The 121896-nt window shown below is 37.0% G+C and overlaps 3 protein-coding genes and 1 long non-coding RNA gene across 6 annotated transcripts; 3 read left to right on the forward strand and 1 right to left on the reverse strand.

The window, feature by feature from the left end:
* The first annotated feature begins 44863 nt into the window (after positions 1 to 44863).
* On the forward strand, positions 44864 to 48334 carry LOC103462899 (guanylyl cyclase-activating protein 2-like). The gene is made up of 4 exons (XM_008405939.2): positions 44864 to 45137; positions 45229 to 45378; positions 46878 to 46986; positions 47062 to 48334. The coding sequence occupies exons 1-4, from the start codon at positions 44940 to 44942 to the stop codon at positions 47187 to 47189; spliced, it is 585 nt and encodes a 194-aa protein (XP_008404161.1). The 5' UTR covers positions 44864 to 44939; the 3' UTR covers positions 47190 to 48334.
* Positions 48335 to 50758: 2424 nt separating this feature from the next.
* Positions 50759 to 92919, forward strand: mapk8ip1b (mitogen-activated protein kinase 8 interacting protein 1b). 2 transcript variants are annotated; one of them, XM_008405942.3, is made up of 12 exons: positions 50759 to 50958; positions 62922 to 63033; positions 72325 to 72582; positions 77905 to 77986; positions 79595 to 80719; positions 82224 to 82299; positions 84255 to 84427; positions 85170 to 85273; positions 85434 to 85550; positions 86003 to 86073; positions 86218 to 86316; positions 89662 to 92919. In XM_008405942.3, exons 1-12 carry the CDS (start codon positions 50882 to 50884, stop codon positions 89732 to 89734), a joined length of 2367 nt encoding a protein of 788 aa, XP_008404164.1. In that variant the 5' UTR covers positions 50759 to 50881; the 3' UTR covers positions 89735 to 92919. The 2 variants fall into 2 exon arrangements, with proteins under 2 accessions (XP_008404164.1, XP_008404165.1); XM_008405943.3 differs by lacking the exon at positions 50759 to 50958 and adding an exon at positions 56740 to 57131.
* A 4044-nt stretch (positions 92920 to 96963) lies between these two features.
* Positions 96964 to 100046, reverse strand: LOC145551169 (uncharacterized). Of its 2 annotated transcripts, XR_014087010.1 has the most exons (5): positions 99741 to 100046; positions 99504 to 99653; positions 99194 to 99237; positions 97222 to 97301; positions 96964 to 97084 (listed from the first exon to the last, which is right to left on the reverse strand). It is a non-coding gene; the product is annotated as an uncharacterized LOC145551169 (long non-coding RNA). The 2 variants fall into 2 exon arrangements; XR_014087011.1 differs by lacking the exon at positions 99194 to 99237 and having other exon boundaries at positions 99741 to 100039.
* Positions 100047 to 100060: 14 nt separating this feature from the next.
* LOC103462901 (N-acetyllactosaminide alpha-1,3-galactosyltransferase-like) lies at positions 100061 to 121310 on the forward strand. Its single transcript, XM_008405944.3, has 5 exons — positions 100061 to 100152; positions 107965 to 108048; positions 108175 to 108270; positions 118859 to 118996; positions 120431 to 121310. The coding sequence occupies exons 2-5, from the start codon at positions 107966 to 107968 to the stop codon at positions 121113 to 121115; spliced, it is 1002 nt and encodes a 333-aa protein (XP_008404166.1). The 5' UTR covers positions 100061 to 100152; position 107965; the 3' UTR covers positions 121116 to 121310.
* Positions 121311 to 121896: the final 586 nt, after the last annotated feature.

Consider the following 121896-nt stretch of genomic DNA (forward strand, 5'->3'; position numbering starts at 1 on the left):
TGAAGTTCCTGCTGTGAAGAACAGCAGTGCAGTTGGCGAGAGAAATAAAAATAGCTTGGCATGTCAGCAGGGGTTTATGATGGCCTCTTTTTCCTCTGAGAACTCATATTAAGTCCTACCCACATCTTGTACAATGGACCAGCTGGTTTAGGTTGACAACTCGAGTCACACTGAGTGCAGCTTGCAGCATGTTTTAAAGTGACCGTTTCTCAAAAAGGGTGCTTCTACCTTCTCAAAATAACTTCATGCACATTTTCGTTTAAAAATAAACCACTGGCCACTTTGAAAAAGGCCCAAGTTTCACCTGTAGCGAAATGATTAGTTCCCCTTATTTTTCACAGTTCAAACTATTTTTTTTTCTTAAGTTCATCACACTTTTCTTGGAGTTTCTAAGTAGTGGTTCATGACTTTTCCTGGGGTATATGTGACATAATGGCACATTTCTTTTAGCCACAACACAGAACTAGGATCTATTTTTTGCCATCTCACACAGTAAGGACGGTGAGGGTAAAAAAAAAACCTCTCAAACTCACAATGGGAAAATAGAAGCAATGAGTGGCATCTTGTGCCCACCAAATCCCAATAACAACCACTAGACAGAATCTACAGGCCAGTGTGATCGGGACGCATGCCAGGAAAAAGCTTTCTGTTCTACTAGCAGTACAGCAAATATGTGTACTTTGCTCAACTCTGCTCTGACCGTGGAGCTGTGTGCATTTGCTCAGATGACACCAAGATTGAGCTTTTCTAAAACAAAAATAGTCTGGTGTGAAACGGGACGAATCTGTGGGAAATGACGGCCTGCTCACCGTTGAGCACGATGAATGGCACCATAAACTCTGAAACATCGGGAGGTTTTTGGAGAAACAATCTGAGTCTAGCAACAGAGATGACGACTCAAGTTTAAGACTTCCACTCGAATGGAAAAAATAAGACTTCACACTCAACTTAGACCTTCAAGACTTGACTTGCTATGTCACAGTTCTTATGTCATGCAATGCAGCTGTGGTGCATATTTTACTACTGTGAAAGAACTTGGCAGTGGTGGATTATGAGGTGCTAATATCTCAAAAGAATCTATGTTCCTTTCGGTTTATGAAGATTCCCACATGAATGTATTCTGGAGAGAAATAATCCACAACACACAACTAAAGCATCCATGAATGGCTAAGTACCTGTAAACAGGTGGTGAAGTCTCAGATACAGAAGTTTCTTGCTGTGATTACCTCTAGAAAATATTAGGTTACAAGTTATTTATTTTGTCCAGGCCCATTTTATTAGTTTGTTTTTTTAAAGTGATTCTGTTGAACCACAATTGAAAAGCAATGTTCTGATTTTCACTGGTTAAGTTTGCGGGGGGCTTTTGTTCATTATTACTTTTGTCAATTTCAAGTTCTCTCATTGGCCATTGTGGTTCTTTTGCTCATTCACAGAGGGACACCAATAATTTAGTCTGCAAGTAATGACCGATTCTACGGGATCCTGCAAGTAGAGTATTCAAGCAGGACAAACTGTTTCCTGCAGAAGTTAAAACACTAGATCGGTGTTTAAATATTTATTTTAAAATACATGTAATGCATGTGATGAAAATCTAAGCAGAAAGGGTTGTGGAGCAGAAGGGGCCGTGGAAATATAAACCAATTTTTAGCGTGTCAGAGGCAGCTGATGGTGCACTCCAGCGAGAACCATCCACATCCTGGAGGTCTGGCAATCTGTCCTCATGAAAGCTTTGCTGGTACTGCAAAATGCAACTAATAATACTATAAAACTCATTTGCAGTGAGTTAAAGAGGATGAACAATGTAATCAGTGGGATAAATTGTTAACTGAGAGGGGGTGGGCTTGTGTGTAATTGCAAATTGGACATATGAAGCCAGATGGGATTGGACCTTCCTGATCCTAAAGCCAGTCCACATAAATCACCAAACTAATTGAATGTCGTCTTAAATCATTTAAACTTTCCATGCATATCACAGGAACTGGAGTGGAAAAAAATCATTTTGGACTTTTCTGAAGAAATGGTGTTTTGTAATTCGACATTCTCAGCTGACCAAAGTGTTTGGGGACTTTTGACTTGTCGCAAACCACACAGAAATTGATTAATCAAAAATGTCAGTCTTTTAAATGTCTCTAATAAATAAAAGAAAAAATAATATCTGAGAAATCTGCTAAATCCCCAACACGTGTTTTTTGTCCATTTCAGAAATTGAGGTACTGGCTTTAGACTGGATGTTTTACAAAGCAGACAAGATCTTGGTGAAGTGTGACCTGCTGAATTTTGGTCAACTCTGGATTCATGCTCCTATGTGACCAAAAAAACAAACAGCCATCTATCAGACTGCAAAGTATTTATTTTATCCCTTCTTTTGGGTGTTGACTGGAATAATACCAGTGAAATGGGATAACATTCTCAGATTCATTGTATTTTCTACATTTTTATTTTGTTTCTGTGTAGTTGAAATTTAAAAACTGCCAAAGGGGAAAAAAAATGGATGAAAAAATATGTGAACAAATAAATTATAAATGACACTAAAACATCAAAATGAGATAAACTGAATTTATTGGATGCACAAAAAGATTTTCCCTTTACAGATCTGTTTGATGCTTTGCCACATTTAAATGATTCAGATCATCAAACAAATTTTAAAATCCGAAAAATTAAACCAGAGTGGAATAGAATGATACAAAATGCCTTGTCCTTTGTTGAAAAATGAAAATTGTATTTTAAAATTGGTTTGAAGATCTGAAGCATGCACGTGTGTCAAAAACAAACCGAAAAAATATAAGGGGAAAAATACATTCTCACACTACTGAGATGGCATTAAATGGAAAAAAAACTGAAGGACAGTAAAGTAATTGATTGACATACACTCTAATAATATGATAGCTTATTCAACTTAAATAAATACATTCAAATGGTAACAAGTCAATGAATTAAGTTAATGTAATTCATTTTTTTTTTCTTAAATTAATTTAATGTAGTTTATTTAATTTTCCTTTGGGATTAACAAAGTATATATTTTTTAAATGGTCAAGTTACACAAATTTACCAGCTGAAGCAATTTAAGTTGAAGCACTTTCTTTTTTTCAGTGCAAATCACAGACAAAATGAAAAGTATTATTAAAAATCCTAAAGGTTCTGGCATCAGTTAGTGCATTCCAGTTCCGCTCGGTAGAGAACAGCAAGAGTTATTTTGTCTGTGCATTAAAAGGAAGTAAAGAATTTATAATTATAAAAGCAACAGAGAAAGAGAACAAAGGCTTGGCCCACTCATTTCTTGTTTAGCTAACTTCTGAGGGATTGACAGCAGGGCACAAAATAATTTTCCACATCATCCTCTTCTTGTCTTGACACATCAATCAAGTAATTATTTGCAGAGACAGAGCGGCTGATGATTGGTGACTCATTTAAAGAGAAGACGAGACTTGGAGCAATTCAGAAAAGTGACTGCTGTGTGAGTAAGTACAACACAGCAGCAAGGCATGAGAAATGGGCTTTTGTGGGCCAAATCACAACTCTGGGACCCAGGATGCCAAATGTGGAAAAAAATTAAACACATTATTATTAACATAGTTTTGGTTCTGTATTCACAGTATGAAGACTTCTGGCGGTGCAACGATGTCAGTCACTTATGTTGTCACTCTGAATGTTTCTGTTTGACGTTTCTTTTCTTAAAAATCTGAACATTTTAATATGCAACAGGTTGCGAATAAGAGTCCTTTGTTGAAGGTGAAAACGATTGTTGACGGCAATAGTAACTTAATCTCAAGTCATTTTCTATGTGATTTTTTTTTCTCTTCTGCCTACATAGCACAATTAAGAGCTGTGTTGATCTAATATTCAAACTCTGTCTGATACCTCACTTAAAGCATTGGTATGTTTGTCTTAAAGTGTGAGGAGTACCAATGTAAAAATGACATAAACCTTTACAGTTGAATGATGAGACCAGAATTGGTCTGAAAATGACTCGACTGTGATGGGTAGACAAGATGTACATCAGGCTGAATAACTCAAGCAGAACTGATTGAAGTGGATGGAGGCTGACATTTCTGAGGCTCAAAGACCGGGAACAACAAGGTTCCCAAATGTCAGAATCACTCCCGAGAACAGATTCAGAACGCTGGAGAGCAATCAATCCCAAAAGTCCAATTAAACACAAGTGAGCATGAAAAGTTCATTTATTTGTTTAGATTTAAATTCCATGCAATGCCTTTATCTGTGCTCCGAAGTGAAACATCATGCACAGCTTTTCAGAATAGAGCTTACATCATAATACCAGAGCAGCTTCCTTAAATTCTACTCGTTGTGACTTTTTTAAGACTCTCTTATTCTTTAGCATGACTTTTACGGTGTCTGTTGAAACTTAACTATTGGTACCGACTAAAAAGAGACCATCACTAACACTTTTGGAGTCCTGAGGTACAACACAAACAAAAAATGTGGATAAATGTTTTTGAAATATATGAAGACTATTTTACCCAAACTGGTAAAGGTTTATTCCAGAATAATAAAGTAAATGGTTCAATCCATTTAACCTTCATCAGCCTGTTTATTGTGTCTATGGCTATCCTGCTAAATAATCTACATCTTACATGATAAAAATGGTGGATTTCACTCAAGAACAATCAAGAATGTCACTACATTTCTAGTGACATTCACAAAATTCCTTAAAACAGACATAGATGTTGCATTTTTTATCTTTAAAATGGAGAATTCTATTTGATTTATCAACCAGATCCTGTTTTTCACTTGCAGTCCAATATCACCCAATCCTTACTAACTAACGCCGGCAGCTGATACTCCCTTAGCCTGCTAACAAGCATCCCTATCACTCTCCCCTTGTAAACCTCTGAAACCCTGATCCATTAGTGGTGACCCTGCCTACAGAGCTGATTGTGTTCTGAAGGACAGGAGGCAGAGTCCAGAGCCTCCCACACCAAAGCCTGGATTAGTTACTAATCCTTGGAGGTATTTCTCTCTTCCCTGCTTTTCAGGAATCTTTTTGCTGCATGACTTAGCTGTTCAAGGGAAGGGAGTGAAACAGAAACATGTGGGAGTCTACGAATGAAAAGACAAGAGCCAAGCCACTTAATTGAAGTGTCTAGAAGATATAGAAAGACACTGTGTGGTGTAAAGCCTCCTTTGTGGCAATTATAGGACTTTTTCCTTGCTGATATTTCTTCCATGATATTCATTTTACCCATGACCTTTAGCATTAGTGCCAATAGCTTAAAACAACCGCCAGAATACCCTGAAGTAACAGCTTGGTTATTAAGTAATTCATCACTGTAACTAACTCAGCTGTCAACTGAAATTAGTGTTTCACCAAATACACATAAAAAGGACAAAACGTCACATGAAAAAAGAACTTAAGAAAATAAAAAGCTAAGGAAATGTAGTACTCTCTATTATGGATCAGGTCGTTTTCTGCGGCCATACAAGATTTAAGTGAATACCACAAAAAAACTGAGAGTATGTTTTATTCATCCCAATAACTATTTGCAATAAAACTAGAAAATAGGTGAAACTCTGACCTTAGCATCTAATTTCATGAAGAAGAAGTACATGTAAGGTTAGCTAGGGTGGTTTTAACATAGTTTTATCGTTAAGCTTGAAGGAGTATAAGTAAATGTTACTATCGCACTTCCTATCTCTTTACAGCAGTTTGGCCTGAATCACTGCTTTGTTGGGATTAGAAACTAATCTGGAATATGTCAATGGATCATTTCTATAATGTCATGAAGCTAAAAAGTTTTATTCAACTTAACTTTCTATGGTGACGCTACAATATTTCAAGACTACACTTTTGCCAAAACATGAATTGCTTTAGCAACTAACCCCACTTGGCAAAGTTTAGGAAGAGACTACAATTTCAATGAATGACATTCCACATGCAGTTCCTCTAAAAACCATTAGATGTTGCATATTCTCCAAAAGAATGAAGACTTGTCATTCCATGCATGAACAAACAGTCCATGGGGGCTTTTTCCTTTATTATTTTTATTAGCTCCACATGAGCTGTGATTGACAGCCTTTGATGAGGGCAAAATGATAACTATCATCATCACGTAACCATCTCACTAATTACCGTGTCATGATCACTGCCATCATGGAATTCGGTGCTGAGCCCTCATTTACAGAGGGTAAAATATTCAAGCTCCTCTGGTGAAAGTTGAGCAGCCTGAATTTTAAAATGATTACTCTCTCAAATCTCTGGAGGGGCGCGCCAAGAAGAAGCTGTTCTAATCATTAGTTTTGTTTGAGTTTTATTCAAGCAGATCTGATAAAAATATGGACAAAGACTGATAGATTATTTGTGTGAAGACAATAAAGCTGCATAGATCCATCTGGTCAAACCAAATGAAATCGTCTTTTCTTGCAATAAGACATCACAAGCACACAAAGCAGTGAAGTTGTTTATTTGTTTCTGGGACTTCTTTGCTGTTTGCCCCATCCTCTGTTTCCCCAGTAGAGCAGATTGGATTATACTGAGCAGTGGCAGTAGAATTAGTGTTGGATCGCTGCATTGCACATGCTCCCCAAGGAACAGTGGTCTTGCAGAAAGGTTGTGTGTGTGTGTGTGTGTGTATCTGTGAGAAAGAGAGAAAGATTTAGTGAGGAAGCAGATGGTTGAGTTACTCAATGTTCAAATATCCCTGGGCAGTAGTCTGGTGCACATTGTTGACTCTTCACTTGTAATAACAGCAGTCAGATCTTCTACAGCCACATTCCGTGCTTTTGTGGGTCGGTGGTGCAAATTATCTAACTCACACATCAGGTAGAGAATGACTTCTCTCTTATGACTGAGCGATTGTGGTAAAGCAAGAATTCCAAATCACTGCAATCATTCATTCACCTATTCTTACACACATTCACATAAGTGGTGGTAAGATACATTGCAGCCACAGCTGCCCTGGGGCAGAATGACAGAAGCAAGGCTCCCATTTAACAATGGCCACCAGGCCTTCTGACCAGCAGTTGTCTAGCTCAAGGACACAATGACTGAGACAAACAGAGTGAGGATTCAAACCTGCAACCCTCTGGTTACTGGACAACCCCCTTCTTCTGTTTTTGCTGTTGTGTCACCTTTATATGTTTCACATCATCAAACTGATTTGAATAGCATACAATGATAACCCAGGTACATACCAAAGGCAGTAGCAGACAAGGCCCAGATAAGTGACAACTCATTTCAATTATCGAAAGTGTCGTATGCCTCCGCGGGGTTTTAGTTTTGGGGGGTCATAACCTTTTTTCACAAGATCAGGTTTGTTTTGTTAGCTTTTTCCCAGTTTTTACCCAATATGAAATATTTGAGTGTAACAAAAAAGGTAAAAATGGAAGAACTCCTTAAGGCAGCCAATGCTTTCACAGCACTGTAAGCTAACATGCTGGAGCTTGTCCCAGCTAATCAGGAACTGAGCTTGAATTGAACAAAGACCCTACAGTGCTAACACAATTACACAGTTTGAGATATCATTTGCTTTAAAACCAATTATAAAACATCTGTTTCTGAGCCATTACCTGTAATTTGGATTCACCTCATCTTGTAAGATGAAATCTTTACCTGCCACACTTGGACACTCTCTTTAGCTTCAACACATGCTGTTGGATATGAGGCTTTTTCGTGTTAGGCCAAGTAGCACCCAGCCACCGGCAGTTTTCTGGCTCACTGCCCTCACTACTTCTGTTTAAATCTTGGATACATCCTTTGCTCTCTGCTCCTATCATTGTTATTAATGCCTAGAGCAGAAGGGACTCTTGTTATGGCACAGAGATTAGTTGGTTTGGAGTAGGCCACTGAGTGTCCAGGGGTGCAACACATGGTGATATCAGTGGAAAAGGAGAACTGAGACTCACAAATAACTAAAGCACTGGAAAGTAAGATTTTCTGAACACTCGTCTGTCGTTATTTATCCCCTTTGGTGCATGTTAATATTGATTACGTCTGACAAATTAAAATTGTTTGGTCTTTTTAACCTAGCAGACACTGGTTGATGAGTATATTGATTCAAAACACAGTGAGTTCAGAATGTGCCAAGATCAGATTTTCCAGAGAACTAGCCAAGGTTCATCCCAGTGGGTAAATGTCTAACAGGAGACAGGCAGACATAAAAATCAGAGTGCTCTCAGCTACACCTGTCCTAAAAGATGCCTTCCAAAGGCTGCAATGCAGTCTATTTTATCGAAGCTACGTTCAGTGGAGAAATTGGTCTCTCTGCATCTTTAAAGTGGCTGCACTTTTCCTTTACGAGTGTTCAGACTGGGAGCAAAATGGCTTTTCTGCCCAACAGTGCATGGTCCAAGGAACTGACATCAAAAACCTGACATTTATTTGATGTCCGGCATTAAAAGCCTGAAAATACCTTTCTTTGAAGAAACTTTAATCACATACCAACAAACCCAAGGATGGAGAGGAAGTTAGATAGAAATTTAATTCTAAAGTATTTTTCTTAATGACACTACAAATCTTTTAATAATTTTCTACAATCTGCTAATCATCTTAACAGAAAAATAAGTATGTTCCTGTGTCATACGTTCTGCGCTTTAGTGAACCCATATAGTAATATAGTAAATATAGTAAACCCATATAGTAAACCCAATACATGATACATGTTCATGACTTGGGCTCTTGCCACAACACACATGACAAATAAATCCAAGGTAGAGGCCGTTCTTGATTGCCAGGATATGAAATATTACAAATGATTGTTTCAATGTCAAGAATTTTTTTCAAAGATTTTACTCTGTCTATCTTCAAGTGTCTGCAGTTCTCCTAATGTGCCAGTAACCTTCAGATTTTCCAGGTTATGTCTAACTCTCAGTAGTCTCTTAAAAATTATGTTTCTATTATTGTTTGGATCATCATTTGATTGGTGCAATCACATCAAAGTAAATTTAAAACTTTGCCTATTTAAATAGCTGTTAGCTATCAATAATATAGAAACTGTATCCTCTATTGGCTGTTAGAGCTTTAACAATTCAATAGTATTTAGAATTTTATTTTTATGTATGTAACCAGTAATAATGGATCATTTTGACCCCCTTATCTTGGGGTAACTGCATGTCATGTTGTAAGAGTAAAATCGGAAGCAATATTGTAAGGATATATAAGACTGGAACATGTTACATATGTACTCAGCAAACCCTACAAGGCTTTTGTTCCTTTCCAGGAACTAGAATGAAACAGTCAAAACAGTCCCCACTCACATCCTGGCTACACACCTCACAAGATTTCCACTTCAGTGACAAGAGCACAATAAAAACCAGAACAAAGTGATCTCCATCTAAGCAGATAGGCTATTCTGTGCTTATTTTATTTCTATCTAAAGTAATAATACGACAAATCATAATAATTCAGTTCAGTTTATGTCGGTTGTTTGCTTTGTGCCTAAGAAGAAGTAGCAACAATGAGGTTGGGGAGTTTTTTCTTTCTCCCACAGAGAGCCTAAGGAAAAACAGAAGTATTTAGCTGCTTCAGTGCCCACGCTGTAGGTGTGAGCATGGAGGCTGCCTCCAGTCAGTACAAATGAGAAGCTGGGAGGAAGAGTTAAAAATTCTGGGCGCGCGTTCTTAAAAGAATCTAAGACTAAAAGTTGCTCCTAGTGACGTCAATTTAGGAATAACCTTTGAATCTGTCAAATTCTAAGTTTTCTTAGAATGTTACAGCAGTAAGACAAATGTTATTCACAAAGCACCTTGGGCTTTGTTAGGAATAGTGAGGAGGATTTTTGAGTGTCTTTAGCAGGAAAGATTCCAGACAGACTGAAAGAAGAGACATTTTCCATAAAATGAACAGAGGTGGGCCAACAGCAGGCGTCTTGTTTGGCTTTCTCTTCCTTTCTTCTCCATTTTGTCGGTTGTTTAGATATCCTTATTGTTACAAGCTTTATGCTGGCTCCTTGGAAGCTATTCACAAAATACTTACAAAATAGAAATGTTGATACATAACATCATCATATCTTTTGGAATTTGTTAAAAATGTTGTCTTTATGGAATTGATTTACATGGGTATTTTTTTATTAGTATTATTTATTTCCATAGTGTCCCAATTAAATACAAAAAGCAATAACTTATCCTAGAGCAGTGGTTCTTAACCTTTTTAGAGGTACCGAACCCACCAGTTTCATATGCGCACTCACTCTACCCTTCTGTAGTGATAAATAAAATATGATTTTTTTTACCCCAAATTCAAGACATAGGGGTGACCCAACTAGAGCCTATAGTTGGGTCACCCCAAGATCACTAAGTCTTCTTAAAAGGTAGAGTCTCTGAGAACAGTTCTTCAAAATATAGTCAGTGTTTTCAGCAAAGTTGAGCTGACTGTCCAGGAACGACCCAAAGTATTTAAAATTATCCACAGTTTCAACAGGTTGGCCATCGAGAGAAACTGGAATCACTTTAAGGTTTTGTTTAGATCATTTAATTAGCTCTACATTCTTAAGAGAATGAAAAATTAATAATAAATAATAAAGACTTTGCGGTATTCTGATTTAGTAATCTAATCATATTAGTTGTGTTACCACCCCCACGCCACTAGAGGCAGTAGCAACCCCGAAAAGATGCGACTACGGAGCAGATTTAGAAGTACACCGAAAGCTACAGAATTTGGTAAAAACGGTGAGCTTTGCTGAAGTAATTAAAGACACAAGTTCAAATCCATGCTGAGAGTGGAGCTCCTTCAATCAGGGATCCTCCACAGCACTGATTGGCTAAGCAATGTAATGTGATCCTCTGCAGCAAGTGATGGCAAAGCGGGGCGTAAAGTCGTGATGATGGCAGAGGCTCCGCCGAACCCCTGAGACCAACTCATCGAACCCCTGGGGTTCGATCGAACCCAGATTAAGAACCACCGTCCTAGAGTTTTTCAAAATACTTTTTTACATTTTGGCTATTCAATTGATGATTTTTTATAAATTTGGAATTTTACATTTTGTATCTTAGCAATTACAGAAAATGCCAATAGATCAGGGATACAACTAGATTCAAGCTTAAGACCAAGTGGCATTGGTACTTCAAGGGCCTGCAGAAAGGTTGTAGTTTCTCCAGTTTTTTCACTGTGGTCAAAGTTTGTGACATCCAGCAGTTTGATAAAAACAAGACTTGCCCTGATGAGCCCTGAACCTGAAAAATTAGTTCCTTGCAACTAAAAAAAAAACACTCAGCAAAACTCAATACCACATTCATCAGAGACACTTCAGTCAATTAATTTGGAAGAAATTTGGAATTGTCAATATCCTAATTTATAGAGAGAAGCTACATGTAGTTGGCTTTAGGACTTGCTGTTTATTTCACTTTTTTAAATGTTACAGATGATAAACAAAGTCTTGTATGGGATCCAAATCACGTTTTCTCAAAAACCTTTAAGAGACAGTTTTATATATGTGCATATTATATTGTTTCAAAGTGTAAAATAAAGGACAGTAGACAAGGAAGAGAGTAACCATGGTAAAAAATAATTGGTGCGCTTCGTGGTTTCATCGTAGGAGAGATGGTCACAGTGTCACAAATTCCATCTTAAAGAGAAAGTAGATGTCAAGTGGATGTCATGTCGTTCAAATCTCAAAGAACACGAGAAACTGGCTAAAGCATAATCAGTACATCTGAGATTATGTCTCACCAGTTTGCTAATTGATTTTCACAAGCAGGTCCTTTTGTCATGTACATATGACAGTATAAAGTTCATAAGGACTTAAATGAGAACTGTTGATCTTTACAAGCAGGCAGCAGGTTTATGAGTGAATGAAGAAATAAACATTTCCATGTGTATCAGTCTAATATTTCAAAAAAAAAGGATTTGCCCTGATGGACGGAGCCTTAAGGAATTCAGCAGAGATGTCATCCAATGCCTAATTGTCTCAGTCCAAAAAGATGAACCAGAGCAAGTGCTAGGACAAGCCTCCAAACGTGGGGAAGAACAGAAGAAGGAAATGGTAGAAAAGAAGGAAGGAAACCAAGAAAAAGGCAGTTTAAAGAGACAGAGAGGGAAAAGAAAGAGAGCCAAGATTCTTCTTTGCTCACTTTTTTTGAAAGAGGAAATAAATGATGAGTGAGAGGCTGGGATGAGAAGAAAGCCAGAGAGCAAAGGCTGATTTTTTTATTTTATTGAACCTTATCTGAAACGCTCTAAATAAAAACTTCTAAAAGAACGTCATTATTAAAATTAGAGTTTCCCACTTATGGTGCTCATTTAATCACTGCCCTGCGTGTTTTAGATGCTTTTGTGCTTCAACTCTGCTGATTAAAAAGGATTGGTACTTAACTAGCTCCTTAGCCAACCTGAATCTATTTTAATAGGTTTTTAAGGTTTATTTTAATAATTTGAATTTAGCATGTTTAGCGGAGACAGCTAAAACTTTCAAATTCTTCAAAATCTGCATTTAAAGAAACATATTTAGACCTACATTATCACAAAGATTGTTTTTGTATTCGGTAACTTGATTTAATTACATTAAATAGACTAAATCAGTGACGTGCGGTCAGGGGAGGCAGAGCCTCACCTGTAATCATGGAATATATAATAATAAAATCATTTATATTGCTATTTTCACCCTGTGGTTTGTACTATAAAGTACCTTTTTTTTATTTAGCTTAACCAATTCTTATTATTTTTTTCTTCAAAATCGCTGGATTTTCCCATTCAAATGCTCAGAAGCGAAGCCGGTGAGGCAGCAGCGACCTGAGACTCACCTGGGATTGCGCAACCTCTCGCTAACTGCACTGGCTGCCATTATATGACAGCATGTTCATCCTGTCTGTACGCCGGCAGTAAAATGGCTAAAAAACATTCAATATATGAACTGATTTTCCATAATTTAGCTTATGTATATAATGTACAGTGTTTTTTGTCACCAACTGTGTGTGTATCGTGTTTTGTGTGCGGAGGAGCGATCAGAAACGGCAGAGAACAGACTGGAGGTGAGGCAGGCAGTTCTCTTGCCTCGCCGCTGGGGGCGCTCATGATCCCAGATATTGTTACTCCACAACTGCAGAGTAAGAGACAGCGAGCTAGCCATACAGTAAATAAGTAAAGTACAGCGATATATTTGTTTTCTCATCTCTTCCGACGCCAACATGAAAGACTACATTTCTACACTTACAGTTTTCTAAAGTGGATTTTCAATTGAAGCAGGAGATAATAACTAAAGGAAGTTTTGCTTCAAGACAGTTTGATGATTCTCAAACGGAGTAGAAAACTTGGCTTTGCATGAACGGATATTTTTGTGCAGAATTAGAAGTGCATGAATTTCATGGAGAAGTAAAGGTAAGACAGCAATAAGATGTTTTTATTTAGTTTTTTTCTTTATTAAAACATTAAGCCTAAAACGTACTACAACAACAGACTGAATGTTCAGCTCTGTGTGCAAAATTCTTGAATGTTTTTTTGGTGTTAAAACATGAAGTGACATTGTTGTCAGTTGCTATGGCAGTCTGCGTGTAGCTTGGCGAATACAGAGTGAGAAAGTGCTTCGTGCTTCCTCGCTCTTTCCCTTTGCTGTGGATCATAGCACGAAATTCATACCTACATTTCTAAGTTTCACTGAGTTAACGCGGCTATGGATGACATGTAAAAGATTAGTCTTTTTGCCCCGCAGCGTTGTATGCATGCGCGAAATTTTCATACGTCCAATAAAATGCATGGTGTCTATATAAGTCAGAACCTCACCGCACATCACTGGACTAAATGTTACTTTAATTCTCAAGCAGCTGTTGAGATTTTATTATTTTGCCTTATGCTATTTTTGGTAGGATTAGAAGCAAAAAAAAAAAAACTTTGACCAAAGTTAATCTGCTCTTTTATTAGTTCACCTAACTTATTCTTATTTATATATTTGACTTAAATTACTATTTTGACCTTTATTATTGTTATCATTATTATTGTTATTAACATTATTCACATTATATTTTATATTTTGGTAAGTTAATATACTAATTTATTATATTTTATTGACGTCACAAAACGACGAATCATTTTGCTATCTGTCCATAGCACAAATCTTTTAAGTTCCCTTCAAAAGCAAAATTCTCCATCAAGTTTAAAAAAAGAAAAAAAAAAGTCCCATTCTGTGCTGAAAGGGCATTTGGTATTTTGAATTATGTTTTTGTTTACTGTAATATTGACCTGTAATTTCACATATGGAAATATGCCTCTTTCTTACTGGAAGAAGCAGAAAACTGGTTCCCCTATCCATTTTTCCTACAACAGTCCCCATCACCATCCCACGTACACAACAATGCAAGAAGGTGTGTGACATTTACACAGAATTTTACAAACTGATCATATTGGCCTTTGAGGATTGTCCTTTCTTTTTACTATTTTATATGTGTGTGTGTGTGTGTGTGCGTGTGTGGGGGTGTGTGTGTGTGCGTGTGTGTGTGTTCTCATACAAGCTATTCTGCTTTTAAAAGGTCAGAATATAAAAAGGCAATCATTCCTCTCTTCACATGCCTGCCATAACTGTCAGGTTTCCAGAAAGTGACAGAAGGTAAACAAAACAATGCAAAGCAGTAAGTTTGGACAGAAAAGAGCACCATTACAAGAGCAATTCCCAACATTATTTCAGTGCATGTAGCTTAGAGCTGTCTTCAGGCGTTTGGCACTTGATGGCTTTAAATGGTTTTACTAAATATGGTATTGATGTGATTGTTTACGCCAGTCTCTCTTTTTTTTCCATTTTCTTTTTATCAGATACAGACACAAACTCTCAAACTGTTTCTCAGAAGAGAGTTTTTCTAGAATAAGGTCTTATATTTGGTTTATATCCACTCAGATTTCAAAAGCAGGATGAATAAAAACATGAAGCCACATTGTGAAAACAGTAAAATGGATTTGAAATAACTGAATTCTTCTCCAAGGAAAGCTAATGCAAGGTCATTTAATATGTATTTGTTTCAAGAAATCTCTGGTTTTCTTTCTTCCATAAACTACGTTAAGCCAACAAATTCAGTCAAAAATAATACTTTATAAGTCTCATAAAAGGCCCACTCTGATGTAGACACAGTTCAAATTAATTTGCTTAGGTTAAAAACAGAAATGATAATTTTATAAAAGGGAAACAAGATGTCAGATTAATAAAATACCTGATGTATTCTGACCTGAACCTGCCCTGTTGTGCATTTGTACTACCATGATAAGTCTTTGCACAATAGCACACAACCTTTTAGCCTTTCAAAATGAGGCCAGAAAAAAAAAACAATGTGGACACAAATTTTTTGAAGCAATAAACGGATGCTTCAAATATTACTCAAATGTTGCCATTTTAAAAAACCTACAATGCAACAACAAGAGCATGACGAATCGCTTTTCTCCTATTTGCACTCTATTTGCATTTTGCTGTAAGTTTTGAATTACATCAGCCTTACAGACGGGTCTCCACTAAATACGCAGCTTGACTTCAATCAAATCCTACATCTGCTTTTTGGTCAAAGGTCACAATTCAATGTAGTGCCTCATTTATACAGAGATCTTTTCACGCCGACATTTTCTACACTTATACAACTTCCTTGTTTTCATTTAAAGGGAAAAAGTAAATAAAAGTAAAGTAATCCATACTGAATCATTTTACTTCGAGTGTATTGTATTTTACTTAGAATGGACTACGCTATACTATTTCATGTGGCACTAATATTAATGATATCTATTTTGTTGATTAAAGACTTATGAGATTCACAGGCCATAATAAAACTATGTCCTCGTTGCTTGTGGGGGCAGTGCATCGTATTGCAGTGGTGAACATAAGCTTGAGTCTGCACAATTATTTCAGATTTTAGCCTTCAAAGCTTTTCTTTTAAAATGAAGTTGTCCATCTGAATAGACCAACAAGCTTTTCCTGAAGCTGTATCTTCTTTCAGAGGGGTAATTTCCATTCAGAAAGCTAAGAGCGAGTTGGTTACACTTGGTAAAGCAATTTATTTCAAGGTTCACATGAAGATGTGAAGCTATAGTCCTGTCTATCAACACACCAGAACAATCAGAAAGACTGATTCTTTGATCCACACACAGAGGAATCACATTAATTTTCTTTTTTTCATTTAGCTTTTTCTCAGTCAATCCCTTTACCTGCTCCTTGAGAGAAGTCACAACATACATACATCATTATGCTTTTGTTCTGCCTCTCTTCACTTTATGATTTTATGATTTAAAAAAAAAACAACATAAAATGTAAAGAGTGAAGTGTGTAAATGCACATGTCAGTTATTTATATGAACAAATGTGTACATCTGTAGTTAATTGTCGACACAAATGTGTTGTATATCAGACATTTTATGAGTTGCTGACAATTTTTCTTTCAGTTGAAAAAGGATGTATGGAAATATCAGTCTTCATGAGGGGCAATAGGAAAAGCTAATTATTTCTTTGAGATATTTATATTGGCTCCCTTGCAAACACATCAGTCCACTAAGCCCTAAGGATTTATTGCTACTGTTCTGGCACCAAACATTGCAGAAACCCTTGACTGTCTTTGACTAAGCCCTGACAGGGAACTCCAGTGGTCGGTGGTAAAAGGAAGCCTGGAAGGTTGATCATATTGTAGTGACTTCCCAGTTCATGTCAAAGACTTATTGTTAGTAGACTCCATTTATTTTTACCTCATTCTTGCACCTACACAGTGGATATCATCCCTCCATATCACTTTCTTAATCCCAAACACATATTTTCCATTACAATTCACTGTCCTTGAAGGCAATGCTTGAACATATAAAACAATATTATAGCTATATTGTGGCTTACAAATATTAAGAGTCTTTAAAGAGCAAAAATCATGAGTCCCCAATCCTACTTCCAGTTAATAAGTTCCTGGATCAATAACTATTGTGCTTTAAATTTGCTTAAAGAAGAAGTATTATGCTTGATGTATTTAGAGAAATCGTTGTCTTACCTAGCACATGCAACAGGTAGCGTGTTCTCAATTCTCAAAAGAAAGGAGGGCAGATGACAGAGAGGCAAAGATGGTTAACATGAACTCAATTAAAAAGTATCTTCCATGCAATACATAGTGCAGTCTGGGTAGTGCAGCTCAGATTTTTTAATACATCTAATGAATTATCTACACTTAGTCAGACGCCTCAAGTCTTCCAAAACTAATGAGTTACTGCCTGACTTTTTGACTAAACTTGAACATACTCTGGTTGAGACGTCTCATGCTAACCCTAACCTTTAGTTTAAAATAACCTTTATTGACCCACAGTGGAGAAATCCTAGTGTAACATTAGCATCAAGATGTAGAAGTTCACACAAAGATAAAAGTGTGTTCAAATATTATCCATTTCTGATTTTTTAAAAAGTGATCAGAAATAGGATACTCAACCCAGCTGCTGAGAGGAAGGATCTATGATATGGCTCCTTTGTCACTAAAGCAGTTCTCTGGTTCAGAAAGAATTATTCCTCTGATATCGTCTCATTGGGCTTTTTATATTAAATGTTTAGAAACTTCTGCCCTTAATATCAAAAAACCAGGAATTCTTGCATAATTTCCAACTGCTTATTTGAAATTCAAGAACTCCCAAAGCCATTGCAGCTCTCTATGTTCTGTACGATAAATAGAAAATTACTACATGTATTTAAATTGTTCTTTGACATAACCTGCATAAGCAGTCCAGTATTAGTATTCACCTTTGGAAAAAGAAAAAATGAGCACAACAAGCCCTTCCTCTTATTTTAGATGCTCCTCTCTCACCTTCTAAAATTATGACATTTATGTTGAGGCTACAAAATTCTCAGCATTGTCAAAACATCTTGATGTGCCCCTTGATGCCCAAAGCTTGCCTGCAGCAAGTGGCAACAACAGGTAAGTGTGTTGACAGCAGCACTGGCAGCTTCTGTTTGTCCAGGTCACAATGGTTGAATGACTTGACAGGTTGAAGGATTTGACAGCTCAGACATGGGAATGTCCAAGCTTGCCAACGGTTACATGTGATACAAAAAGATTTTTCCTTGGTTTTACACACAAGAGTTTAGAGGCAGCTGTTGGCCCAAGGAGATACAGTAGGGTTTTAACCTGACATTTTGCAAGGTGATGGTTCGCTTCTAGCAACATTTCAAACTCTCCTTTGGCAAAATGTATCTTGCTCCCTTGTGAGTGAGTTGATGTCTAATTAAATGAATGGATACAGATTATATTCTAAATATTGATTTAGTAGTCATTCCTGCCATTGCCAAATAGCTAGCATTTAACTTATTAGAAAAAATGATGCTTGCCATCAGATAAGGTAATCTCAATGTGGATAAATATCAAGATGGAATTTTCCAACCAGAGCCAATCCCACATCTTCACTCCTTTGGAAAAAAAAAAACTCGAACCATGAAGATGTCAATGCTTAGTCCCAAAATGATGGATTTATCAAAGACTACCTCGGAGTGGAGAAGATGGACAGGCCTGCCTGCATTCCTGACCTCAGCCCTACTAATCATCATGCTGTTTGTGCCACGTAATTTGTGAAAACGCTGGTTGAAAAAAAGAATGTTATCCCACAGCAGTGAGTGGCCAGCTGATGACCAACATGTGCTAAGTTATTATAGTTGCATAAGATCTTGAATCCACTATAAACCCTCTGTTTTGATATTATGCAAAATTGGCTTCATATCATGTTATGTCATTCCCTCTTCATGCACATACCTGGAATTTTGCTATGACTTATTCATTCATGTTTGAGAAATCCTTGAACATTTTTATAAATGGATGGATGGAAGGTGACATCCTTAGAATTGTACAACTTTTTGGAGAACTTCTGTAACATTAGAAATCAATTCTGTAAGCTTTTTTCATTTTGTGAATTTCCTATGTTTGACTTCATCTTAAGGTTAAAGATTTCAACTATTTATTTGTTTGTGATGGTAGCTGGTAATTGAATTAAAGGCTTTTCCTATACTTTAAACTATAGACCTGCATTCTGCATGTGTCAATCTAAACTAGCTGGTTGGTTTTAACATTGTTATACAAATTAAAAGATAATGGGCTCAACTCAAACCAACCACTTTGGTGAAACTCATTCTATTTTGAACTTTTAACATTTTATTGCATATTGTGACCTGGTAGTTAGTAGATAGAAAACTGAAGCTTCTTAACATGAGTACAGTTCTGCACAGAAATGTTGCTTGTGTATGTTTAAATGTGTTTTTATTAACTTTCATGGCTTAACTAGCTCTTGATGCACCCATTAACTTGTTTTGCAGACAGCACATTCAGAAAAAATACAAGTGCTTAGAAACAGCATCTTGGGTAAATCTGAACTGATCAATCAGCTCAGATTGAAGCCAGTTGGGGAAAAAAATAAACACTGATGGAGTGTTTTTCTATCTTTTTTCATTATTTCTGTTATAACTATTCTTAAGCTCATTTCTTTGCTAACATTTGATCTTTTCCATCTCATAACAACCCAACTGATTCTTGGCACAAAGCGGTAGGTTGTGTGCACAGCTAGAGTTCCCTTTGGTTTTCCTTTCTTTCATACTATAAACCAGCATCAGAAAAGCAACAATGCAGTTGTTACATTGCCGGTCAAGTGATGGACAGATCAATGGCGAAAGACAAATGTAATAGGGAACTGTGGTGGCCAACAAGAAGGGAGAGGAAAAGGAGTGCTTATTAAACGAGCAATCACGCTTATGGTTCTTGAACCTGTAGTTGAAATGTCAGAAAGAAATCACAAGTAAATCTCTAGTCTGCACGTGTCTATAGTTCCTCAGCTGCATAAACTTGTGTGGTGCTTTGAGTTTCAATGTATTTGAATAGATCCAATTCAAAACATTATAATAACATATTACTCTCACATAGTGCCTTTGTGTTGGGTCTATGCACTGCATTTTATGATGACTGAAACATTTCTGGCAATTGAACCATCCGACTAAGTTAAATAAGATAATCAGACTAAAATAATTCTGTTACCCCATTGCTAAACTAATGGATGTTATTTTTACAACTTACTCTTGCAAATACATTCAGCCAAAAAGGTCAAGATTCTTAAGACTATGATGAAGAAGATTATGTTTTTTGCATGCACAAATAACCCATGGGCATGTTTTTGTGAGTGGAACAGTATCAATTATTTTGGTTTTTAGATTTTACTTAGCAAGTATAATCCAAAAGCCCTAGGAAAAATAAAATAAATAGTCAAGAATGAGCACTTCATAAATAAATCCGCTGTCCAATTTAGGCCTCTTCCTCAGATGCTACTCAGATGCTTTGAAATTCAAAATACAAGATTGCATACCAAATTGATTTTAATTTTAAAAGTATATATAGCCTATATATCACCACAACATCAACAGATTCCTATTAATGATGTAGACCACAGTCAACTCCAGAAATAACAAGAGAAAGTAAATAATTTCTTATCATTACAGTCCCTTGATGTCCACCGGTTAATGAAATTGAAACTGTTTTTTTTTTTTGTTTTGTTTTCAGCAGAGAATTTACAAAGCTTCTAAATGGGGAAACATGTCATACTAAGAGATTTCCAAATTGACTTTAAAATACTGATGTTAGTTTATAAATCTCTGAACGGTTTAGCACCACAATACCTTAAAGATCTGTTATTACTGTACCAACCGTCTAGACCCCTCAGATCTTCTGGTTCTGGTCTGCTCTGCATCCCCAGAACCAGAACCAGACGAGGAGAAGCAGCATTCAGTTTCTATGCACCACAGATTTGGAACAAACTTCCAGAAAACTGCAAAACAGCTGAAACACTGGGTGCCTTTAAATCTCAACTTAAAACCCACCTGTTTAGAGTTGCTTATGGCTAAATTAGGGTTAGAGTGCCGGTTTTGATGTCTTCCATCTTTTTATGTCTTTAATGTTTTTAATTTTTTCTTCTTTCTTTTCGACGTTTTAATGATGTAATGTTTTTTGTTTTTTTGTTTTTATTTTTATTTTTATTTATTTTTTTAAAAAAATTTTTAAATCTCTCTTTCTCACTGATTATTTCTGTTTTTATTTTAATTATGTAAAGCACTTTGAAATGCCTTGCTGCTGAAATGTGCTATACAAATAAAATTTGATTGATTGATTGATTGCTGTGTGATTGTTTAAGATTAACTGACAGCCATGTTGATTGTGGTGTTACTTCTTACAGGTGCGAGTAACATTGCTGTGGGGAATTTTTCATGTTAGTAGGTCGTCCTTCACTTAATTCTAGTACAGACTGCTTATTTGGTGATCAATCAAATTTAAATTTGATCATTTAAATTCGTTACTGGTGCACATGTAGCTTTCATAGGATAGTTAATGTTTGCTTTTTTTGTGTAAAATTGCAGGCTTTTAAGTCAAAACGTATAAATACATTCAGAAATCACATTTGGTTCAGTAACTGATTTGCCAAGATGCAGACTAAAAAGATTATTTTCTTTGTCATTCGTGCTGAACACAAAAAGAACATCTACCTGCTCATAGATGACAAACTGGAAATACCAACCAGCTCTGTGCCGAACATCCATCTCTAGCAAATACCATAGTGTCAAGAATACTGACATTCCAAAGCCTTTCCGCCCCTATTTTAAGCAATATTGTGTTCCTTGTACCAATTGTTTCTAATCCTACCCATCATTCATTTGATCACTCATGTTCCTCTGTTCAGTCCTCCCCACGTTGTCTTTCTCTCTCACTTTCTCTCTCATCCTCTTCCGCTCTGCGCGCTGTGCTTTTAGAATGAGGGGGCGAGAAACCCCAAAGCATGAATCATTAAAAGATATGAAGAGAAAATACATCACTGCAGATGCACCTGCAAAAATAACAGTGCCATGAAGGGAGAGGGAGGAAGAGGGGGGATGGATGGGGGAGGGGAACATTTGGCTGTTTCTCAGCACTATAAGACAAAAAGATCAGTGTAAAGATTCTACCTTTAAAAGATGTACATGAAGATATTCTAACAAATCGCAGCTGCATTTATTCCAGTTTATGTAATGTTGTCTTTTGTCAGCCTCCAAAGTGAATTGTAGATGTTCTAGTTTTAAATGTACTCCAGATTAGCTGAACTGATGCTGGCTTTACTGACACAATAATGTCTCATAAAAAAATGATCTACAGTGAATAATCAATTTGGGAGCCTCTTCTTTCGTGGGGGCCTTGGAACATTTTGATGTAGCGTGTTCCAAGTGTAGAGTGTGTAGTGAATATTAGCAGAAGTAAAGCATGTGCCAAACAGTTTAAAAGGTTTAACCCTCGCTCTATATTTTAGCACGCATTCCCCCCATCACCATACTACACACACACACACACACACAGCACCCACACCCCCTTTTTTTACAATTCAACGGATTTTCAGTTTATTCTACAATTGAGCCCTCACATTTGTATCCGTATGTCTTTTTATAGTGCTGGTTTCCATGGTTTTTAGTGAAATTGCCAGTCATTAGACCCCTTCTATTACTGACTGTGAAGGAGTGACCTTTGAACAGTCATGCTTTCAGCTCCTGCAGAGCATCAATTTCACATGTGACAGTTTCATGTGATTCATGTGGACTTAGCTTGTAGGAAAACTATCATCACAATTTAGAAAAAAGTCAACCTAAACAGCAGCTCTTTTAACATGTATATTAACATTTTAGTATTAAATATTTAACATGTAGTTTTTTAAAATATAATTGAAACCATGAACTCATGATACAGCAACCATGTTTTCCTCCAGCTGATGATATATGACAGTAATTTGAGCTTTGAAGTTGTATTATTTTGCCACACCGCTGGCATTTCCTTTAAACAAAATAGAATGAAGTGTGTAACTTTTAGCAGCAACATAAAAAGCTATTCTGAATGTGAGTTTGTTTTTAGTTGTTAAACTGTTTGACATTTGTCTCCCACTTAAGAGACTACGTTATTCCACATTGCTGTCTGTTATGTTTATAGTAAATTGAAGGAACTCCCTCTTCCCAATGCATCTTGACTTTGTTGACTCTGAATGTCTTTGGTTCAGGATGTGTCCATTAGTGAAACCATTTGCTGCCCCCGCAGCGTGCCAGTTCAGAATGAAGGGTCTGCTTCCACCTCCTCAGAATTAAAGCCATATAACAATTGGCTTTCTGCATGCAATTAAATGTAAATGAAGGCCTCGCTAGAATGGAAAAAGTGCTTTAGCAAAAACTAATTTAAAGGAAGGAAGTTGTGCAGAAGTCAACAGTCTGCATGAAGGATCAAGAGGCCAAGAAAGCCTTAGACAATAACCATCACTTTTTACAGAAAGGGCATTTTTGAATGACTAATTTGCAATAAGTAGCTTTGCCTTTTTTGTATTAGTCATTAACTAAAGAGTTTAAGCACCGATAAACTTCACAAAGGCTAAGTTCCTGCCCTCTGCTATTTCCTGTATGTTTCATCAGATGAAGTTCTTCATCTTTCTCAGAATCATGCTGCTCTGCTTTAATATGACAGAATGCTCAAGAAAGTCTGCCGTTCATCATTTCTGGACCAGGCAGAATGCACTCATCAGATTTAACTTTAAAGGGCTAAAATACATTGCTGGCTGATGTGATTCTCACATTGCATCACCTTGATTTCTCAACTTTAAACTACTAACCTTCAGCTATTATTTAACTGATTTGGGCACATGTTGTCCAAACCAATTCTCCATGAAAGATAGCGATTTCTGTGTGTCCCGTTGAATGTTTAGCCCTTTGTGTTGGTAAATAATTTTACTGCACCTTCCTGGACGAAGATGAAAGAAAGTTGTCGGTTTCTCAGCCTCCCTCAGTAATATGGTCAACGTGGGCAGATCCTCAACTAGGACGGCATGAACAACCAAAAAAAGTTACATAGGTAAGATGTTATCAGTTCGCAGGGCTTGTAGTTAATCTTGTTAATTGTAATTAAGAATAATTTATCACACCGGCTACATACAGAAGTATAAATGATTCTTTGTATGACCATCTTCTGCTGTTGCATTGCTTTACTTTGTTCACTTGTTGCGAATACGATTGTTAGAGAAAGTTTTTCACCAAAGAAATTCTCAGTTTACCAGACCTAGCAAATGGAAATTTAAATGATGTGTCACGGTTGGTTGATAAAAAGCTAAATGTTGTTTGCCCAGGGCACCAAACAGTCTAGGACCGCCCCTGCTAGGACACTGGGGTTCCTGTCTTGTGGAGGCTGCACAGCCAGTGAACTTACTGAGATGGCCTTTGACTGAAAGACGGCGCTGAACCAGCATGACTTTTGTTTAGTGGCTGCAATTTCTGCTTCCCAGAATCCTTCCATGCTTGTTTATTTAATTTGACTAGTGCTGTAACACGCCATGGACACAAGGAAAACATGTCAGACAAGGTGGAGGGAACCTCTGGTTATTAAGAAAAATCCAATTTTGTCTGCAATTGATTGTTTATGGGGGTCAAGACAGGTGATGTCAATACTGAGCACAAAGCCCAAAGATAAAAGAATGATTAAAAATTTAAATAAGTGAAGTAGGACCGAAAAAAGGCGTTTGAATTGGTGATTATATGGAGCACTTGCTTTGCTGATTATATTTAAATTGAATTGAGACGTCTTTTTTAACACACTTGATTAAATCTCATTGAAGAAAATAAGTAATTTTGCATGCAAATGAGGGCAGATGCTTATCTCACCCACATCAGTTCTCCTCTCATTAATTTTTATCTCCTCTTAAATAAGGTAATCCACTTATTTTGATTAGGCTGACTTTCTCGTGTTTAAAAGATTATTATTTGCATTCATGACGAAAACTACAACTTTTCTGAACTAATGCTGATGCAATGGTACGACGACACCAAGCAAACAGCATGTCAGGGTCATGATATATTATAAATTGGTGAGTTTTGTTTTCCATTAGTCCAGAATGAAGAATGTCATCAACCAATAAATAGGGCGTAGATCGTTCATGTCACAATGCCATCTGATGGGGATGGTGTGATTCTTTGTGAACACACACTGCGCTCCTTTCTGTCCCCATTTGAAGGCATGTTTCACCAGCAGGTGCTTCTCCAACTTGTCACATGAGGCTGTCAGCTATTGTGACATTCAATTACTCTTTTAGTGCCTGCCATTACGAAGGTGCCTCACCTGGGGCAAAGGAGGTCACTTCATCCCTCTGCTGATTGGCTGATTTGGCCCAGTCAAGAGAGCAAGTTTTGCAGACTGAAATGAAAAGCTGAGCAAATCTGACAGGGATTACGAGTACAGTGCAGTAGGGCATGCTCTTTCTAATACTTTTCATTTTTGCAGTCAGAAAAAAAAAAGATTTATGGAAATGTGTGTAAGCGTGTTTGTGTTTGTCCTTCACTAGACTCAAATGAAAAACCTAAATGGATGTCTGATTGTCCTGCTTTGTGTGGACCTCAGCAAGTGGAAAACCTATCTCACTGCCAGCTTTAAGCAATAATGTACCTTAGAAACAGACCTGCACCAAGCATAAACTCCACCATTCAAATAAACACAATATATGTGTAGCATGTTCATCAGATCGTATGCATTAACACGTGTTCACATCGCTGCTAACTTTACCTAAAGGTTGGAAAATATTTCATGATGAAAGACATTCCATTTTCCAGATTTTTCTCAGTATTGTTTTTTTTAAATTATTATTATTATTATTATTATTATTATTATTATTATTATTATTATTATTATTATTATTATTATTATTATTATTATTATTATTATTCATAATTTGATTATATACAAAGTATAATAATATAGACCATTTGTTTCAAACAATGCACAATATTTATCTGATAATGTATTGAAAGTGAATACGACACACATCTTGTTTAAATCTCTGAGGATTATTTGACAGTGGTCTTCTTGAACCAATTCAAGATTATTATTGTTATTATAATTTTTTTTGTCAGCTGACACTTGAGAATAAACAGTTAAAATCTCAATATCCAGCAAAGCCGCTCTGCATTTCCCGGGTATGAAAATGATTTAAAATGATTTTGATGTTTCAATTTCAAATTGAATCCTTATCCACAACCCAGTTTTTATTTACTAAAAAGAATATTTATCTAACTTGGACGACATTCAGATTTTTTTCAGAAATAATTATATAAAGAGCATCGCAAGAGTTATACGAGTTCAAGTCAAATGCTGTAATTGTAATGAAGAGTTTGGAAGAACTGGTCAATATGAGATTATCGTCGTTTGATATCCTTTTGCAAAATTTTGAGCTTTCATGTTGTCATGGTTTCAACACAGAATAAAGCAAACTAAAATAATTCATGTTATTTCTAACATGTATGTCTTGTTATTTAATTTGAATCTCTATATAAAAAGAGTGCTAAACTTAGAGATTCATAGTGCAGGAAGAACAGAATAAGATTTTTGCCACTTTTCTGATTAGATAGTAACACAGATAAGCTGTTTGTTTGGTGGGTTGTGATTCTGCAGTTCCTGCATTTTGAATTCAAACAGCCAATTATTTTTTTAATACCGAATTTTTCAGTTTTTTAAATGAGGGAAAAGTGTAGTTATCTTTAAGCCAGTTGACCAGGGATGTGCAGCAGCATGTGGGGGAAGGGGCAGGCTGCATTAATCTAGACTACATAGGGTCAGAGAAAAGTGCTTCAGGCAATCTAACAATATCTCCAGAATCTCATTAAAAGAAATGTAAGCTGTAGGAGTCGTACGGTAGAAAATTTCATCATTTCTAAAGCTTTTAACCCTCCGCATACCTTCATACCAATGTTGTCATGCCTTTCTTACAAGTTATTAATTCGGTTTCTATGCTTAATCTGTGGCTTTCCAAAATATATCAAGAGCAACATATAAGAACCTATGATAATTTAGCAAGAAATGTATTACCTGAACACAATTTTCTTGTCGACGTGAAAAAACGTGTTGCGTGTATTATCAGAAGTGCAAACAGCAAGGAGGAAACACAAGGTTCATAGGTTCATATACATTCTCCCACACCTGCTGCTGACACACATTTAGAGGAAGGATGGCATTTTCTCACACTTCCAAATTAGAGGAGAAAGCAAAGCATTGTTCTCCAGCTGCTCATTATCATTGTAACAGACTAGCATGTACCAGAACTCATTCTGGAAAAAGAATTACATCTTACACAGAGGTTCATTATGTCTGTGAAGCCATTTTGTCTATTTATCACATCTTTGACCAACCGCAGAGGCTTGTATTAATTTTTGTAATAGTCATGTCAACTGGCTTCTTTAAAATATCTTCTGCTCTTTTGCTAACTACATTTGCAAAAGACGTTCATAAATGATGTGCCCTTCAGAGGTTTGAACAATCTAATAAACTTACATTCTCCGAAACCCTAATCTTCGGAACCATTAAAATTCATTTTGCATGTGAAGCATGGTCACTCAGGGCGAGTGGGCACCACAAAGTAATAGAGATGGCACTGCAGGTGGGAATTGGAAGTAATTACAGCTCTAGGGTATTGGTTTTATGGTTCTTACAGGTGGCGGCAATAAGTGAGAAAAACAACCTGTAAAAAAAAAAACAAAGAAGCTCGATGGAAGGAGCAAGTGATGATGTAGATGACAGAGGAGGAGTGAGCTCCCAGACTTGCCTGTGAAAAATCAGAAGCCCCCTGGGAGACCAGCTGAGCTCAATTACCAGGAGAATACAGTTGCAAGGGGAAGCCGAAAGGATACAGCATCGATCTGTCACACACTGACAGCGGGGAAGGAGAGTGCAGGCAGAGAGGGAGGGCTGGGTGGCAGACTAAAAACAGAGAGAGGAAAAAATTAAATTGGAGAAAAGGAGGGAGGCAGACGAAGGAAGGGAAGGTGTGGGAAGATGTAAAAAGGAGCCGTAATCATGTTCTGCTCTTTAACGCTTGATTATTGAACCTAATTATGTTCATGTCCGTGACATCATTTACTTCAGGAGAGAGCAAGATAAGAAATATAGTCCAAGGAATCAAGATTGCTTTCTTTTTGGGTTTTAATCACAGCAATAAAAATATACCTTTATTTATATTTGTTTTAAAAATAGAAACAATAATTCTAATTTGTTTAAGATTGTCATGATTTGTTAAATAGCGTGGCTTTGGCTTGCTGATTTGATTTAATATCCCAGTTTATAAAAACTGCAAAAACTTTTGAAAAGTATATATACTGCTCAAAAAAATAAAGGGAACACTTCAGTGTTCACTTAAATGTTAAAGTGCACTGAGAAGTAGTTTGTAGGATGAGTTCAAGAGACGTGCGGTGTTTGGTAACTGCTGCTGCCACTAGTCTGGAGGAGCTGAGTGGGGGAGCGAAGGGTTGCCCGCTGGAGACTGCAGCCCAGAGGAGAAGCTGCGTAGAAGTTGGCAGAGAGTGGCTGCCATGGCGATTAAAGGATTTCTAAATCATGAATGAAAGAATCAAAGCAACACACCAGGAATGAACATGATGTTAGGCTCAAAACACATTTTACAAAATGTTGGATGTTTGCCCAATGTATGCGTGAGTTCTAACCTGATACACTGTTAGGTATGAAATAAGTGTGTTGCGTTATTGAAAACGTGCTCCTAACAATGATGATTTATTATTATTATTATTATTATTATTATTATTATTATTATTATTATTATTATTATTTTCCTGACCTCAGCATACATTCTCTGATATTTTCCAGAAACCTCCGTTGTTGTTAGGATCCTGTTTTGAATGGAAGCTGTGTAAATAAAGCAGTCTCAGTTATTCAATCGTTCCTGCCCATGGACAGGGTTACAGACATCTGATGAAACTTCCACTCCAATAACAGGTAATATTGGTAAAGAAAGGTGGTTTTTATTTCTTTCAGTAACATTCTTCAGAGCCGTCTAACAGGAGTCGAAGGCAATATTGAAGGATATAAAATCCTGGATCAAATGCTGCCTGGAGTATGCACATGCTGCACTTACATATTGTTTATGCTGACTTTGTTTTCTTACATATTCAAGCTATGAAAAATGAACATGACCTACACAGCTGTTGTTATGTTGAAATATCCCGGGTTTTTTTTTCATCCTAGTGTCTCTAGAGTTCCACATTTTGTTTCTCCCTGATATTTTCCATGCAATGTTCAAATCAGATTTTTCCTTAAGCAAAGGTGTCAAATCTTTTGAGCTGCTGTGTTGACTTCAGCTTGACCAAAACATGGGGTGTTTTAAGAATTAACCTAAAAATATATCAGTCAAGCGAACAAATGGGGCAGAGTATTTCTCTTTAAATTTTTATCTAACTGACCCGACACAAACATCTTCCGTCATTGGGTTTGATATCTTGAGGGGAAAACAAAGAACTTTCTCCCATTTTTTAATTATGAGATAATCATATTGAAGAACTCATCTGGAAACTACCTCATAAGATCAGTGTGGTTGGTCCATGCAAGTAAATATGTAAGTAACTTAGATTCATTTTCACTCACTCTGGCCTTCAAATACTTTCATTAAAAAAAACTAACAATGCTATAAAAAACTAATGCTTTAGCTTTATGCCTATTACAAAAAAATGACCAATAATTCAATATTTTTAAGTGCATTTATTCATATTAAGGCTAGTGAAGACAACAGATTTCAGGTGGGATTAAAACAAGGAGTCAAATATCAAAAGTACAATGAACCACTCTGGGGGAGAGAGACTGGAGGAGGTTCATCTTTTCCTGGAGCAAATTTGTTGCATCTAAATTGCTTCACACATTTTTATTTAAGTGTATTATTAATGTGACCAGATATAATGCATTTTTCACAAGCCTGTTTCTTTTGGTGCCCCTCTTGTCAATTGTTCCCCTGCACTTCGTGTGTGAAGGACTTTTTGTCTGTCACTTCTCTGCTGTTACATCTCAATTCAAAGCAGTTTTATTTTATATCATGTTGTTCTCTCCCAGTGAGGAGAAACCTAAAATAAATGTCAGAGTTTAAAAAGGGGCAGTTTTAAACGTCATCATGTCCACAGCATGTGGGACTTAGTGCAAGTCCTCTTATATTTCTCACAATTTCTTAATTTTTTGTTTGTTTTCTATTTACATTATTTGAATTTAATTAAATGAACTATGTTGTTCATTCATTTGGCTGCTGATATCTTTATCAGTTTCATTGCATTTCACTTTTAAATGGGTCCATATTCTCTTTATGCCCAGAAGTGATTCCATCTCTGTATGAATGAATTAATAAAATAGAGGCACTTTTTTTCAGGGTAAGTCACCCCCAGCTGTTTAACAATTTCTGTTACTGTTTCAGAGTGCTGCAGTGAATAAGAATACCTATCCAGATGGGAAAATAATATGTGTATTCAGTGGAAGTGTCATATACATTTTTATACCTTGTTTATGCTTTAAATACCATGCCAGGGTAATTAAATCTTTATGCCTTGCGGATATTTCTGTATGTAGGAACTTTACATTTGTTGGTGGATGTTTTTTCACACCAACTGTTTGATCTGATTTATGTTTCATTGAATTCTCAGGCAAGTTTAGCTCGTGCCAATGTATGAAGAAAACATGAAAATTATGACAGAAACAATGTAAAATGAAATAAAAGTTGATTATTATGAAAAAGCATTTCTGTTCCTTACGGGTTTAGTTCAATGAAAACATGGGTTTCTGCAAACTACCCCGTGGGATGCTGATCTAAAATATACATCCATAAAATATAATTCATATTGAATGCATTTCTTCTGTCTATGAGAAAAGGTATGTATGATTCAAATACCCTGAAATGTCTTCTTAATATTTTTTTCTCGATGTGTCAAGCTTGACATGCTTCTCTCTCAGCTGTCTCTGGAGAATACCCTGCATGCTTGTTATCTTTTAATACCACTGCTGAGGCAAGTCAAAACTTTCTTCAAGGACACATTCTCTAGATATTTCAGGCCCTCGTGTTTTTTTTAACAAGATGGATGCATATTTATTACCTAATGTTTCATTGTTAAAAATCAGACAAGTCAGAGCATATTTAAAATGTCTCTAAGTGACAGTAGCTTATCCCTGATTTAAAAGATGTTCCTATTAACATAATTGTTCATTAAATTGATTTTGCTCATTGCACATTTAAATGGCAATGCCACTGAAAAACATTTTTTTTTGCACAAAACTGTCAAAAACAGACACTCACTCTCTCTTGAAAGACCTTAAATTTTTCAAAGGTTATGACAAAATTCAGTCAGGTGCCTTAAATGATGTTTATGCAGTACTGAACCTCTAACTTTTAAAAATGACATCATGATACACTCTGCCCCTTATTCATACTGCCTCCATGGCTCAGTTCATCTGCAAGCTTAATGTAGCATATGCATCACCCACCAGTGACAAGCCAACCTAGCATTTATTACTGACCTCTGGACAGATGTAATTATGCCTAATTGTACTACGGCATTTCTAAAACTACAAAAAAAGATCTTGTGCATGTCTACGGGAAAGTTGAATAGAAAAATTACAGAAAATTACTCTGACAATCCACAAGCAAAGATTTGGATAAACTGAAGGACCGAATGTTAATGTTTTCACAGCAGCAATGAATTAAATGTTTTTCTCTTTACTATGCATCTTTTTTTTGATCGAGGATCAAAACATTGTATTAGCTGATTGGTCATGAAATATCGCTCAGTGATAAGTTACATGGACAGGTGGTTGGTTACAAATCATTACATTTTATATGAGGATCAAAAATACTACAGTACTTATATATTAGGTTGTGTGTGGAAATCTTGTTAGTCGGTGGACATCTTCAGCCGGGGTAAAAAATATATATAATGGTCATTTTAGTTTCAAGTGGCTTAGATAATACATTAATGATTCCACAATAAATCCAACTCAACTCGATTGTCTTCTTGTTCATACAGCAGGTCTGTGTAAATGCAGCACAACAGTTCAGCTGCTGGAACTTTCTGGCTGACCTGACACTAAAGCACAATAATGTTAAATAGCTTTTTTATTCATTTCAGGAGGCAGACAGAAAATCAAAGAGAAAACAGTAACTACTTTAGACTATGAGCAGGGAGACAAACTGAAATTGTGACAGACGAGTTAAAGCAGCAGGGAACCAAAATAATGGGGCAGAAATGTAATGAAGAAGAAAACCAGTCTGATGAATGCTTTCATTTTAGTTTAAAGAGTTAATGATTAAAACAAATTTTCAAAACATATAATAAATGGACTGGGGTTTGAGGATGTGCAGGCATTTACTGTGTCTTCTGTCTATAATGATTTCTTGTCTTTTTTGTCACATAATTTAAAATTAAATGAGTAAGACTACTGCCATTAAAGTATTTACTGTTCCTGTGTGGTGCTTTGATCCAGTAACAGTCCTGAACAAATTACAAATCAAATTCTTCATCATGCTATTCTGTGTCTAGTTTAATCCTCATGCTACCGTTGTGCAAAGAGTTGCACTGCATTTTGACTTATTTTGCTCGTTTGATTAAAGCAAAAATACTGCTTGGGTGCAGTATTTATTTATTTATTTATTTATTTATTTTTTTTTTTATTTTTTTTTTTTCCAGGTGTCTGGCATTAATGTTCTGTATATGGATGATTTATTTGGCAAGTTGTATGGACTCTAACTAATGCTAATGTTCACACCCAATGCATATTTTTAGTGAGATGCTAAAGCTAGCAGTGTGGTAAGAAGATTGTAAAGAAAATTGCACATTAATATGTTTGTACAATGTAAAGCTCTTTAAACTGCCATGTTCCTGAAATGTGCTACACAAATTTATTTGAATTGATTGATTGATTGATTGATTGATTGATTGATTGATTGATTGATTGATTGATTGATTGATTGATTGATTGATTGATTGATTGATTGATTGATTGATTGATTGATTGATTGATTGATTACTCAAAATTATGGTTGCCATTTCAGTTTTAGCTAAACTATCGTATTTTCCTGATATGTTTCACCTGAAGTGTCAACATGCAACTTGTCAACAGTGTCATTTTTTCTGCTCATCCTTAAGACAAAGCTCTCCCATGGTTTATCAAATGGTCTCACTTGTATTGCAAATCCATTTTCATTTACCCATTCTTGATTTAGAAATTCAAATTTCTCAGCTGAAAAAAATTTATTTTGGATGCAGAACTATCGTTATCAATCATGTAATATCAAACCCTCCAGTCGGTACTTTCTGCACTTTTCCTTCATCATATCAGTCACAAAAACAGCACGCTGCCACTAGCTGTGTTATATTTTACATTTTTGATGTTTTTAACTTTTAAAATGGCTGCAGGTCAAACTTTATAGTTTTTATATTGTTCTCATAAAGATCCAAAAACATCCATCACATGCGTTTTAACAAAGCAGGAAGCACCAAGAGTATTCCTTAAAATTACTTGAATAGATTTAATCTATGAAAGGTAGATTAGCAAATTCTTCACATAATAAGGCTGCAATATATAAACAGAAATGGACATTTAACTAATTGCAATATCTGTTTAAGATTTTGGAAAGAAGGTAAAATTTGGTAATTGAAAATAACTATTTCAATTAATTAGGCTTTTTATTCCATGATTGCTTTCCTTACTTAAATGAAATCTAATATTGAGAACTTTCTCAAAGAGAAGAAAGGATGCAATAGAAAAGCAATCTTCATAATGAACCAACCTGACAGTCTTCTTTGTTTTTCAGGGTCTTTTTATCCTGCCTTTCTGAGCTCCTTTTGGACAAAGTGTTGAACAGTAAGACGCATAAAATGAGGGTTCTGAGTTGCACAGTAGTCAGGATTAACCTCTATTCTCTCCTTCCCTTTTATAAAAGAAAGGCATTGCACAGGAACGATATGGGTTCCACAAATAAAAAGAAACAAAAATTTGGAAAATAAAAATAGAAACTGTCACTAATTTACGGTTTAAACATGTCTATGTTGGATAAATAGCTGTTTTCATATTTGCCGCAGCTGTGGCTTTTCTCTGACAGCAGTAAGATAGATAATCCAGTTGCACAGATTTCTGTGGTTCATCCAAGTGCCTCTAAAGTAATTTTAGAGAACAAAATATACAGTCCCTCCCTATGGAACCAGTAAAAGTCAGGAGATGTCTCAAACTATTTTCAGACTGCAAGGTCCAACATTAGTGCAAAGCTAAAACTCAGCGAAGTGAGAGAAGGCAATTTTAGTTAAACCTTTCGGTTTTTACATCTTCTCAAAAGGTATCAAGTTCTGTTTTATGAAATGCAGTAAAGTTTATGAACCCTCATGTGCAGCTGGGGCTGTGCATGCACGGGTTATGTGTGTCCTCCAACATGCATGTCACGTTACTGGTCCACTCAAAATTGTCCCTGAGGTTGAGCGTGTGGGTTGAGCGTGTGGGTGCCTTTCTGTTCTGTGATAAATTGTGACCTGTCAAACACTATAGAGTAAAATCCATAAGTACAGCATATATTTGAACAGGTATAAAAAAGAAGCTGATAGCAATGATTTCTTGCCTTCAATACAGACTTTTGAAAAGTGCTAAAAGTATTCAGGTTGCAATGAGAGGTTGTGCCATCAACAAAAACTACAAATTTTGATTCAGAGTAAACCACTCAGGAGGAACTGAAACACACACAAACTTTTCTGTCAATAATAACAGCAAGACAGCAATCATTTCCCACTCTTCCCTTCAGGCTTTGTTTTTAAGTGAATCTCACTGTGCAGTTGAATGGTCACTGTTTCCAGTAAACTGAATCAGGACTGTGACCTTGTTCACTAACCCAGACACTGTTTCTACAGACAAAGGACATGATTCACAGATAACATCCACAATCACGCGCGCACGCACACACTTACTGCAGTCTTCGATGTCTGATTAGGCACGTGGTCGATATTCACCAGTGCATGCCACTGTGTCTGGGGAAGGAAGACAAAGGTTAATGATGGGGTAAAAGGGCGAAACCTCTCTCCACTGTGTGTGGCTTAGGCCCATATTTACTGGAAAAGAAAACAGACAAACACACCTTGGAGGAGCAGCAGCTGATGTACATAGACCATGTGCACATCTTCCTTTTATTCTGAGAGAATCCAGAAGATTTTGTGTCGGTCATCATATTCCATCATTAGTTCATTCAGGGTGGAGATCTATTAGAAATATCCCACATTCACCTGTGATAGAAGATGCACTTCAAGCTATTGTGCTTTTTTACATTAAATGTAGTCCTTCTATAACCTAATTTAAAATGAAAAATAAGAAAAGTATCAGAAGAACGTGCAATCACATTTTAGGAAACTAAACTCAACAACCAATGGCATCAATGAAAACAGGTATATTACTGGGTTATAGTGACATATTCAGCTACATGCTAGTATAATCGATATTTGAACGTGATAACCAGAGCCTCTTTCCATTGCCATGTACAAAAGAAATCCCCCAAACTTTTCTGATTAGATAAAACTATATTGAAAGTGGATTAATTTGTACTCCTCATTTTGATTATAATTTGTCATGTTGTCACTGTCATGGTTTTACACAAGCAATAAAAAAAATACAAAAATAGTTTTTATTTGAAAAATAATGATCATTAAATCCAAATTCTACTTTTCTAAGAAACAAACTTTTGCATGTACCACTCAGACCCATCACAGGTTAGGTCAGGGGTGGGCAATCCTGGTCCTGGAGGGCCTGTGTCCTGCAACTCTTAGATGTCTCCCTGATCCAACACACTTGAATCCAACAGCTGAATCACCTCCTAAGTGCAGTCGAGTTATCCAGAGTCCTTCTAATGACCTCATTATTTGACGCAGGTGTGTTGAAGTTGAGATGCACCTAAAAGTTGCAGGAGACTGACCCTCGAGGCCTGGAGTTGCCCACCCCTGGGTTAGGTAGATTATGTGACCAGAGTATTGCTGAGTTCAGTCATTCTTCAGTTGGATTCATTATTCTGCAGCACTGTTCCTTTTTCTGCATTTGAGAAAACATGGGCTTCAGAAAACTGAATGGAAGCAGTTTGTGAGGAAGGCCAGGGCAGATTCCATTATCAAAGACCTCTACTGGTCTTATTGAGCCAAGTTGTATAAAAGCCAGAAGACCTGGTTGATGTATGCCATTAAGGAGGTTAAATTGAAGGATTACATTTAATTCCCATTTATTATTCCTACTAGGGTCGAACTGCTCAGTTACCCACCACTAACACAGCTTGATGCTCAAGTAGACATCTGATTTGTAGCCTCCCAATCTGGGCAGCAAGCAAAGAGCTGCATTACTGCTTTAAAGACATCTGGACAACCTTTGATTAACTGCATCTCTCTGTGTTGTTTTATATTGTAAACTAGAACAGATTAAACATAACCTAGATTCTTCAAAAGCATTAAGTCAGACCACATGCAGCTGAGCTAGATGCTAGTAATCACATGCCAACTTTAACAACACTACTGCCAGCTGGGATCATCAGGCAGCGAGTCTTCTAATGAGCATCGGCCATCTTCAATTTTTCAGCTGACCAACAACGTTTTTGTTAGCACTGTTGCCTTGCAGCAAGAATCAGGTGTTGAATACCAGCCAAGTGCTTCTTGCATGAGGTTTGCAAGTTCTCCCTGTGCATGCATGGGCTCTTTCTGGATAATCCATCTTCCTCCCACTGTCCAAAAACATTGATGTTAGGTCTCTCTGAATTGCTTCAAGGTTAAGACACTGTCTGCCTATAAGGTGTGCCTGTCAAAAATAAATAAATAAAAAAATTATTGGTATTCTATATCCGAAGTTACATTTTGTGTCTGGGATTACTGCCATATGAGGTAAAGGTCCACCCGTCAAATACAATCACAGATGAACGGTGTTTTTTTTCTTCTTCTCCTTATGCATAAAGTCCACTTTAGAATATTATATCTGGTTCACTTGAGCATATTAGTTGCGTTTTTCTTTCAAAACTGATCAACAATACATGTCTTTCCTGCCACATTACTTCATGATTTGATTTGCCTCTCTGTAGCCATTCTCTGCACCTATGGGTGTTTTCTTGCTTTAGCTCAGCAGTGCTGCTTGAATCAAACAGTATAAATGATTCAGAATTTTCTACAGCTCTCGGCCCAAAACCATTCCTGTTATTCCCTTAACATCCCTTTACCCAAAAAACAGCTAAATAAAAATAAACAAACACACTTTTGGGCTGTCAAGGGGCAACAAAAATAACTTTATACACCATTTAGAAAGGTTTCTAATGCAGTGTAAGGCCAGAAACATAGTGAGATGGAAGTGGAAGTAAATTAGGCATGAATCTTTAATCTTTTCTGTTGGTTTTGGAGCAACGAAGGTAATGTGGTTGTGAGCACATTACCTTGACTAATCTGTAATTGCAATGATCTCTGATAGTGTTGCCAAGGAAAATGTTATGAAATGAAATAGCTTTTTCAGCTTTGCAAAATATAAAACAATATTTGTATCTCCATTCATTCATGGCACAAAAAAAAGCTCATTCTACCCAAATCATTTACAACCATTTAATCATTTAATAGAACAGTTGCTAGATAAGAACATTTTTTTGGGCCTGTGATATGGGTGAATATTAAAGAATAATATCTGGTGATCCAGAGATTCAAATTAAATTTTAAAGTGTAAAGCATAAAGTTATTTTAATGTGATGTATATGATTGACACATTAATAGCTCTAACAGACTCTGAAGTGCTGCTTTGTAATGACGCACAATGAGAAAGTTCACCCTACTGGTACCTAGTTGTATCCCTTTGGTCTGTAGATCAACTTTAATAGATTTAACAAGGCATCAGGAAAATCCCTCATAGATTTTGGTCTGTATTGACGTGACAGCATGATGTTATTGCAGCAGGTTTTTTGGGTGGACAATCATAATGCAAATATCCTGTTCAATCATGTCATAAAAGTATTTTATTGTTTAGATATGTGGTGACTGTGGAGGCCATTGGAGTTCAGTGAACTTGAACTCACCGTCATGTTCAAGAAAAAGGCTTGAGATGATTTGATCTTCTTGACATGATGCATTATCCTGCTGGAAGTAGCCATCAGAAGACGGCTAAACAATGGTCATGAAGGAATAGACATCCACAGCAATAATACTAGTTGGCTGTGACATTTAAACAAGACTCAACTTGTACTGAGGGCCTCTGGAGGGACAGCAACATGAATTGACAGCAAGCTGAATTGTTACAACAGAACAAGTCAACCAATGCTTTTATGTTGTCCACACCAAATTCTGACCCTGTCATCTGAATGATGCAGCTGACATTGAAAAATATTGGACCAGGCCTTGTTTTTCCAGTATGTTATTGTCCAATTTTGACAACTGTGTGCAAACTTCACCTACAGTTAGATGGCAGAAGTGGCACATGATGTGGTATTCAACCAGAAGAGCAGATCTGCTTCAAGAGTTGATGTATAGCGCGTTCAAAGATACTAATCTGCATTCATTCATTATAATGTTTGGTTATCTGTTGCTACCTTTCTATAAACCCAAACTGAGCTGTAAGTTAGTCTGATCAGTCACATTGCCCTGATCTGAACGTCCAGATGATACATGGGATCGAATTAGGACATCCCCACTTTACTTACAAAGTAACAACTACTTGGAAATCCTATCATTATTGTGATACGGAAGTCATGAAACTAAAAAGTAAAGAGACATGCCCCGTCCTTGTTGTACCCTTTTTGTGTGCCACTAAACCAGAATAAGAAAGCATTAGAACCATGTGCTGACAGAATGCAGCGTGAAGAAGAAGTAAAAATCAATGTGTCCTCCTGTCGTCCGCTCTTTTGACCTCCAAAGAATCTTCATCATGTCATTGGGAAAGAAAAAAATGTTGAAACAGTGATCTGACCTTGATTTTTTTATTCAATAAAATAAGAGAAATTAATCTTGCCATTGAGAAAGCTGAAAAATCAATATTACTCCCTTTAAAATACAAACCATGAAAATAATAAACAGTCTCTCCCTCTACAGTTTCCTTTGCAGACATGCAGGAACCTGCTCTACATAAAATCAGGATGACCTTTTCAAGGATCATCATAAAAGATATTTTGACCTTTTTATGTGCTTAGGAATAAAATGTTTTGGCAGTTACATATCCCTTTGAAAGATTTTAAAAATACTTCTTGGTCGCCAAGACAGCTGTAATATTTATTCATTTCTTTGGGATGCATGAGAGGCAGGTTTATTTTAACCTCAAGATGTATACCGTAGTCTTTCTCCCTTTTTTGACCATCCAGTCAACTTTTTTTTATCCCGTCCTCTGTGCATGACAGTTAAACACACACAAAGTAAAAACATTATTAAAACAGCCAACTAAAAACAGTGATGGATTGTGTTACATCCGTTTGTCGTATTGTGTTTGTAGATTGTTTTTTTAAAGCAAAATGTATCTCGCTTCTAATTGAAAAACCAGAATACTTTAAGTCGTCCTGTGGATTTTATGTAGTAACAGTGATATAAACCATCAGTGTACTCCATCTATTGATAATCTGGTAATGCAAGTTCACTCAGGCAATTAGCCTGTGGCATTGATTGTTTGGACAATCAATGCTGCTAGGTCAGTTTTTTTTTCTTCTTCCTTTTTATAACACTCCATACATCTAAAATAAGCTCTAGCACAGGTGACCCTGCTGGACAATGAAGCACAGTGGCGCCATGGTCAATGGCACTGGCACTTTTGGCATTGTCACTGAGTAACAATGACTCAGTTCTCCATAAACATTATTAGTAGAAGGAAGAATTAGGCTCTCTAATGTCCAAGTACATGGCTGTTGTGACTTTGAACTTGAACCACTCTGGGCCGTCACCAGCAGACGACATGGCTTCCCTAATCTTCACTGACCATGGAAACGGCTCAGGCAACTTCTCCACCTCTCTATTCTTCCTCTAGACTATGGGACCATGGTTTTTGCATGACATAAAAAATGTATCTTCTAAGCTGAAGATTTGGGACTGATAGTTAGACAGTTGCATTTCTCTGTAACCCAGGTAAGACTTAGCATAAAGATTTGGATTGCAGAACGTGTCTCTATATGCCTGTGTGTGCTGACTGTTGAAGCGGTGACTCAAGCCTCAGTCACATATGAACATGAACAGTTTTTTCTTGTTTCTTTAACATTATGTGTTTTTTTATTACTATTTATCTGAAGACATTATCATTAGCTGAAGTTTAGTACTGATATCTTCTTTCAAAAAATTGCTTGCACAATTTATCACTATGAAGTGTAAAAAATATTATACAATATACAAAATATTCCTCCAATACACCTGTAGTTTGTTTATGTTCATTTATATCGCAAGACTTATGAGTTTAATAGGAAACTATTATAATAGGTAATTGGGAAGATATTTAGCTGCATTCATGTTTGCGAACATTGAATTTCCATTAGCTGCTTATAGACCTTTGACTATAAGGTCTTGGTAGCAATTACCAGCAGCTATTTGAATTTCAGAAAGTAAAGTTCCACAATGTATTCATGAAGGTTGCATTAAGAGTTAAAAGGGAGGTGATTTCAGACATAGTATCTTTGGAAATGGCATCTGAGAAAAGAAGCCCTCCAGTGTTTTGGACTGTGTGGGCGAAAACATACGGCTTTGTGCCTGGTGTCGCTGCCATATGTTTCTGCAAGACGTGCATAAATTAAACTTTGTTAACCTCATTATCATCATCAAAGTAGAATGTAACATTTTGTTAAATTCAGTGTTTATTCTGTCTATCCAGTCGGTCATATATTTAGCATTTTATGTGCTTGGTTCAAAGATATCCACTATTCTCTCCAATACTGACTCACACTGATTGTCAACAGTCTATATTGTTTAGACTAAATATAGGAGGAAAATATGTTAAATGTTTCCTTGTACTGCAGTTAATCAGAAAACATGTTGTAAGCCACAAGAAAATTTTGAATATGATTGGAAGTTTTGACAAATGTAGAGTTGGTAACATTGGGATGTATAGCTATGCTTCTTGATTATGAGTTATAAATGACAAAATGTGGATGCTGATGCTGTTTTGCTGTGATGCTTTGTCGCCATCTGGTGGACATTAGGGAGAACATAAGTTGTGAATGTATCAAATGGACAAACCTAATAATGCTCAGTGACGTTTATCATTTATTTTACAACTCATTGTATTCTTCTTGGTTTTTCATGATATGCAAAACATGAAAAAAGTTGATTTTTCAACAACAAAAAAGTATTTCTAGTGACAACAACTAAGGTTCATCAGCTGCTTGAAGGGCTTTTTTTTAAATATCTTCTTAGTTGACAGTAAAATTATATTTTTATCCACTCTACAAAAACTGATTATATAAGAAAAAAAATTATAAATTTCATACAAAAGTCTTCAAGAAGCATTGGGGAAAAATTGTTTCACTGAGTACATGTGCAGTCAATTTGACTTTTATCCAATCAGCAAAAAAAATTAAAACTGAAAAGATTATTAAAAACTATAAAAATAAATTGGTATGTGGTATTGCTGCCATTTTACCACCATAGCAAAACACCCAGTAAAACTCAGACCCAGGGCTTTTCTAAGTAGAAAAAACAGCCAATCCTAACTATGAAATAAAGAAAAGCTGAGAAGGTGTTAAGTGTTCTTTTTGTAAGATAAAGCAAAGGATCTGCAATTACATGGGACTAAAAATGAAGGGACTTTAAGCAGATCATGATCCATGATGAGCCATCAAGACTCCAAATGCAGGTTCCAACTAAACAAAACTAAAGATACTCTTGGTATGTTGGTAATAAGAAAGATGAAGTCCAGCTCCTCTTCATTTAGGGGATGAAAACAGACCATGCTGACATGCAAATATTGAATTAATTTTATTTCATCCCTATTTTCTTTTTAGTAACACTTTGGCTTGCAATATTGATGCATCATTATTTTAAATGATGAGTTGCTACTTTGCATTTATGTTTAGAAATATTGCAGCTGCATAACAGAAGACCTTGTTTGTGTTTGAATATACACTGCGAATAAAATTGTAGTTAAAACCTGCATCCAACAGTGTTGCAATGTTGCCATCTAGTGGATAATATATGTAGAAGTTTTTTTCATTTTGGGCTAACCTGCGCGCCTCAACTTGAATGATTCAGCTAATGTAGTTGTTTTACTGGGAATAATCAACAAATTGTTGAAACTATAATGCCATTGAGTAAGACAGCCCCAAAGCCTCCAATCGTTTCACAATGATTGAAAAACGACTGATTGAAAAATCAGCATTTCTTATTTTAGGACATATTGTGGCAGTTTTAGAAGTTTCAGTATGTTGTGTTACACCAGAGGCATACAATTAATTTCATCCATGCATGTGCTCTGAGCATTTTGCTACATCAAAAGTGTTTTGTTTGGATAAAATAGATGCTAAAACTAAAGTAAGTGAACCTGCTTGGTAGAGTTTACTGTGCCTGGGATAACGTTGGTGATGAGCTGCAAAGCTTTTCTGACAGACTTGAGGCCAAACTCTTTCTGTGTGATGTGGGAGCAGAATCCTTTCAATGAGTGTCTAATCTTCTTTTTCTCTGCTCAGCCTTCTGGCAAACTGCTAAATCTAATTATCTTAAGGTAGCATGACCTGGTCTTCAGGTCATTTCTTTTTAATGTTGCTTTTTTGTTTAGTTTTTTTTATTTTATCAAATATAGCCTTTTGATTTGATTTAGTTCTGCAAGAAAATTTACAGTCATGCATGTACATCTTAGTTATAAAATTATGTTATTAGTGCTATAAATTATTTGATAAAGTGATTTGTGTAATGCCTACTTTCACTTTCTGCTGATGCCAAAACAGTTACTACACTATCATACTTTTTCACTAATGCTCCTGAAGAGTTAGTGAATAACTAAACATGGACACATGATACTTTCTGTACTTGAAAAACCCCCAAACAATGTCCCAGTTTCTACTTAAGCCAAATGGTAATTTATCCTATTTACTATGAGGGTTTTTACATCCATCCATTTACTCGGCCTGTTTAATCTCTGTGGTTATGGTGCCAAGCTTCAGCAGCCATTTTGAGTGGGAGGCAAGGTACATTCAGGACACATCACAGGGCAAGACGCACTCAACAACTACACTCACCGACACACGCACACACACACACACACACACACACACACACACACACACACACACACACACACACACACACACACACACGCGCACACCTGAGAGTGGCTCACAGTGGCCAATTAATTTGAAAAACATTTTTTTAAATTGTGGGAAGAAGCAAGAATACGTGGAAAGAATAAACACCTGCAAGGATGAATATGCATGCATCCATTGGTTGTCCATAAGCTTCTGTTACATTATGGCATGTCCAAAAAATATTGCAGTTATTTAAGTTAGATGTGTCGGAAAATAGACACATAAAATTAGCAGGACAGTGGAAATTAAAGACCAAATGTATTTGACCCTCACCAGAAATGTCTGTTAAGTTTTTTAAATGTCATCAGTAGCGTAGTTTGCTTTCTTACAGCATAGAATCTGTCACTTAAATTATAAGTCTGAGACATTGAAATAAGTTCTGGATTAACTGAACCATTAGCATCTCAGCTAATTCTGTGCTAATCAGAATTTTTTTTTTGATTTTTGCTAATTGGCATCTTTTACTCAAAAGCTTGTTTTGCATTTAGTTACAGAAAACCCATCCATCTATCCCCATATGTACCCTCTTGTTCCTGTTGAATGATATGGGGGCTGGTGCCGAGTGGGCTGGGGTGGTCAGTGGGTCAGAGGCAGAGTACAGTCTGGTCAGGCCACCAGCCAATCACAAAGACACACAAGACAAATAACCATGAAGACACACAGTCACACATAAGGGCTTTTTAGAGAGTTTAACCTCACAGTTGTGTTTTTGAACTGGAGAAAGTTCAGGGAGAACATGTAAAATTCACGCAGCAATACCCCAGGAAGGGATTCAAACCCAGGACCTGCTTGATATGTAGCAGTGCTACCAACTGCTCCACTACACAGCCCGTTATTAAAAACCATATATATATATATATATATATATATGTAGTTGGTGGTTACTATTCTCCATAGGGTTGAAGACAAATTATGAAACTGATATCGTACTTATCAAATAACCATTAGCCATCTATCAGATATCAGTGATGTGACCAAAGTGAAAAGTTCTCTCAGTCATAATGATTTAGTTTCTCATAGCACAGATATTGGCTATCTAATTTTAAGTTTGAGAGCTTGATAAAATGATTCCCTATTAGCCTGACCTTGAACATTTCAGCCTCTTAGCTACTTTAGAAAGAGAGGCTACACCGAGACAGATTAAGGGCATAAACAGATTTAGGCAGAAGCCATTCTGATGATACCACTAGCTCATAAATGATTCACTGTCTCATTGAAAAAAGAAGATTTTTTTTTTATTTGTCATGATGTTTTTAGAACAATAACTACAACAGCAATACTACTACTACTTATTATTGAACTGTAAACTACTTTGAACTGTAAATGTCATTCATTTTGGATAGTTTTAATTTTTACCTTACGGTTTGAAAGGAGAACATTTTTTTTATAATTATTAAATAATCCGTCCAATGAACTCCAGCCAAGTGAGCCAGAACTGAGAGCCTTGAACTCTGCCTGATTGAAAGGTCAGCTGTTGTGCCAACATTTCCCAACAAACAAACTGGGAGACAAGATTTTGGGAGCTTCTTCAGTACAAATCCAGTTCAGCCCAGATTCTTGCTCCCAAGGTTTAATTTTTTTCTAAAGATTTGTTCATATCTGTAAAGTCAAAAAGATGAAACTTATACTAACGTTTACTAATCAAATCTAGTTCTTAGTCAGATGTATACCCTTCAGAAAAAAAATTGTGATTCACATTTATATGGCAATCCATATGTAATTTAGTTTTATTTGATACATTTGTACAATATTCTCACATCAATCACTAGCTGCTGTCATTCGGTCTACCCCACTGATGGGAAACCGTACCAGCATACAGTATTCTGTCACTAATCCTGAGGCAACAATAATCACTTGGCTCATGTACAAACTGGAGGATTCCACAAGAGGATTCCCAAGGCTTATTAAAAAAAAAACCCACCCAGGAGCGAGAGAAGTCCATTTCAAATTAGGCCTCTTGGTCATGGTGCCGACTGCCTAACTATGGACTGTTGCATTTAGAGATGGGGCAGACTCAACCAACAGGGAGCTGTGAGGAGATTGACGTCAAAGCTCTTCAGGATATGTATAAAAAATTTGTCCTGGAATGCCCGAGTGGAGTTCTTTTTCTGCATGAGTTTAAACGTTTCTTTGGAGTGGACCCAACAGGGGAAGCGTCTGACTATGCGGAGAACATGTTCCGAGCCTTTGACAAGAACGGGGTGAGAAAGGAACACTTGCTTGCCTTACTTCATATCACTCAAAAGTATCAAAATCTAAGGCAAACCTCCTCTTTTAACGTATCTTTTACAGGACAATACAATTGATTTTCTTGAGTTTGTGGCAGCACTGAATCTGGTTTTCCGGGGAGACCTGGAGCATAAACTACGCTGGTCATTCAAGGTGTATGACAAAGACGGCAATGGCTACGTGGACAGGAATGAGCTACGCTCAATAATTGATGTAAGTCTGATCAAATATGCCCGTGTCATGTCATTTTATTATTGTACTCCTACATTGTTAGATATTTGAAGAAAAATACTTGAGCACACTTTTTCTATGATCACATCAATTAGTCTCATTTGATTAAAAATATAGTGTTAACGTTTATACTACTAATTTAGAAACTACTGCCTCATGAGATTATGGGGAAAAAAGTTTGTAAACAAAGATTTATTGCATGATGTAACTTCTTTTAATTGAAACATAAAACCAAATGTTAGTATAGCTTCTGCTAAAAGTATCAGCATCCTTATTAGGTAACACAAACATAGGAGCTGATTTTACTGGTTAATTAGTAAATCTATGAGCTCAGATAACCAGCTTGCAGTCAGCTGCTTTACAGACATGCCACCCGTAGCTTAAATATTCTCGTCTTAAAGCAGCTTTACCTTAATACGGCTGATGGTTGGCTCTCTTTTAGTTTTCACACCATGTCTGTCACTGATCTTTACAACCAAATTTTTCCAAGGAGTAAAAGTGTAGTATGCTTTACACCAGTGTTTCCTAACCCTGGTCCTCAAGGCTCACTGCCCTACGTGTTTTAGGTATTTCCTTTCTTGCTTCAGTCCAGCTGATTTCAACTGATGACTGATTAGCAGGCGTTTGTTGAACTGCAATCAGTTGGATCAGGCACATTAAAGCAGCGGAAACCTCTAAAACTTGAGGACCAGGGTTGGGAAACACTGCTTTACACTGACAGCAAGGAGCAAGATGTGGGTGAAGGGGACAGCGATGTGTCATGCCGTAAAATGGACACAGTCTGACATGTTAACAGTTACTGGCTCATTCATATTAGTGCTTTAGTTTCATGTGCTGCTTAAAAGTCTGGAGAATCAGGTGGGAGTCAAGCTAAGAACTGAGCAGAACAAGAGCTTAGAAGAGATCATTTATTTTATATAGAATATCATAAACCGAAGATTTTCTTGGGAATCTGAGTGAACTTGCCTGATTATTATTTAATTTAGTCCCTGTCTCTTAATAAAGTGCTGTAGCTCAGTGGCTCCTAGCCCTGGAGCTCAAGTTCCCCCCTGCCCTGCATGTTTTAGGTGTCTCCTTGCTGCCACACACCTGACTGAAATAACTGGGAGATCAACAGGCTTCAGAAGCACTTGATGGCATGCAGAGGAGGTCATGCATTATCATTTGAACCTGATGTACAGGAACAGAGACAGATCTGAAACATGTAGGTCAGCTGGGCGGGCTGAGTGCCAGGATTGGGATCCGTTGCTGTAGCTGTCGCCGTCCATAATTACAAGCGCGGCTGCTGATCAATAAAACCTGCTGCTCAAAGTGTCTCCCCCAGGGTGTGTTTACGAGGATAACCTCAGCTCATCAGAAAATCACATTTTGTTGTATCTTTGTTGCTAGATTTAATATTTTTGCATTCCAACTGCTAACATTGCAGGAAATTATCTGAATATTTTGTCTGCAGTTCCGTGTTTTCTCTACTATTATTCCAGAGTATCTATCGGATCAAAAAGTTCTCCAAGAAAGACATGAGCGAGACACAACTTTCAGTTGACGAGGTTGTGGAACGAATATTAGATGCTGTTGACTTTGACCGAGACGGTGAGAAAATTGCAATATAGTAGAAAAAGTGCTACAAGAAGGCAGCATTAAACACGCCTCTTTCTGCTTCCACAGGTCACATTACTTTGGACGAGTTTATTAAAGGTGCACAGGAAGATCCATGGGTGCTAAACATGTTGAGGTTGGACATGAATCCGGCTGGATGGGTTCTGGAGAACAGAAGGAAGAGTGCACATTTCTGATGCGTCAACTTTTTGCCTTTGCTGTGATGCGAAATAGACACAGTCATGGTGGCAGAAATACAGCAGACTTTTTTTGTTTTTATTCACACATCTGTGCCATTTATGAACATGCAGTTTCACATTCACACATTGAAAACATATCGTTTACAGTCAGTTTAACATTAACCACAATTTGGTTTTTGGCACTATAAGAACCCATTACAACAATTGTAACTAAGAAGAATATTTTAAAAAATGGCTGCTTATAGATTTTTTAGTACATGACTCTGTAGTTTCATTGTTACAACTGCTCTTATGTTTCATTATGCTGACTTAAAATATTCAATTATGTATTTGTGTTTAGCTTTTTTTAATGGGCCATTTAACTCAAACCAACAGCCTTCTTGCCATAGGTGTCAATGAGTAATGGCTCCATACAATGCTTTGTTAAAAATAACTTTCTTGAGGCTTTTTGCAGATTTTTGAAATTTCATTTTATGCTGTATCAGCAATTTAGCTGCTTAGATATATTACTCAGATCTCTAAGTATTGTTTAATTTAATAATAAGTATCCACATATATGCAAATTATGTTGGCACAATGTTTTTCACTGTAAATAATATTTTACTGCTGCTAAAAGCTCTTTTTAAGACCTGTTCAGAAAGGAATCACTGCAAAATGTTGCTTTGTCTTGTTTTCTGGCTGTTTTGAAAGAATACTTTTTATTATTTTAGAATTGTCTGAAAATATGTTTTGCTATCAGTTACACAGTTGTCCACATCAACCAAATACTTCCTGGAACCTTCATCATAGTCACCATACAGCTATGTCTTTAACATCTTAGCATGAGACCAGGTGTGAACAGATCAGTTCATGCAGTTTTGCTGGTGAGCAACTTCATATTTGCTTTTTGTCCCTATTTATATTGTATTCCATATTTACTTTTCTGTGCCCTGCTTTCAAGTGCATACACGAATAGCTGTCTGTGCCTTTTTAATTGCTATTAATTGTAAATCCATCTGTTTAGATCGCTGAATAAAATCAAACTAAACATATTTTTCTGTTTAAATCTTGTATCTGTTTTGTTTGTCTAGGCTTTTTGTTACTCAGACACAGACTGTTGTATTATAGGCAAATACAAAACTAACATTAAAGAATAAAAAGTATTTCATCAGTATAATGTGTCACTTCATTAAGCAATCACATAAAGTGCATAGAGACAACAGGGTGAAGAAAGGATACCTGGTTTGCGGATTACAGCTTTAAAATTAGTTTCCTAAAGTCTTTAGTTAAGAATAAGCTTCTTTGTTGAGGTCAAACTTTGCATGAATCATGCTCAGATTATGACCCTCAAGCCATTAAAGACAATCAACAGACAAAACTAAGAGGGCACATTTTGTTATTTGTTATTGAAGGCTGTCTTTAGGTTTTTTGTTACAAAAAGACAGGGACATTTGAACAATTTAGACATAAAAAGGGGGAGGGGACTCAAGGTTTCCCTACAGTTTGTACATTTTGACTCAAAACGGATACAATCAGCATAGATAAAAAGTTAGAAAAGGTTGTCTTTCACTAAAATGAATTATGCAGGGAATGCTAATACAGCATGGATTTAATTATCTGTCATGAAAATTTATGCTTTAGACATGGGATCAAATTTTAGGTTCATTTCTAAATGAGCCTATTGTGTGTAACTTTTTGTGGTATTTTTGTAATACATACCTTTAGAAGTGGATGAGAGAATGTTTCATTAAGTGGGAGGTTCATAAAAAAGGTTTGTTAAAAAATCACACATGTATGTCCACAACACAGCAGAATTGACTGTAGACTCAAACAATGAATGAGCTGCTAGACACAGGCATATTTCATCAGGTTGTCATGAAATATCTTAGTAGGATGACAGTAATAAATTTAACATTTTAATCCGTTCATCAGACTGTGTCCATGTATACATGAGAATGAAGCGCAGAGAGGAAACTGTTTCACAGCAGAACTTAAGTCCCACACAGCTAAAAAACAAGCCTTCACTAAACTCTTCCATCACATAATCATTTAATAAATATGGAAGCATAAGATGCAGTATTGGAAAATTGTAAAAAAAAAAAAATATATATATATATATATATATATATTTTTTTTTTTTTTTTTTTACAATTTTCCAATACTGCATCTTATGCTTCTATATTTATTAAATGATTATTTAAAAAAATAAAATAAATAAATATATATATATATATATATATATATATATATATATATATATATATATATTATTATTTTTTAAATAATCATTTTAAAAAAAGAAAAAAAAAAAAATATATATATATATATATATTTTTTTTTTTTTTTTTTTATTAATGTGGGCAAATACTCAGTTGTAGGTACATTATAATTTTAGATTTAAAACAATTCTGACCAAGTCAGCTGACCTAAAGCAACACTGTTTTTTTTTTTTTTTATCTACCTGATATGGGTTGAAATTTTATTTCAGTTCTACTTCATTTTTTTTATTAAACCATTATTTCATAGCGCCCTGGAGTTTGGTGAACACCTGAAATTCACTTATTTTACTTTTCTCAGTCCAGACAGCAGCAGAGCTACAGTTTTAAAAACCAGAAAACATTTCTTTTTCAAATGCTGACCTCTGCTGGATATGTTGTAAAACGACACAATTCTTGTTATGTTTTTTTTTTTTTTTTTTTGCTTTCACTGATTTAATTGCAGTTTTCATAATGAGTGAGTAACACTACACGATTTCTAAATGAAATGCAAGCCAGCCTTCTACAGCTAAAGGTATCTGATGCAGTGACCATAGTATCATTGTGCTTGGTTAACTTGCAAACTGATAGCACCTAAACCCAAAAGAAAATCTATGTGGTATTTTCAACGTTAATTTATTAAGGCACATTTAATACCAGTGGACCAAAATAGTGCCAAGTGTAACCGAAACATATCAGAAACAACAGTGAAAACACAGTAAAGGCCACTATTAAAGTATCTTAGGTTTCCTAAGCAGCACAACACAGGCTGATCATATGATATGTGACATAAATCTGCTAAAAGATTCCCAACCCATTCCCAACTTTTTAGATTGGATACTTCATGGGTATTCCTGTCAGTAGGTTGACAGTTTAGTCTTTTTTAGTGATCTTATCTAAAATTGAGAAAAACTAAATATTAGGTCTCAAACCATTAAAAAAGTAATCAAAACAAACACTTTGTGTACAGAATACACCACATTGGGTGTAATGGAGCTCTACTTTTGACTCAATAAATGAAATAAATTGACATTTTGGTTAAATTAGGCACCTAGTGAATTAAGAAATTTAGAGTTCTTGGTCAAATTAGTACTTATTAACATGACCTGCAGGCTGCCTGGTTAAACAAATAATGCTCGTTTTAAATATTTTACAGGTTGCAATTCATTTATCAAGCTAATACATGTCCAATATCTTTATGTGCTGTGTCTTTGATGAGTTTGGTTGCCTCTACTAAAATAAAAATAAAACTTATGATTTTTTGTTTTATTTTTCAAGCGTTATTAAATAAATAAATACAGCCGAGATAGCTATGACAAGTGGCCATTTTTTTTTTTTCCAGAGTCTTCCAAGGCATTACCCCAGCAGCTTCGCCGCCGCACCTCTCAGGTGTCCGTCGGGCCGGGCGGCTTCACACTGTCAGCGGAGTCCGTGGAGACATGAACGCGCGGCGGCATGGCGGACAGAGAGAAGCGGAAAGCCACACCACCGTCCGGCCGCAGCGTCCAGGTGAACTCTCCGGTTAGCTTCAGGTAAGAAGTCCGGCAGAAAGAGTCTGAATAGGGGTAAATGAGGTGCTTGTGTATTCACCGAGCTGGCGTCTGTGCGCTGGGGGCAAATCGGGTGAGACTCTGCAGAATTGATGGGTGCTGATGCTGCTATTCGGATCCGCCGCTGCAGCAGGAGGAGCAGCAGCGTTGGTCCCTTTCTTTGGAGCTTCGGCTTTTAGGGAAGCATCTTTTGATTTTGGGCGTGTCTGGTCCCACAGGACTCAGACGGAGCGGTGTTGCTGTACCTTCACAGAGCATATGTCGCATAACCTACTTTTTCTTAATCTGATCAAACCTCTAAATCTCTGCAGTCTTTAAAACAACAGCATTTCGCGTGGAACTGCTTTGGCTTGAGCCCATTTGGTTCTTTTTTTTTTTTTAAATAAACTATTTTGTCTGACATTTTTAAAACAGCTTTGAAGTTAGGATGACATCAACTGTCCACCTCCATAATTTTTACAAAGGACAGCTCTTATTGACATATCAGTATAATGTAATGTTGGTATATGGTTTATCTTATTTACACAATCCTGAATCTACAAATTTTACTATGTTTATTTTACCGTATTAGTTTGTTGTTCAGGTTTTTTATTTATCTGCATGTGACTGAACATGGATGGATCTTTTATTGCACAAATTAAACTGATAAGATGCTTAAAATAGAAATGAAAAAAATAATAGATGTGACTGGTTCAAGCTGATCAAATATACAGATAGACAAGCTGAAATCAGCTGCATGCTGTTGCTTCATGCACTCTCATATAAATTCAGAGGTTGCAGTTATGCCTGTGGCCAAAGCTACGCTCATTAAGTACCATTACTTTGTGGCTGAAGGTCCTTTGATCAATATTCCCCAGTGAGATAGCAACAGAAACTCACCCTGCAGGCTCAGTCTTCTCCCATCCCAGTGTTGTACATAAACATGCCAGTCTCTCTGCTGTAGAGACTTTCTTTACAACAGTGGTTGTACCCGTTGTCTGACTAGCAGATAATTATTTAAATCAAACTAAATAAAAATATGCTTCCATTGAGTTTAACCATTTCAAAACCAATAACTTAAGTATAGAAATAAAAAGCAATCCATAGACAAAAGGGATTTATTATGAGACATAAAAGGAAATCTGTGAGAAAATCAAAAAGATTCAAGAGATAGGAATCACGCTGAAAACTCAGTTCTGTGTTTTCTTCTGTGTTTGTGATCAAAGGAATAGCTCAGTGGTGTTCCTGACATGAAATGAGGCCAGAAAACAAAGTCAGGTTTGGATTGGTCCCAGATCAGCCATATGCTGGCATGTTTGTTTCCGTGACATTCTTCCCCTCACATGCTGTGCTTGAATTATCAATTCCTCTCCTACTTGCTGATGTTAAAAACAGGGCAACCACTCTGCTGCATTTGCAGCTCTTATCTTTGCTGTATTTATTGTCTTTGATGTGGGAGCAGTTCCACTTTAAGCTGACAACATTAGTTTTATTAGTGCTTTGAATAACATTTTTAGTCAACAAAGTCAAGGTGCAACAAAATACATTTCTGTATAGTCAAATAACATTATAGAGTAAGCTAAGCCATAGTTTTGCAAATGCATCTTGCATATTTAAACTGAAGTTTTGGGGAAAAAGGAGTTGAACCTACAGTCTTGAAAACCAAACCAAAAGAGCAAACTGTGGTTCGCCTAACAACCCAGGTCTCGGTTCAGTCGAAGTGAACTCTGGCACGGTGCGAAAGCATATGCAAGCGAACTAGAAATCACTACAAAAGCAGGAAGCACACTAGCGCAAGGCATTCTGGGCCAACAGAGCCAAAATAAATGTGTAATTCTAGGACGGCAGGGAGACATGGCTTGTGGTATTTTACCCGAGACAAAAGAGAAATCCTACAACCACTAAAACCTTACACTACTCCATTATTGTTTGTACTTTGTGAAGAAGGAAGTTTGTTGGAAAAGCACTGAAGGTACTTCGGGAAGTACTCCAATCTAGAATGTGGTGTTGGACCTTAAATGTTTTGCCAGCAGCCATAATAATAGAAGAAGAAGCAGAAGAAGACGACCTTGGGGAAACATTTAGTTGTATTAAGGTGTCAAGAGACATCTAGTGGTGAGTGTTGGTAAGTGCATTCTTTAATTTAAAACTGCGTAACACTTTTACTTGTCTGATACGAACCGGACATGCTAAGCAGCAGAAGCAGCTCAAGTTGTGTGTGTAGCTAACAAAAGTAAGTTTAATCTAATAATAGCTGCATAAACAATTGTCAGGTGTTTTGCCGCTGTAGATACGCAATGTTTAATTTGGGTTTGATATTATTAATTATTTGTTCTGTAATATTTGAGGCTGTTTGTTGGTGGGCGCTACATGCTAGAGCTAATCGCATCAGGTGCAGTGTTTGGATTGTAAACTGTTAAGCATCGAAGTTATGTGTGTTTAAGCTTTGGTTATAATAAGTTAATCATACTGTGAGGATGTAAAGATAAATATGCCAAGTAGTTTTATCAATGCAGAAAGCATGCATTTCTGATTTTATTTCGTTCTTTTATAGACCACACACATACACTCTTACATATTCGGACGTAACGTGAAGGCTGCTCTGTTTGAACCTCTTCGGGGTTTTTTGTGTCGTTTCCTTCAGTAGTTCTTGATGCAGCGCCACCACAGACGAGGAGGTGAACATGTTTTTCGGAAGGTTTGGATTACTTGACGGCGCTGTGTGAAAGTGAACCATACCAGCTAAAAATCTTAACGAATGTTGCAAGTTTAGTCCCCAATCAAACTGAGTCTACCAGGGTATCATGTGTGAAAACACCCTAAGTGGGCAACATTGACAAGTGATGACTAGAAGGTATTTTGCCTATGTGAGGATATATATTTTGATTGTTTTCTAAATTAACCTTTGAACCTTCTTGCATAAACCAGATGGGGATAGTGGAAAGATGGCAGGGCTCTTGCATGCAATTGGAAAAAACAAAAGTTCTTGCTTTTGATGGCCTTTTTGACAGTAACCTTTACAAACAGATAACTTGCAAGTTCCATAGGGTAACTGCATGCAGTAAAATATCTCAAAACTTGTGTGTTTTACTCATTGGTATCGTTTTTAGATATACATATAAATTATTATAACCAACAACAACCAGTTCTACCATTTAGTTATTCTTTCATTGTGTGACTTGCAGACTCTGAAGTGATCCGTTCAGTTTTATCTGTAAGAATGTGGCTTGCAAAGAATGATAGGAGGCAGCATAGCAATATGCACAGGACCACAATGCTGAATAATTCCATTTTCCAGAATGCTTTTTCATTGACTTTTATTACCTCTATGTAAAAAATGTTTTCAGAATCCTTCAACTGGATTGAATTGTAATTGTCTGACTCTCTCATATTTAAAGATGAGCAAGGATGCAAAAGAAACTGATTTGAATTTCACCCTCAGCGGGAACTGACATCCTGGACAGTAATTGTATTGGTTGCAGCTCCCCTCTGCTGATTATTTACTGCTGTCTCTTTAATTCTGCTGACCAGACATGTATTCACAGACGGCACCGCCCTTCTGTGGATAAACTGCAGGTCTACTTTGTCTCTGTCTTTTTGCAAAACACAGAGACAAAGATATTTCCACATATCTTTGGAAATTGACACAAAATGTGAGTAATTTGAACAAAATTGACAACTTCTGTATCAGCTCACCTGAACTTTCCAGATTGAGATGGCTTTAAGTATACACTAAGCATTTTAAGGAGATACTAACAAACTCTAGTTGAAGGGGGCCCACTTGATGTAATCACAAGCTTTTGTACAGAGAGGCCACAATGAACCCTGGTGACTGAATTCAGCAGAGCATGAAATAGGAGCTGCCACATGATATGACAGGTTGAATGGTCAACCCTTTCTGCATACCTCATTGAGGTTATACAATTTTAATTGTAAAAGTGATTTAAAGTAATTTAAAAAAGTGTTAAAACTTCACACTTCCATGCAGCTCCTGCATATTCTCTGTGGGTTGGGGCTCAAACTGAAGTACATTATCACTTTACCCAGTGGCGCAACTACACATTATTCAGGTGGATGCGAAAACCTAGATCGGCGCCCCCCCCCCCCTCCCTCCGAGGCAACGATACGTGAAGGGTAAAACTCGCTACATTTACCTCGTTATGTGCGCGAGGTGAAGGAGCGTAAGGCGCGCAAAAGTGTACGGGAAAACATCATCGGCGCGCCGCCCCCTCCAGACGGGGTTTTGGCGCCCCCTCTGGTGCTGCGCCCCTATGCGTTGCATACCCTGCATACCCACTTTTTGCGCCACTGACTTTACCTATGAAGCTGCCGCCAATGGAAAAAGGGGCTTGCTTATTTCTATATGGTAGATTTTAATAATTTTTCAACATTACAAAAAGTAACTTAGTAAGATAGCTACTTTATTAGTAAGAGATTTAAACTCCTTGCTTTTAATGCTAATTATTTGTGTTACACCTAGCAGTATTCAGAGATAAAGTTCCCAAAACTCTGATAATAGCTACTCATTAGAAGGGTGAAGTTTGATATTGTCAGACAGACATAATATACCTAGTTAACTTTCAGTACTTGGAGAGTAAATCGTTATTTAAAATGCTGCAGTTCAGGTGAGTTGCTTTCACTACCTGCAGTTTTCACCACCAGCTGGTGGTTTTAGTTCCAGGCAGTATTTTAAACGTATCCTTACAGTCTGACGGCAGGCAGCAGAATCTCAGGGACAAAGGACAACTACTTCTAACACAATGTTGAATAGAAGACAGGCGAGTACTTTAAGATATTGTACAATAACAAAATGAGTTTACAATCTGAAGGACAGATTTTGCCAAGAGAAAAAAAAATACAAAGTTGAAATTATTATTTGTTTTCTATTCTTAAATCTATGATGCCTTCAGCTTGTATAAAATACACAAACAGTAAGAAGAAGGAAATAAACATTGATTATTAATGTTGGCCCGGTTTGACTTACGGGATCGAGACCAAAATGTTGAAAAATGATATGGCTGATATGGTAATTTTGAAACTTTTTGTCTCACTAATTTGGTTACATTGAGCTGGTTAATGTTTCAGACTAGCGATTAGACAAATTAGGCCAATATCTGCAATTTTTATAACACTGGGTATCGGCCCTGTCCAAGTACATTTAGCTCATAAACCAAGTGTTGTGGGGTTTTTATGGATGTTATTTTTGTGAAAATTTCCTTGTAGCTTTTCAAAGACAGTTGCCATGGCTTTTATCTGGTGTTGTAGATGGACTGGTGTTTTTATCATATGGTTTTCTTTCCTTGTGACTTTAAAGAAATTTGTATCACCACTATAATACTAAAAAAAGTGGATACTTCTCAAATAACATACTAACAAATACAAATAAATTGCTCAGTTAAGTCTGCCATAGCAAATATGCTGGAGGAAACAAACTTGGGTGCTTCAAAGGATAAAACATTTGGTGTTTATCTGAAAAATGATGCAATAAAGCATAACTTAGTCACACTGTCATAAAAATCTGCATAAAAAGCCAGCTATGTTTTATATGTTTAATATTGCCAAACCCAAACATAATCTCACAACAAACAGATAAATGTAATAAAGCATATTTTGTTAAGAAGATACATGGAGAGCTAGACAAAAACGAAGAAATGCAGACTTTGATGACTGATGTTCCTCATGAATAATTTAGCTTGACACTGTTCAGATGAGAGAAACAGAGACAGGGGAGTGTCCTGTTGTGCTGATGTTTCTCCTGTTGGGGCTTCCCGTGCTGTTGAATGATCTGCTAACACCAGCAGTTTTCTGCAGTGGCGTAGTAAATCTGATGCACACAGCACCGTGCGGGTTATATAACTCTACTCCTCTTTGGCAGCTTCAGCGCCACAGCTTCAAACAATTACCCCATCTATCTCTTCCCTCCGAGCGAACGGTAGCAAACGGAGCTTTGAATCGGACTCCTAGCTCACCGACCCGGACAAGCTGCACCCCTCCTCCTTTTTCCTCCGGCTCTTTTCCTGTTTGCTCCTCCTTCTCTCCCTCCCTACTTCACTTTCTAACCCTCTTGCTCCTTCTCATCTTTCTCTTGTCTTGCCTGTGGATGCCCTCCTCACGTACAGAATGGACTCGGGAGGGGAAGGAGGAGAGGGTTGGATGGAGGACCAGTGGGAAAAATGGTAGGGTATTGTTTTTGTGAGCAGAGTGTGACCTTGTGAGTGTGTAACTGGTTGTATTTATTTTTATTATTTTATGCCATCTCCTTGCAATTGTGAAAACTCGGGCAGGCGAGCCCTTGAAGGAGACCGGATGCACGAGACTGCACATTTATGTTGAGGAGGAATGCAGAACGTGCAGAGGGAGAGAGCAATTTGACCAAAAATAGAACCTGAGAAGTCTTATGTTGTGCATGTACGTTATGGCAACAGCGCTGGCGCAGAAGTAGCACTCTGTGGAAGAGTCTGTCTGTTTTCACAGTTTGTTTTCATACACAGGATGATGGATTGTTTCCTTTTTGTAACCTGATGTAGTGAATCTGTCAGGACAGTCCTGGTTCGGCTCATACCCCCTGTCTCGTCCTTGCAGGAGGGCGAAGCTGATGAATAACTGACTGCATTGAGTCTTGTGATCTTTTGGTTGGGAAAAAAATCCTGTGATCTGTGAATTTACAGAAACATATAATGAGAGCGACTTAAAGTGTCTGCTTGAATCTGCCAAGATATGGAACTATTGACCAGGATATGTTGATAACAGAGCATTGGCTAAAAGGAGAAGGTTTGTTACATATTCAGACATGTTTGCTATAATTTATGTCAAGCAAACTCTATTGATCTTTTTTGTTTGTAGTTCTGTTTGTTTTCTGAGTCACCTTTTTAAGATCAATATGTTATTTACCCACAATAGATTTATTGGAACTTTAGCTTTAGTAGCATGCAGAGATATAAATGTTCCAGGCACATAAACATGTGAAAACTGAAATGCTTATTAAGTTTCTCAGTATTTGTAAATAAAAACTATATGTTTCAAGGTATGGATAAAAATAGCTCTGTTAATTCTAGCAGGCTAAACTGTAGACTCGCATAACTAATAAGCTGGTTGGGGCCATCGTTTCCTGAGCGTGAGGTCATGCTGTCCTTCATCAATGCACGCCAGGAGGCATGCCATGAAGACACACAAATGCCAGTTGGCTGCCCTGTCACCTCCCACTGTCAGAATAATGCAGCAGTTTAGCCCAAATCCGTAGTGGTACAAACTGAAACATCAATCCTGCAGCGCTGTGTCCATCTGCTCTGCATGATTTCTCCATGGAGAAAGTGAAAATGACCTCTTCTTCAGCCAGAAACTGTCCAAGCAGTGAAATCCAATTTTTTATTTGACATATTAATATCTTTCTTAATTCAATCCATGGGTACTTCATATTAAGGAAAACAGGAAAAGTGTACCTGAACTATGAAGAATAGTTATCCCAGTAGAATAACCACTAGCATTTTCTTTTAACCATTACAATATTAGACACGACGATGTAAAACAATCCACTGAGTTACAGTACAGTGAACAACAAATATGACTTTAATATATTAAGCTTTAAAGTGCATATGGATAAATTATCCATCTGATCTATTGTTGAATTGTTATGCATAAGGAAAAGGAACATTTTAACTGAAATTTAAGTGTTTTTATTAGAGACACAATTTATTGGTTTTCATTATCATCAAACTTGCTTATTGTTATATCTGTTTCAATCCTCTTGCAATTTTTCCTGCGTAATGCCTTCCACTTTTCTGTCATCACATCGTAGCGCATCAATAATTTTTGAGAAGTTATTGCTGCTCTGCCATGCAGCGCAACTGAATGAACATTTTAAGGCAATAACTTACAGAGGTCTTGGAGCGTATATATTTCAAAACCGAATCACATTTAGTGAATTTGGCATCCCACACTGGACTCTGTGTGGTCCGTTTCACTTTCTTGTTTTGGGATGTCGTCGCCACGATTATTTCTCTTGCAGCCATCAGCGGGCTCCACCTAAGAATGACTAGCGGCGCCCTCTTCTGGATGGCAGTCACACTATAGCACTGAAAGAAGGTTAATTTAAATGCTTTGAATGCTAACATGTTGAATGGGGACTTTTCTGTGTGTAAATTGATCTGGACACTTATTGAAATTTGTGGATTTTACTATTCTGTAGATTTTTGCTCATTTTAGGAAAGTAATTCTAACTGTTTGCATTGTTAGAAAGGAGGTTCAATTAAATGCTTGAATTCTTACTACAACAGTTGGAACTGTTGGAATTAACTTTTGGTTAGAACTAGTTAACTAGAACTAGTTATGTTGACTACTTTTATTCAATTGAACTAACTAGTTATATTAGTTAGTCAATAAAATATTGACTAACTAATAGAACATTGATTTTACTGATTAGAACCAATGTCTATTGTCTAACTAATGAAACATATTTGTGGATTTTACTATCCTGTAGATTTTTGCTCATGTTTTGCCAAGGCAAGTTATTCAGTCTGACTAAAAAAACATTGGTTTTATACATTTATTATGCACAAAATATGGCATACTTTATAATAATCTGGAGATAAAATGAACTCTTAAGTTAATCTCTTCTCACTCTCATCAAATAATGTTTTCTAGTAATTTTGTTTGTTGTTTTTCCAGCTTGTAGAATGTAGTTTGGCTCACATATTGCTGGAAATATTTAGAACAATTATAAAAATGTGTTGTAAGTTATGTTTCAGTCCATGTACTTTCCATTAGTGAGAATGATGTACATATGGCAAACCCTTAAACCGAGTCCCTGAGATACAGTATGTAAAGGACAACTGTGTTTACACTGGCTTTCACATCAGCTTGATCTAAATTTACAATATTTGCCATGTAAGTTTGCACACTGCCGTTTACCATTCTCATTGCCTTCTAGTCTATGTGACGTCTGTGTTTCATTGTGACAATGTAATTTTCTATGTCTTCCACTGTCTTGCTTCGCTCCAGTGGCTGCATCCACCATACCAACAATTCACTGTGGCATCAGGGTCACTCTGTCCTGTCAAGGCGCTTTATCTCCTACCGCCTAATTTTCTTCTCCCTTCTCTGTTTCACTGTCGGCTGCCTTTATTTGTTCTTTATATTTCATGGTCCAATCATTACCTTAACCTCCTTTTGACCTCTCTGGTCATCTCTCCTTCTGTCCTTGTGAAGACAGTTATCAGTAAACATGGTGACAGTAACATGTCATGCATTAAGCTTATTGGGATTCTTTATCATCGCACTTCCTTGTCACTCCTCCCTCATCACACTGCGTATGGGCTGCTGGCCCTGTTGTTCAATAACACAACCAACACCAATGTGCAATTATCAGAACTTTAAAGAAATATGGTAGAGTCACGGTTCTGCACATCCTTATTGGGTTAACTCCCAGTGCCCTTGATGCCAACCTTTTATATAGATTGTAGTGAGTTCTTATGTTCTGAAGAGTGGTGGAAATTACACTGATGATGGAAAGAAAAAGAGGATTTTGAAAAATGGGGGTACATTACAACAGATTATATTAAAATATTCAAAATAATGTAATCTTAAAGCCTTAAGTGAACTAAAGTGAACCACCCTTGATTTTAACACTCAATGAAATAAGCCAAAAATATGCATAAGTATCGTTTCCCATCACATGGCAAAAAACTGAGTTATCAAACCCCTTCAAGATCAAAATGTACTATTGATTGAAATCAGCATTGTTCCCAATAGGGGATACACTCAGTGGGAAGTATGGATTTAAACTATGTGAAAGATGATTGATTTTTTTCACCACTAGTTTAATGACGATATAATATAAATGTCCTATCAATAACGCAACCTGAAAATGCTGATAATAAAAATAAAAGCAAAATATTGCGCAAATTTGTGATAGCATGAGATTGAACTTAGGCTTTTTTAGAAACATTTACTCAGATATTATTTTTCTCTAGTGCTTTTAGAGTTTTTATTAGTTTGTTGAGATAAAATGTACAGTAAATAAGAATCCAAAAATGACAGATTTAAATTTATCAACCCTTTTAAGTTAAGCCTTCAGCTTTCATCGCCTAAATGATAATTGCTAAAGATGGTTGCAGCTGTGCCCACATATGCATACAATGTTAATGCAACCAGGAATGACAGTAATGATACATTAGCACTGTGGCTTGCCAGAGTGATTATTGTCATCCAGGTTAACTTTAGCTTACTCTCTGTTATTATTTTTTATTCTTCCAAAAACCGTTTTACTACTCGGCCTCTGAACTGCCTGCAAGGGTAGAGAGATAACATGATTGAGGATGAAGAAAATTGAAGCATTGTTTACTTGAAGTTAATTGCATCTTGTCGGAGACAAAAGGACAGTCCATCAAGGATGCAGGGATATTTAGGCATGCTGCTCCAAAAGCAAAAAGGTTATCTGTGTTTTATTTGTTGTTTCTTCACGTTTTATGCTCCTAATTTAAGGATGTGAAGGCGAGGAAAGAGTGGTTCCCTACAATGTTATGTTTTCTACCAGAGCATACATATGTCACAAAATTATCTACTTTGCATTTCTATCTGGAAAGATATTCTTCAGAATGTTTTTCTTTTTAAACGTAAGACTAAAGCTGGCATATAAATACAATCGAATGCTCTTTACCAAAGCGTATGATAATGAATTTTGCTCTGTATTTTGTCTTAGCTTGGCCACAATTCACTGTGGAATCAGGGTCACACTGCCCTATAAAGACACTCCATCCTATTCATTTCTTGGCGTACATAGTTTGATCACCATCCAAGGTAGACTTGTTTTATCACTTTTTTAGGCATGTTGAACAAATTTTAAGCACAAGCGTGGCAATGCAGATGGTACAAATGCATCAATGGCGCAGAATTGACACAGGTATTAAAGTTTTCATCCCAATGCACATACTGTATAAAGTGGGGCACATCAGAAGCAGCATAGGTACCTCAAAGACATACAAAACACACTACTAAAGGTCCTACAAAATGAGAAATAGTGTTATAGATCTTCATATCTTCTCTGGATTCTGGTGACTATTTTGACCTAAAGTTCATTTAGGTATTTTAGTGAGTAAGCTATTATTATTGTTATTATTATTGCATTTGTATTTTTTACTATACATCAGTCACAGTTGTGTCTATAATTGCTGTGAAAGTGGACATGTAACATAACAGAACGAGAAATCAAAAGATTAGTGTTCATATTTTCCTGTCGTCCAGGACCAATTGGAGGATATTTTTAAAGTTACTCAAGTAGGATTATTAATACAGAAACTAAATGAAGTCATATATAAGTGAATGCGTTTAAAAGCACTGCAAGCATTGCATTAAGGTGGTGCTTGGGATTTCTGATCAGCGCATTATGGCTTGAGATACAGTTGGTGCTGCCTCTTATTTTCATCCCACAATGATTTTTTTCTTTAACTTTGACTTTTTATTTGTCATTCAGAAATTTACTAACAGTGAACACAGAACAAAATTACATCCAAGTATATTTGTTTTTTATTCGCGCTGGTATCTATGTCCTTGTTTCTAAGGTATTCCAGGAGAAAACCTGTTTATAAAAATACGTCTGCACAACCTGAGTTTGGAACCCTATACTTGATTAAACCACAAGACTTCTGTTGATATGTCTTTAGGACAGATCAGACCAATGCTGTGTCTGATGTTCATCAGACACACACACACACACACACACACACACACACACATCAAACCAGCTGTCAGGTTTGGTAGAGGAGGAGTAATAACTTATTTTGAAGCAACAAGACCTTCAGGGGACAATGGATTCTAATGTATACCAACAAATATGAGGACGCTCTAAAACTTGATCAAAACTAAGTCATAAAAGTACAATATCATGTAAAGAAGTCATTCACAATGACATGGAATATTGTAAGAAGATTAACTTCCCCTTATCTCTCTCCCTTCTCCTTCCCTACATCTAGGCTGACTCATGACATCAGTCTGGACGGGTTTGAGGATGATGACCTCTCGGAGATTACAGAGATCACCGACGAGCGTGGGATGAGCCTCAACTGCAACGGCCCCGATATTAAAGTAAGATTCCATGAGTTATGAAATTTCATGAAATATGCAATGAATTTGCTTTAGGTTTTTATGTTACAATACTTTATCATTTAATCCAGAGGTTTGCTTAACTAACCTCTGTAAAATGAATCATGATCTCCTTCAGTTATTGATTTCACTTATTTACTAACTATTGCTTTCATTTCTGCTGCACCTTACAAATTGTTTAGCTTAGCTGCTGCTTAAAATGCATTTATGGCTCCAGTTAGTAATTAAACTCAAGAAAAGATTTCTATATTGACTTAAGTGGGTTGTTTTTCAGTTTTGTTTTTAGGTCACGAGTATAAAGTGAGACAGTATCCATAATAAATACGTTTACAATAAATGTAATTGTAATGTCACCCTGAATCTACCACAGTTCTCTAAATGCTAAAAGTATTGGTTTCACTGCAAGTACATGAGAGCAGAGGCATACAATAAATGTTTTTTAACTAAATAAAAAAATAATCTGTTTTTTGTCATCAAAAGGTTTATAAATCACAAAAAGCATAATAGTTCAATCTATGTTTGGCTTGTCTGTATTGTGCTGTTTTATGCTTTTCTCACTTTAAAGTAGCCCCATAAAAAATAAGAAATATTGAATCACAATTTCTCTTGCAAATGTGTGCAATATTGCAATAGCAAAAGACTATGTGGATGCAACATTTTGTAGGATATAATATTTCAAGTGTTGCCTTATAGCTCTGCTTACCAAAAATATATGAGGCTGTTAGGATGGACTTTTTCTGCTGTTTATGCTGATGGATGGCCCTGACAAAGATATTAAAGTTCAGAGAGAAGGTGAGGATGTGATGGGAAAGAAGGTGAACAGGGAGGAAAATGTGAAACATTTAATATTGTCAACATTTTACTGTATGGTATTGTAGATAATGCGTTGACATTATCATGTCTAGCTTAAGAAATAAGCTATTCATAAATTCATGTCTAAATGTGGTGATAAAATTAATTTTATAATTAATTTTAAATCCACAGTAAAATGGGTATTTTGTTCAACAATACATACAGCCATATTTTGTTATATTGATCTCAAATTTAATTGAGTGAATCGTGATAACAACCGGAGCAAAATTCAGCTCTATAGAATCGATGTGCTGAACCGTAATGAGTAACATGGAGGAAGAAAATAGCCAGAAGTAGATTTATTATTCTGTCAGATCTGCTCTGTTCCCAGTGAACCACCATCACCACCTCCATTCAGCTCTGCTGCAGTATCCTTGGCAACTGAGTGGTTGAGGGGCTTTTCAGTAACATTTTCTAGTGATCCATCTTTGATCACTTAGCACTGCGTAGGCCAAACTGATAGGAAATCCTCCAGAGGGCTGTGAATATATTTGAGGCTTAGAAGGTTGTTCATTTTCTCTGTTTTTCCCCATCTTACCCTGGGAGCTAATTATAGATCAGATTACCAAATGCGAGCTCTCTCACCGGAGGTGTATTTGTATGTGAACATTGATGACTCTTCCTCTCTCAGGGGCCTTGTGAAGGTAAAATTTCACAATGGGTTCCTGAATGGCAAACACCAATCGGGTGTCATGCCAGTCGCAACAACAAAGCTTCCGTGTCCCTGAGTGACTGCACTTCCAGGGTACAAGGCTGTTTCTGTCTGGCTTTTGCCGACCGTGCATCATTTCAATATAAGGGTTGTTGTTTAGCATTTGAAAAGAGTCAGCTGTGTTTGGTCTCTGGTTTATGCATCAGTTCTACTAGAGTTTAGATCACGACGTGGATCAAACTGCTTGGGTGGGAGGAAAAAGAAGCCCTCTCTTTGTCAATCACAATGCCTATGTGTGTGTATATATATATATAATGTCATATCACATCAGTTCTTAAATCTCTTCACTGCCTCCATGTTTGTCAAAAAATAATTTTACGTACTACCTAATTAAAGTGTTCTGAACGTAGCGATTTTTAAACTCAAGTATTGCGCCTTTAAAGTTAATCAACACAGTTTGGATTGGGTCAACCTAATACTGTCATTCCTGTTTTTACCTTTCTTTGTTGGATATGAATCCCACAAAGCGACAGCACAAGTCAATTATTGATAATGATTTATTCATAATTTTTAATTTTATCAGAAAAAACAGATGATAAAAAATATAAACATGATAAAAAAAAACATTCAGTTGCAGTTATCAGCTTGTGGGGCTCTTCTTGAAAAATGTAAGTAGTGGTGACCACATCAGTAAGGTCAACGTCAGAAGGGGGATTCAGAATGCATTTTGCCTCATCAATCATTAACAGGAAAATGGAAGGAGCATCACTTCAGACAACAGTTCCTGTGTCAGCAGGGCGAGGTGAATCAGATGCTCTGTAAATATGTGTGGTTCTAAGAAAAGGTCAGGGATGCACACACAGAGGCATATGTAAAATACATACAATATGTCCCGACACTTTGAATTCTATGTTCTGAAACGTCCTTTACCTTTTATGAAGCCAGAAATATAATGAGTCAAAACTTAGTATTGGGACAAATCGAAAGTACTTTAATTTACAGCATATTCTTATGCTGAGTAAGTTTTTTTTCTCTCAAATTAAATAATATTGGCATTATAAACAGCTGTTTATATGACATGATTCCTCCAGTAAGATGTTTTTTTTGGAGAAAGGCCCTAGAATTTTCTTAAATAGTTCTAAATTAAAATAATGTTCTCCATTTCTTTGGACTGAAGAGGAGACAACTAAAACTGTGTTGTCTCCTCGATTAGAGGAGACAATAGAGGTAAATTGCTGGAATTGATGTTTGTGTTTGTGTTTTCACTGATTTACTGCAATCTGGTACTGGAAAAAAAAAAATTGCAAATGCAAAATATTTGCAAAAATGAATCTTTTTGATAACTTCTATATGTGGTGTACTCGAAACCAAAAGGACAATGACTTCAACTTGATAGAAAATTATGTTCAAATTGCTCCCATCTGTTGGACCCAATTATTGTAGAGATGTGCCGATCAGGTTTTTTCCTGTCGATTCCGATCACACATGAGGGCCGATCACTGATACCGATCACATATTTTTATTTTTTTTAATCATAAACACTACCGGTTACATTATGTGGAAAAAGGAACCATGAATTCACCTTAATTTAGACAAAAACTTGTTTTTAATAACTTTTTCCAAGAACTAAACAAAACGGGCATTGTGCAAATTGTACTGCTATCAGTAATACTATCTTTAACAGACTGATAACATATGAAGGCTCTGAAGAGGCTAAATAATGCAAAGAGACAAAATAAAACCTCTCAACATTGCCAAAGAAATTCAAGTATAAAACTTAACATTCAAAGGCAAATACAGGATCCATTACAATAAACAATCCAGAGTTACTGAATGAAAACTTCCTGATAGCATGGCGGCTAGCTGATTACTGCTAGTTCTGAGTGGCTGTTTCTGACTGAGCGGAGTAATTATGCAGAGCAGGGAGGAGATCGATTATTTTTTAGAGATTATCTGTCTCATGTTAGGACAGCGAAAGCTTTATGTATGTATGTAAAATGTATTTTTTTAGGTTAGATGCTGCAGCTTTAAGCAGAGGTTCGGTGTGAGAGTCACTACCAGGTGGAGCAGAAGCGGCGCTCCGTCTGTGAAATATTACTACCTGTAGCGTAGCAGCGGTTCAACAGCGAGAGCAGAACCAGCGTCTTACATCGCAGCTCGAAGACTTAAATAATTTTGCGGGTTATTTGTTTAGCTTTCTGACCGTCATGCTAATCCAGGTGAGTGTTTGTAGCTGTGCGCCGCTTTACCTGGTATCTGATCGCTCCATGTATCTTTTTTACTGCAGTGAGCCTCGATGTAGCCAAACTCCGTCAAGTATGGCATTGTTTTTATGCCATATTTGATTCGTCGTGTTGATGCATTTTGACGTGCTTCAATTTTCCGCCGCAACACGCAAACGTCCCCATTCACTTAGTGCGTTATAGTTCCACATCGCTTAGGTTTTGTTGCTGCTCATTTGCGCAGAGTGAAGGAAAGAGGAGACCAGCTGCACAGACTGCGAAATAAGATGCAGGTGATCGGTTTGTGTGATCGGCAACAAGATCACTGATCACCGATCATACACTTTTTCACAGAAATCGGCCGAGTATGATCTGTGGCCGATCGATCGGCACACCTCTAAATTATTGTATTTCATTTGTATGGATTAAGGCAAACTGCTTTGTGAATATAGTTGAGAATAAGAAAAAAAAAACAAGGAGTAGTCCAAACCACTTGCAAAAACTGGAGGAAATAAAGAATTCTCGTCTCAGTTGCAGGGAAATGTGTTTTTTTCATATTGAAATATAATTTCATTTCTGACATTTAATTTGGTGTTACTGCTGTAAAGGTCACTTGACTGATATATAAGATATATTAAAAAGTTTGTAATTGAAGATTCAGTGCTGTTTACTGTTCACATTATTTAGTTTAGCTGGAACTGTTAGCTTGGTTAATTCCTTGGTCAGATATGTTTTTCTGCTTCTAGAGTTTGTCTGCGCTTCTTCTTATTTAAACCAGTTCACCTTCAAAAACTTGGTTTGAGTTTCAAGAGAAGACGGAACAATTCATGTACAAGCAACAGTTCTTTTTAGAAGATTTTATAGTCAGCCTCTCTTTAACGGTGAACGGTGTCCGGATACATGTCTTATCCTGGCGAAGAAAAGACAGGCCGGTGCTCATCAAAAGACATATTGAATTTCCAGTGCACATGGCTTTAGTATTTAAGGGTTAATGTGGACCAGATCAAGCTCAGACAAAGCATAAAGAGATTTAGTGCTCCTTAGAGACGTGGGATGACAACATGTATCATCATTACATCCACTCAAGGCGGGACTGGGAGAGAAGAGTGCTTCCATGCTCATGTGTAAGGATTAATTGATCTGATGTGCAGCCATTTGTCGTTTGTGAAAGGTTGGCGAGAATGACATTTTTGGGTGGGGTCACTTGACTGAGCAATTGCCTTAAAATGTCTGTAGAAGTACACAAAAACACCCAGGGGTAGATGTGTCAGTTGTTTGCAGACACTATTTTCACACCTGAGTGTGAGTTTCTAATTTTAAAAATAGATTAAATGGCAGATCTGCTGTCAAAGTCCCTTTTCTTGCCAAACAAGGTCTTGCAGCAGTTTACTTGCAATTAAGTAAGAAATTATGTATGCATGTATGTATTATTTACATTTTGGTCAGTTTGGTACGTGAGAAGAAAAAAGGGCTAAAAAGGATCTCATCATGCTGATGTTAACAAAAACCAAATCAGGAATGTCACAAATGCTAGAAAGTATTATCTGTGGAAATGTTTGGCTAATAATCGTGCACATAATGATGGATGGGATTAAAATTACTCCTGCATATATTTAGTAGAATCTGCATCATGAATAAAGTGCAAGTGCAAAGCAAATATGTGGAGCAAAAGAGTTGTGAAAGATGGAGGAAATTGCAATGCTTCTTAAATGTACAGAAAAAAAAGCATTGATTAATGCATTTTCCAGACAAATCTTCGTCTCAAAATGTGACCTAAAACTGAGCATTTTTTATTGGTTTTTTCTCGTGGTAAACACCATCGTCACAGTTGTTTTAAAATCATTGTTTTAGAGATCAGAGTCTTATAAGCACTGCTATGACGGTGCCTATGAGCACATAAGCAGACTTGTTTCCATAGCAACAGTATTTTTCTTACCCACTCCACGTGACGAAGCTGAAAATACATGGAGTGTCGGCGCGTGTGTGCACACACACACAACACCCCCATGGATACTGCTCTCGTCATCTCCTCTACACATGGTAACTGGAGAGGAAGCTGCCTCATCGAGTCAAGTGGACACAAGAGAAGTCCCTTTCTCTCTCGGCTCCTGTTTACACCATTTTCACAGCCATGTAGGGACACGATCATGCAGATTGACTTGTTTTTTTTTTTTTATCTCTGAATGTATAATGACTTATTACTGACCATCATCCTAGTCTTTTCCTTAATTTGTAGGACAGCTTTGTCCAGCTTATTTTTAAACACACAGCTTTGAATATGTTAAGCAAATAATTGCTGAAATTTTTATTATGACTATTTAGAGGCAAGAAATGGACTATAAGTGTTGCTGCTTTTAAGTGTTTCCACATTGATATAGAAAGTGTCTTTACTAATACTATCAGCTATGACAAGCTGATAATATTAGTAATAAAACTAGTTGAAATAAACAGAACATTTATATGACCTGAGAGCAACTGTGGTTAGTCTGCTTACTCCAAGATCTCATTTAACAGAAGCTGTTTTTTCACATGTAATGCATTTTAAACAAATTTTGTAACAAAATTTAAAATGCTGCCATTTTTTTGTTTTGTTGTAAATTTTTATCTTAAAAAGAGACTAAACAAAAACTTTAAAAGATATGTATTCTTAATTATCCTTGACAAACATACTTTCATACATTAAGTCTAACTACTCCTTCAAGGTCTTTTTTCTTTTAGTTTTTTTTATTGCTTTGCATAGTCTGAGTTGTCTATTGTTTTTTTTTCTGCTCACTCTACTTTGATTAATAAATTCAATCATATCCCTGGCAGGAATGTTGCCTTCATCACCAGGGTGGCTTGTCTCTTAGCAACAGGGGGACAGGAGTCAATTAAAGGGGCCAGCCACAATTTGTTGCCATTAAAGCAAAAACCAAAAAAAGAAAAGAAAATGTCCTGCTGGGATAACAACTATTGAATTTTTAGCAGATGAAAAAGGATGGGGAGTGAAGAAAAACTCTTGTTTAAATGTAGCTTACATCAGAGACAGTTGTCTGGTGGCGGAACTGAAAATAGAAGAGGAGGAAAGGATGAGTGAATCTGATGATGGATGGATGGATGGATGGATGGATGGATGGATGGAAACCACAAGCAAATGATTGAACTGTGATTGGTACACAGATAGATAAATGGACACGTTGTTGGATTGATTATTACTAGATGATGCTTGATTAAAAAAATAAATGAATTTTGGCTGATTTAATGTATGTATAAAGTGCTGGATAGATGGACTGGCAGATTGACAGATATACATACAAAATGATATTTGAAAGATATGATAAATGTACTACTGTATGTGTGGGTAGATGAGCAATGTAGATTGAAAAGTAGATGAGTGGATTTAGATATCAATGTACAGATGAATGGATAATATTGTAAAATTTAAGTTGGATAAATGAAAAAAGAAAGTTATTCTTTTACCACATAAGATGGGGAATTAATATTTTGAAAGTTAATTAACATAACGTTTCACAGCCAATTATATTTGAATTGAGGATTCTGAAAGACGTCATATATAGCAGAACATTTGCATCCTATGTTCAGGAATTTTTTGCTATTTAACTTTTTATGATACATTTCTGGAAGTTCTGTTTTAAACTAATTCTAACCCTTGGTTGTAATTTATGATGGAAAAAAATACAAACTTTGCTTTTGTCATTATTTTTAACCCACTTATGGCATGACTTCACAGCATATACATTTTAAATACGACTGTTAATACTAAATACTAACACTTCATTTTAATCTTAAATAATCTTTTTCTGGCTGCAACATCAGATCAAACGTTTACAGATTTTTCACATACCATTACCACTTTCTCTTCTCGTACAAAAAGACCTTTTTTCCTTCCTTGGTGAAAGACAAAAAGTGAAAGACCTTTGGAAATCTGGGATGAGCGCCTCACTGCATGCAAATGTGCTTGAAGGCAACACTTAGCCAAAGGAAGTGGATTAACCTCCATTCCATTCACCAGCTGGGTTTTAGTCACAGCCTGCAGTTGTAAAGATGCATGTTGACAACCAATCTGCTGAAGTTCAAATGGAAAATATAAATTATTTCACTTGTAATATTTACACTGAACATTAAAGATTATGATTTTGACTTCTTTTATGACAGTAACTTATTTTACTATGCTTGAGTGAATACCAACAGTATTGAGAAACTTTGTTAAATGTGAGTTGGCAAAAAAATAGTTTTTTGTTGACTTTAAAACTCAGCCGTTGATGACATTTCGGTTAAATAATCCAGATTTATCTGACTTATTTTACTTGGGCACTTGAACATTTACAGAAGTTACGATAATGCATTCGGATATTTTGCAAAGTTTTCATGTTGTCTCTTTCTTTATCTTAGTGTTTTGCAACTAGACTTTGCATGTGCAGGAAAGCGAGAGTTCAAGACTATAATAGGCTTTACAGTGACTCTGAAGTCCACGTCAAAGCCAATAGAAACAGTTGGTGTTACTGTGTGTTGTGTTCAGCTACTGGGGAATTGATGATAAGTAAAGCAGACTTAACTGGCTCATTGCCCTTTTACCTACTGTCTGTTCACCATGCTCATATGAGTTGGATGTTGTGATTTGGTAAGCTTAAAGTAAGACGGGTTGTCCTACTATTTTTGCAGTCACTTCGAGCATTCACAATGCAGAGGTGAGGGACTCATAATTGTCGCAGAGCAGTCATCTTCATAATTCATTATGGGATTAAGTAATGTTACTGGGGCAATTTATGTTCCATTTGAATTGTACTTTATTGAGTTTTGCAGAAATTGCACGTGTGCTGTAAATGTCACAGAATTAAAAAAAAATTGCATCCTGGCTTAGCTGAAGATCAAATTATGTCAAAATCGAATGTGTAGAAAGATTACGCTAAAGCATTATTTATGACAAATTGGTACCTTCGTACATTATTGAAGCATAGGACAGTTTTGTGGGTATAAGTTTAGGTCATAAAGAGATGACAACAAGCAAGCACATCAATTATCTTTGGATTTTAAATGGGTGGAAAACTAAATTATATTGTAAAGGAATAAATCCATAAATTGTTTAAAGTTAGCACGTATTTATTCCACCTTTGTGATGAGTTTGAGACTTTTTCTCTTCTCTTGCCACTGAATGCAACTAAGCCAAACACATTGGTTGTGAAGTATTAAAACCAAAATAAAACCAAAATAGCCTAATATGAGCATAATTTCAGATATGACCACTGATTTACGGAAAAAGCAAAGAAAGAACATCTCACAAAAAATTAGACATAGGGGAGAGAGGTGTCATTCTTTATTATTCTAGGAAAACATTATCATTAAATAAGAGGACTCTGTAAATTAGTTGTGTATGTGCTGTGTTTAAGGTGGCCAACTGTTTTCAGTGAAACTGTTGTTGCTGAAGACAGAACGGCCTCTAATTGGTTAGCTCCATCTCCTCATCCCAGGCACACATGCTCTCTCTCTCTCTCTGTGCCACTCTCTCTTCCTCTTTGACTGACGCTGTGTTCCCTCCAATCCCTGCAGGGCCGTGTGAGGCGAGGAACCAGTAGCATGTCGGGGAGGGTGGAGCTGGGAGCAGTTGGCCAGTTTCAGGCAGAAATGCTGCATTTGGAACTCATTGACGGTGCTGACGGTTACCGCGGTGATAAAGACACCTTGAAGGCATCCGCCGTTGCAACCGCGCCAGTCACCAAGGACTCTGGAGCACCTGTTACCATGGATACATACCGACCCAAGAGACCTACGACCCTTAACCTCTTCCCCATCGTGCCTCGTTCACAGGTATGGCCTGGATTATCTTATCTACACACACACACACACGTGCACACTTTCTGACAGAGCACAGTTCTAATGGAAATCAGAAGCAAGATTATTTATGTGTTTGACTGCCTTATGTGTGTTTATTCCATAAAACAGCAAAAAACTGTGTTTTCAAAATTGAGAAAAGATTAACAAAACGGTTGACATTTCCACAGAATTCATTACAGTTGTTTTCCTGACAGGGTGTCTTTTCTAGACCAAACAATGGCTTCAATTGTCAAGACACATTTTTTCCCATTGGTGCCCATCTCTGTTTGTGCTTGAATAGAGCACGTGATGTGAGTGGTTTTGTTCAGGAAGTCAGTCTGTGTGAGAACAGAAGAGCTAATTTCCCTACACGGTGCTCAATTAGGGCACATTTTATACTTTTATTGGTAGATGCCAAAGAATATAGGGCAAAATGGAAATCTTTTTAGTTTGGGAAATCTTTTTCCCCAAACACATGTTGGTGTTTGGGGACACTAACATGTGTCCCCAAACACATGTTAGTGTTTGGGGAAAAAGGTTGTGTGAGATAGAGCGCATAGTGCTACTATGTGTGGTGGCGCAGTTGGTAGAGCTGTTGCCTTGCAGCAAGAAGGTTCTGGGTTCGATTCCCGGCCCCGGTCTTTCTGCATGGAGTTTGCATGTTCTCCCTGTGCGTGCGTGGGTTTTCTCCGGGTACTCCGGTTTGTTCCCACAGTCCAAAAACATGACTGTCAGGTTAATTGGCCTCTCCAAATTGCCCCTAGGTGTGAGTGTGTGTGCATGGTTGTGTGTCCTGTGTGTCTCTGTGTTGCCCTGCGACAGACTGGCGACCTGTCCAGGGTGTACCCCGCCCCTCGCCCGAAACGTTGGCTGGAGATGGGCACCAGCACCCCTCCCGACCCCACTGAGGGAAAAAGGGTGCAAGAAAATGGATGGATGGAGTTCTATCTGTCAGTCATTTCTCTTAATTGCTGACATTAATTGAGCAAGAATGTACATTTATGATGAGGATTGAGAACCATATATATCTAGACAAGATATACATTTTTGGCTAAGAAAAGCAACCTATGGATATGATATGAACAGGGCCACCAAATATGGACAATGGCTGAATGTGAAAACATTGCATGGTCCAATGAGTCAGCTAAGATTTTCAGATGTCAGTGTCAGAGTGTGTAAACAACGCTACAGCATGGACCCATGTTGCCCTTCATCAGGGATGCAGGCTAATAGTAGAGGTATAGTGCTGATGGGGGATCTATAATTATTGGCACACTTTAGGGTCCCTAGTACCAACTGGGATTCTGGCTGGTCCCAGTTGGTACCAGATTTCAATCAAACAATGCACCTTTGACAAGATTTGCATCATTTAACCAATCTGTGGTGACATTATATCAATATTGACCACAATTTATGACAAATGTTTCTGATATCCTTTTGAGTTTATGCCATGCATAATTAGAACAGTTCTGAAGGAAAAAGCGGGTCAAACCCAGAACTAGTGAGGATTATTCTTTGCCACAAATAGTAGAGGATTTTTCTACCAGTTTATGGTTAAGCAGTTTCACTTGTTAAAGATTATTCACAGAATTGAACCCGAAGCTATGGGCCAAATGCCATTAAGATTTGGGTCAAATTAACAATTTGATATTTAGGGCTCTACCCATATCAGCTGTTACCATTGTCCCAGTTATGTCACCCAGTTGGTCGTTGCAGATGTTTCCTCACATGTTCTTCTGGACGTATCTTCCTATTAAAGGAAAAGTGTCCTTTCAGTTGTTGTTCCATTCATGCTCATTATGAAGGATTGTTACAAAATCAAAGACATAATGGAAGCAATTTGTCCTGTGGCTCTACTTGCTTGTCCAAGAGGAATAAGTGGTGAAAGTCAATGCAATCTGCTGGGTTTCCTTAGATGAAAATCCTTTTAACCTGAATAGTCAATTGAACTTGACCGCATTGATTGATAACTAGAGTCAAACGGGAGTGTATGTAATTGGTTGTTTTCAAGTCACTCTGTATGGCTGTGATTATGACTTATTTTGGCCTAAGACATTTGTTGTGTATGATTTGTTTGAGAGAACCGACCAGATATTGTGTGCGTATGTTGAAAGTGGGTCAGTACGACTTCCATTGTCCTGGTTTTGCTTTGTTTTGCTTTCTGATGGCTTAGTAAAAGTTTATTTTGCAACATGTGAGGGACATTGAGTCCTAGCCATTCAACATGGATGGTAGGATTATAGAGGACCAAAATAAATAAATCAACAATTGTATGAAACAAATTGGCAACATTTTTGGAATAAAGTCTGAGCCTTTTAAGATGTTTGGAATATTATTTTAACAATCAGCTAATTGTTTTTATTCCTAATATGGATTTGAACAGACAATTTTGGAAGGTTGTCTAGGCTTTCTTTTTGTTTTTCTACGATGAACCGACTACACTTTCATTTTGAGCTTATTGTTGTTTCTAGGTTATCTGCGTCTAGGTGCCTCCAGTTTATCAACGATTTCAGCTTTCCAGTAGTACAAGTAGTCATTGAATTCATCACTATGAAGATAAGACAGCCCACACATCACTGATTCATCATAGTAAACCAATGGCAATGCTTTAGATGGGGAGCCTGTTACATCCAGCATTAGTTCCTTCCTACCACTATGATTTTTGAACAGGTGTTGCTTTGTATCCTGCTCAGAGGGTTAGACCAATTCTTCCTGTGTCTGTCTAAGAATTGATTTTGCATGCGATGCAGCAGCAGCTGGAGTCTGTATCCTTCTTGTTGCCACATTGAGCACAGCTGCTCAGATTATTACTGTCTCTCTGGGAATCAATTAAGGTCATATTTTGCCATATTCAAACATTTGTTTTCTCCTTTGAGCTTGTTTAGTGCTAGTTTGGCATAATATCTGTTATAATGTACAACAACATACTTTTTCATAACACAACAAGTCAACTTTTTCTTTATTTAATTAGGCTCCTCTTGTGGAACCTAATTTTTCCTAACAGCTTTTGAGGCTTAAACAGTGAAATGTTGAGCAGCCTAAGTCAGACAAGATGAGTAAGTAGGATACAGTGCTTATATTCTTCAGGCAACCTTTTCTCTCACATTGTACTGTAACAAAATGGGGGTAAGAGGAGACAGAAGACACATTAGGACCGTTTCCAGGTCAGCAGATTTGCACTACTGAACCACACTGTTTAGTTGTGCATAATTTTGTAGCAACCAAGAGGTTTTTTTAGCTAAGCAAAGCTCAACAGCTCATTAGACTACTGACATTTCAATATAAATTAAATAAGTTGGCCTACAGTAGAGAAAAAACAAATTTTTGTTGACAGGGAAGGTATTTTCTGACTGCCCCTTTTAAATCTGCATGGGTACAGTGAGCCAGAAGACAGGGGAACAGACGGCCATGTCAGAAAGGATTCCTCAGAGTTAATCTGAGTCTAGGGCTAACACTACTTATGTTGAAGTACATGCATGTTTTAGTAAGGGATTTTCTGGATCTACAAACTTCTTTACGGAGTTTATAGTAGCAGATCTACCAAAACCAGTTCAATAGGCATGAGGTGACATTGCAGAAAAAAGCTGAGAAATGAATGATTCCCCTGACCTTACCACATCCTAATTTGTATGTCCTGCCAAATTTAGAAACTCCAAAGAAACTTGACTTTAATTTTAGGGAGCAGAAACGTCCTCATCTTTGCCCCTTCAGGAAGATGGTCTTTTTTAATCATTTGGTGCGGAAAGAAGATACCGGGACAATGAAGTTCATCAGACATAATGTCACAGTCTGAGACATCTTGGAAAACATTTAACAATAAAATCCAGTTTAATTACAGCAACACCATCCTAGTCATTAACACCGACTCTTTTGGGTTCACTCTCCCCAGCCATGATCAGCTCGTCACAGTGGTAAAATCTGTATCTTCCCAGATCTATGGGTGCAGTCTCCCACCTGCTGATTCTCTCGTTACCACAGCAACAGTTGAGTTTCCGCCTGGTAAACGTAGAGGAACGATGACTCATGTGTGGTGGGTGGGTAGAAGAGGAGGACAGCATCTAATTTGGGACACACTGCCGTCACAGGAGTTTCCACTTCTCCTTCTGTCTGGTGTTTTTCTATATCTGGAAATTAAATTAAACATTTTTAAACCCAGACATGGTGTTTGAATGTGTCTGATATGAAAAGATGATTTTAAACAGTAGTCTGGTGTATGATCTTTTTTGACAGTTTTTAAAGCATTCATGTTGTCCCATCATAACACTTGGCTTTTTTCCACTTAGGATATATTCTGTCACAGAGATCATTACTGCTCATTTTCAGTCATTCTGATCACCTTATTCTGTCTGTGCAATTGTATTTAATTGAGCTCTGTGTCTGCAACAGTAAGGCTGAAGCTCATGGTGATGTGTATTGTCACACCATATTTAAAGTCTTTTCCTATTGAGTATATGTTTTTAAAATTTTCAGCACTATGCATTATTTGTAATATGGAAATGTCCCATATTGTGTACTTGAATTAAAGCTCTAGGTAATTTTTTATAAACAATATGTGTTTATTATATTTTTGTTGAAACTGTTACTATACAATGACGGTGTAACATGTGACAGATAAACTGTGAAAAAACAAACTCCTCTGTTTCCACCCTTCCCAGTCCTCATTGATAGGCTAAAGCTAGTTTCCAACACCACAGTCATGAAGGCTCAACCTAGTCAGTATGGGTTTGAGTTTCAGATTTCTAAATAAACTACAGTTTACAACTAAGCTGCATACAGGATTGGAGTTTTTATTAGTTCTGGAATTTTTGTTTCCTGCATTATTACAAGATGAGAAAAGTACAGATAATGCACCTGAGCTATGATGCTTTCTTTACCACTAACACCACTATTTAGTCATCACTGATGTAGAATGATATTGTTATTGAGATGATACAGTAACAATGCTGTTATAATTTGTGAAGAGATAAGATTGTAACGTCTGATTCAAACTGAGTTAACCACAGTTCTGTGTGAATGAACTTTGTGCTCCCAGGATCTTTTATAAAAGGTTGTGTCCCTTTAAATGCATGCCACGAAGCACGAACAAAAGAAATCCCCACTCATTCATTTGAGTCATTGTGTGTGTGTGGGGGTGTGTGTGTGTGTGTGTGTGTGTGTGTGTGTGCGTGTGCGTGCGTGTGTATGAGTGTCCGTGCATGTAATGCTCTCACAAAAGTCGTCGACTTTGGAACATGGTTCCTTTTTGTCGTTCTCTCCAAGTTTACCTCGGTATCCATCTGTTCCTCTCACCAGTCCTTTCCCCTCCTCTTTTTTCAGGACACATTAAACAACAACTCATTCGGAAAGAAATACAGCTGGCAGGAAAAAGTTTCAGGCTCGTCCTCCCCTCTTAAAACAGGTGAGCTTTCATTTTACTGGTTCTTTAGACAAGAACATTAAACTTTGTAAATGTAGAAAACTTGCTTGTCAGTAAAGTTGTTTTAGTTAAAGTTTCCTTCGACTGTGAAGAGGACTTGTGTAATTTTAATTTAGTTTGTCAGGCTGTGTTTGTATCTTTAGTAGCTTGGATTTGTACAATGGTGAGTGGAGTTAGCTGAAGGAAAGCAGTTGCAAAATTAATTTATTTTTGTATTTTTTTTTTACGAAGCTTAAAACTCAGCGGAAACCACCATATTGCATTATTACAAAAATGTTCAAAGCCCTTTTCTCACACAATATCTGCAGTGAGTTTTTTTCACTGCAGATATTGTGGAGATGAAAAAAACTCACTGCAGATATTTGGCAATAGGGATCTATTCTGTGCTAAATGTACTATTTTGAAACGTAAAGAGAGGGGAAAAAAACTATTTTCCTGTTCATACAGTCAGAGCTACTCGTGGTATTAGCTGTATAGCCTGACGTGTGGGGCGCCAACTGCTGGAAGGAGCTGCTGCCCAAACTGCAAAAAAAATAAAATAAAATAACATACCGGTACATTATAATATTGATGTGAAGCCTTCTTTGATGCACTTTGATCATTCTCATTATTCAAAGCACTTCCAACTAGCAATAATCAAATATGCAAAAAACTGAACCTCCTGGATGATGTCTCACTATCAGGTGATCTAAAGAAGTGTTCAGATACATTTTGTCTTATAAATACATGTTGGTGAGTGTTAAGTTAGATTTTTGCTTAGTGTTGTTAGTCTGTGGGTTTTATTATTAGAAGATGAAGCGATTTGTTACTTTTTCACTATTTTCATCATATTTCCCACTTGAAACAGTCCTGAGCTGAAGCTTAAACTGCCTTATAAAATTGGACATCATTTCTTCTGTGAATAAACCAAGGAGAGACATTAAATATAGATTAATATGTGTTTTTTTAAAAATGCTGATACATTTTTTTTCTCCAGGTTAGACCCATTATTGCTTATTGTTTTTGGGAAGATGTACTTTCCAAGTGCTGGAGAAAAGCATCCTCTTAGCATAATGTGACCAACACCATGTATTGGTTGCATTTTGCATGTAGACCAAAAAGTGGAATTTTTGTTTTGTCTGACCAGATCACCTTTATGCTCTCTGTGTGGATGCATTTCTATTTTATTTTAAGAAAAGACCAGAAGGAGCTGTCTCACCATAGTTCAATACTGTATGAAAGATAGGATGATAACATAATGCTTTGATTTACTGGCGATGGATTATGACGCAACATGTGACATAACGCAGCAGGCACCTTATCCTAGCTCTGAATTTGATGAGTAAGGGGGATTTATCTGTGTAATCCTAACATTACCTAACCATTTCTACTTGTCTCTCTTTCTGCTTTGGTTTTTCTTTTGTCTTTGTGCATTCGCTGCCATGTCCATTCGTCTCCGTGGCTCTGCGTTCTGTTGTCTCTCCCGTCTGCATGTCTGCATCATGTGTACTTACTTTGTTTGTGTGCCTGGCCTTTGTATGTGCCTGTGTGGCTGCGTGTTTGTCTGTGTGGCTGTCTGCATGGCCTTGTTTGCATCCTTTCTTCCTGTAGGTGACCTCACACCTCCACGAGAGCACAGCTGTCTGAGCGACGAGGACAAGGTGCAGGGTGGGGCCGCGCAGACCAAAGACAGAGGAACCTCCACCGACGCCCCCTGCAGACACAGCCACACCTCGGGGCGCTCGCATAGCTCAAGCTCTGGAGCCGCAACTCGCTCCAAGCTGCAGGAGAAACCACCACAACCTCCACCGCCGCAGAACTACACACCCGCTCCTCTGTACCCAACGGGTAAGACGGACAGCTCGGGCCACCGAGAAAAGATTCGCCACCAGGCAGATGTTCATCTGGAACCCACAGAGGAGATTTATCTGACTCCAGTGCAACGATCAGCGGACCCGTTGGAACCCCCCAATGTTCAGGACCGACCTTTTCTCTCGCAGCAGACTGAGCAAGGGCGCATGTCCATAAGCTCGGACACAGAGGGACCGCCTCCTTATCAGCCCCTCCCAGACCGGACCAACCCTTCCATTTTTGAGGAGGACGAGCTCTACGTCCCTCCACCTTCCTATGCTTCCTGTGTAGAGTCTCTCATCACACCACCCAACATGTCTGTTTCAGCACACGGCTCTGTCGCACTAGACCTCAGCCTGAAGGGGACAGGAGCAGGGGCCATGCTGAGGGCTGGCTCATCGGTAGAATATGTGGACGCCACCGATGACAGCTACTGTGGTGAGGATGAGGATGTAGACAGAATAATGATGGACAGGAAGATGACAAAGACAGCAGGAAGTGGAGACGGTGGTGGCATTAAACCTGCCATACTAAGGACTACCATGAGCTCCGAAGCCAGCAGCCTAACATATGACTCTGTGAAATACACACTAGTGGTGGACGAACACGCTCAGCTGGAGCTCGTCAGTCTCAGACAGTGTTACCAAGGCTACAGCGATGACAGTGACTCAGCCACAGTCTACGATAACTGCGTCTCCTCTCCATATGAGTCGGCCATCGGGGAGGAGTACGAGGAAGATGAAGACGAGGAACAAAACCAACAGACCGGAGCAGCGCAGAGGGAAGCCACAGCTTGCCTCTCTGAAGACTCGACACCGGAGGAAGATCTGCATTTCTCCAAGAAGTTCCTTAATGTGTTCATGAACGGTCGCTCTCGCTCTTCTAGTAAGTCCCTCCTGTCATTACCTTTGTCCAGTTTTTATAAGCTGAAAGATACTAAACAGTAATAAACAAAATAGATAATATTTGACTTTATTTTAATTTACTTACAATATACATGAGAAAAAAAACATGTGCATAGCCTCCATTAGAGATCTCACCCCCTAACATGAAGCCGATTCCCAAATAATAATTTGACCATTTTGCCTCGTTAAGCTGGAAACATAATATTCTAGACTTATAGCAATAGTTTGATTATAGTTTAATTTCTCTTCAGAATTGATAAAGTATTTTTTAATTGAATAATGCCTTGTATACGTACTTAGGATTCAGAGTGTTCTCATGTGTGCAGTGAAGATTATAGGTTTTCATAATCTTCACTGCTTTTAGTTTTTAGTTTCGTCTTAAAGCTTGGAATGGATCTCTAGAGGAATAGAGATCCATTTTTTCTTCTGGGTTATTTAAGATGGTATTAATATTTTGAACAGATTGCCAGTTAACTTTGTTTCCCAGTCTTCATAAAGCTGCTTGTGTGTTTTTTTTTTTTTTTTTGGTTGTTTAACCTCCTTAGCATAAAGTTGCCTCACTAAAACAAAATCTTTTAAATAACATCCCTGCAGATCTTTGTTCAAGTAGGTTTATAATGTTAAAAATATTTCACTTTACTTTATCTGGCTGGAATTCAAAATATGCGATCAGTAAAATATGTATATCTTATTTTCATAAAATAAATCTTATTCAACCCAACTATAATGAAACTGATTTCTTACAGTTAAATGATTACTGTGCAAGTTGAAAGCAATATTTGTTTTTATCTCCTTATAAAGAGTATAGTACAGTTAATTTTTTTATAATATTAAGTTATAACACGATTCAACACCTTCAGAAATGATTTGTGCTGATCCACCTTTAAGGGGATCCATTTAACTTGGATTCCCTTAAATGCACTATTGAACACTTACATAAAATCTGTTCTGGTTTATGTTTAAACCATATATGAATATTCTGGCTAATTGGTAGATCTCAGCAACCAAAGCTTTAGATTTTCTAGTCAGCATAACACTATAAAGCAAACATCATCTGATTTGCTTCTTTGTGAAACCATTTCTTCAATGAGTGCATGAAAAACATCTTTCTCAGATGGGCTTTGTGTTTCCAATGTTTCTATGCCATCTCTGTTGTACTCTGGTGTTGGTTTACTGTCCTTTGTATCAGGAGCATTTTTGAAACCTTTTAAAAACACCGCAGTTAATCTACCCAGTGCAGAATAAAGCAGGTAATCTCAAGGGAATGTAGGTAGAAATACGCAAACTCATCAGTTTCACATCCCATTAACTGTGATTTATGGACCTTAATGATCCTTCTGTGCTTAAAAGTGACCTGATTGTACTTTAATTGGATTTTTTTTTAGTTGCACAATAGGCTTGTTAAAAACTGGCACTGTAATCTGTAAAGTTTTATTTTTATGTCAGTTTTCCTCATATTTCTGATTTCTTTTTTGTGATTGAAGGTGCTGAGTCCTTTGGTTTATATTCTTGTATCATAAATGGGGAAGAGAAAGATCAGACCCACAGAGCAGTATACAGGTAAGGCAAAAACACACAGTTCCCATCAAACATTGTTTTGTGACACCTGTATCTGTGCTAAAAGGATTTCTGTCTAATCCATATAACTTCACATCCATCATATTTAATGGAAGTAACTTTGTTACTACTGAAGCAACAATCTGTTTTATAAGGAGTTGCATTAATGAGGGATGAACTAGTCTGTATTAAATTATACATTATTCTTTCTTTTGACCTCATACTTACATTTTTACTGCCGTTGACATGGAATTATTTACATACTGCAAAGACCGATGACACTGAATAAAAATTTCCTCATTTAATTCATTCACACTAGAGATTATTATTATTATTATTATTATTATTATTATTATTATTATTATTATTATTATACCTCCATTGTTATTACAAAATTTTCATCAGAAAAATGTTTGACACTAAACTCTATAATATGATGTTTGCATACCCCAAAATATTGACAATTTTGTTCCAAGACACCAGAAACAAATATTAATCTATTTAAAGTATAATTAAATGCAGTCTATCATGTGCTTTTTAGTAATAAAACTTCACCAGATTAGTAAATAATCTGCATATTGTTTCTTGTTACATTTTTTATTAGGTTTTTTTAGAGTAGTTGGACTGCAATGAATTGCAGCCCTAACCATATATCACTAAAACAGGCAGTAATGGGTTTTTAGCTGATTTTTTTATCATCACTTAGCAATACTTCTCTGAGAATATTAAGATAATTTAATCCATTTTAATCCATATCACCAGTTCTTATTCACGGCACAAATTATTAACTTGGTGGGGATGACTTTAAAGCTTTACCACACTGTTACAGCTTCAGTGAGGATTGCCAAAAATATTTATGTCATAAATCATCAGTCGTGGCAAATTCAAATAAGGCTCGTGTCTGCATTTTTATCTCAGTGTGGCATTTATGTTGTCCTTTTCTCTGCATAAAGTACGGAGAAGAAAAAGCTTCAATTTCACTCCAGTTAGCACTGAGTGCTTCCAGCTGCTACTGAAAACCTCAGGCTGTTCCAGGCACTGGGAAGCAGGGACCAAAACAACACAGCCAACAGAACAAGAGCGTCTTTATCTAGCAAGACATCATACGATGCAGGGGGGCATTGTCCTTACATAGCCCACTCTGCAGTCAATAACTGTTGGGAGCAGATGTGCTTCAAAATAGCTTTTCCTTTGATATGCACATGTATGAAGCCAATGTATGATGTGATTTAAATTTACAGGCCTTTTCAATGTCCAGCTTTAGAATGTGTGAGAAATAATGTAAAGAATAAATGAATTAACATGCATGATTAGAAACTTAAACTGCAGGTGTAATTGCTGAAATGTAATTTAATAACCTATTGATTTGTTGAAATTAGGTTATTGTAAGTTTATCAAAGTTTTGATGTCAGTTCATATGTATTTGTTTTTAGACTCATGCTAACATAAATGTTACATATATAGGAAAAAGTACATGTAAAATGTGTCTTGTAATATTGCTCCCTTCAGTGAAACCTTGCAAAAAATATGTGGTCATTAGCATTAAAGATGAAAAATATTAAATAAACTATATTCATATATTCCTTCCTTCCCATATTACGAGTGGCATCTTTAACAAGTTTACCCAGTGTGAAAAACTGGGTAAAGATCATCTTAAAAGAATACAGACATATTTTTGAAGCATTATCAAAAAGGAGCTTACTTTGCTGTCTTCCTGTAGCATCAAGCTGTGTTGCAGTTGTAAAGATAGCTTGTGAAGAATAATTGGAGAGGTGTCTTTAGCTGTATTTGTTTTATTTCAATCCTTCAAAAGAAACGTATTCCTAATTCCTACCTCATGTTTTGTTAGGTTCTGTATCTGTCCAGGCAGCCTAGAGGCCTGGCACCTCCCAACTCGCTGCACTGTCATTGCTCCTCTGTTACCAATTTAAACGTTGAATTTTAACAAATCTCAACAGGTTTGTGCCTCGACATGATGATGAGCTGGAGTTGGAGGTGGATGACCCACTGCTAGTGGAGGTCCAGGGAGAGGATTACTGGTACGAGGGTTACAACATGCGAACTGGTGCGCATGGAATCTTCCCCGCCTACTACGCCATAGAGGTGAACAAGGACACCGACTGCTACAAAGGTACTGACACAACTGTTATGTCCAGATGTCAAAATTATCTTGACTTTAGCGGAAAAGTGACCAACAAGCTGCACAAAATTACTACAGTGGGAGTCAAATTTAATTTAAACTTTAATGTCAACAATTAGCTAAGAACATTATCAAACAACCTGCCGCAATACAGCTACAGCTAGTTGTTTTTCAGGTTACTTGCTTATTCATTTTTTCTCTGATCTTTCTACATATTTCTTTATTTATTAAATTCCCTTACTTTGAAACAGCTTACTTGATGTGATATTATATTTGCTTGCCATGGCTTTATTCTTTCTTTTGCTGTCATCTCTGATTCTGAAACAACAGTCATTTTGACAGCAGCAAGCAATGCCTACTTTTACTTGTACTGTCTACAAGGTTTTTGGTTTTCAATTTTGAAATTAGAAAATCATTCAAAAAACTCTTTAACTTACATGTTTGAGTGAAGATGGATCATGTATACCTGCATGGAAAAAATGTATCAGATTTGGTGGAAATACATTTAGGAAGCTCCTCTCCTCATAGTTAATGAAAATGATTTTGTTGTACAGTATAATCAGAAACACTAAAGTAAAGAATGAATCCAATTAATCCTGCTTTTTGTCAGAGTTGTATAAAAATGCTGACGTGTTTTATTGGTAATCAGTAAAGTTTTCAATTGCTTTTATTTTCCTCCTGCCTTTAATTACTGTTCATACATTTTTGCCATTTTGTTCTCCTCTCTTTGCAGTTAAGAGCAGTGAGTGGATGGACAGATACCGCTTGAAGTTCCTTGGCTCAGTCCAAGTGCCATATCACAAAGGAAATGATGTTCTGTGTGCAGCCATGCAGAAGGTAGGAAGCCTCTTGCTCTCCATGAATGTGTTTACCTGTGAGTGTGCAAATACACTAGTACCAAAAAAAGGTTATTTTATTTTTGTTTATCAGGTTTATTAACCTACAAACTTATTTTTGATGAACTTTCAATTAAGTAAATCATAATCGTGTCCCTCAGATTGCCAACAACAGACGAATGACAGTCAAGTTCAACCCACCTTCCTTCTGTGTCCTGGAGATCAGCGTCAAAGGAATTAAGCTTGCAGTTCAAGAGGATTATTATGCTTGTGACAGAGTAAGACTCTTTCTGGTACTTTTTCCTTTCCATGTCAAATGTAAACATGCAATCTAACATATCAAATTTGGCTGATTTTCCCCACAATAAGTAACTTATTTCAAGGGCTTGTGGAACCATCAAAAACTCTGTAGAGGTCAGCATTTTATCAAAGCATGCAGAATGTTCAGAACCAAACTTTGTCATGTTATGTGGTTATATGAATCAGATATTCCCTTGATTTAAAAGCATCAAATGCAAGAAAGCATGATTCTATCATTGTAAATTAAATTTATAGTTGATTGAAAAACATAATTGTTTTATTTGTCCAACAAGATATCCTGAACTCAAATCTATTCCAAGCACAGTTAGAAACAAAAATGTGACTTTTTATTGATCGGGGGAGGTCGAGGTGTTTTTTTGTTTTAATCAGAAATGTTATTCCCTCTCTTCTACCTGTGTCTTGTCAACAGAGTAACGAGTGCAGTCACTTCTTCCAATTAAAGAATGTTTCTTTTTGTGGCTACCATCCTAAAAACAGCAAGTAAGTTTTTCCCTTTTCTTACTGTCCGTATGTGGAGGCTTTAAAGTGCCACTAGGTGTCGCTGTATGAAAACAAATCAAAAATCTGAATTTATTAAGGTGAGTGGGATTCTCATATCCTGTTTGTTGTTTTTTCACCCTACAGGTATTTTGGTTTCATCACTAAACACCCAGCAGATCAGAGATTTGCCTGCCATGTATTTGTGTCTGAAAACTCCACCAAACCTCTTGCTGAGTCAATTGGGTAAGTTGCTGTACATCCAATAACTTTAGATTAATTATTTAAAAAAAACACTTAACTCTTTGATGCACAGTACCTGCAAACATATCCATATCAAATTTTGTCATATTACAAAACAATGTAGTAAATACCTGAAGTGGAATAAGCATTATACATTGTTTTCAATTCATTTTAATAGAGTAAAATCTGAAAAATGGTACCTTTAGGCACATTTACTCCGATATCCAAACTTTAAAATGAATGTCTTTAGTACATAGAGGGGCTGCATGATGGTGCAAGTTGGCCACAGGTTTGAATCCTGGCTTTGTGTTTTTCTGCATAAAGTCTACATGTTCATGGATAAAATTGTGAAAGTTGAATAATAAAACTATGTCGGAGGCTTCAAAGCTTTCACAGACCATTACTCAAGCCATAATCTGAACATGAAAGAGTACGGTACCACTATGATCTTGCCAAGAAATGTGTGCAGGCATGCAGAAGGTAGGAAGCCCCTTGCTCACCATGACTGTGTTGCGTGTGCAAATACACCAGTACCAAAGAAGAGGTTATTTTATTTTTGTTAATCTGAAAATGAAAGAGTACACTACCACTATGATTTTATCAAGAAGTTACCTGAACTCACAGGCCAGGCAAAAAGAAACATCTGTGAAGAAGCCAAGAGGCTCATGACAACAGAATAACCAAGTCATGGACTCTACATTTCTTGCTTTAGATATTTCCAACACAAGGGAGCGAAATACACGGTGTAATAACATTTCTCTGAAGAACGAGCTAACACAAGGTAGTACTTTTATTTGCATCAGCTTAGTTGGAGTACAAACATAATAAAACCTGGAGGGCACTGACTCTTGAGAACTAGAATTTGATGTACCTCATTTAGATAAAACCATATTTATGAGATAGAATGGCCCGGTTAAAGTCCAATTGAGCATAGATGAAGAGATTTCAAAACTGATGTTCACAGGCAACACACTCACAAAAGACTTTAACGTCATTTTGTGAATTCAAAAAGTTTCCAAATCCTTTTAACACTTTTAAAGTAAAGGTTTTCTTTAAAACCTTTACTGAGGTACTACATAGTCTAAGCTTAATGAATTTAACCCCTTTATCTACTAGAAGCAGTGCATCACAAAATGTGATAACACTTTGGTTTCAGGTGTGTGATCAGATAAGACAAATTGGACTTTTATAGAGCTGAACAGTTGAAACTATATAGAAAAAGAAAATGAACCTTAGTGTATGGGTTGTATTTTTTTTTAAATAACAGAACCTAACATGAAAAAAAAAATCACCACAGATGACAGTTTCTGCCCTAACATGAATCTGCATACTTGCTAAGATTTCAAATCTCATCACATGAGCTCAGTTTCTGTTTCCTATTAATAAAATCACTCTTTTTGCTTCATTGCTTTACCTTACTTCAGCTTAATATCGGCATACTCATTAAGTTCTGCCATCTCGTAACACCTCTGCAAGGCAAAATAACCTACAAGAGTGGCCGAACTCCAGGAGATGGAGGCATGCTGTAATCTTACTGCATACAATATGTGAAGAAGAATAATCAATCAATCAATCAAATTTTATTTGTATAGCACATTTCAGCAGCAAGACATTTCAAAGTGCTTTACATTAAAATAAAAACAGCATGAGACAGTGAATAAACAGTGAGAAATAGAAAGAGATTTTGAAAAAAAAAAAAAAAAAGATTAAAAAACATTCAAACCCGCACCCCTTTTAGGACTTCAGTTAAACATCGTTTAACTGGGACTCTAACCCTCTGGGACTTTAGTCAAAAACCCCGTTTGACAAGGACTTCAAGGACTTCTAGGTTTTTAGTTGAAACGCCGTACAAGGCGTACCTACCGTATTTTCCACACTATAAGGCGCAGCTAAAAACCTTCAATTTCCTCAAAAGCCGACAGTGCACCTTATAATCCGGTGTGCCTTATATATGGACCAATACTGAGCCACAACAGGTCTAGCAGCTACGATAAGCAGCCGCAGACTTCATTTTCCCCCGTACAAGAAGCAGCGCGCAGTGCATGCTGGGATAGTTGTCAGAATTCTGGTTTGTTAATAAAGTGTGACTGACCTATCTACCTACCGAACGTCTAGAATCAGGTCATCTGCAGGTCATTTAGCACCACGTTCTCCACGAACATGCTGTGCGCGAACGGAGAAGGGTGACCATCGTCCGGCCACGCCCCGGCCCAGTCGCGGAAGGCTCTCCTCGCCGACCGGAGTCGGACTGTTTTGTTGACATTCCCTTTAGTGCAGCTCCATCTAGAGGATGCATAACGTAACTCCAGCCTCTACTGTAGCGTCTATTCTATGCGCCTTATAATGCGGTGCTCCTTATATATGAAAACAATTTTAAAATAGGCCTTTCATTGAAGGTGCGCCTTATAATCCGCTGCGCCTTATAGTGCGGAAAATACGGTATATAAATATGTATGTAGTTGGGAGCCAGGGCCTGCTTGCACACATTGAATTTACCCCTTCAGTTACAGCAAACAGTGCTTTGGTAAAATATTGACTCAGGGAGGCTTAATGAATGCACCTGTCACATTCTCCATTTTCTGATAAAATATTTACCCCACTTATTGGTATATGACACAATACCACTTCTGTAAGGAACTAATGGTTTATCTATCAGTGTTGGTGAATAAACTACATTAGTGTTTATGGTTTTAATGTGGCAAAATATTTAAAAAGTTTTAAGGGTTATAAGTACTTTTGTATTGCTTTTTGTATTTTTTTTCTGTAGTTGGTGATATTGTGAGTCTCTTGATGGATTGTTTCAAATTAAAGGCATTACAGTGTCTTGTTTCACGTGTCAACAGAGATATTATAAGAAAAACAAAAAGGCAGAAGAAGCTGAGTAAGCTGATTTGTTGACACGACATGTTCAACTCAGTATAAACACAATCCACACATTTCTGTGACTTACAATCTAAATTTAGTAGTAAAACGAAGCAGCTCTCTTGTTTTAAATTGCATGTGGATTAGAGTCAATGTTTATTTATATAGCACATTTACAACAACTTCAGCAGACCAACGTGCTTCACAACATCACAGGTAGATAAATGATAAAACAGAAAATAAAATTAAGTTTGGTAAAAATGATAAGAGAATTATAAACCTTTATATAGAAGTAAATGACAGAAAATGCCAAAAACTAATAACATGAATACAAACCACACCAAACAATACTTAATTTCAGCAGTCCATCATATACTTGAAGATTAAAATTAGTTATAATTCAAATTGTTTGTTCCGATTCAAGAATTTGAGTGTGCAAATTCAAGGAAAGGTAAGAAATGACGGCTCTTCTTTTCTCTTCTTCAGGAAAGCATTCCAGTTGTACTACAAAGAGTTTGTGGAGTTCTCGTGTCCAACAGAAGACATTTACCTGGAGTAACCCCGCCTTTGACCACAGCCTTGTACAGTACGCTGTATCATAACATAAATGTGCATGAAGGACAAATATTTAAAAGGGGATAAGAAGAAAAAATGCCACTAACATCTGTAACAAACTCACAATGACTATTTAAAACCCCTTAGCTGTCTTAAGGACACCGGTGTCCTCATGGAGAAATTGGATAACATGCAAGCATTTTCAGGGTGACAATTAAGGGGTTAATTTTGCCACCCCTTAATTTGACAAAATGAAGGGGTAAGGATAAGGTGTACACACCTTGCATACACAGGCACTTGACAATGTGTCTGTATACAGACACATTGTCAAGTGTCTGTATACAACATTTGTGCAGGAGCAGGGGATGGAAATGAGCCAAAGGAGAAAGAAAATATGCAACGGTGAGAGTCAAAAGGTGGAGTCCATAAATGCAAAGCACAACTGATGTACATCTGCAGCCGTGTTAACAAAACTTAGCCTGTAGCAGCATCTCAGCAGCTCCGTCATGAGAGCACTAGATTTCTTCTCATTTCAAATGCACCTAAGGCAAAAAATATTCTGACTTCCGAAAATAACTGAATCAAGTTTCTTTGTCTTTAAAAATTGAGGGAGCTGTACAGCTATATCAGTAAGATAATGAACACCATTCAGAGTGTACATTAACTAAAAAAAAAGACTGTGCAGATATTTTATTTTGTTTTTTTAGGAAATCTTGTATAAGATTATATCCACAAGCCACCGTAAAATAAGGTTTTGAAAGCTGGCTAAAAGATTCCATCTGAATTCTGGGTCATATTGATGTTTGACAGAACTTGGTTCACATTTTATCAAACACACTGATCGGGTCAGATGTAAGTTACTCTGCAGGAAAATGCCTGACATTATGTTTCAGAGTGAGATGAGCAGGCAAGTAGATGCCTGTTTGTTTTTCTTGAATCATTCCAGTTGCTGTTAACCTGATTAGACGGGCCGGGATGCTAAACGTGTACAGGTTCCAGGCTCTGTGTCTGTATACAACTTTTGAGTGGAGAGAAGATGATGCATCCAAAACAAAGAAAATGGTCTTACAGATTCTGTCGTCACACTTTGTAGTCTGCAGTGTAATCACCATCTTCTGTAGATGTAGCTGAGTTGTACTTAAAAAAAATTTCCAATGATTTAAATCAATAAAAAAAAAAAAACAGTAACACTGTGCAATTACTGTGTAGGGTAAAGAACATCTTTGGTTAACAATGCAGGGCAAAGCTAAGCAGCTTTAACTTATGTTCCATAAAGGTTAAGTTAATGCTTCACTTTTTGCTTTTCCTGAATTTCAAACACACTGTGCTCTTTGTTAAACGTGACCCAATCTGTTGCTTGAGGAACAAATTCTAAGCTCTGTTTGTCTTCTTATCTTCACTAGTAGTGCCTCTTTTATATCGGTTCATTTGAAACTTTCTCAGTAAACTTATTTTGCCACCGAGTGGGTTTAGTTTACGGGTTTGACTGAGGATTAAGAAGATTAAGTGTTTCACCATAACTGGCTCTTTATGCCACCATGTTACATTTGCTGTACAATTTCCTGGCTCTTGAAGTTGAGCCTGATCAAAGAACTTATTTGACAAAACAATTTTTCACCTATTTGGTAATTCAAACAAGATTACTTGAGAGGATTAAAACATTCTGACATCTGTTTGAACACCATGCAGGTGCGAATGTAAAATACAGTGTAAAATATTCTCTAAATATCCATCTGCTCTGTCAGTGTAAATATGTCTCAGATGGGCTGGACAACAAGTAAAAAGATGCTAAATCAAATAAAACTTACAATAAATGTATGCAACCAAGTTTGTTTTTTTTACTTGTGCTTGTTGACATTTAGTTTTAATTATATTACAGTTTACAGATTAGATCAAATTAGTAAATTCGGTTGTCATATTCAGAGTTTCCAAAATGCCACAACTGTGTTGATTTGGATGGATATGGTTGAAAATAACAACTGTTTATTAATCGCAAGACAAAAATATGTTAAAGGCACAAAGTGATTTTTGAAAGGGAGCGGGGCTACCTGGTTCTGCTCCAAAATATAAATTACCCAAATCATATTTCTTGTTATCCACTTAAGAATAAACAACTAAATTTAAAACATAAAGGCACGGAGTGGCAACTTGTGCAGGAACAAAACAAAGATGAGCCTCTTGACGCCACGATAAGGTGTTCATTTCACCTTGTCAAATGTTAAAGCATAGGGAAGTTAAAATCTTACCAATGCCAGCAAGAACATATATGAAAGGCTTCCTTGAAAGACACACTCTAAATGCCAGCTTCTCTGGAAACGGGAAACTGAACAGGAAATGAACATTAGCTAAGTTCTAATTATCCTGAAGATAAATGGTAGAAAAGTCAGTGCAGCTGTAGAGGGCAGGTTGATCTGACGTGTTCAACCAAAGACGGAAACCACCCAGGTGTAATTGTTGCAGGGTGCTTACATTAATACAGGGACAGCAAACAAAGGAAAATATTTTAAGACGGTATCAGTCCTTTACGTAAAGGTTTTTACCATAGCTTCACAAAAAGACGCAAAGTGTTATGGAAAGTAAAGAGCCTTGGCTGTCATACAAAAATATCAAAACATTCAGTTTTTGCACCTTTTTTTTTTGTCGCCTTATGTCCGACACAAGTCATCTCTTTGGAGGGGTCTGTTAAAATATACAATGGGCCTTGGTGATCATTACAGAAAGCCAGTGGATTACTATTTTTGTTTTAGCATACAGTAGTTAAAGCAAAGTGACATGATGACATTAAAATGTTTTTCTACATCTTGTCTAATTGGATCATTTTACAGGTGGGTTTTTGCATTGTATACTTTACAAAAGAAAAGAAGGTATGTAAAATAAAGATGAATACTTGAAGACTACTTTTCTGTTCAGCTCAACCGTTACATTTCTGTCACTTTCAACATAAAAGTCTAGCTGACTTTCTTTTGTCCAAACTTCTTTTTCAAGAGCCAGTCAAGATAACGGAGAGTTTACTGCAGTGGAAATGATAGAAAAAGATGTACAAAGATGCCATATATAAATAGTAATGTAATATTTGTAATTATGAAGAATATATTGTACTGTTTCAGTGTGTTGTAAGTGAAATTTCTCGTTTTTGTTTTGGATCTTTTCAGCTGTGAACTATTCTTGATTTAAAACTGTTAAAGCAGATTGGTGTCCTGTCGTATTATGCAGCCATCATTCAGCCACATATCAACACATTTACTCTGACGCAACTTGACAGTCAGTCTGGCAGGACAGAAAATATGTTGACACAGACATTTCTAACATTTTAATACAAAATTGGATTGTATTAAACTTGGCTACATTCACACTGCAGACTAAAGTTTTTTTGCCTATATGCAACCTGTACCGGATCTTTTCATGACAGTCCTAACAACAAAGATCCCATTTTTGCTTTTATATGTTTTCCTTTATCCGATACGTTTCTAATCGTTTGAAATGTGATCTGAGTCTTGCAGCCAGGTGGCATTCGTCCAACCTTTACTCGATAAACATCACTATTCTGCATTCTGTTATGCACAAGCGGGAAAAAAACAACCATGGTGGATGAAATGCGGGTTAAGTTGTTAATGTGTTGGCTTCTGTTGGAGAACAACTTTTAAATCGCAAGACGTGCCCCACCATTACCATCCATGTTTACGATCAATCTGTCTGCCTATTGATCAATTCCGATCTTTCTTTTTTTTTTTTGCATAGCCTCACAGCCCACATTGATTAATATGCAAGTTGTAGTTCACATTTCTGACTTGTCCTGTGTGAACTGCAAACGACCTAAAAGTGTCCTGCATGCGCAACAGAGGACGCACTAATGTCACAAGTAGCAAGCGTTCTCAAGTGTTTGCATTCTGTCTTGATATATAGGTTGATGTCATCCATGTGGATGAAGTGACTGAGGGTGTTTCTATAAAGAAGTCAAGATCCATAACCACTCTTTCACCAATGCAGAATGGTTGCAGAGACAAAGCATCATCTCTGTATATCCTACACTTGATGGTGACTTGTCCACTTGGCACCGTTTTGGCCAAAAACACTGTCTTCAATATTCCCATTAAGTTCTAAAAACACCAAGTTCCATGTGTGAGGCATCTATACATAGTTTTTTTTCAGTCTATCACCTCCATTGAATTGCAATTTCTTTTTTCTTTCTTTTTTATTTCCATTATTTAACCAGGTAAACCCTGTTGAGATCTAGATCTCATTTTCAAGAGGGATCTGGGCAGAAGTCTGCAATTCCAAGCAACCTGGTTACAACATTAACATGGTAGAGGGGTTTGTGTACCTCAATGATCCTGAACTGAAGTGGATAGAGAGTCCAGTAAGAGCAGAGATACTTCAGCATATTTTTACTCAAAAGTAAAAAGTAGCTGTACAAGAAATTGCTCATGTAACAAAGTATTTGGTAAAAAAAGTCCGCTCAAGTACTGAGTAACTGATCAAATTATCAATCATTTAACATTTAACATTACACCATAAGCTGAACCATATAAAGTTAAGTGGAAATGTTTGTATTTTAAGGATCAAAATGACAATAATGCATGCAAGTAACAAAAAAAATCATTTTCTTTCAAGAAAATCATTGAAAGAAAATGATTGAAATGATCAGAAATGAATGACTTACTCTGAATGAGTAATGAATGACTGAATTACTCATTCAGAAATTGAATGAGTAAGTCTCATTCAATTCTGAATGAGACTTACTCATTCAGAAATGAGTGAGTCTCATTCACTCCTGAATGATTAAGTCTCATTCAGAAATGAGTAAGTCTCATTCCTGAATGAGACTTACTCATTCACTCCTGAATGAGTAAGTCTCATTCCATTTCTGTTTCACCAGACATGCAGTTTAATAAAAACTGCATGTGGTGAAAGTTTGGTTAAAACACTTGTTTTTCATTCAAATATACGTGTTTTTTTTCATTCAGTTGGTTGAGAATCTAGAAATTTAACTCAAGCAAGATTAGCAATACTTCATAAGAAAAATTAAGTAAAAATTACAGCCTAGTAAAAATACTCCTAAAAGTACTTTTCTCTCTCTCTCTCTCTCTCTCTCAAAAAAAAGGTTAATCAAGTAAATGTAATTGAGTAAACATAACTACTTACTTTCCAAATGCGATCCTGAGATTTGGCTCTTGGTATGGTCTCCCTCGGCAAAATGTCCTCGAGGGTGGAGTCACTTAAAATGTGTTTAGTCATCCCAATGAAATGGCAGACCACAGGAAGCAGAGAACCTCCCCTGGATTAGGGCTCCGTGGGGCAACCTCCTGGAGCTCGGCCCTTGGTGTAGGTGAATTTGAAATCTTAATTCGAAGAGGCTACTTGAGCCTTGAATTCAAAAGAAGAGATTTGTTTTCTCAGAAGCCCGACGTTGACTTGATAATCCTTTTGTGTTCAGCTGCAGAGACGAAGGTTTCAAATGCCTCTAAGGTGTGCATGTTTATGGTAAGGCTAAGTCCACTGTTTTCTCAGAACTCCCTACTGCATCTTTAAATTACAAAGCCAGGACGATTTAAATTGCAACTACATTGGTAATTTGATCCCTCTAAGTTTAACACTACTGAGTAATTAACCAAAAATCTCTGTTGGTAAACGTAGTTTATAACTTATGGTATTTTAGCATAATATAATGACTTCAATAAAAAAAAACCCTCATTACCTCATAACCTATAATATTTCAATTAAGATAAAAGTCTAGAAACTGTTAGAAACCTTTACAGCTGAATGAGAGTCACGCCCCGCAGCCCACACTGATAAAAACGTAGGCTGTTGCATTGTTGGTTTGGCTGATGAGTTTCACAAAAGAAAAAATGTTGATGTGGTGAAAGAAGGGCTGTGTAGGAGTGGTCTGTGTACAAAACAAACCAGAGCAACCAGGTCATTTTTAGAGAAGGAAAACTACATTGTGATGAAGGTCACTGGGAACTGTGACTTAAAAAGACCAGAATCCCCGTGAAAAGCGAACAACCACACGGTGCGAAATTACAAAATGTATTGACTTCAATGTTCAAACAAGATTGTTCTGTTTATTTAATGTAAAAACACACAATACACACACTACAAAGTTCTTAGCTAAAAGGTTTCATGAATTGCAAGAAATGACTTATTAAAATCTAAACATTTGATGTATACAACTTGTGATCAACAGTGGAGTATATCTAACACAACTCGTTAATTTAAACAAGCAGCATTTGACTAGTTGGATATGCATCATAATTCATAATGATTTAAGTAACAAGAGAATTAGAACAAACCTTGTGCCTTAGGTCTCAACAGACTAGCCTCTTTCAGAAAAACAATGTTTTTGTCATATTACAAACATAAGCCAGTTTGTAATATCTTGCCATTATACGTGCTGACTAATAAGGAAATATGAAAACTAAGCTCTTTTTTTTTTTCAATTTTTAAGGGTTTTTTATGTTATTTGAATTTTTCAACTTTGTTCAAATGTATTTTGATTGCCTTTATGCTCATATGCTAGAAATTTCCTAATTCTTTCCCATTGCTGTTATGATAAGCATTGGTTAATTGCCATGATCAGTACCTTAAGCAGACAAGGACATAAAAACAACAATGACTATTTTAGGCTGCAAAAACACCAAATGTTACCAGGTATTTTTGATCTTATTTCTAGTGCAGATTTCAAATTATACTTGAAATAAGACAAAAGTAAATTACATTTATCTTTTCAGCAAGATATGGGAACTTGTTTTAGGTAAATAATTCATTAATATTGATGAAAAAGTAAGAGTTCTATTGGCAGATGAATTTACTTGTAGCAAGACATTTCCCCCATGTTATAAGTGGAATAATATGGGGTGAACTTAGTACTTTTTCCATCAATATTAAGAAATTATTTGCTTAAAACAAGATTTTATATCTTGCTGATAAGGTACATTTAAGTCAATGGTGTCTTAATTTAAGTGTACTAAGGCATTTGTGCTTGAAACTAGACAAAAACACTTGGCAAGATTGTGTGTTTTTGCAGTGAAGAGATGTAATGATTGGGGCGTACGTCTCATTCAATTTCTGTTTCAAAGTCATTCAATGTCAGTTTATAAAACAATTTTGCTCTTTTGTAAACGACTTCATTTCTACAAATTCTGGGAAGTAACTAAATACATTAAGTAAATTAAGTTGTTTCAAATGTGAGCAATAACTGACTTCACCGACAAAAGAAAGTGATTTCGTTCAAAATATGCATGACACAATAAGTTTAATTCTTATTGAATGTTTTACTCCAAGTATTCTTCATCCTCATGCAAAATGGGAGTTTCAAAGTCGGGTAGAAAAGGTGTGATGGGTTTTTCACCATAATCTGTCGGAACAATTAGATTCAATTTAGCAAGCTTTGCTCTTTTGTCACTCTTTTTGTTTTATTTAGTAAAGTACTATGCAATTTAAAATTAGGAAATAAAAAAAAAACACACGACATAACATTCAAATGTGACCTACCATCGGCATGGCTGCTTTGCTTTTTAAGGAAATTGGGATCAAAGACCAGCTGTAGCTCCTGCGTGCTTCTTTCAGACTGGCTACATGAAAATAAATGAAAGAGAAGAGCATGATGATTAAAATATTACAAAAATACAACCTGCTAAGTCTACAATTTTATTTACTTTGAACCCTCTGATGCGTGAGTGACTGACTATACAGTCTTCCGTGAGTGGGTCCTTTTTGACCCGGGTTCCAATCAATGTGTTTTTATGCTACTTTTGTCATTTTGATTCCAAATAATGTTTTGTATAATACTTTCTACTGTATTTTATTTCACACAAGAATTATTTCATGTTTGAAATATTTTCATTTTTCACTTTTTTAAACGTTTTTGGAACAATTTGTAGAACATTTCTGACAATTTGTAGCACATTTTTAAAACAAAATGACAACAGCAGCAATTTTACAACAACAATGATGAAATGTCAATAATGGGCAATATCAACATCCATTATGTGTGTGTGGGCATTGGGGGGCGTGCAAAAGAGCACGTTTCCTGAAACTAGCTAGCTAACCAAGCTAGCTAACATTACTGTCTCTATTCTATTATGCTGTGTGTCACGCATGCGAGTGTGTGTATGTGTGTGATTTATCCATCCATCCATCCATCCGGGGTCAGGTCGTGGGGTCAGCAGCCTAAGTAAGGAGGCTCAGAGTTCCCTCTCTCCAGCCACTTGTTCCAGCTCCTCTGGGGGAACCCATGGCGTTCCCAGGCCAGCTGAGAAACATCGTCAGCGTGTCCTGGGTCTTCCCCGAGGCCTCCTCCCGGTGGGACGTGCCCGGAACCCCTCACCAGAGAGGCGTCCAGGAGGCATCCTGACCAGATGCCCGAGCCACCTCAACTGGCTCCTCTCGACATGAAGGAGCAGCAGCTCTACTCTGAGTCTCTCCTGGAGATCTGAGCTTCTCATCCTATCTCTAAGGGAGAGCCTAGACACCCTACAGGGAAAACTAATTTTGGCCGCTTGTACCTGTGATCTCGTTCTTTCGGTCATGACCCAAAGCTCATGACAATAGATGAGGGTGGGAACGTGGATCGACCGGTAAATCAAGAGCTTCGCTTTTTGGTTCAGTTCTCTTTTCACCACGACAGACCGGTACTGCGCCGCTTCACTGCAGATGCTGCACCAATCCGCTCGTCGATCTCCTGCTCCATTTTTCCCTCATTGGTGAACAAGATCCTGAGATACTTAGGTCTCAGTGTGTTTGGTTCACAAAAAATGTTTTCCTGAGAGTCACAGTTGGTAAGAAACAAAGATTCCCATTAAATTCCATAGGAAATGAATGCGGGTCATTTTGGACCCACTCACGGAAGAATGGGGTAGTAACATAAAATATGCTATTTCTTAAAATGTATAAAAGGTAAATTAAAAATTTTAATTGCATGATATCAGTAACATGTTTCTTGAGGAATACCTGGAATATGAAGTGATGAAAACTTTTCATTACAAAGATATTGCAAAAAGATGACCTCACCGGGTCAAAAAGGACCCAGTTACGCATCAGAGGGTTAAGATAGAATACACTGTTAGGGCTGTTACCATAAAACTATTGGCTTAAATTCTAAGTAGAATGATCAGGTATCAGGCAGTTAGCAATGGGAAAAACGGTCCATGTTTATACATCGTTTAGAACTGAAACATTTGCTTGTTTTTTTTTGTTTTAGTTGTTTTGTTTTTGAACCTGGAACATCAGAAGCGTAGTAACCATTTCAAAAACACCATATTTATCATCCAAAATGTTTTGTATGTTTTTAAATGTTAGCATTTTAAAAAATTTTAATTAAAAAGTCATTAATGTGAATGATAATAGAAATTATAGAGTTAGATGGCTGGAAAGTGAGGGAGAAGCAATCTGAGCTCTGAAACAGAATGTGCATCTTAATTATTAGAAAAATATTTATTTAAAGAAAAAAACAATTCATGTGTACCATCTCTGCCAGAAAGGAATGTATGTGTTCCCATGCATGTCTATCTTTAATCACCACATAAAAAAAGAAGAAAAAACAAATATAAGTGCCCAAAAAAAACCCTACATACACACCTTCCTGTTTCTCTTCCTGGTGTTGGAATGAGTAGTAAGTAGCTTGATTCACCCCAGATGAAGTGCAATGCCCACATTTAAAAGATTTACGTCAATAAAAGCAGATATCTTAACGTGACCCAAAGCAAAATGCTAGAATACAAAATGTCTTGGAAGCACACAGACGACATATTTCAGAGAAAAAGGAGTTAACCAACCTGTTTAATGCGGGTGCAGACAAACAGCCATGTATGAACAGGAAACATATGAGCCAGAAAGCCAGCATGACTTTTATGGACTTGCATGACTTCATTTTAAAAAAAAAGAAAGAAAAACAAACCCATGGTACCCAGGATGACGAGAGGGTTCTGGAAGGAAATGTTATTCTGAATTCTTCCTCCTTCTCAAAATGGTTGTAAACAGCTGAACAAATAATAATTTTTGACAAAACATACCAGCTTGTCATTTGAGCAGATTACAGTATGTTCGTGATCTCAGGTTCGATTCCCACTCCATCCGCCTCTATCGCTGTCCTGGGGGGAGACACTTCATGACAGCATGCCAGAAGGGCTGAGCAACACCGAGAGGCAACCTTGCTTTTGTCAGACTGCTCCTGACCGACTGACGAGCAGAGTAGGAGTTTAAATTAGCTACTCAACCACCGCTGTGTTCATGAGAGGCTCGTTAATAATCGAGAACTAAATATCAAGCCTGGAAACCTGATATCTAACGGCGTGAATGTTGTGTGTGTTTTAAGTAATCTCTGCTCGGTTTGGCGGGGCGCAGGCGGTTGCCACGGCAACGGGTGTGCTTAAACGACAAAGACAGAGAGTAAAACGGTGTGCACGACAACGAGACAGTAAAAAGGTAGGAGTGGTTTTGAGTTCATCGTCTGTTCGGGTTGTTTTACCTTTGTTTACCTTTTCTGTGGCTCGTTACACCCGCTGTAGTTTCTGAACATTCAATAAACAACAAACTTGGACTAATTACCTCCTTCGTTTGTGACTATACGTCACATCAAATAGGACAAATATATTTCATTAAGTTTTAACAAATTCTACCACGATAATTATGTTAAATTAAATTAATTATATCCCGACTTCAGAAGATTTGCCTTTACCTTTACTTGGCTCTTTGATTCCTCCGATCAGTCTGTAGTTTCTCATATTGAGGTCATCAAACCAAATTTCAGATCTGGTTTGCAAACCTGCTGGCGTCACGTTTGCAACCAGCTTTTGACTGATAAACCAGAAACCTCCTCCCAGTGTAAGAATCTCACTGAGGAAGAGACTGCGTTATCTTTTCTGTCACTTTATTGGGGCCTACCATGGCATTACATAAGGAAGGGTAGTGACTGCCTTGCGACTGCCTTCCATGTAATGCATGGAAGGCAAATATTGTTCTACACCTAATACAGTGTCTCTTTATAGATTATTTATTATTCTCCCATTACCGTTAATGCGGCTCGTAACGCTGTGTGCCCACACACAAAAATGGTATCAAAACGAGCTTGGAGCTATTATTTTTATTGGGAATCGGAGTTACGACGGCGACGTAAAAAGCGAAAAACGAGCGAAATGTCCAACTGCCGAAACGCAGAGTGTAACTGACACCAACTGCCGCTCCGTTTGTCACCGCGAGTTAGCAGCGCTGCTAACAGCTCGGTTCTCTGAAGAACTGAGTAATGAAGAGAAAAGCAGAGAAGCTGGTCAGAGATCTGAGCTGCAAGTTTGTGCCGACAGTGTAAAACACCAGAACTATTAGCTTGGTGTGATGTAAATTTTATTTTTCGTTTGAATAAAAAAATAAATAATAACGTTTATTATCTGAGTATTTATCATTATGATTGGACCACGAAATTTTATTTATAAGACAAAATAAAATATCTGGATTTATTTAATCCATTGGAACCAGAACCAGGTTCTTGAACCTTTTGCAGAGAAAGATTTTGCAGAGAAAGGTTATTTATCTTCTCTGCAAAGAGAAATAACCTTCTCTTTGCAGAGAAGGTTATTTCGTCTCTGCAAATCAAAGAAGAAATAACCTCAGCTGCTGCGCTCCAGACCGTAATATGGAGAATCTCCCCACTGGACTAGAACCGAACCGAACCGAATCGCACATCCACCTGTTATAGAGAGCAACTTTCCACTGGAAAGTGTCTTAAGATGCCCTTGTGGAGCTCAGGCAACTGTTGTGCTGTTCGTGGCTGTACTCTAATAATCAGATCACGTTTAATTTGTGGCTGCAGCAAGTGTGCTTTGAACGTGCTCCCAAAACAAAAGCAGTAGTTTTCATTGCCCACCGGCAGATAAGCAAACAAAAAGAATTTGGCTAACAATTCTAAACTTGAAGAGAGAACCCAAAATGCTTTATGTGTGCTCATTTCATCGTGTGGACAAAAAGTCAACGGAAGAAAACCCACATCTGCATCCGAAGCAACTGAGTCAGTGAAGTAGCTACATATGCTAGTGCGACCTGAAGAAATTAGACCATTTCTTCAAGTTGTCATCCCTCCCCGCAATAGCTGTAGATTGCGGTAATACAATATTGTCACATTTAAGCTTTGATAGCTGGTGTTCCCACATATTTTATAGCCTAAAAGCTCTGACGAAAGCCGGTTAGCATTAGGATAACGTAAACAAACGGCAGTTCCGGCTTGCGGCGGAAGTCGCGCCCATAATTCACGCAAAGCGTCATGGGGCATAGGTAGAGATATGAATCGCGGAAGTATCGGAGATGACAAATAGCCCTCTCATTCGCTTCAAACGGTTTTTGGATCGGTCTTACGGATCCTGAAAGGGAAGCAGTTGTTCGGACTGCTTTTTTCATCAAAACTGACTGTGTGTCTGATAAAGATAGAAATCTTTCTCCACTTCGCTGTCTCACACACGTGACAGTTAGCAGAGGCTTAATAACTATAGCAACAGAACAAAGAGAAAGGCAAAGCTGCTGGTTTGGACTACAAAGACGCCATATCTGTAGTTCTAACCGTGGCGGAACACTTTGTTAATGCAGAGGGCAGAACAGACTGTCAGAACTACAAACATTGTCAGAACTACAGAGGAGGGGTGAGGTGGCAGTTAAGAACTACTTGCTGTTTTGCGCATTATATAGGTGGATTAACCTAACCACTGTTACACATTGGATTAGTGTGGCCATTTAAAATGAAGCTTACTGAAAATGTCAAAATAAAAGCCTTGACATTTTTCACATCAGGTAATTGCTCTTTTGGGCTTTATGTGACTGGTGTAAACAAACCACTGTTACAGATTGAGTTAGTGTGGTCATTAAAATGAAGCTTACTGAAATTTTCAAATTAAAAGCCTGCATATTCCTCTCACGTCAGTGCAATCCCATATTAATATTAACCTTTTTTATGTTTTTTTTTTCCTCAGGATAGTGAACTGCGTAAGGCAGTGCAAGACGCAGCAATGCACTGCTTAGCTGCACCCTGCCTTGCGCAGCATTAGCCTTTTCCTTAAAGTTATCTATTAGCTAATTTTCTTATTAATTAGGCATGTTTAGTATACTGAATGAAGCAAGTCAAATTAAAACAACATGCTAGTGATGCTCCACGTGCTACTGCCAGTATTTAGGCTAACATTAGCATTTTGGCTAATTTTAGCTTATACACTAATTTCAACATACAGAATGGTATACGTCCATGCTAGCCAACATGCTTGTGACTCTCCATGTGTTTTTGAGTACATTGCAGCGTTCTTTAGTATTGATGCTCATTTTTAGCATCAACCGACGGCAAGTGTTCCAACCGACGGGCACACTTTGGCAGGCCCCAGTTAAATTTCTTCAGGAAGTTTCTAATTATTTCTGCTATAACTGATGTCAACTGACAGTTAATACTTTCCTCACCCTCTGGTTAAAGTTGTCATTCAGGCAGTTCAAACTCCAGTTTTCTAACAATGATAACCACATGTAAATAACCTGTTTCTATACTAAAGAAGCCTCCTAGAGCAGTAATAAACCACTGATACTTATCAGTGTGAGGTGTGTGAAGCTCCTGTTTCACACTGCTTCACACAACTCTTCAAATAGCAACCTTTCTGCAGTCCTTAAATAGTGAAATGTCTGTGCTGAAAACGATGTAATGAGGCTGTGGTTCTCCCTGTTGCTGGTGAACCATTTCCTACCACACTTTGTCTTTCTACTCAATTTTCTGTTAATATACATGGATACAGAACTGTGTGAACAACCAGCTTCTTCAGCAATGACCCTTGGAAGCTTACCCTCCTTGTGAAGGGTGTCAATGAGAGTCTTCTGGACACCTGTCAAGTCAGCAGTCAGTCTCCCCCCCTCCGTGATTGTGGAGCCTACCAACCCAGACTTAGACCATTTAAAGGCTCAGGAAACATTTGCAGGTGTTTTAAAACACCAGGAAAGGTTTCCAGAGCCTTTAAATGGTCTCATTAATGTGAAACACCGTTAATGACCTTTTTACACTTCTATTTTTCTTAGACACTGAAGTTTGGGTTTTCATTATCTGTAAGCCTTATCACCAAAGTTACAAGAAACAAGGTCTTGGAATTATATGTGTGATGATTCTCAATAAGCATCACTTTCTAAGGTGGCTGGCAGAAAATATTGCACTTTACATAATATTAAAATGTTTGGAGAAACACTAGTGTATCGAAGAGGTCCATGGTAAATGAGAATTAGAATCTATTTCTTTTGCTCTAGTACATTTTATTTATTTATTTTTATTTTTATGTATGTTTTATTCTCGGATAGATTTTAGATTTACAGTATTTTCTGTAATATTTACAGTGTTTAAATTTTCATTCAAAGGTATGAGAAATGGAATCAATAAAATATCTGTTTTTCTCTTTTGCAAAGAGAAAAATATGACTTTTATGAAGTAGCAAATACCAAACAAGACCAATAAACAGGAACTTATTTTAGGTTCCTATTTCAGGTTTGCGAACATTGTAGGTTTTCAAGTATGCCGAGGCCACTGCTTTTACTCTCCCTTGTACAAGAATTTTCATGAAAACATCATAAATTTACTTTCAAGCCAGACAAAGTATTTCAGAGAATTACAAATCATTTCTCTAAAAGGCAGCTAAGTCAAAAATAATAAACAGTGGTTTGTTTTAAGAGCACGAGGTTTTTTCAGACTGGGTCACCACATAGTTCCCTCCCTGCAGTTTCCAACTGCCACTTTTATGAAGGAACACCTCTGAAATGTTTAGCTAGAGCTAGCCATATCCTCGTGACTACCAGGAAAAAAATATTGTCTAATCACCTTTTTTTTTTATCCCACAGTCTTTGTAAGGTAATAAAAGGTTTTATGGACTTACTTTGTCTCTTCCCATAATATGTGTTGTTACTGATAAACACCATTTTTATGAATTTGAAAAAGGTAAGTATAAAAGTCCCACCCCTTCACATGTGGTATCATTGAAAAGCCCTAAATGTCCCCTATAGATACCAAAAGGAATTAATTCAGTAGAATGCAAGGGGTTGGAGATATTCAAATTTAAAAATGTCCTCTACAGAGGACAAAAATGAACTCTGTTTCTATACTAAAGAAGCCTCCTGACTGGTAGTCACTTTAACGTGTTTGAAATGCGAAACAGGTTATTAAAAACGAAAGAGATGCTTTCAGATGGGTGGGAGGGTGCTGGGATGGCGCGGCCATCTGAGCGAACTGAGAATCGGAGTAAGGAAGAGAAAAGCGGAACAGCGGGACCCGCCTGCGCTTTAAATCGATTAATTAGATTCGTGTCCCACCTTGTAAAAATTATGTTTTAAAGGTGGTTTCCGTTCATTGTACGGATTCGTTTGAAAACACTTGCTTGCCAGGTGAGTCAATAATTTGTCTCTTCTAAATGATCTGTTTGGTTCATTTAAAATAATAATAATAACAATAATAATAATAATAATAAAATGTTCTTGTCAACTTTGTTCTACGAAGGAAACAATTGCGTTTTAGAACAATCAGGCTCGAAGAAGAGGCATTTTTTTTTATTTATTGTGCTTGAGTAGATCTTTCTTGTGTGCCCTGCTGAAAACCATATACGGTAGTTTATTTTTTTTCTTTTCACGAGAGAGAATGGTCCGAAACACCTCTGGGTTTTCTGTTATCAAGTTTGCAGAGAGAGGATAACTACTGCGTTTTAAATCCCGTAATTAATTAACACGTTGTTGACTGCTACTAAACAAATTAAAGAGATCTACTTTCGTTGTAATATGATTATAAGGAATTGTGATTTTAAGTCTCTTAGAAAATTATTTTTCACTTAATTTCGCCTATATATGTCTGAAAATTAGCCAACGTTTTTACGCGTAAAAACAATAAAAAATAGTTTCATTTGTGGTGTCAGAGATGTAACCCTATGGTTTAGTTAAGAACGGGACACTTGCCATTCGAGGAAGCTGGCGGGCATCTGTTTAAAAATTATAAACCAAAGTGTAATGAAAGTCATAACACGTTTCTCAACCGTGTAATTCCTAATACAGTGGGTTTTATTTCGCAAATTATTTGAAATAAATACGGTTTTTACACTTTTATTGACACATGTGAGTCGAACTTTTTTTTCAGTCCGTGTCTGTTGTAAACGTTCTCCGCAAATGGTTTGAAATTCTCTGCTTTGTCTTTTGATACCATAATAGCTCAAAAGCATTACAACAGAGGCCCATTATGTAGAACATTTTATATCATGCTTCACTTCTAGTCTGTTAATGTAGGAGGAAATGCAACTTAATTTATGAGCCTGAAAATATTTGCATCCGTCTTGTTGATATGAAACTTATAGCATTAGCTCAGAGAACAAGTGTCATTACGTAGAAGAGATTAAATCATTTCAGCTCTTTATTTCCCCCAATTAGCAATTACCAATTATCTATTCCCCTCAAATGTTATCCTATTGATTTAAAACTTATACCAGCAGTTCTTGGATTATTTCTACATAATTTCTCATTATGTAGAAATAGTTATTTTACTTTTAACTCTTTATTTCTCAGAGTTAGCACAGGGATGCATTTTTGGGCAATATGGATTTCCAGCCTGCCAAAATACGCATCCCCTCTCTATTCTCCTTAAATATTATTATAGTGATTTAAAACTTATATCAGCAGTTCTTGGAGCTACTTTCACTATGTAGAAAAAGTTATTTCACTCTTAACTCTTTAATTCTTCAAATTAGCACTGGGATCAATATTGCCCAAAAATGCATCCCTGTGCTAACTTTGAGAAATAAAGACTTAAGAGTGAAATAACTTGTCCCTGTGCTAATTTGAAGAATTCTAGAGTTAAGAGTGAAATAACTTTTTCTTCATAATGAGAGTAGCTCCAAGAACTGCTGTTATAAGTTTTAAATCAATTGGATAATATTTGAGGGGAATAGATATGGGATGCATATTTTGGCAGGCTGGAAATCCATATTGCCCAAAAATGCATCCCTGTGCTAACTTTGAGAAATAAAGAGTTAAAAGTAAAATAACTATTTCTACATAATGAGAAATTATGTAGAAATAATCCAAGAACTGCTGGTATAAGTTTTAAATCAATAGGATAACATTTGAGGGGAATAGATAAGGGATGCAAAACATGCATCCCTGTGCTAATTGGGGAAAATAAAGAGCTGAAATGATTTAATCTCTTCTACGTAATGACACTTGTTCTCTGAGCTAATGCTATAAGTTTCATATCAACAAGACGGATGCAAATATTTTCAGGCTCATAAATTAAGTTGCATTTCCTCCTACATTAACAGACTAGAAGTGAAGCATGATATAAAATGTTCTACATAATGGGCCTCTGTTGTAATGCTTTTGAGCTATTATGGTATCAAAAGACAAAGCAGAGAATTTCAAACCATTTGCGGAGAACGTTTACAACAGACACGGACTGAAAAAAAAGTTCGACTCATATGTGTCAATAAAAGTGTAAAAACCGTATTTACTTCAAATAATTTGCGAAATAAAACCCACCGTATTAGGGATTACATGGTTAGGAAACGTGATAATGTTACAAATATCTTTAAAATTTCCTCTTCGGTCATATTTTTATCCGTTTCCTCGTCAATATGCGAGAGCTTAGAGCGATGCGCGCTCCCGCGACAGGGGATGCAAATTTGGGCAGGCGTGCTTTTCTGGGCATAACACCAACCGGCCCTTCAAATTATACTAAATACACCATAACGCGATAGTTTTTTTTTTATTATTTATTTATTTTTTTTTAGTTTCATATTTGCATGTCCTAATGTTTATTTTCGAGTGACCATTTCCAGCTACGTTTTTTTAATTTTTGTTAAGTTGGACCCACTTTCATAAGTTTATAAACTGTAGATTTAATTTGTGAACGTGAATAACATAATCCAGAGAAGATTCATAATTGTTAGTATGTGTTTAAAGAAAACGAATAAACATTTTAGATTCCTGAAACTGGAAAGGAAAGAAAAATTTTAAGTGGCGTAAAACACATTTAACTACTGCGATGTATTTAAACCTTGATTTAATTTGATTGACCAGCACAAAGGATAATACTTTTGTATTAGAATTTTGGGAAGCTGAAGTATAGTTAGGTCAACAAATAATATCCTCTGTTACAAGGTTTTACTTTTTCAAATTAAAGTAATTCATAAATTATAGCTTTAGCGATTACATTTTCTGCTCTGTCAAAGCTTAATCTATTAAACTTGTTCATTTGCTTCATTCTAGTATGTCCAATCACAGAGGAAAGATTGCTGGACTCTTTATCTGCATTGTATTACTTGCATCAGGCTTCCTTTCTTGGTATATCAGGTGTGTACCAAAAGTTAAAATACTTGTCTTTGAGATTTTAGCACCAAAGATGATGTTTGTTTTTTGTTCAATTATGTTTTTCAATTAACTGTTTTTTCTTTCTTTTACTAATTATTCTTTTTGTAGGCATTTAAGAGCAGTTGCCTTTATCAAAGAACTATATGTGCCAAGGGAATCAACACCAGCAACCATAAATGATTTGGATGGCAAACTTAACTTCGGGTAAGAGAACTTTAAGACAAGTATTTCTTTTACAAAACACTTTTATTACTCTGCTGTTCTCTGAGAAAAGGGTTAGTTCAGAATCTGTTAGTGATACAGTCATCCTTCTATAGTTCTTGAACCCACACAAGATCTTGCATAGAACAAGTCAGTACTTGACATCTTAAACAACACACTCATTCCATCATGCTACATCATTTTTTTCTCCTGTGTAGTTTAAGTGCATGAAGGTAGAGTAAGCTGTTATTCAACCTCGGAAGCGAGCACATACCAAATTTATGTCTCAGCATATAAACTGCAGAGAGTATCATCATGACCGGTGTTTGCTCCGTTCAAGACCTGTACAGATCTACGGCTAGGTAAAGGGTAGATAACATTTTGACAGATCATGCACAACATGCTGTTTGCAAAAAACACTCACCACAGAGACAGTTTCTTATTCCAGGATGTTTCTTTAATGAATCCAATGTGCAAAAGTACTCGGTTCCTCTGTTGTGAAGTAAAAGAAATATTTTTGCATTGTCATATAATTTTTTTATACTTTATCAAACAATTGGCTGCAAATAGATTTTAACATATTGTTCATTTATCTTTGTATTTTGTCTAAAGTCTATATGCTTATACTGAGGTTTATACACAGAAGCTTGAAAACCAAAGTCAGAGTCCTTGTTTGTGCGAACAAACTTGGCTAATAAAACAATACTGATTCTAATTCAGATTGTGCATACAATGCGTTGTATACAAATGTCTATATTATCAGATATGTCATCAGATATATGTTGTCCTGAATATTTAACCACAGTACAAACTATAAAAACAGTAACAGAAAAAAAAATACAGAAACGCTAAATTCTGGTCTTAGATGATGCTGGTAATCAGATGGTACTCTTCAAAAGCATCATCAGGTGAATCTGTTCATGCTTCAAGTCAAATTGGTTTCAATGGCCACACTGATCCACTGATCCAATCAGACATTTAAGCGACTTGAAACCATTCCTCCCTCCCTGGCACCTCCAGAGCCGGGCCCCCATCCGGCCCGGTTCGGGGGGCAGCCGCCCCCCCTATAGCTCCACCCCTGGATGTATGATGAGCATATTACAAAGCACACAGGCGTTCATAATTTATTTAATAAATTATTTAGTAATATCAATACATATATATATAACTATACAAACACAATTAAATAATGATTAATAATGGCACAAATAAATGATTAATACTAAATAATATATATTGGATACATGTATATATATATATATATATATATATATATATATATATATATATATATATATATATATATATATATTCAGCAGCTGAGATTGAGTCCAAAATCCGATGTGAGATTCATCCGTGCTGCAGTGAATTTGTCTGTCTTAATAGATATCTCCCTCTTCTTCCTCACATCGTGTCTTTATCAAACTTTCAAAACAAAAACGGAAGATTTGGGATGTATCTTACTAGGGAAAGAATTACATATTTAATAGTCTTTACCACCTGTGTAAACTTTGCTGGTGAATGTTTTAACACATAATATAAGTTTTTATAATATGTGTAACATTGTTTAATTTCTAATATAGGGTCTTGTGTCAGATAATCTAAGTCAATATTGGATAATAATTAATTTTTTTAGATCTCAGTTAGCCTTTATAGCGGGGCTGAACCCCGTATTACACCAAGCACTGTAGCTAATATTAGCCGGTATCTCACCGGTGGACATAAACACAGTGTAAAGTAATATTCCAATCACAATATATACACAATAATATGTCCATCTTACTTGTGAAGTGTTGTCTGTGGAGCCCTCACATCAATAATCTATAAATCCAAACAACAATATCCCTCAGTGCTGAGGCATCTTCTGCTGTTTTGATTGAGAAAAGTAGGAAAGAGTACCGCTCCAAGATGGCCGACATATTTCCTGCCGGAGCAGCCAATGTGGGGTCTACTCTTATATTATGTCTATGGTTAGAACTACTGAGACTGCCATGTGCTTGTTGTCTGAATCAGCAGCTGTGGCCTGTGTTCTGTTGCTATGGTAATTAATCCTCTCTGCCAACTGTCAGCTGTGAGAGAGACACAGATGGGGAGACATAATTCTATCTGTTTGAGCTAGCCAGTTTCACTAAAAAAAGCAGTCCGAACAACTCCTTCCCGTTCGGGAACCGTGATACTTATTCGAAAACCGTTTGAAGCGCATATGAGAGGGCTAGTTGTAATCTCCGATACTTCCGCGATTCATATCTCTACCTCGCTCATAGTAATAGCAGCGATGAGAGAAAGATGGTGTGCGCTGAGCTCTGAAATTTTTCAAAAAAGTCTGAAAATGAATGGTTGAGTGCCTGACCGACTTTCATACCAATAGAGCAATTTTTGCAGCCATGAGAGCGATTTCAAAATTATTTTGGGGTCAAAAACAAACTGCCACTCTAACGGAGTGGCAGTTTGTGTCGGTTACACTCTGCGTTTCGGCAGTTGGAAATTTCGCTCGTTTTTCGCTTTTTACGTCGCCATCGTAACTCCGATCCCCCCCGAAAAAATAGCTCCTTTTTCGGCATCGAGCCGCACGTTTTGATACAATTTTTGTGGGGGGGCATGCAGCGGTACGAGCCGCATTAACAACTTCGCAAGTCAGTCACTGCTCTTCCCTATGCATTGCTAAGGCAGGCCCCAATAAAATACCACAAGATCCTCTTTCCGACTAAACATTTCTCTTTAAGAGTGTGAATCTTCTTTTGTGGTCATATGTGTGACCAACAGCAGTTTGAAGTTGATATTTTGAAGCTGACAGTTTTATACATTTAATTTAGTCTGTTAAACTCATCTCTGGGTTGAATTTTAGATAAGAGAACTCGGTGGAACCCTTGACTGTAAGAGAAAGACATTTTTACAATTTTCAGATTAAATACATACGTGTCGTCTGACTAGATAAAGGTAGTTAAGTTAAACTCTGGTTTTAAGAACTACCTTTGTCGCAAAAAAGCATAAAAACTAAAATAATTCAAATATTATTTATTATCAGACAGTGGAAAAATTTAGGGACTAAGGTTGAACTTTTTTTAACTTAATGCTTTAGACAACTATGTTAACTTCCTGATAACCTACAGGTTACCAGTGTTACTTGGTAAACACACTGGCTGTGTCCAAACAGTCACATACTCCTATTTGCTGTGAAATCGTTTTGGTAACCTTCTGCAATGTCTCAACACTTTTTTTTTTTCTCTCCAAAACTGGATTCATTTTTCACAAAGATCTTGGTGAAAGATGAGCGTGTTAGACTAGTGTTTTTCAGCCTTTTATGAGCCAAGGTACATTGTTTTAATTGAAAAAATCACGAGGCACACCACCAAGGACCGCGCATGTTACAGTCTAATTAACTTCTGCGTCATCATTTATTTCCTCAAGATAAACTGCCGGCTCCTCAAATGGAATGCAATGCAACACAACGTTGCATTCTCTTTAGTTTTCTCTGGTCTGTATGGAGACTTGAATTTAACGCGCCATTTCAACCAAAGGTTTTGAATGTGCTTCCTGGGTGGGCCCCTTGTGGGGAAAAGGAGGGCAGACCAGATGGGTCCCATATGGGTTTGTCCGCGGGTTCCACGATGGGCCCACATGGGTTTACCCATGTAGGGTCACAGCCCACATGGGCCCTACATGGTGGTGGGCCCACATGGGTTTGTCCATGTAGGGCCCATGTAGGCTGAGGCCCTACATGGGCAAACCCATTTGGGGCCGTCGTGGAACCCGTGGACAAACCCATATGGGACCCATATATCAGCCCTGCTGATTATATGGGTCCTGCTGGCTGACCAGACGCTCCAAAGCGTTATTTAACAATATGAGGTGTTGTTTAATTTATTTTTAACATTGTATTTTTATACATTTATGCTAGGGCTGCCCAAGTCTAGTTTTCCAGAGCTACCATCTGCAACTTTAGATGTGTTCCTTCTCTAACACACCTGGATCATTGCCTCATTATAAGCCTCTACAGAACTGAGTTGCTGCTGATGAGGGAAGTCAACCTTTTGTCTGGGGTGTTTTAGCAGGGATGCATCTAAAAGTTGCAGTCTGGAGGACTGCAGCTGGGAACTCCTGATTTGTACCGTCAATGTGGCCCGATGAGGGTGGCCAATATGCTGAAGTGTCCCTCGGTGAAATTGAGTTTGACACCCCTGTTCTAAATAGAAGTTAGCGCGTTCTTCTTTGATTTCCAATTTTGACTTCCAATTATTCACTTCCTGCTAAAGAGCACCCTGGTGGTTGAAGAAAAATCCACAGAAAAGACGCATGTTCAAAGTGTAGGAAAAAAGTAGCAGCTTATAGTCCGGCAAATACGTTAGGTGAAATACATGGCTCTCATTTAATATTTTCTTTGGTAACACTTTATTTGACGGAGTGTGCATAAGACTGACATGACATGTTCATAAACATGACATAACACCTGTCATGAACATGAAGGAGTCTTCATGAATGTTTACGACTGTTCTCATGAAGTGTCATTTGATAAATAATGACATATTTAATCCAAAGTTGCTTTAAAACTTGTATTAAAAGTCCACTAAAAGTGTCATTTTTGCATTATTTGGTAAATAATGACACCTTTTATTCAAAATTGCATTGAATCTTGTATTAAAAGTCCATCAAAATGGTCAACTTTGCATTAGGAACAAAAAGGTCATCAGGCTCCAAAGAATGACCCAAACATTCACCTGATGAGACGACAGTCCTCCTTTTTAAAACAGGACCCCTCAGCTCCATCTCCCCTCCAAACTGTTTTACCTACACACTTTATTGGCAGCTCATAATGAGGAAATGGAGCCAAAAGGTACTGCACCCTTTGTCAATAATTAACATAATGAGCAAATACACGGCAACATCAACATGTAGCAATAATATCTAAAATGAAATTTCCTGTAAATGGCAATGGAAAAATCTAAAAGTGAGGTACAAATAGGACATCTAGACTTTCAAAGATGGCATTACTTGTTAGTATCAGCTTGAATCATTGTTAATAAAAGAAAAACAATCTAAATCAGACTCCAAAATCATATAAAGAATCAAATTAGGAAATAAATGTTCAAAATTATCTAGGCACCAATCACTTCTTATGAGAAAAACTAATGATTGAAATGCATAAAGAAATTATAAAGATAGTGTCTAAAGATAGTGTTTAGATGTTCCCACAGAACCGACGTGTAGAATGTAGTTTATAGCCCAGGTTGACCTCGCATTCTGATAGCACTCCTTATCTGCCGTATCAGGAATTGTCCAGAGTCCTAGGGTCATTCCCACAACACAGAAACATCTGGACTAGGGCCACCATCTGCAGAACACAAAGGATTGTTCTCCCTCTTTGACGAACTCAGGTCAGTTCTTGTATTTGACAAATCTTGCGGAGAAGGAAACACAGTTAAAGGCGCAGAACCAAGGAGGCTGTCCACACAACACTCAAGTCCCCATCTCTCTCTCGGAATCTTTGATCCCTGAGGTCTTGATCCCCTGCTGATTCTGGATGCAGCAGACCATCCGAAACAACACACAGGTCTGTCAAGCCAGGATCGGTCTCAGAAATCACAGTCAGAAAACACATCTGTTGCGGGGTCCTGTAGGCGTCAGTTGGCCCTAGTAACAAACAGGAAATAGCAGTCCATTATCACTGACCTTAATAGACATCATATGACTCATCAGCAGTTCTTATAGCAGTTCAACATTAGATGAGGCCCAGTCTGTAGTGGGGGAAGCTGCAGACAATCAATGTGCAACAGAGTCCAACCGTCATACCCTGAGCTTCCCAGGCTACACACCTCCACCCATGCCACCCAGCTCCACCGAAACCCTCCACGCCCAGGACCACATCAACGGAAGCAGACCTGAGACAATAGAATAAAATAGATATTTAGAAAAATGAACTAAAGTGTATGTCACCCTCACTCACACTGCAAATTTAAATGGATTTTCTTTTCTCTGTTTCGTCATGTGCCGCGCGTGGCCACAAGTTCTGCAACCAGGCTTGGAATCACTGCAGCACCTCTGACACTTTCCTCTGCTCCAAACCCTGAACTCCAGAGAAAAAGAAAAATACAAAATAAGATAAGATGTTTACACAATCAGAGGTGTGATGATTAATTTTGTAAGCTCACTTACTGTTTGGAGTTAAAACGTTAATTTTATGCGACATCCACTCTGTCTGAGCCATACATCAGCTTGCTATTACAAATCATTACCTCTCACAAAATTAAATCATCACATAACAAAAGTCCGTTTAAAAAAAAATTTTGAATTTCCATCTGCGAAACATTCAAAAGTTGTTATGCAAATGCATTCATAAATTCAATTAGTTGGTAATTCGATAATGTTCGATGTTATTTCAAACCATCCTTGTCATGGCACCATGCTCCAAGATAAACAGTCCTGTTTCCCTCCAATGCAGGTCAAAATAAAAGTTAGAAATAAATTAGTCCTCATACCCCATAATAAAATATATTACCCCTAGACTGACATGTTTCAAAACAGTTTCTATTTTAGTTTAAGAAGTCACATGATCACAGTTTGTCCAAATTCAATAGTAGATCAATTAAGAACAATTAAGAAGCGATGCATGAAATATAGCAATATTTTAAAGTGTTAATAAACAATTTAGTCATTTCAATTAAACCTGTACCATCAGAAATTGCCAATCTCAATTTAGTAGCAGTCGTTCTGTTGCAAACACTTTGCAAACACTGTGATTCAGTCAAACAGGAAGGCAATAAACGGAATCTGTAATGTTCCATAAGTCCACAATCCTCCAATTTAGAATGAAATCCTTAAAAAATGCGACTAACCTAGTCAAATTCAAGTATTTCATATTCATGTTCATTTAAGTAATTCCTATCATTTGAACTCCCAATATCTATAAAAAACAAGAATAAAAACGAATACTAGGAGCCAAAATACAGTAACTTAACATAAACTCCTATGTCATAATTCTGAAGGAACACGGGCAGGCTGCCAAGTTCCATCGTGTTGTATTTCCTCTTTTTCCACAAAAACTCTTAATGCACACACACTCTCCCACACATACACACAGCTGTCCCTATTCATTTACTTCAGATACACACACACACACCCCGTTTTCAATGATGGACATCAGCGCCGGCACCGATTTCACACTTTAATTCAGAAGAAACATCATCCCTCTTGCAAAAAGCAGCACGCAGCGGAGACATACAGTGGCGCGGACATACAGGGTTATGGCGCACAAACATAAAAACGCATAAAGACAGACGGATCAACCAATGCAACGTCTCTGCAGACAGAGATGCAGCCAGAAACACACAGGCTGGCCAATAAATACACAAACACAGCTGCGAAAATACACACAGAAACACACACACACAGCTACAAATGACATCGTAGTTCAGCAAATAGATGAAAAAGAGAGAAAGGAAAAAAAGAAAAAGAAACCCCAGGGCCAGCATCAAAACAATTCACAGTGCACTTCAGTCCATATTCCAATATCAATACCCAGAAAACTAAACCTTCAAATGTTTACCTCAAACATTTAATCAAAACTATAAGTGCAAAAACTACAATTTAGACTACAAACGGATTCCAAAAAAGTTGGGACACTAAACAAATTGTGAATAAAAACTGAATGCAATAATGTGGAGTTGGCAAACGTCAATATTTTATTCGTAATAGAACATAGATGGCAGATCAAAAATTTAATCTGAGTAAATGTAACATTTTAAAGGAAAAATATGTTGATTCAAAATTTCACAGTGTCTACAAATCCCCAAAAAGTTGGGACAAGTAGCAATAAATGGCTGGAAAAAGGAAATTGAACATGTAACAAACAGCTGGAAGACCAATTAACACTAATTAGGTCAATTGATAACATGATTGGGTACAAAAAGAGCTTCTTAGAGTGTCAATGTCTCTGTAGCCAAGATGGTAAGAAGATCACCAATTCCACCATTGTTGCGCAGAAAGATAGTGCGGCAATACCAGAATGGTGTTAAATAGCAAAGACTTTTAAGTTATCATCATCGACCATGCATAACATCATCAAAAGATCCAGAGAATTAGGAACAATAGCTGTGCGTAAGGGTCAAGGCCGTAAAACTCTACTGGATGCTCGTGATCTCTGGGCCCTTAAACGTTACTGCACCTCAAACAGGAATGCCACTGTCAAGGAAATAACAGCATGGGCTCAGGAATACTTCCAGAAAGCATCGTCAGTGAACACAATCCACCGTGCCATCCGCCGCTGCAGCTGAAACTACAGTGCAAAGAGGAAGCCATTTCTAAGCTCCACAAGCTCAGCCGTTTGCACTGGGCCAGGAGTCATTTAAAATGGAGTGAGGCAAAATGGACGACTGTTCTGTGGTCAGATGAGTCACGATTTGAAGTTCTTTATGGAACACTGGGACGCCATGTCATCTGGACCAGAGAGGACAAGGATAACCCAAGTTATTATCAATGCTCTGTTCAGAAGCCTGCATCACTGCATGGGGTTGCATGAGTGCTTGTGGCCTGGGCAGCTTGCATGTCTGGAAAGGCTCCATTAATGCAGAGAACTATGTTCAGGTTTTAGAACAACATATGCTCCCATCTAGACGTCATCTCTTTCAGGGAATACCCTGCATTTTTCAACAAGATAATGCCAGACCACATTCTGCAGCAATTACATCATGGCTACGTAGGAGAAGGATCCGGGTACTGAAATGTCCAGCCTGCTGTCCAGATCTTTCACCTATAGAGAACATTTGGCGCATCATAAAGAGGAAGGTGCGACAAAGAAGGCCCAAGACGATTGAACAGTTAGAGGCCTGATGGGAGAGCATTCCCATTTCTAAACTTAAGAAACTGGTCTCCTCTGTCCCCAGATGTCTGTTGAGTGTTGGAAGAAGAAGGGGAGATACCACACAGTGGTAAAAATGGCCTTGTCCCAACTTTTTGGGGATTTGTTGACATCATGAAATTTTGAAACAACATATTTTTCCCTTAAAATTATAAATTCTCTCAGTTTAAACTTTTGATCTGTGATTTGTGTTCTATTGTGAATAAAATATTAGATGTTGGCACTTCCACATCATTGCATTCAGTTTTTATTCACAATTTGCTCAGTGTCCCAACTTTTTTGGAATCCGGTTTGGAAGTCATGTTAATTTTAACTAAATGGTACTCTACTAACTAAATTGCAATTATTGTTAGTATTATGTGTTGTTAGTTTGATTGTCCTTAAGTTTTAGTGTTTCTCTGTGGGAGATGACTTGAGATGTCCTTCATCTCTTTTAGTAGATTAGTCTTATTTCTGTTTTACTTTAGTTCAGTGCTGTCTTAGTGAGTCTAGTTTATGTTTGTTTGTTTCTTGTGTCTCGTTATTCTTTGTAACTCTAGTTTAATTATGTTTCTTTTATCTTCTCATTCTTTAGTGTAAGATTTTTTTTGTCATTCTTTAGTTAGATTTATTTACTGTGCACGTTGCCACACTCTCCTCTCACACCTGAATCAGTTAGTCAATCAGCCCAGTTTGATTATTGTGCATTCACTCTCCCAGTACTTAAACATTTCTGCTTCTCTCACTCTTTGCTGGCTTTTCCAGTTATCTCCTTGTTTTCCTATTGATTCACTGCTGTTATTTTACCCAGAATTCCTGTTTTGTCCAGCTCTGGGTCCCTATTGTTCCTGTGCTTGTTTGTTTATTTATTTATTTGTTGTTTTTTGTAAGGCTTTTATACTAAACATTCATAATAAACTTTCTGACCAGTGTCCTGCATTTGGTTCCTACTTCAACCAACACATCCTGACAGTTTCTTTTTTGTTGTTGGTGTTTTCACAAAGAAAAATCTGATAACATTGGTGTGCATTTACATTCAGCCTGACTAAATAACTTAAATATACATATATATTTTTGCAAAATTGACTTGAATGGGTTAGCTATCATAACTTGTCATTTACTAAAAATAAAATGACAAGTTTGCACATGAGGAACAAAAACAGATTATGATTTAAGTATACTTCCTTTTAACATCCCAATAAATCTGATATTGAGTGCACAGGCTGAGATAACACTCCTCTCTTATACGCCTCCATTTACATATGCAAACAAATGAAAATAAGTCCCGGAAGTTTGATTCTTCCAAGGGTGAGGTCAGAGTTCATGTCTTCTCATGGGAAGGAGAGAAACTAAATGAGATTGAGTAATAGAGTCAAGTACTACTTTTCTTTGAAAACACTGTCACCTTTCGGATCTGGGAGTGACGTCACACCAGTTAACATAACATTCCAGTTAACATAGTGGGAGAAGTCAGGATTCCTTTATGGTGATGCCCAGATAGCCTTTTAAAGAGGATCGTTTTAAACTGTACTTTCCACATGAAAACCATTTTTACAAATGTGTCTTGGGATGTAAAACATGTTCATCACACAATGAAAAAAGCAAACAGCTGATCCAACTTAAAAAAAAAGAGTTGTTCCAAGTTATCGAGTTAAGCTTACCCAAGTAAATATATCAAATTTAAGATTTATGAAAAGTAATGTGATAATGATGACTTGTTTTGTTTTTCTTATTTGTTTTTTTTTTTTTTTCTTATTTCAGGGCCAGACCAAATGTTCAGACCCAGACTTCCTGGAACGCACCTATTATGTGGGAACTGATGTTTGATAATAATCTATATGACCAAAAGTACAAAGAAGCCAATACAGCTGTGGCCATCACAGTTTTTGCTGTTGGAAGGTTTGTTTCTTCATGCATTTAAAAACATAAAATGTTATGTGGGAGACGGGAACAATTTCCCCGAGGGAAAACCCCAAAGGGATTACCGTATTTTCCGCACTATAAGGTGCACCTAAAAACCTTCAATTTCCTCAAAAGCCGACAGTGCGCCTTGTAATCCGGTGCGCCTTATATATGGATCAATATTGAGCCACAACAGGTCTAGCAACTACGGTAAACAGCCGCCGACTTCATTTTCCCCCGTAGAAGAAGAAGCGTGCAGTGCATGCTGGGATAGTTGTCAGAAAGCTGGTTTGTTGATAAAGTTTGACTGACCCATCTACCTACCGACCTGATAATCAGGTTGTCTGCAGGTCATTTAGCAGCACGTTCTCCACGAACATGCTGTGCGCGAACGGAGAAGGGTGACCATCGTCCGGCCACGCCCCGGCCCAGACGCGGAAGGCTCTCCTCGCTGACCGGAGTCGGACTGTTTTGTTGACATTCCGTTTAGTGCAGCTCCATTTAGTGGATGCATAACGTAACTCCAGCCTCTACTGCAGCGTCTATTCTATGTGCCTTATAATGCAGTGCTCCTTATATATGAAAAAAGTTTTAAAATAGGCCATTAATTGAAGGTGCGCCTTATAATCCGGTGCGCCTCATAGTGCGGAAAATACGGTAATAAAGTTTCTGTCTGTCTTCTATTCAGAGCTCCTTCCAAAATATTTATAGTTGCTCGTGAGGAGACATTGTTCATTGAAATTGAGGTAGAACTTTTATTTCAGCAATAGAAAAAGGTAAAAAACTGAAAACATTTGATACAATTAGGTAAACAAAACCAAACCAAGTTAATAGATTTTTTTTTTTAAAGGAATAAAACAATTCATGTACACCTTATTATTTCTTGTGTTTGATGTTTGGGGTATTAAATTGCAAGATTATTTTGTGAGCTGTTTCAGCATTGAAAAAAAATACAGATTGTAAGTGTTCAGCGGAAGACAGCATATTTCTGACACATTTCTTTGTTTTAAAATGAAAACAGTCTTAAAAATAACATTTGTAGAAGAACATTTAGTCAAGTAGTTTTGATATTGGGAAACTAATTAGTAGATTTTATCTTTAGTTTTATGTAGTTAATAGTTGTTTTTGTATTATTTGACTCAAACTTTTGTTATCAGAAAATTGCACTTTAAACCGATGTCTACGTTGAAGGGTAGCAAGAAAGCAGACTGTGATTTATTAATGCTTAACACTTTTTTTTTTTTACTTTAAACTACAATGAAATATCCATTTTAAATTTTAAAGATGATGCATTCCTTTGTGTATGTGAACATTAACATATACAGATAACCGTTATTGTTAATGCCATAGAAAAAGAGCCTTTATATTTTCTATCTATGATTAGCATACTGACCTACAGTAACTGCTCACCTTTCTGTGTCTCTGCTGAAGGTACCTGGAAGCCTATCTCAAGACATTCCTGACTTCAGCAGAAGAACATTTCATGCTGGGATTACCTGTGACGTATTTCGTGTTTACGGATTTACCAGAGCAGGTGCCAGAAATTACCCTGGCTCCTCAACGAAACATCAGCATTGTCAAGGTAGAGAAGCACAGCAGGTGGCAAGACATCTCTATGATGCGAATGAAGACAATATCAGAGTTAATTGATGCAGTTCTCCAGCACAAATTCACTCATGTCTTCTGCTTTGATGTGGATCAGATATTTAAAGGCAGATTTGGCTCTGAGGCTCTTGGGGAGTCAGTAGCTTTACTCCATGCTCACTATTACAAACTCCCAAAGTACAGGTTCACATATGACAGAAATCCAGAATCCAAAGCTTACATGACTGAAGGCGATTACTACTACCATGCTGCAATTTTTGGAGGAACATGTGAAAAAGTAAAGGCCTTGGCAGATTACTGTTATGTCAACATCATGGAAGACAAACTGAAAAATGTAGAGGCTTTATGGCATGATGAAAGTCACTTGAACAAGTACTTTTGGCTCAACAAACCCACCAAGTTGCTCTCTCCTGAGTACTGCTGGGATGAATATATTGTCAATGCAGAAGACATACTCGTCAAGCGCCTAGTATGGGCCCCAAAGGACTATGAGAAGCTTCGTACTGGGTAACATGCATAAAATAAAAAAAAAAAAGTGTGATGCAATATTGGAAAGAAAAACTATTTTTTTAAATGTGATTTTTGTTTATCTAAAGAATTTGCAACTTCAGAGCTTCAACTCTCATGGCAAGCTGGTAAAGTTTGTTTGGAAACTTAGAGTTTTAAGTGTAAATCACTGTTATTCTAATAAAAACCTTTTTTCCTATGCATGTTATTCTTTTAAAGGTCAGGTGAAAACAATCCTTTGTTTACGCAAGTTAACATCAATTAGTCCAAGTTTATTTAGTTATTTATTTAGTAATAAACTTTAGTAATAAACTACTAAACTGATGTTTAGTAGTTTATTACACTTGGACTAAAGTGTGATAGACTGTGATACTCCCTCCAGCCTATCAGGTTCACTGTTTTGTGGATATTTTTGTGACACAGACCTACAAATTATGAATAGTCAATCAGCATATTTGCTTTTTTTGTCATAGCACATATCGGAAATATTTCAACGAGACGAAGAGCTGTTTGTTTTACTGGACACTAATTAAAGATAATGAAAACTGTATATTAGGGTCTCACTGGACAGCACAATTTAAAAAAACAAATAGAGCATTTACTGAAAAGTACAAGGAAAACAATTACCGAAAAATAACAATAAAATATAAAATGAAGAAGTGGACTAATCTATTGCCATCAGTTACATCACAATAGAGAAATCAAAGTTGTCATAATATATGCAATTTTCAGACAGAAATGAATGTCTGTAATGCCTCTAATATGTAAGGAAGCAAATTTACTGA

The sequence above is a fragment of the Poecilia reticulata genome, chromosome 3, assembly GCF_904066995.2.
Source record: "Poecilia reticulata chromosome 3, P_reticulata-male-v2, whole genome shotgun sequence".
NCBI classification, from domain to species: Eukaryota; Metazoa; Chordata; class Actinopteri; order Cyprinodontiformes; family Poeciliidae; genus Poecilia; species Poecilia reticulata.

Bases quoted from the DNA above. Each gene is read 5' to 3' on its own strand.
- LOC103462899 (XM_008405939.2), top strand. From the start codon at position 44,940: ATGGGGCAGACTCAACCAACAGGGAGCTGTGAGGAGATTGACGTCAAA. The intron at 45,138-45,228 runs GTGAGAAAGGAA...TATCTTTTACAG, and splicing joins GAGCCTTTGACAAGAACGGG to GACAATACAATTGATTTTCT. The intron at 46,987-47,061 runs GTGAGAAAATTG...CTGCTTCCACAG, and splicing joins TGTTGACTTTGACCGAGACG to GTCACATTACTTTGGACGAG.
- mapk8ip1b (XM_008405942.3), top strand. From the start codon at position 50,882: ATGGCGGACAGAGAGAAGCGGAAAGCCACACCACCGTCCGGCCGCAGC. The intron at 84,428-85,169 runs GTACTGACACAA...CTCTCTTTGCAG, and splicing joins GGACACCGACTGCTACAAAG to TTAAGAGCAGTGAGTGGATG. The intron at 86,317-89,661 runs GTAAGTTGCTGT...TCTCTTCTTCAG, and splicing joins CCTCTTGCTGAGTCAATTGG to GAAAGCATTCCAGTTGTACT.
- LOC103462901 (XM_008405944.3), top strand. From the start codon at position 107,966: ATGTCCAATCACAGAGGAAAGATTGCTGGACTCTTTATCTGCATTGTA. The intron at 108,271-118,858 runs GTAAGAGAACTT...TTCTTATTTCAG, and splicing joins GATGGCAAACTTAACTTCGG to GGCCAGACCAAATGTTCAGA. The intron at 118,997-120,430 runs GTTTGTTTCTTC...TCTCTGCTGAAG, and splicing joins ACAGTTTTTGCTGTTGGAAG to GTACCTGGAAGCCTATCTCA.